We start from the raw sequence: 144,179 nt of genomic DNA on the forward strand, positions 1-144,179 counted from the left end.
AACAGATGGACGGTGCGGCTATGTTAGATACATCACAGTGGGGGCCACTAATTTAAGCCAATCATTTTGGACCAGTTTCGAAGCAGAAATACCTGCCTATTTTCAAATAGGGTGAAATTGTAATAATTGGTTATTTACTAGGCATTTACAGTGAATTTGGAAAATCAAACAGGCCCTTGGGGGAATGTGAACTAGACTCACAAAGGTGAGATGTAGAGGGGGCATGTAGCATGCATGCCTACATAGAACACATGATAGATGCGAGCCATTCATCTGGTGGGGGCCTACTATCAACATGTGTCCACTCATCATGTAAGGCACGGTTGGATGTGGACATTTGGTTTTCTAACCATCGGTGTTTCTCATACAAGTGTGTAGGCTTTGATGAGTGGATTGGCCTTACTTTTAGACCACGGCATGTTCATGGTGGTCGTGTCTTGATGAATGGATGGGATCTCTCTCGCGTGCGCCACAATGTCATGTGTGCGGCAAGGCTCATTCTTTCACATGTGCTGTGCTGCCATCTGTTTGGTGTAGCATGTTCTCCATTTCCTTGTGGAGTTCTGCTTCCATTGCTCATAGCTTTTGAAATTCTTAATCAGCACCTAATGTAAAGTTTTTAAGCACGATTTGGAGCCATCCACGCATCTGGCTTATGGTATACAAACAACAAGGAGTTGAGGCAACTATTCAATTAAATGATATTGAGCATGTTCCCATCTCTTTTCGAGAAGCAAGTGGGGTATTTCTTTGCAAAATTGTGCTCATTTCATATGTTTTCAAATTGCGTATTGCGAGCCAGCCTTGAAGATGCTCATTGGGAGTACATCAAGATGAATTTGGATGCACTGTCAAATTATGTTGAAATTTAGTCTAATAGTCTAATAAAATTATTGATAACAAGATTCTAATAAATGGAAATAACCATTTGTCTTTCTTCCTCAGCATTCATATCGACTTCAAATTGCAATTACATTGGTTTCATGTTGAGCATAGCAGTAACATTATTGCATTCTGAGTGCTACTAGTGTGTACTTGGTTATGAAATATCGATGTCCCTATCAGTAAATTTCTGTTGATTAAATTTAATCTTTACAATTCAATTCACTAGCATCCAAACACTGCTCATATATTTTAGTTGAGTTTTCCTTTTCTCAAGACTGGGAGTTAATCAAATCTTTGTTGCTTTGTAGGTATATAACATGGATGGGAGGAGGTTCATTGATTCTATATTTTCAAGTGAAGGGACCGAGCCTATCACCCAAGTAGTTATGAATTTGCCAAATGAAGCTGCAGAATATCTTGGTTAGTTCAATCTTGATTACTGTGCTTTGAAAATTGCATTTCAGCTTTACTCCTGATGAAAAATGAAAAGAAAAAAGAAAGAGAGAAATCCATGGCAGTTTTGATGGTTTTACTGAGGACAATTACTTTGTAGTCTCGACCAAATTAAAACTTGTTCCTATTATATCTGTTTTTATCCTCTTCCTTCTAATTGGAACTAAAGCTTTTAGCATAGGAGAGTAAATAAAGAACTAACAAAGTTACTTACAATTTACAAATAGATAAGCCGCATGCATCTCTCCACGCACAGATCTACTTGTGGCAACCTGGCATCTATCCAGGACTGAGCCATGCATCAGGTGGGCCCCACTCTAGATGACCTGGCCCAGACATTAGGCCAATCAACATGTCAGTTGGGCCACACTTACAAAAATGGATGGTTTAACAAAAAGTTCCCAACTGTCTGTATTCATATGAACTATGTGGCCTGCTTGATGAGTGCATTAGCCTGATTGTTGGACCAGGTCATTTACACGGGGCCCCACCCAATGCATGGCTTGGAGGTTGATTAATGATGCAATGCAGATACTGCTCATGAGGTGAGCTAGTAGAGATAGTTTAGCATGTGTTACAGTGTGAGTGATCCAAGGTAGAATCCCTGGTAGTGTTACCTTTCAACATAAAAAAATAAAAAATAAAATTGTGCAGATAATGATACTATGCACAAAATAAAAGAAAAAAATTGTTTGCATAAATACTTTATTCTGTTATTATATATATATATATATATATATATATATATATAGACACACACACACACACACACACACTTATAAATTTTCTTTTGTGACTACAAGAACTCAAGATGGTTCTTAAGTAGTTTGGCACAATTTTGAAATAATTCGTATTAGCACTTTTAAGTTTTAAGTGGTGCCCAGCTCTAAATTTCTGGGAGAAAGGCTATGATGTTGATATTAATTTTGAGTAGCAATAATTTTTCTTACTTATGTTTATACAACATTTATTATGATAATATGAATGAGTTTAATTGTATTTTGAATTTATGCATATGGTTTAGAGTAGACCCTGAATGAATAACATTCGGGAATCCACATGCAGAATTCTTAATACCTTTTGGGGTAAACTACTCTGTTTTATACACCTTTATTTTTGTTAGTTCCATTGGAAGATCAAAACCACTATGCTTTGATTGAATTCTGTCTAGCTCATACTCTCTTTGCCCCTCTCCTGACGTCTATTTTACATAACAGATACATTCAGGGGCATATATAGAAGGAAACCCAAGGTCAAGCAGATTGATACTACCCTGCCGAAGATTCATGTCTATGGATTCTCCAAAGCTCAAGATCCTGAGTTTGATTTTCATGAGGCATGTTTCCAATCTTTGATTAGTGTTCTCATAACATCCACCATGTGAATCAGATGCATTAGTTTCAACGATAGCTAGCAGACTTGGTGGTTGATGGGTTGAGCCAGTCATGTCACCCTGACTCCTTCAGTAACCAATCTGAATCAGTCAACATACGACTTACCCCTACCCAAGCCTGGGAAAGTCATTTGAGTGATTCGGCTGATTTAGATTGACTTTGCCTTTTTACTCGGAGGAAGTCAATTAACTTGGCCAAATCTTATGATATCATTTTGCAGTGGGAATTTTTAAAAATAGCTTGTTTTTTAATGTATTCTACCCTTTTAAAGCACTTTTCAAGTTTCCACACAGTTTGGTATCCTCTTTCCTTGCTATTTAGGAAATGTTGCAAAAAAGAGAAAAGGAAAAGAAATGGTGGGCCATAGCAAAGAGATGCAAATCAAGAGAGGAAACTGTTTTCTTTTGCCATGGCCCACCAAAGTTTTGGATCAAGGTAAAAGTTGGGCCCTGAGGGTTTCATGGGGTGCTGCATCATGCGGACCGTTCAGATTTTGGGCTCACATCACATGTGATGAGTTCTCACGAGAACGCGTGAGAACCTTTGCACAGCTGAGCATTGGGCTATATATATATGTGTGTGTGTGTGTGTGTTTCATGTTACCTATTTTTCTTAGAAGTGAGCATGTTGTTTCTCACCAAAGCAAAAAAAATACATTGTTTAAACACATTGAAGGAAGATTTTTTTTTTTTTTTCCTTATTTTTTTTGCCAACTGAATCTTGAACAGAATACACGAATATTTCTTGATTTTGTCATTTTCCCTACATAAATTTGCTTTTCATCTCCACTGCCACTTCCAGCAGTGCCAGTATTTCTTTGTTTTTTCTCCCCCTTCTATCCTTTCAGAAATTAAAAGAACAACAAACTTCATTCCCTGAGTTCTCATCAGTTAAATCAACTCAGCTTGCTGAGTTGAGTCCGAGTCATGAGTGAGGGAGTTATGGTTTTAACTTGTTCTGTGCCCTTGAGAGTGTGTTTGGATGCAATATTGGATCAAGTTCCCAACAAGTCAGAATGAAGTCGAAATAACAAAAGAGTACTTTTGTAAGGGCCAGTTTGGTAGACGCCTAAAAAAGAGTTCATCTCATTTTAGTTAATCATAATTATATACTAAAGGTGATGATTGTTGGTTATCAAGGTTATTTTTAATCTTTACCAATAAGTAATATGATCTTTAATACATAATTACGATTAACGAAAATGAGATGAACTCATTTTAAGCGTCTACAAAACGGCCCTAGCATTCGTGCCAAGTGTTTGTACTCCAAATCACAATTACATTGCTTTCAGGCCTGTGGCTTGAAAGGAATGCAACTGCAATTTTAAATTCTTACTTCTAGGAGAGCATTAATTTTGGTCATTTTAATGAATGTTCTCATGTACAGTTTAAAAATGTGAAGTGATTTTGGTTCACTTGTAACTGTTCTTCCTAGATTTGCTTCCTTCTATATGTTCCTTTTATATTCTTAAAAGCCTTCAATCTTCTTCTCATGTTTGACCTGATTGAGTAAAAATTGCAGCGGATAAGAACGTCGCTCACCGAGGTGGCAGTTGATGTCGAGATGCATAGAGTTCGGCTTGTCGCGCCTGGAAAGTGGATGCTCTGCGCATCTTTTGTCCTTCCTGAGATTATTGCCTTTGCAAGATATTAACCCACGAAGAACATCTCAACAATATTCATGAAAGGCAACCATCTCATCTCTGATATTTTCTTTTATGTACAAGGAAGAAGACTCTGCACAGTGTGCACTTGTGAGTTGGTGATTGCTCATTTCCCACTGTCCAAAGACATGGGTGAATAATTTATGATATCCCATTTCAAAATTCCCTTTTGAGGTATGTGGTGGAACCCCATCCTATCTTTGGGATTGTGGGAGATGTGTATGCTCTGACCCCTCGTGGGTCGGGTTCTTGTACAAATTCCAGTGTATCGTGTTCCATGAATGGAAGTGGTGTTTTTGGTGTATTAGTAACTGGCAGATGTACGAAGGTTTTCCATTGAAATTGTTCAATTAAACAGATAAAATCTTGCTGGTGAGGGTTGGAGCCGGTAGCTCAATGACCGCTCGAGAAAAAAGAAAGGTCTCTGGCGTAACACATTGGCAATGTGCAATGGATTTTGGACTGCCTGTTATGATACATGCCAGTAAACCAGCCATGGATGGTTGATGTATGCTGGATTCCGAACTGCATGTTATGAAAACAGCCGTTGAATGCAATGATGATGGCTTTTCTGCACTTATTCGGCAACAGATGTTTCGCCATTATTAATCTTCCTTCATTGTTAGTATCTTACTTTGTTTCTATCCTTTTCCCTTGTTTGGGAATGGAGTTTGGCATTTATTTCTGCAGGCTGCAATAAAGTGGGAGCTTGTTGCCGGCAATATGCCTGGCATACATGTCTGTATGTCAATAGAGGCTGTCCAATTATGGGCCCTACAGTCGATGGATATTCACAACCATTTTGTTTACTCAATAATCCATTTGATTATCGCTGCTGGGATGGTGGGGATCATCTGATCAGGGTACGTTTGGGCCATGTCCATCCACAATGTATGTTGTCCATGTGTTGCTAATGCAATCCAACATGTGTGAAACAGCTCCTCTTGACCGTTAGAGGTTTAGATGGTATGCAATTGTTGTTTCCCATTTCCTGATGATGATTGAAACTGTTATGGGTACTGTGCGATAAATGGGCCACTTGGAGGATCCTTGTCGCTTAATCATGGCCTGCAGCCAGTGTTAAAACTAAGTGCAGTCGCAATCAAGTGGTATGATATTGGTGGGGGCTGGAACCCTTGAAAGATGCAATGGAGAGAATGGTGCTGAATGTAGGAAAAACAAGATGAAGGCCTGGTCCATCAAGTTTTCAATGGTCCCGGGACTTGGTATTGGTCTGGTTATTATGGAAAACCCACCAAACTGGAATTTAGCCAAGCCTCTTTTATCTGGTGGGCCCGCCCATTGCATCATGCTGCGTCCTTATTGCAACCATTAGCCATTGTTCTTGGCAGACAATATCAAGGCATTGAACCCTGTCCATCCAATTTTAACATATACCTATTATCTAATTGAGACAGGCTCACCATATATCATTATCAACATTCAACACCAGTCAATGCATTGCCTGACCAGGTTCGTTAGCCCCCCCACCAACATCCCTATATCCGCACCTCTACACATACCTACATGTGCCAGCCTGGCACGTGGGTGTAATATCAGAGCCGTGCATCATGTGGGTTCCACTGTGTACATCATATTGCCCTGAAAGCAGAGGCCAGTCAACCATCATATTGGACAGACATAATGAGAACAGCAGATCTAAACCGTTCAGTTGTTTTCTTTTGTGTGGCTAATCCACCCGAGGCTTTTGTTGGAAGGAGGCAGATTGCCTACCGATGCTGTCAGTAGTGGGCCCCAACATGATGTATGTATTTTATCCATGCTGTTTTATCCATCCATCCATTTTTCCAGATCGTTTCACGGCGTATCCGAATCTCATGTGTACCAAACCACTTAAAAGCTTCTTTGGGGCCACAAAAGTTTTGGATGAAGCTGATATTTGTGTTTTCCCTTCATCCAGATCTATGTGACCTAATCAACAAGTTGGCTGGCAAATAAACATTACAATGGGCCCTGGGAAGTTTTTAATGGTGTGCATTCAATCACCACTGTCTTCTTGTGGTGTGGTCCACTTGGGATTTGGATCTGCCCCATTTTTGGACTCATGCCCTAAAAATAATCTAGAAAATTGGATGAGCGGCATGGATAAAACACATACAACATGGTGGGCCCCACAGCACCATCCAGTAGCCACCTCGCTGCTAGAAGCATCAGTAGGCAATCCACGACCTTGTTGGAGGATCTAAATGGTGGGTCCCAGATGATACATGGTTGGATGTCATACACATTCCAGACAGACATGTATGGCGGTGAGCGTGGGGCTAGCAACTCTCATGAGTATAGAGGTAGGTGCAAGCTACATGTGAATTGACCCATATGTTTTTGAAAGATTATTAAAGGGAAGTGAAGGTGACCCTTAACCGTTGCATGAGAGAAGGTGAGGGTATAGGACATATAGGCTGTAGTTGAAAAGGGCAATCTAGGAGTAGGTGGGCCCAAGGTGTGTGGTGGAGTGGGACCCACAAACCCTTTTCATGATAGGGCTAAAAGTCAGGAGTGGAGGGAGATTCTGCCAATAGCGTATCTCAGTTGAGATTGAAATGATCTTTTCCCTTACCCTTGTTTTTTGTTGGTCTCTTTGAAAGTGCTGGCCCACCCCCCCCTTTTTTAGTAATCCTCGGTGGAGGCCGTTTCTTCCTCTTTCCATGCTTTTTCCCTCTCTCTCTCTCTCTCTCTCTCTCTCTCTCTCTCTCTCTCTCTCTCTCTCTCTCTCTCTCTCTCTCTCTCTCTCTCTCTCTCTCTCTATTTCTCTCTCTCCACATCTCGACTGTTGATCTGGAGGGCCGTCATCTAGATGTGATAGATGCCAAAAACCTGAGAGAATGGAGCACTCTGACAATCTTTTGTTATGGTTTTTAATGGTTTAATATGGACCATTGATGTAACCGTTCCTTTTGAAGGACACTGATCTGATGGCTTCCACTGCCGGTTCCCCTTTTATTTTGGGATTTGAGCTATGCACGTGGAGGCCCACCACAGCAACAGTTCTGATCACCCGATATGTTTGTCACGTGTGTACCTTGTGTCCACACGCAACTTTTGCGCAGCGAACTGCAAACCATCACGAGAGCTATAGAAACCGCTATTAAAGCTACTCGCGCTTGCACTCTCTATGCTCGTGCCATTAAAGGGAGGCATGTACAAGATCCTCGCCATTAATCAAGCAGGTCCAAACGCTTAAGATGAAAAGATCAGGTGGGCCCTCTTCACCTCGTCATTTCCATGACCTGAGAGTTAAGCTGCTTCACCTTCATTTGACCAATGTGGAATGCAACAAATGGGCCCAATCAACACACATCCAGTGGGGCCCACATGATGGATGGTCCACACACGTGCCACATGTGTGGAAGGTGGTTTTTGAGTGTCCTAGTGTCTGGAGTAGGCACTGCATTTTTCTCATGTGATATGACTCTAGGTGGTCCCCACCAACTTAAATGTAGCTTTCCTTGGAGAAGAAGAAAAATAGGCAATAGAGATTGAAACTTAAGGTGGGGTCCCTTTCTATTCTGCCTTTAGAAGTAAATATGCTTTACAATATTTTCATAAAGGCATAAATAGCAGTTGCCAAAAAAACTCCACCTGCTGCCTACAAAAAGCCAGTGGCAGCCACCGACTCCCAGTAAACTGTAAAATGACGATTTTGTCGTTGGGCTCCACCGGATCCTTTTGATGGCATTTCAGTCCTTTTGTTAATATAGTTAGTGGTAGACTGAGTTAGATAACACTGAGGACTTGGTATGAACTGCCAAGTGGGGTGTGGCTAACAGTGGTGGTGGAGTGGGCTACCGTGTAAACACTGCATTTTCAGGTTAGCAAAAGGATTGTGTGATAACTAATGGCCCACCAATGATGTGGCCCAGATTCATATGCTGTCTAGAATATTCGAATTTCCTCATAACGAGTGGACAATCTCATCACATCAAATGAGAAATCAGATTGATATGATAAAATGAGTGGACAATCGCATCCCATCAGATGAGAAATCAGATTGCTATGATTTTATGTCTATTGTGCCCAACATAAATGTGTATATGTGGTTTATCAATGTTGTCCATTCTTTTATTCAGCTAATTTTAGGGGTTAATCCTAAAATTAATGCATATCCAAAGCTAAAGTGGACCATCCTTGAAAATTTTCTAGAGCTTGCATTGGTGTTTATTTGTCATCCAACTTCTTTATAAGCTCATGTAGACAAGACGAGGGAAAACACAAATATCAGCTTGATATAAAACCTGTGGCCCTTAATATTTTTTAAGCAGTAGATGTTTAATCCATATTATTTCCTGTGGTGTAGTACACTTGAACTTTAGATATGCTTTGATATCGGTATCAAGCTATAAAATTACCTGAAAAAAATGGATGGACGGAGGATAAAATACATAAATCACGGTTGGCTCTCTGCATGGCGTCTGTTTCGGATCCCTCTCAGTATCGGAAACCGCCAATCGGAGATATCTGAGGGGTAGTTGAGTAATTCATGGAAGGATCTTGAGGTCAGAGGTGGAAGGCAGGGCCTGCCAGGTGTCAGTGGTCCCCAGCACAGGAGCTTTTCCCTCCCTCCGTCCCCAGTACCCAATCATTCCAAGCAGGGCACGATCCACGCTCCAGAAATCGAGAATCCACCGTGTCTGCTCCGAACGGGCAAGGAAGCATCCCTTCCTTCCGCCCGACACGTGTCACCCGATAAAGCTATCTCGCACGTGTCAGCACGGGCCACGATACCGGCACGTCGCTTTTGCCCCTACCCGCCAGCATTCCGTACCGCCCGAAACATCGCTCGCCCCCCATCTCCCCCCCCCTCATAACTTCCTCGTACCAGACAGATTCCCGCGCTTTAGGTGGTCCCGCGACACATGAGACCATTCCAAAACCACGCGTCACTCTCCGCATGTGCCACGTGGGGGACCACCTCCAATGGGTCCCACGGAATAGAGATCTCGATTCGATTCTCGACTCTGATTTTCACCCGCCTCAGAAATCTAGAATAATGTTAGAATAATGTTAGAAGGGGAAGAAAAGGTTGTGTGCCCTTCGTGTGGATGGGATATGGTGGTCCCACGCATTTGAAGTTGGGACTTTTGATATTACCATTTCACAATGCCTCGTGGATTCCCGCCCTACAGGTGTTTGGATGGTCCCATGCAACGTGAACTCCGGCTCTCACTAGGCTTAGCTTGCCTACTTATGAGGTGAGCCCAGTTAAATGGGTTCAGCCAGATTAATTACGGTTCAAGTTAAATTGAAACTCCTGCAAGTCCACCACTTAGCCATGAATGGGGACCCATACACAAATCTGACTTGACTTGTGTATAAAGGTTCTTAATGGGCTTAACCGGTTCAAGTTAGGTTGTGATTTGCCCAACTTATAAGGAATTGGATTGGGTATTGAGTAACCCACAGTACTGAGTAAATTCAATAGGATCTACCATAGATGTATTTGTTTTATACATGTTTGTTCATCAATTTTTTCAGCACATTTTAAAGTGTAAGTCCGAAATTAAAGCATATCTAAAGCCCAAGCAGACCACACCATAGGAAACAATAGAGATAATTACATCCACAGTTGAAACTTACTTTAGCCTACAATGATGTTTATTTATTATATAACTTATATAATTTATAAGGTCACACAAACCTAAAGGAAAGAAAAACATAAATATTAGTTTAATCCGAAACTTTTGTGACTTACAAGAAGATTTTAGCGGTGAGGATTCGAGTCACATATTTTCCTATGGTGTGGTGTATCATAGCTTTGGATATGCTTCAATTTTATATTCATGTCTTGAAAGAAGTTGAAAAAAATGAATCAACGAAGTATATAAAATATACACCTCAAAATGGGTCCACAAAAATTCCTTGCAATCCGCTTCAACTAGCAAGTATGAGTTAAGGAGCTACCTTATACTGGCCTCAGCCTGAGTTCGAGTCAACTAAGATGAGTTGGGTATCACTTGGATAAGTTAGCAATCCATGAGTTCTACTGATTAGGTTAGATTTGGACTTGATTAGACATTAGTGGCTTAGATGGAGCCAAAGCAGAAGGGCTGCGGGTATTGGGCTAGAAGTTTTGGCTTGTTTAACAAACGGTCCGGCCTCAAGGTAACACCAGACCAGCTTCAAACCCAACCCATTGACATGCCATTATCTTGGTTGACCGTTAAAATAGGATTAGCCAAAAGAAAAACGTACATGGCACGTCTGTCTTTCTTGCTCTCAACTTGTACACGTTCAGCATAGCGTACGTGTGTGAGCTCCAAGCCATTCATTTGACGGGACCCTACATATACATTAGATATGGACCATTGGCCAATTTCTTTGAAACATCCGTTCGCTCTATTTAATGACCGAACATCATCAATCAAAGCAGTCTAGACGGTGGACCGGATGATTAATGAACCAGATCTCCCACGAATCTACATAAAGTTGGTACGTGTGTGGAAAAAGTAACAGAAAATGAAATCGCGTGGCTTCTTATCACCAGGTTCCACAACGTGGATTCTAATCATTGGCTTCCGGGTCGGAATCGAGGCGCCGATTACTCCGATAGACCGTACCGAACTGGATCGACCGGCGTTAGCGGGTTTCAACGACGATATTTCGCTCTCGGATCGTATGCGGACCGGCTTACACGTACGGAATGACCGTATTCGTGTTTGACCACTGTCCGGAAAGGAATCTCATCCGTTTTATTTTATCGAGATATTGTTCTCTTGTACTCTCTTCCTTGCACCGTACGCCTTGCTGGTTGGCGGTTCATCGGACCGTTCAACCACCGGACGTGACCGTAGATGGCCCATTGATTAATGGCCGTAGTTTCGTGCAGAGCTATTGCTATTATTGCCTAATTGGTGCGGTATTTAAATCTGTGCCGTCCATGCAAGGGCCTACTAGGATGATCCGGACCCCATCACCTACTACACACGTGGATAAAGGTCGGATGTATCGAAGGTTAGGTAGATATGATTCTATTGAAACATTTCCGTATCTGTACCTGTAGTTCGCGTGGAGCTACGGCTGGCAGGCTGCTCTTGCTGGTATAAGGTCAGATACAACATATCTGGCCCCACAGATTTCAAGGTGGGGCCCAGTCATCGAATGGCTTCTGTTTTTGGTAATTCTGCATCCATGGGCCAAAACTGCTAGTTATGGAAAATTCTATAATAACCAAATCACCCCATGTTAGGGTAGGAATAGTAATTATCTCTTTTATTTTCTTGGGTCCTCAGTTTTCATTTCTGACCAGTAGGGACCACATTGAGTAATCCAGACCGTTGATTTTACCATGCTCCCAAAGCCCACTTGAGACATTAGCTCTAACCTTTTAATTGCAGGAGCTTTTTTATGTCCTGTCCATCCACCGTGGGGCCTAAAAGACCAACGTTCTAGATTACTGAACAGTGGGCCCCATTTTCTAGAACTGGAAATTCGAGTATGCAAGGGCATTGGGTCGAGTATTCCACAATTACTGTTTTGTTAATACCATCATCACCTTACTCCATGATGATCTACCGTCTAAGCTAGCCATATGACTAGCCTTCCCATATTTACAAATGAAAACAGCCCAAGTTGATATTTACACCCACCCTATTATTTGTATACACCCATTTCCTGACTGAGACAGTACAGTTTTGTTTCATTTTAATTCCGTAAAACAGAAAATGGCTGTGTAAATCAAACAGTGGGGTTGCAAAATAGGGCCTTCATATGCAAAATTTTTAATGTATGGGGGACAAAATGTCATTTTTGGAAGATATTGTGGGTCTGACAGTTCTATTATAAGGGATTTTGGGCCTGATAGTCAAAATACAAGGGCGCTTTTGGTCATCATGTCCCATGATCTATTACGAATTCTTCGTACCTTTAATACGGTGTGGATTTCTGTGGGGCCCATGTGTCTCTATCTTAATCAAGGTCGAGCATTGGATATGGGGTCTACAGCGGATTGCCGATGGGCCCAAATATCAATCTAGTTGGATGATGTTACCCTTACCGTGTGGGGCCCACATTGATTATTGTGTTGTATATCCACGCCGTCCATCCGAGTTTTCTGCTCATTTTAGATCATTATCCCAAAATTTAAGCGGATCCAAATCTCCAGTGGACCATACCACTGGAAAAACTGGTGAATGAACATTAAAAGCTTCTTGTATACCACATAAGTTTTGGATCAAGCTGATCTTTGTATTCCCCCTTCATCCAGATCTACTTGACCGTAGCAACCGGTAGGATGGCAAATAGACATTACAGATCAGCTTACGGTGGGCCCTGAGAAGTTTTAATGGTAGACATTCAATCACCATACTTTCCAAAGGTGTGGTCCACTTTAGATCTGCTTCATTTTCGGACAGTGTCCTAAAATGGTCTGGACAAACGGATGGACGGCATGGATATACAAATCATCATCAAGGTGGGCCCCAAGGTAATTAAGGGTAACACTCATCTAATCCGCTCCCACTCAAATGAGGGCATGCCGAATTGACAGCTGGACCCGTTTTGCTATTGCCATCCATTGCGCGTGTCCTTGGTTTTATGGCTCTGAGTATCCAATCATAAGCAACTTTTATTTATAATTTTCGACCTACAGTGGTCTGTGGACCCCATTTAGAGTCCAGACTCTCCAATTAGTGGGCCACACGCCCACTTACCAGGTATCGTGTCTGGCATCTCGGTCCAAACAAGTGGGGCCCATGGTAAGCTGATCCAGACCATTAATCTAATGGGTCTAACATGGCTGAGTAGTACATAAATCTCCACCTTCCCTTTTTCTTTCAATTAATATATTGTCTTTGCTGAATTTATATCAAGCGTACATTTGTGGACCGCAGATCAAATGGTTATGATCTTCAAATCAGAGTACCCAACTCTATTGAGTATACGACAATTTAAGGTTGGATCTGTACCCCCGCTTACCTGCAACTAAAGGAAGTAAAGGAAGATATGCAATAAAAAGATAGACAAAGGCCAAAAAAGGACGGCTAGGATTCTTGGACATTATATCTTTTTGTAGCTGGTCACATCAGCAGTTTGGTCCACTGAAATGTGGGCCCATTCATATAGACACAAGCGCACTGCTGAGGGTGGCAATGGGTCAGGTGGTCCACCTAGCCCAATGAGTTAGGTAACAACATGCATCTTGAATGTAGACCGTTGGTTTTACTCTACAACGCCTGTTTTTGTTCATGCGTGGCCCACTAAATCAATAGGTATTAAGTGAAAAATAAGGATTTTATCAATTTTGGGTGAAGTCCGGGCTTCCACCTGATGTGCCAAGCTGGCTCGGGCCACGTGGCGCCATGCACTTTTAAGAACAAATCCCGTCAATCGCAGCGTAACCCATTGCCACCCTTAAACCGCATACACATGATCACACGTGCCAAACTAAAAAATGACACGTACTTGAGCTGTGCATCAACATGGCCTATCAATCAGAGCAGATATCAAGTTGGTTAACTCATAAGGTGGGCCACACTTGAACTTTGAATGTCAACCATTGGTAAGTTTTTGAAATGTAGCTGCGTCCCGCCAATCCGTTCATCACCATGGATTCTGCGCCAGGTTATCTACACTGTTCGGCCCACCGGATTCACGGTTGGGATGGCATATCCTAATTTCGCAGGTGGGACCGCTTGTAGAGGCGCGTGTTAGATTACTGAAGCTCGTTTTTAATTTTCAAAAATACTGCGCATCCAATGCAATGCAATAGTAAGGAAGGCGTTACGAGAGACAATACGGTACATCTGGGGGATCACGAATATGGTAGATCATCTCTTCACACAGCACACGTGGAAGGGTAAAATTATCATCTGAGCCGTTCATATAGTTCCTTGTATAGTTGAATAAAAAAATAGGAAAAATTTCGGATGATCTTATCCATTTAATCAGTGTCCTTAAATTAAAAGGCAGAAAAAAAATTGTTAGAATTGAGATCCATTGTGGAAAAGTAGCGAGTAATAATAATTAATAAAATTAAATTAAGGTGCGATTTTCAAACTACAGGCTATCCATTACATTCACCATAAGATGGACGGTCCCGATTGACTCGTTACCCCGCCATGTGTACTGAAGGAGATGGATCCACCATATTCCGGTTTTCCAAGCTCCACCTTTACATGATACGTACTACATGGCGAGGTGAACCGGAAGATGGTAGAGCAATCACTCCACAGGACAGAATGACGTATTGATCGGGTCCACCCGCTCCAAGATGGATGGCTTTCGTTTTAAGAAAGAAAACCCATGAGAATCCTATACGTAAATTCTACAATTTATCCCACTGCTTTTTTTCCACAGTTAATTTAATGGCTGTAATCAGATGGATAGGATTGTCCAATAGGTGTAACTTTTTTTACATACAAATCATCCGTTCTACGGTCCTGAAAATGGGTGGGACCCGATTGTCAGATAACCTGGCACGTGTGCTGTAGACAGATGGCTCTACCATCTTCCAGTTCTTGCCGCTACACGGCTACTCCACCCGTACGTAGGAGATCCGATTTCGACGTGGCCCAGGCTCTCCTGACCCAGGGTCCGTCCAACTAGCAGTCCGTACGGTCAATGGCCGAACATGCCGGCACGTGTGAGAATTATAGTGGTCCCCACCCAAGCGAGATAGTGAGAGAAAATACGGTTATATTATATATCTGGCGAATATACAGTTCAGATATATATATATATATATATATATATATATATATATATATATAGCTTCCCTCCCTCCGCCCAAGTATAAATTCCAAAGCTGCATTTCATTTTCTCCATTTCACACACACAGAGATCCAACCCCAAAAGCATGCTTTCAAAGCCCATCACCCAACTTCCCATTCCAAAACCCTAATCTCTCTCTAATGGCGACAGCTCTTCTCCTCTGGTCTTCCTCGAAAGAGAAAGAGCACGAAGATCCCGAAAATACGCCCTCCGATACTCAAGAACTGAAGCAGGAGAGCTCAAAACCGCGATCCAAACGTGCATCAAAGTCCAGCGCTCCTTCCGCCATGCCGAAGAGGCCGCCGCAGCGAGGCCTCGGTGTGGCCCAGCTCGAGCGGCTCCGACTGCAGGAGCGATGGAAGAAGCTCGTCGAATCCGATCCCTCGCAAGCTCAAAACCTCCATTTCCAGTTCCCGTTCCCCGTCTCTGATCCGTCCACTAGCTTCTCCTTCACAAGATTCGCTCCGGCTAACTACGCGGCACTCGTTGCCGATGCTCAGATGAGGGGTCGGGTCGGAAACGCGGGGTTTACGGCCGCCGGAGGAGACTTCTCCGGCGTGCACGGAGTGTTTCCTGACCAGTCAGCGGTGGATCGGATCCGGATCGCTGCAGCTGCGGCCCATGAGGCGAGGCTTCAGATGGCGAGAGAGCTCTCTTCAAGCCAAAACCTGCAGTGCTTGTCTGATCAGTGCGAGGTCTGTGTCAAGGTGAGCAGATCTCGGAGCTTCCACATGCTTCTATTCGCGTTTTGAGATTTTTTCCCGATTTTTTTGTTTCGTTTTAAAAAAAAAAAAAAAAATATTTCGGCTCTTAATTTTTGTTCCTTCTCTCAGAAGAAGCGTATTGAAGGCGAGAATTCAGGGTTTCATGGATGGAACAACAGTAGATTTGCGGAGATGGATACGAACGGCTGCGATTTTCTTGGGCTGAATCTTGGGGGAGGTAGGGCGATTGATGAAGGTTGTAATGGTTTTGGTGGGAGAGGAGAAAGGTGTGGCGCTTCTTCCGGAACGCATGTCTACGAGGTAAAACTGTAATAAATCAACACCAAATGACATTCCGTAAGGAAAATAAAAGGCTGGAAAAAAAAATAAAATAATTTCCTGCTGAAATCCTGGAAATTTCATTTCCTGCAATTTATTCTCGTAGCTAATATTGTTACATCCGTATTTTTGATAGATTCATCCCTCTATTATTTTCTTCCTTTGGCTCCTGTGGGTTTCGTGAACAAATAAAATAATATTAGAGGGTTTGTCTATCACAAACTAGCTAGACTGTAATCATTACTTCTCTCTTTTCCTTATTTTTTTAATATATATATATATTTTTTTATGTTATTTTTCTAAGCTTCGGATTACTAGACGTTTTACTCAATCAAATAGATGATTTGTGTTACCTTAAAAAATATTAATATTAATATTAATAATTAATAGACTATTTCAGTTTTCTGTTTCCTTTATAATTTATCCAGTGCAAGGTGCCCAATGCGTTCACCTAGAAAATAGCAAATTGGTGGACCTGGGTGGGCCCATTATGGTCGGCAGTCCACAACTACCGTCCGATATGGAAAAGTACCAACCATAAGATGTGTACCAAGGCTGCTATTCGTTTCTACCATCCATTTTTCGGATCTCTGATTGGATGGTTGAAGTTAGCCCATCCACACTGCATCTTAACTATGAGTAGTCTGGATCAGCGGAAAGTTCTCCCAATATATGTGTATTTATTTATTTTTTGGGTGACAAGTACCATTGGCAATGTCACAAATTAAATTTATGTTATTCAAATCTTCATTTATTTATCTTTTAACTATCAGCTAAGTTATCAGGAATCCAATATAGGTTATGTGGTATGGATGCATGTACAAAATCCAGACCATTCATCTCTTGGGCCTTCTGAGGCACCTTGAAGATCACTTGATTTGGGTCATCCTAGCTATTGATCGGAGGACTTTTCACAAATACAAATGAGCAGCTGGCAACAAGTCCAACCAACCAATTCTGCCAGGTTCAATAGGCAATGGTCTTACAATCAATGGCTAGGATCATCTGGATAGTGGGATTTTGCATGGCCGATACAATGTAGTAGTTTGTAGAGTAAATGATGGATAACTTGCATTTTTTGATTTGTTTTTAGCATTGAATACTTTCTCAGAAACTAATTTTAAAGTGTCTATAAAAGCACTTGTACAATATCTTCTATTTTAAATGGATATCTAAGTGGAGGTTTGCTAATAACGCTCGCCATCTTAATTAAGCACTTTCTCTCTCTCTCTCTCTCTCCTTCCCTTCCATCTCCACCACAGGGAGTGGAGGTTGTTGCAGCAGCTCAAAGAAAGGGGAAATGTGTGGGAGGATGCAATGTAAAGGAGTACGAATTCTTCCCAGGGAAAGGCAGCTCCAGCAGAGGGGGAGGAGCATCTGTTGCAGTCTCTGCAGCAGATGCAATGGTCGGTGAAGTTTCTTCTTCTAGTAATCCATCTTCTAGCTTTCTTGATTTATCTCTCAAGCTCTCCTTTTAGTCCATTTCTAAAAACAAAAAGAAGGTTTCAGAACTTGTTTTTTTTTTCCTCGGTTTTCTTTTGTTCTCTCATGCAACTGAACCTAACCAAAGACTGGTCTTGGGTTTACTGTTTCTGTTTTGAAACTAACCCTAGTGAGGCTATCTAGTTCTCATTCTCGGCTATTACAAGTATGCAATCTCTTTCTATGCTTGCATTTCCTTCATTTTTTGGGCATTGATGTTTTGTGAAGCAAATATGTGTTGAAATCTAAGAAATGATCATGCTCATCTATAACTCAGTTTAGCTGCTGGGCGAAGATCTAAGCCCCTCACAGGCAGGTCGCATCGATCATGTGGCCTGGCTTGCAGAAATCTGGGGCTGGCATGTTAAAAAATGTTGCCAACACTCCATTTTCAATTCCAATGTACAAGTGTGGCCCAATTGACGAGGTAACTGGCACAACTTCTGGGCGAGCGTATGTACATGGTGTCCGTTGCGTCTGATGAACGGCTTGGAACTCCTAAACATGTGCCATATAGCGTATGCAGAATTTATGAAATTCATCTAACCAGCCCTTTTGATATTTTGAATAAACGTTCCCTGGGCAGCCATTAATTGGACGGCATCCAGCCCTTTTGATATTTTGGAATACGGCATACCCACTCGATGGCCCATCAGAAGAACAGTCCCGATCAGTTAACCCGCCCCTACTGTGAGGAGGGAGCGCTGTATGGTAACTTTGATGCAATTACCTGCATGTTAGCATTCCGCAGTTTCATACAATGCATAACAGATGATGTTATCGAGGGTTTTGATTTATCACACGAGAGAACGCTGTGAGATAGGATACATGTGAGGCTCCCCCTTTACACTTGTCATGTCACTTAAATCCTAACCGCACATATACTGGGAACCACTACAGATTGGTCAAGCATTCAAAATCAGATTGATTAGACAATACTGTCCTCTGATTAATGGAGTTGAATTTGGACCATTTGTTGCTTTCAAATGTTGGTTGTGTTTTTAAAAATACTTTCTTGCTTTAAGCATAAATTCTGGGTTTATTTTCTCTCTACGGTGGGTCCTGCCATTTGGACGGTTTGGATTTTATGTGAGTTTCATTTGTATCCTATGCTCCTAGCTACGATGCACTGCATCAAAGCTTGAAACTCAACAGCATATGCATGGCACTGGCAGCGATTTCAGACGAATGGGAACCCTCCATCCATACAGCCATACTATGGATGGGCCATGGCACACAAAAAAGATATAAAAAACGCTTCGTTTGGGGATCCAAGCCATTGAAGAACGCTCTCTCTTGGAATCTTTTGTTTTTTGTTTTTCATAACACACGCACACACACACCCAAACACTCACGAGTCACGCCTTAGTAGGATTTCACCACACGTGGATACTCGAATCCTTGACCGGGTGTTGAAACTCCCGAGAGTCTACCACCGGAGCTAAGGATCCATAAAGTAATTTTACAAGCCTTTTTTCAGCTCTCCCTTGGAATCTTGTTTGTGTTTGAATTTCACCTTTTGATTTGACATCCTAGCCGCCGTCGGATCAACTAACTTCTCTGATCTGAACCTTGATTTTTTTTTTTTTTGTTCTCCATCGCATGTACACCGCACATGTGGTACATGTTCAATGCACTCTGAACCACAGGGACAGCTCGTAGTCCAAAACTTACCATGCTATTAGAATGCTAGCAATCCAACGGGTGCAATTCTACCAATGGAATGTGGACCTTTGTTTCTCTTTGAAAATACATTTATATGTTTCCATGGGAGTGACCAATATAGTCCGACCACTGATTTTTTTTGAGCTACAACAACTTCATGCCGTGCCCCACCAGATCAACGGTCCATTGTTGCTTGAAGCGTGCCACGGTACAGATGAAACGTCAGAGAAGCCCTACCCTCCCTAGCAAGCATCCTCAAACACGCGTTAGCATTCAAATGCCAATATTTATAATCGAGAAAGCATTGAATGCTAATGACACAGAGGCAATAAATCTGGACCATTCATATTGGCCCTACTATGGATGGGCCCATAAATCACACTAATTAAGGATACAATTCAGTGTTTATAATTTAGTCCAACCGTCGGTCGACATTTAATCGGCAATCCTCCAGTCAGTGACTACGAGCATTTGACAGGTAAGCTTTTCAGTATACGGCCCATCTAAAGAACGGCCGAACAGAGCTAGCTCTCGTACGCTCAACAGGTCTCCCACATGTACCAAAACATTGAGAGCACCAATAGCAATCTCAGGGAGTCAATGCGCATCTCCTACCGTTTAAAGACACCTTGTAGAAATCTAAATAGCAATTCCAAATTTGAATTCTCAAAAGTACATTTTGAAATGAATGCTAAGATTCGCGCCCACCATTAATGGACAGTGCTCACTTACGCTTGGTGCACCCGTGAGCAGATAATCTTTTTCATTATAGTGTGAAGTGTCACTATCTATTGAAGATTTTAAATTTTCTTGTATTAGTGTATTCATAAAAGTAGAAAGTAAGGGGCGTACTCATACGTAGGCTGGGTGTAAATAGTGCCTACCGAAGAAAGATAGATCACCATACACTACTAAATTATTGATTTTTGTATCTTGAGAGTTATTTGAGAACATGTAGAGGCTTCATGTACACTCCCAGCGTCTTATTATGCATGCGTATGCACGCAGACATTACGCAAGTAACGCACATGCACTTTAATTCACAGTACTTTCAAATCATGGGCCCCACTGTAAATAAATCATATCTCAAAAGAAGTGAATTAAATGTAGCCCTTATCATTGGGCCCGCCTTGATGTATGTATTCTATACTCACATGATCTGTTTTGCATAATTATTTTGACGCATAAGCCCATAAATGAAGCAGATCCAATTCTCAAGTGGACCATACCATATGAAACTGGCGCAGGGATGAGCATGATGAGGTCAAGCACTCTCCCTCAAGGATAATTATTCCAAATCTACGAAACTTCTCTGGACTCCATTTCTCTGGACTCCTTACAAAGGCTTCTCGAATACACGATAAAGAAAGCAAGTAAAATAGAAAATAAATTCTATAAAATTCAAAATTGATTAATGAATAAAATAAACAAGTGCACAACCTTTTAAATGGAGATACCAAGTAATGAGAGAGAAATCAGAAGCAAACTACAACTAAAACTCCTAAAATTTGCAACTTAGTATACATAGTAAACTTACTATTTATAGACGGTCATGATGTATACCATGCATAGTTTTCGGCCAAAAATAGTAAGTGTCCTATTTGGCTTCACTAAGCTATTCTCCTAATCTTTCTAAGCTCTTTTCGCGCACAACTCCTGAAGCCCAACGAATGAAGAGTTATAATCAAATTAAAACTTACTATTTATAGTAAAAATAGAATTAAAATAAGGAAACGACTGTGGATCCAGGGGTATTTCGCAAATACATCTTGTGCAACCTGCATAGCGGGGTTGGTTGGCTAAAGTAGCTCATTCTACCTCAAAATCATTATTTTATACCCGATAATTCATTTCGGATTGTGAGATATGCTCGATCTAAGGTTCAACTGTCCGGATCACTTCTGTCGTTGACTGGGCCTTTTCTGATCTATCTTGGCCATGAAACTGTCCACGACCTGCTCTATATTAGAAACATACATGATTGTCCATTAACAGACCACAAAAGTTTCGGATCAAATTGTTATTTATTTATTTTCTCTCCTTTTATTCAGTTTATGTGATCTTTTTAACAAGTTGGGTGGTAAATAAACATTATTGGAACATTACAATGGGCCCTAAGAAGCATTCAATGGCAGCACATTCAATCGCCACTGTTTTCTATAGTAGGGTCCACTTGAGATTTAGATCTTTTTTATTTTTGAGCCCATGCCCTAAAATGACCGGGAAAAATGGATGGATGTCGTGAATATGGAATAAATACATCCAGGTGAGCCGCACCCTTGGGTGAGGCTGGGCCACAGCTAATCCGCTCCCTAAAATGAAGTACATTGGCCTTTTTTTTTGGGGGGGGACTTCCATCTAATGAAAGGTTAAAATGGAAAAGAGAACCTACGTCCCAAATTCAACAAGCAAATGCTCATTAATCAGAGGTGGGGACTATCTACCAGACTCTAGTGGAAGTTCACCGTCCATTTTTCAAAACCATGTTAAGTCATTCAACTCACAAGTTGTACGCATTCACAGCTATCTGGACCCAACCAAAACATTGTGTATGAAGCACGGCTTGAAAATCACGCGTTAGACCAATCCTAACCATCCGATTGATAGCTATCAAATGGGTGGTTCAAGGGAAAATAGTGAATTGTCAAGATTCGGCAGGCGAAATCAGATGATCACCATATCATCCTCTCAGTGTGGATTGGATTATGTTCCAGCTGCATGATCTGGTCAGCGATTTGGATTTTGGACGGTCCATATTACAGTACAATCATCCCATGCGTACGGTAGATGAAACTACAACAAGAGCCGATTTGCTTAGCTAACCTCAGCTATATCCCATCTGCAGTGGGACCCACTTGCATGCATGTGGGATGTACTCTTACTGAGTGCCAGTTACTGAAATAACATCCACCGCGAGAATCTGAAAGCAAAATAGCTTTTGCGTGAGGAGAGTTATTTGGCCATCTAGCAGCTTCTGAGGCTACGTACACATGCACTCAATAATTGTACACGTGGCATTAGATCACTCAAATTAAACTAACTGAACTGTAGAACCCACTGCTGATAAGTCGCTGTCCCAAAATCAGTTTGACTGAGCAACTGCAACCTCTGATTCAAGGACACCTGTTCGTCAAAATAGGACCAGCGGATGTTATTCATTTTTGACCGTCCAATAAATGCCCTGACTCTTAGTTCATGATATATATATATATATATATATATATATATATAATGAGACCCATAATTTGGAGATTTTAATTTTAATTACTTGTGTGCCGATATCCAGTTTCCGAGTAATTTGCAGGTACATGCATAAGGCGGCATGGGTACTACCTAGACATGGACGGTCATGTCGGGAATATGTGGGGCCACCATTAATGCAGTGGCATTTTTACACTGGGCTCGAGTAGGATTGCCTGTGGGATGCAGAGCCACATTCGAGGTGGGCGGGGCTCACGGGAGAAGTCTCGTGTTCGAGACTCCTCACCAAGGGGTGATTAATGCGTATTTCACACCAAGATCGAGTGGGGTAGCCTGTGGGATGCGGGGACACACTCGGGGTGGGCGGCCCGTGTGAGGCGATAGTCGTGTAATTTGGGGCCCACGAGGAGGGTTCGACCGAGGTCCTAACCCATGAGATTTGGGGCCCGGGCTATGAGATAAGGGGATTAATTCACCATACTATAACAATTTGAGCTTTTAGACCAAGTGGTTAATTGTCCTGCATCAAATTGGTATCAGAGCGGGATGGCTCAAGTGGGGTTGCTTTTGAGATGTAGGAGCACACTCGAGGGGGTTGCAGAGCTCACGGGGAGATCTCGTGTTTGAGAGGCACACCCTGATCTATAACTCAAGTGATAAACTGATTGAAAATATTTCGTTTCAATGCTGAGGTCTTAGTATCGATTCCCTGGCGAGGGTGGCTAACACTGATTGTGGGTGTGTACTAACAAGCTAACCAAAAACAAAACCCTTGAGAGGTGACTCTTGCTAGGCCTTGGCAGGGTAGTACCCAATCAAGGCACATGCATGTGTGGTCTACTCTTTTCTCTTTTACATAAAGAAAATAGTTGAATTTATTAAAAGCATATGAATGGAGTGGCATTTATTGTGAAACTTATTCCCAAAAAATTATAGGAAATGAAACAATTTCACTATTTGTTTTCCAATAATAGTTTCTTAAAAAATAAAAATTCATTTTCAAATGTACTGATTAGCAAAACAAAAAACTTCAAATATACTAGCATAAGCTACATTAGCATTTGTTGTAGATGTGGCATATGTAAGATATGGGGGTGATTGAAACTAAATTGTGGCACACATGGTATGTGGGGTGCTTGAAGCTATATGATGACACATGTAATCCAACACATGCATGGGTACATTTGACATGTGGGCATTTGAAGATAGATGACAATATTTATGCGTTATGTCATTATTGCACATGTGGCATATTTGGAACAATTGAAGATAGACGGTGACACATGTCGTATATAGGCATATGTGAGGTGTTAGAGAAGATGAATAGTACATGCGGCCCATTAGTACATATGAGGCGCAAGCAAAGATGAATTGTGTCACATGTGGCACATTAATAACAATGTGACATTTTACACATAGGGGCGTAAGAGAAGATGGATGATGACACATGTGGCATAGTAACATGCGTGAGGCATCATCCAATATGGACAACAACTCATTAGCACACTGACATGCAGTAAATGTGAGGCGGCTAAAGATAAATAGTTGTACCTTTGATATTAACCATTGAGAAATTCATTTTACTTTGATAGGAAGAAAATGCATTTGTAGTTGCAAGTAGGAAGATAAATAAATTTTGGGTCCTTACTCTTGCTCCGGTGGTAGACTCTCAGGAGTTTCAAAACCGGGTCAAGGGTTCGAGTACCCATAGGTGGTGAATTCCACTACGGTGTGAGTGTGTGTGGGCGTGTGTGCGTGCATAAATAAATAAATAAAAGTATGAAGATAAATTTCCAACAAAGACATTGGAAAATGATATTCTTCATAAATTTTCATAAATAAAAGCTTAACATAAGAAAAAATGAATTTAATTGAAAACAACGTTTCTTTCCATGAATCCAAAATTTCAAGGTGGCGTTGGGAACTACTTATGTATTGGATGTCTTACTGTCTTTCAATGCTCTCGTGCATGCATTTTCCTCTAACATCAGAAAGAGAAACGCCTCAGCCGTTGATTTTTGGCCCCATAACAGCGAGACATGTGAGAGTAGCCATGTACGGACATATCTTTCAATCTTTTTATATGTGGTCCCCATCTCTGCATTCTATACAAGAGAGACGAGCGGTTCGGTAATCCATACCATTAAACTGCTTGTTTGGCAACGTGGATGGAAACCCAAGAAAAAAAAATAAAATAAATCATCATCAGGACAATCTCAACCCTTCAAATTTTGGGCAACGAATGCAGAGCGAGATGCAACACAATCAAGATTTGAATTGGAAAGGTGTTAATATGGATTATTGGGAGCTTCTAATCTGGCTTATTTTTAGGTACTTTTCCATGGAAGGCAGAACTTAACATACCAACGGTCTGGATCATTTAACCACTGGGCCACTTATCAGAACTGACAGCGGTTGTGTATTGTGACAAGATGCGTACCACAGGGGAATAAAAAGGGAACAGAAGGTTCTGATCCGTGAGACTTTTGTCATCGATCGACTCGAGTCTTCAATGGGTGTTGTTTGAAGGGTCAGTGGCTCGGTCGTCCTCAGTCGCACGGCTTTGCTTTTCTGGAATGACCAAAATGCCCCCCTCATGTACGGTTAGCTGGCTAGTTGGATTTTGTGTATGTGGGGCCCATCGTTTGATAATCGGAACCGTTGATTCGATGGGCGTCACCACAGATGGATGATGATGTGGAGAGCTCACAAATTAGAAAGTTCCTAACCGTTTGTTAATGTGGCCTACCAGACACGGTTGACAAAAAAAGAAATAAAATAGTATTCCACATTCGATCTGTTAGATTTCTAACTGATCCCTAATCCATGATGCGTCCATCATTTCAACGGTTTGGATGGTTGAACCATGGCTCTACTTTGAAGAACCACAACTCATCGGCAAACTCCACATTTCATTTGCTCTTCATGCACTCGTATGCACAATAGGATCCATAGTTCGATAATCCGGACCGTTCACCTGATAAGACCAGCCTTTGATGGGGAATTCTCACACCATCTTCCAGAACGGTGGGCCCAATATAATCAACAAGTGGGTCCCAGCCTCATTCAGCATTCCTTGTGCCATAGACGGTATGGGCCACTAGATCCATGGTCCGAATTAGTGGACTGTACCGCCCCATAAATATATATATATATATATATATATATATATATATATATATATATATATATATATATATATATATATATATATATATATATATATAACTTGTTAGTACACACGCATGTCAGGACACACACTCCATGTTAGCCACCTCCGCTAGGGATCGGTACCAAGACAAAGGGTTGAAACAAGGTATCTCCACTCAGTCTGCCAGTTGAGCTATGGATCTGGGTGTCGCCCTATAAATAGTCAGTTGTCATCAAAATCTGGATACATGAATGCGGTGAATTGGGTGTGGGTGGTGGTTTGGGTGCTAATTTAAGCCCTGAATATATTTCCGTTTGGTGGGCCCGTGCTCATGGCAAGAATTTCAACATCAAGGTCATGAGTTTGATTACTCAATCCGGTGTACCTAGGTGTGAGTGTGTGCATAAAATAATAATAATAATTTAGTTAGGAATGCATATAAACCTTTTTATACTTAGCATGGTAGAACATATACTCCCTTATTAGCTACACTCCACTTGGGATTAAAATGAAGTTATCTTCACTCAATCTACTATTTCAACTGAGGATCGGCATATATATAACCTTATGCATGCTGGGACCCTCAGTAAACCTAATTATCAGCAGGGGTGTATATGAACTGAGTTAGCTCGATTAGCTCGCTTGACTTGAGTAAAAAAAGCTCGATTCGACCCGGTTCGAAACTAAGTTCGAGCCTATTTGAGCTGATTTTTTGAGCTCGCAGTTGTGATCATGTTATATGGATCGTGGTTGTAATGTGGCAAGGTTGAGGTTGTCATGTTATATAGGTTGTGGTTATCATGTTACATGAGTCGTGGTTGTTATACAATATGAGTTGTGGTTATCACATGTTCACTCCTTTTATTATCAAATGAAAGGCTAGCCATTGGTACCATAGCCTAAGGCCTACAATGGGGTGATTTGTTCCATCCATTTTGTTGATCAGTGTTCCATGAGCTCAAAAAGTCCTGACTTGTGCAATGTCCACTTCTTATAAACATCACAGTGAGCCTAGAAAGTTTCAACATTGGGTGTCATTGTCACTATTATTTTCTATATTGTGGCTTACACGAATTCTAGATCAGGCTGATATTTAAGCCCTAACCCTAAAATGACAAGGCAAAAAGGATGGGTAGCGTGGATCATACACATACATCAATGTGGGCCCCACGAGTTAGGCATTGCCCACGCTTAAAAAGGCTTCCGTTCACATCACTTTCTCGGGATTGAAATAACAAGTAAATTCTTCTGCACTCCAAACAGTACAACTATTGATCTAAGGACAAAGGCATTTTGGTTCGAAATTTTTTTCAATGCTTGTTAAAAGGCCACCCTCGGAATATTTGAAAGGTTGAATGCCTTTAGGATATTTGACCATACAACCAGGCCACTACGGTCAAAATCTCTTTAAAAAACACAAGTACTTATGGGTGCAATATCCTATTATAACACTGCATGGTGTACCTTGCGATTCTCATTATATATTTTGGAAGATAAGAAGAGAGAGAGAGAGAGAGAGAGAATCATCCACATCTGTGAGCACACCTTGTTTTAAGTGTAAAAACCAATAAGCTAGCCTGGTTTTATACTTGATTTTAGGTAATGATATACTTGATTTTTGGTAATGAGGTAAAAAAATCAGCTAGATATACAACTCAAATGTGCCACACCACGAGGAATAGTGGGATCGTGATGCGACCATATATTTATACGTGGACCACCATGTGGTGTACCTTTCATGAAAACCGTTAACAAGGTCTAAATCACCAAGATGAAGAGAAGATACAAAAGTTAGCTTGATTTAAATAAATAAATAAATAACAGTTAGGTGAGCCACACCTTATGAACTTGGTTTTGAGAGCATTTTTACATTGTTTCCACCAGTGTGGTCCATGTGAGTTTTTAATCAATATGATCTTTTGCATGTACAGTTCAGATAATGGTCCTCACTCGATGGATGGAGTGGATTTTCCATGCACAGAATGATAGATTTCACAAAGCATTGCACAATCACTGTCCACATGCAGAGGAGGAGAGGTGAGTGTAGGCTACATCATTAGAAGAAGTGAAGGAAGCAGGTTAAATCCAAGCCATCCCTCATGCAATAACATCCCAACCAGCTGCATTTCTACGTCGAATATCCCCTCGTTTAACTAATGGTATCAAGACTAATTGTAAAGGGACAAACGTCCAATTCATGCCTTAAAATCAGTAATTACTAATTAGCAATAGCAATTGCTATTTTTTAAATTAGATAAGTATTTTTTAAAAGAGAGAGAGAGAGAGAGAGAGAGAGAGAGAGAGGAGAAGAAGAGGTCAGTTCTTCTACATCGTTTGTAGGGTAAGGTTATTGTACAACACTTTGCATGTGGGACCCACATGGTGTGTGTATAATTGATGAATTTAAGATCTGGGTTATGTAGAAAATGCGACTCGGTATGGTTGTTTAGCTCTTTAGATCATAAATCTAAAATCTTGGTGAGTTGACTCGAAACTCAGCTGAGACAACTCAACTCAATGAGATTTTTAGCCACGTCTGTAAGAAACTCGCATGCAAGCTTGACTGGGTACAGACTTGGCACGACTCATTGAGTTGCTTGATAACTTAGCTGGTTCTATACGACTTGGCACAACTTGACCCGAGTCACTCACCCAGTTAACTAGTGAGATTTGAATTCGAAGGATGTTGGCCAGTAAGCTGTTAGTTGAAGATAGTTTTCTTTTGGCAATTTTGGATATGTAGTTCTCTAAATGATTTGAATTGAAATATTTCATTCTCACTGACAACTTCGCATTTATACATTTGAATCGGGTCAACTTAAGACTTATTCGAGCCTTTGAGTCACGTTTTTGGGATTTTCAACCATTCTTAAGAACACATTCCATATGTGATTTATTAGGAAATCTTCAATCAAAAGGATCTTCCTGCTATATTCCTTTGTATATTAAGCAAATTTCAATTACAAGAAAATATTCATGCTATACATTCTTTTTCACTCTCCTAGATTAAGAATCTGATTAAGGATGATTTCCTCTTCCCTATATATTCATTACATTGTAAAGGATTTAATATAGAAAGATCAAGGAAATATTCTCTAAATTTGTTTCTCACCTTGGTTTTTGTCATGGTATTTTTATTTAAATTGAAATAAAGGACACATTTCAGGAATTAGTGGATGACAGGTGACTGGTTGACTGGTGAGTCACATTGGGCATATGGTGCTCATATACATGGAATGGAATCTGGACCATTTGCGCCTTGGACGCTATTGAAATTGGACCATTGTTCCAGAAATTGCCTGACCGGACAATTCCTAGCTGTAAGATCAGTTGGGTACCAAATGGACAATAGAAAAGAGAAACCGTCCCCATTCATACTGAAAAAATCCTCCAACCCAACAGTTAAAGATCCTCCTATCAGGGCGATTTTTTTTTTTTGGTACTGCCCGCCACAGCTGGGACTACAAGCTGGATAGTTACACTTTTCATTACAGTAGTGATTTCGAAGTGCCCTAGGGACTGAAACCAGTTGGACTTGCCCCAACTCAGTCCTGTATGTAGTGACTTGTTTCATTTCAGACCAGCACCAATATTCACATCGAAGGATTTTATTTTATTATTTATTTTATTTATTATTTATTTTTTTTCAGGCCATGGTTTAGATGGGTTCCGCAGCCTAAAATTTTGATGATGCTGCAACAGCTTAATGTGAAAAATCTCATGCCACAGAGTAGCTCCATACCAGGATCCTATAGATAAAGAGAAGGTGTGGAAGCAGTGCAGGTTTTATGGTGTGTGATGGAGATGGGATTTGGAAAATGCCCTATGGCGACATTCGCTATTTTTCAATACATAGCTTGCTCGATCTTGTGGGAAGGTAGAAATTTCTCAAAAGTAATAATCACACCTTCAAAATGAATCACGAATGACAAAACACAGTGAAAATTAAAATTCAATTGCCAGTGAAAAGTAAAAGTGTGTTTGTGATTTTCTTTTATTCTCCTTGCACTTATACAAAATGACTGTAAATGGTCAATCTATGCTGAATTGTTCTGCTTAAAGCATCACAATGCTGCAAGTTTACAGTAGCTAATACAACATGACTTTTTCAGTCATATAAAGAATTCTTTTTCTTGTGATCAGCCACTTCAGCGTCGACCTGAAAACCACTTCTTTTGGATGGACTGGAATCTTCCATGAATCTATAACCTGAATATTTTCTAGTGATTAAATTTGGGTCAGGTTAGCTGAAAAATAAATAGATCAAGCAAATCCAAATTCTCAATTTCCGTGACTATTTGAAACAGTTTCAGGATATTACTAACCATCATTCAGCTTCCTTTGACAGATCATTGTGCCACCTTGTGCACAGAGGCTTTTGTTCATCCAACCAAGTCTCACAACTGAAGCCGGGCCGCAATGTTTTCCACCCGTATCAAGATATGCATCAAATCAAACTCGAATTCTATGCCTCTGGATTTGGATCACCAATAGTCCTTGCAAGAGCAATACCCTTCTTGAAAATGATGAAAACGATTCCGATCCCTCACGATGATTTTCCGGCCATAAATCTTTGAGATGAGCTTTGTGACTGAATGGCAATCCACACATACTCTTAGGTTCTTCACAATCCGAATAGGTGTGTTTGGCCCTAGATTAATCAACCCAAAAGCAATAGCCAACTTCTCACTGTGATAGCCAAGAGCATTCTCCTTATCCTCTTCATCCAAGTTAAACAACACCTTCGAGGTGTCAGGAGTGTAACCCGCAAGTGTCAGCTGTTTGGCCATCTCATCCAGCATATGATATATTTCTTTTGTTTGTGGATGGGATCTATCCCCCATGACAAACTCATGAACTGCGCCCATCGCCTCAATCGTACTCTGCCCAGGTATCTTCTGGACGCCCTTCTCTTTCATCATCTCCCTTATATTCCGCGCATCATCCCATCGATTAGCATTGGCGTAGAGGTTTGACAGAAGAACGTAACGGCCACTATGGTGAGGCTCCAACTCAATAAGGAGTCTCCCGACACACTCACCGAGCTCGACATTCCCGTGAATGATACATCCGCCAAGTAGAGCTCCCCAGATGGCTGCATTAGGTTCGACAGGCATTCTGCTTATAAAGTCTTGCGCATCCTCAAGAAGCCCTGCACGACCGAGTAGATCAACCATGCACCCATAGTGCTCGATTCTAGGGTTGATCCTATAATCTCTAGTCATGCACTCAAAGTACCTAAACCCTTCATCCAACAACCCTGCGTGGCTACATGCACATAACACACCTATGAATGTTACATCGTCAGGCCTCTTACCCTCACTCTGCATCTCCAAAAAGACCCCAAGTGATTTTTCACCACATCCATTCATGGCAAGTCCAGTGATGATTGCATTCCATGCCAATGTATCTTTCTTGGGCATCAACCGAAAGACTCGTAGTGCAATATCAACCCCCCCACACTTAGAATACATATCTATAAGTGATGTGCTAAGCACTACATCTAATTTCACATTAGACCTGTATATGTAAGCATGGAACCACTTGCCTCGATACAAAGCTCCCATTTGTGCAGAAGCCGAAAGCAAGCTTGCAAGAATGACTTCGTCTGCTCTGATCCTCAGATCTTGCATCTCAGTAAAAAGCTCTAGCGCCTTCTTTATATCACCAAGCTGCACGCACCCTGCAATCACAGTGCTCCATGAGACCAAATCTCTCTCAGGCATTTTATCAAAGAGGCTCCGGGCAGAACCCAAATCCCCAACCTTCAAATAACCACTCATCATTGCATTACACGAGACAACATTAAAGTCAAACATTTTATCAAACAACCGGCATGCGAAATCAACTGACCCACAGTTCGTGTACATATTGATAAGTGAGCTGCGGATGAAGGAATCCGATTCGAGAGCAAGCTTCACCAAGATACCATGAATGGTTTTACCCAATTCTAGATCACGAATCCTCCCGCAAGCCTTGAGGACAAAAGGAAATGTGTAGTGATCAGGAGAAATGCCTCTAACTACCATTTGGGCATATAAAAAGATGGAATTTTTCGGAGAAAGGCTTTGAGCGGAACCTCTAATCATGGTGTTATAGATGAATAAATTGGGGTTTGGGATATGGCAGAAAAGGGAGTGCGCATAACGGATGTCTCCAGAATCCGATAGAGCGCAGAACAGAATGAGATTGCTGGCATTGAAGGTGTTGAGAGCAAGGCCGGTGGTGATCATTTGGGCATGGATTTGGAGTAGTTGAGCCATAGAGGTGCATTTTTCTAGGTATGAGAGGGTGGGGTGGTTGGATATGAGCTTTCTAGCAGTTATCATCTCGAATTTCTTTTCTTTTCTTTCTTCGAAATTTAAAAATCAGTCGGATTTGGAGGGAAAAATAATAAGCAGAAGTAAATAAATATTTTGTGATGGATGATGCTAAAATGCGCTGGTGGTTAACCGGGTTGGAATAAGGGAAAATAAAAAAAATAAAAACTCGTGGACGGCAGGATTCGAACCTGCGCGGGCAAAGCCCACATGATTTCTAGTCATGCCCGATAACCACTCCGGCACGTCCACCACCTGTTATAAGAGAACTTAATTTTCTAATATCAATTAGAAAGTTACATGTTGTGTCTGTATTATGATCCTTGGGTAATCACACGTTAGCAATCGGTCAGGTCAGCCCATACATCCACTGGCCTGATCTTGTTTTGTAGTGGGTTGGGTCCAAGATAATGGTTGGTGGGTCAAGGTCAAGCTAGAGATGTAACCCATTTTAAGTAAATGGCCCGGGCTTGGTTTGAGCTCTACCATATCTTACTGAGCCATATAGGCTATGGTTGGGCCAGATTTTGTACGTCCTTCTTAAACCTGAGATGGGTTAGCTTAGGCTTCATGAATTGTTGAGTGGGTTAGATTGGGCTGCATGGTAATGGGTGGTCGATTAGGTTTGGGTTCCGATCCTTGGGTCTGTTTAGTAAGTGGGTCTCACCCAAGTTAGGGATGGCAATGGGCTAGAATGGTACGAGCTTTTAAAGCGGGCCTATATAGGTAAATCATCCCAATCTCGGCTCGGCCCGGCGTTCTGCACTTGAAATGTCAGTCCAACCCAGCCTGGAGAGAAGGGAATGGCTATGTATGTGAATGAGTGCTTGACGCGGGCCGAGCCGGGCTACGAATGAATCCCAATCCCTGCCTTAAATTTAAAAGGACATTCCGGGCCGGGCCGGGCCTTATGGGCTTCCTGGGCTTGAAATGTCTTAGAGCCCGGTCCGTCTCCTGGCCTACCGGGTTGGACAGCCCATTGCCATCCCCTACCAGGTGGACCTTATATTACCACCCCTGCAAGTAGGCAAATCCAGACTGTTCACATGATAGGCCGCTTGTGGATGGACAGCAGTATTAACTCAACGTGGGACGATCTTAACCATCTCTGGTTGAAATCCAACGGGTAGTGAAATGAGATACTTAGGGCCCATGATCCTGAAAGCCTAGATTGACTTGCGTGTATGCCAGGTGTACAGAAGATGAGCGGCCACAATCTAGTGAAAATGGAAAACACAATGTAATCTAGCCCGTTGAAATTTGGGACGCTTGTGGGTCCAAGATAGAAGGTTTTGATCAGACCAAAAGTTTCAATCAATCACTTCATAGATTTATCAGAGAAGTGAGTGGACACTCTGAAAGAACACTCAGCTATTTCACACATGTATCTCACCTAAACCGTCCGATTCACAGGACCCACTGTAGATATGTAATAACTCCAGCAAGACTGATTGAATGATCTATGCCTCTCGATATGGACACTCGTTTGTTAAATTCACGCCATTGACCACTTCAATTTTCACCATCCATTAAATGTCTAACAATCAACCAGGTAGAACATCAGTGCGGCTGGGACCTTAAACCAGCTATGTGAGTGGACCCACCTTGATGTATGCATAGTATATCCACCCCGTCCATCAATTTTGCCAGCTTATTTTAGTGCATGGTCCCAAAAATGAAGCAAATACAAATTCCAGGTGGACCACACCATGGTAAACAGTGGTCGTTGAATGCACAACATTAACAATTTCCTAGGGTCCACCTTGATGTTCGTTGACCATCCAAACTGTTGATAATGTCACAGAAAAAACAAATATCAGCTTGACCCAAAACTTTCGTGGCCCACAAAAGGCTTATAATGGTCAATAACCAATCTTTCCGATGTTGTGGTCCACATCAAATTTGTATCTGCTTCATTTTTTGGGACCATTCCCTAAAATAATCATTTGGATGGTTTAAGTTGAGTTATGAGCATGCTATGCTATATGTGCAATTTATGAAGGCAGGCATCTTTATTTTTTTCAGTGTGGAAATGGAAGAAGGAAAGAAAAAGGTGAGGCAATATACAATTGCATCTGAAGCTTTAGGGCCCCATTTGGATGCACTTGTGCAGATGGGATTCCGGCAAAACGGGTTTTCACGCATGCTTTTTTGAGGCAGCAGGCTTTTTAGTGCCTATTTTGACCGAGTGGGGGTTCAAACAGGGTTTTGCAGAAGTGCATCCAAACGCACAACATGAGGGTGTGTTCAAACCAGTGCATTTGATATCCTGGAATAGTGGTTATCCGGATCAATATCCAGGAAGATACCACATAAAACCACATAAAAAGCCAAGAAATGAACCTTTTCTTCTTCTTTTTTTCTTTCATTTTTTTTTTAATTTTATATTGACTTAAATGCTGTCACTTGAAAGGATTACAGAGAGGATGGGGCAATCAAAACCATATAAAATTGCAGTTCCAATCTTGCCGCTTCCATTAGAGTTCCGTGATCATGACCGTTGGGCCGGACCACGTACTAGCACATTCAAGATCCAGATTTCTTGTTGGCCACTGTGGGATTGAGCACCACAGCCTCCTGGAGCTGCCCCGTTTCGGTTTCAACCTCCAGCTTGAAAATCCAAATGAAATGGACTCCTGCAGACCTGCATCATGAGTTTTGAGCTCTCATAAATGCACATGGCTTGGTTTCCCTAATCCAGTAATGCCTGTGAAAGAAATAGTAGGGCCTGCTCTGTAAGCACAGCCCCCTATTGGGACAGTGGGACCAAAGGCTCTGAATGACTGATATCAACATCCCACGCGTGATTATCACTGCCCACTCCTCGTTCCATGCTATTGAATTCAGGGGATTTCGTGGGCATCAGAGGAGGCTGGCGGAGCTCGAAGAAAGCCTTGCTTCCTTCACCATACCTTCCTATGCATATGGCGTCGCCCCGGCCGTGCCAAACACCATCTTGGACATTGTTAATCTCCAATGTCCTGGATTCCTGTGCTCAACCCAAATGTAAATCCCAAGTCAAGAATGGATGGAATACATTTCATTTCAAAATTCCAGTTTAAATAATAACTAATTTGGATGGTGAGGATTCAACAACTAACCTGGCATAATGTACAGCAGGGGCAGACAATATGGTTCACACAGTCATCCAAAGAACTGTCACTCCCCTGACATGAAGAGAAACACCCAAGTTATTAAGCAAGTGATGTATGCAAATCCTTAACTATTACACAGTTATTTGTCTTAATCTCCGCTTCCAAAGAACGAGATTAATATCAGGAATTAACATTTAACGGTCCACAAGGAATCAAGATAGCCATGGAAAAAGATGCATACCCCTATGTTGAACTGTTTCCTTATCTGTGTACGGAAAAGGCCCAAATACGTGCCAACTGAAATCGTGAAAGCCACAGCCAGATACAGAAAGCTATGCCGCCTGGTGACACCAAAAGCAACGTAGTTGAGAAGAGCAGTTGCTGCTAGAATAAGATAAATAGTCCCCTGCACGAGAAAAACACATGCTTTAAAAGCCAAGAGGAGAGCCTAAGGCCACAGATGTATTGAAAGATGATTTTCAATTCCCAAATAAGTGTCTTATTTGAATATGAACGATTATAATAAGATAATATTAGCTGCATTGCTCAAAATAGCAACTGGGAGAAAAAAAAAAAGATGATTTGGGATCCATCACTTATAAGGTGCCAGCCCTATAACATAACGAAAATGTTCTCAGAAAAATCAAACATAATCCGAATATCAGTAGTGTCACAGATATGGGGCGAACGTCCATCTATCTATATTGGAGATGTAGCTAAGGGTGTGTTCAGATTGGGGGAAAACAAAAGAAGGAAAAGGAAAACTAAAATGGTGACATATGTGGAAGGAAAAGTGATGTCACTGCTGGGGTAAGGAAATCCTTTACACCGATTTGTTTTGTTACAGCAATCATCCTGGAAAATGTTTCTCCTTCTATTTTTCAGTGTTTGAGTAGCAATTGTAGAACATCACATCAGAGGGAAACCTCTTTTTCCACCAATTAACTTTTTGAAGAAAGGTTTTATTCACTTTTGAGGAAAGTAAATCTATTTTCTTCCTTTTTTTAAATATATTTCTCAAATGGAGGAAACGTCAAATAAAAAGGAATTCACTTTGCTTTCCTTAGTTTTCAAGGTTTCCATCCCAATCTGATCGCAAATCAATCCCATCCCAATATTTCAGTTCAAGGACAACCACCTCGTGGAAAGAGGTGCCAATCTTACTCCTTTTGTGGCCCCTATAATTTCCATCATCATCATCATAGCCTTGTACCAACTAGCTGGGATTGCCCCTGTAAATCATGTTTCACCAATCGATCCTAAGGCCCTATCCTTTGTATGTGAACAAGCCTTCGTATACCCTCTTGCCGCCTTGATTCAAATCCTTTAGGTCTTGCTCTTCAACCCTAATCAACGTTCCCCTCCTTACCAGACCCATCTATGGTCGTCATTGCACATGGCAAACTATCTCAATCTACCCTCCATCATTTTATCTCTGATTGTGGTTGCTCCTAGGCTGCTTCAGACGACTGCATTCTTGTCGGTCCTACTCTTTTAATCACAGTTTTAAAACTGGACTAGACCAATCACCTCAACTGGAACAAGAACATCTCCTGATAGGAATTGATGTTCACCTATTCAACCCTGATTCTAACATGGCAAAGGTCTAAGTGTTACAGCAAGATGTCGAGTCCATCTCATCTCCTCCCGAGCCCCTCAGTTATGGAGGGGAATTCCTTAGTGTCATTAGGTGGAGGGATAGAGGGATGAAATACTCTTTGAAAGGAGCAGATGTCATGAAGAGAGACACAAGCAACCCATTCATGGCAGTTTATTCTTATCACATCCATCACAATGAGAAAATTAACTGAAGATAGAGTTAGTAGCCACAGTTATTGGGTGGACTAAACATCCTATTGAGCAATCAGTGTTTGTATTCCTTTTTCTTTTCTTTCTTTCTTTCTTTCCTTTTTTTATTTTTATATTTCACTCTACTACTTATGGTATTGCCAAAAACAAAGGATACAATTGACCTATGCATTTGTCATTTGGCAGCAATTTTATATAGGGTATATCTAAGCTAGGAGCAGATCACAGATTTAATTATCTGCTGCAGTGCACAGGAATTTGGACAGGTGGCAGAAGCCTCAGGTACCCAAGACATTCATCTTGCGGAGCTACATTTATGGACTACGGTGAAAAAAGTTCACTGATCATGCGGCCATAACTGTCTGATTAGGGACCTAAAAATGGATGGGAGAAAAGAACATTGGTGACAACCAGCAATGCCCTCACTAACAGTCCATATCACAAGGATCACTGCAACAAGTCTCCCACTTTTACGCAGAGCACAGTATACAAACCAGCTCCGGTCATGGGTCCCCTAATCATGGCACAGTGGTAGACTCCGTGAGTTTCAACACCAAGATCATGGGTTCGAGTAACCACGTGGTGTGTGTGGGTGTGTGTAAAATAAATAAATAAATAAAACCGGCACTAGTCATAAATTAGTACATTACATGTCAATTAGAAGTACTAAGACCGTGATGCACCAGAGTGGGACGTTGGACACACAGTCCACATTAGCTCACGGGACATAAATTCATGTGCTGTGCGAAGGTTTTTTTTTTAAAAAATCCCTTATAATATGCTACATGCCAATCGATTAAAAAGTTGTTTACTGAAATAAAATCATGAATTTTGCATTTAGGCCATGTTTGGATAAAATGTAGTAGTAGGGGAAATCACAATCAAGTTATATTTAGGTGGGAGGTCCATTTCAGTCAATTCTGTAAACATTCGCTTTGATGGGAAAAGGATGGCATGCGCACACTACCTGTCACAAAAGCGACGGTTTCCAAACAGCACCTTTTCATGCAGAACTATTAAGGGACTTTTAATAGCCTGAATTGGTATTTTGGGTTACATCTATAATGGGCCTTCGCTACCAAATAACAGCCATCCATTCCAATGATAAACGAAATATTTACCTGAAGAAAACAAGACCCAAAACCAGCTCTCCCCATATTCTTCCCAAATCTATAGCATGGACAACTGCAACATCAAAATTCCACCTCAAGTAAAAATCCATTCTATCTAGGAATCAAAATACTACTACTAATAATAATAAACATCATCATCATTTTTAATATGCATTTGTGGTTTTGTAATATCTTGCAAATCAATTCCCAGAAAAAACAAGATCATATCATCAAAAGAGGCAGAAGAAAATTTAAAAACAAATTCCCAAAAACATTCATCTTTCCTTATGATAAAACCTTAAAATCAATCATAAAACCACGTCTCCTTACCAAACAATAATAACTCAAAATCCCCCAAATCTTCAACTTTGAAAACCCCAAATTTCCTTTTTTATATAAATTAAACCCAATAAATCTGTGAAAAATCGCAGCTTTCCCTTCCAAACAGATTCTAATCCCAGAAATTCAAATTCGGAACCCTACCAGTTTTTCATTCTTTTTTCCAAATAAAACCCCACAAAATAATAATAATAATAATAATAATCTATAACTTTCAAAAAGAAAAAGCCGCTACCATCGCCTCCCAAAAATGCAAAATTCAAACAACCCAATTTTTTTAAAATAATAATAATAATAATAACAATAAAAAATAAAAAACCACAGAGACGGAACTTACAACACGGTTTCGAGAACGATCCGACGGTCATCAAAGCAATCAAGAACCTCTCCTTCCCACATCCTCTGCACTCCCCCGAATTCCCCTCCCTCTTCTTCTCCTTCCATTTTCCCTCCCTTTCCCGCCAAAATCCCCTGAGTCTGCATGGCGACGGTTGCGCAGAGCATGTCGAAATCCAAGACCGCCATCCCTTCCAGAATCGTCTCCTCTCCTTCCTCTTCAACGGCATTAACGGTCCTTTCCTCCACCCCAGAATCCGCCATTGGAGGAAGCTTCTGGAAGGAGGAAGAAGCAAAATCTAGGGTTAGGTTTTCTCCTCTACGAAAGGATGGTTTTCTTTATCTCTATCTTTGGAACTGCCTTTTAAGCTCTTGAGGTTGGTTTAAAACCTGAAAAGGGGCTTTTTTTAGGTCTTGTCTTTTTCTTTTTTTAAGAGAATGAGAGTTCTTTGGAACTGCCTTTAAGTTCTTGAGGTTGGTTTAAAACCTGAAAATGGCCTTTTTTTTTTCTTTTTTTTCAGAAGAGGATGAGAGTGGCGATTCTGCTCTGCTAGTGGCATTTGGTATTGGCGAGGCTTAATGACAGACAGGTGGTTATGGTGGGGCCCACCTGCACATGGCCACTTTGGACGGTGGTGGTTTGCTCAGATGGGTGGATTCTCTACGGCTTCTTTTATTTTTTCAACAAAAGGTGAAAGGTAGGTAGTCCTCACTACTGAAATAAATTGTAGTTCGACAGCTGGACCATGTGGATTAGTGTCAAGACCAGATCAGAAGGTTGACACCACCATGGATAGGCGATGGACGGTCTCTTTCTCTGTAGAGATGTTCCTAACCGTTCAAAAAATGGACCTGAATGTCATCTTATACCAGTTTATGATTTTATATTTGTGTATATCTTATGGATAAAAATTTTGGTAAATCATATGCTTTGAAAAGTATATTGATGGTGAGAAAATGTTGAACGGTCCTGATTATTGATATGCATTGTCTAACTAGCGGTCTACAGATTTATTTCAGTAGTCCGCGGACTACAAGACTAATTCTCTTATTTAAATTAACGGATATATAGCAGTTAGCTTTGAAAGTGCTAGCGGGGCTCGCGCGAGTGAGATGGAGAAGGAGCCTCGCGGAACTTGGACCCGCCTACGTGGCACACGTATGAAGGATACGCCGTTCATCAATTGTGGACGCGGATTGTCTAGAAGTTCCTGCGTTTAGAAGATATGTGGGGCCCACTGTAGTGTTTGCGAGGAATCCACCCCATCCATCCATTTTGCTAGATCATATTAGTACAAAAAAAAGGCAAATCCAAAATTCGAGTGGCCCACTTACAGAAAAAGTGGGCCAGAAATATCTACCGTTCAAACCTCCCTGGCGTCTACATATGTTTATATGCCATCCAAATTGTTCATAATGTCATTTATACAGGGATGGACTGAAAACATAAAAATATTAGCCTGAGCTAAAATTCTGTAGCCCTGTGAATATTTCAGCTCATGGTGTGGCTCAAATCAGTTTCTGATCGATCTGATTTTTGGTACCTAAATGTACTACGAGGTAATAAGCATTATGGACGGATTGGATTCCATTAAAACAATACAGTGGACGCTGCAGGTGAATTTGAATGTTAAGCATTAACCTAGAAAGGTTTGTATTTGATCTGGCATACGTTGGGAAACCGTTAGCTTGGGTGCGTTTTTGGCGCGGAAATAGTTGCGGGCGTTGGTGGAAGAGAAAAGAAATAGCGTGCCGTGATTGGCCAGCCGACATTGAGCTGGGCCATCGGTGGATGATGCGATTGTGCTTGTTAGCTACCAAGACGCCAAGCTGGGGCGGCTCCACGCTCATCATTCCATTCCAACACGTAACCAAGATAGAGAGAGAATTATATAAGGGCAGGCACTTTCCATCCGTTGTCCACGTGGAAGGTTCGACAGTGGATCTGGACCGTTCACTTACTGGGCTCTGCCTTAGATGGTATACTAATGAACAATGATAGCCGTTCCTTTCTTTGGCTTTTCACTCTCTGAATTGCAACCACTTGTAAATTGTTTTCATTTTTGCCGGCGATTTTAAGGCCATCGATGATACAGTCCTCTATTCTTCCCGTCCAATATGGCTGCGTTTCCTAAACTGAAATGATCAGCCATCCGTTCAAAAGATTTAAAAAAAATAAAATAAAATTCAGATGATCCTAAAAAGTAGTATGTGTTGCACACGTGTGATACTTGAAGGTGTGTGGTCGCACATAGCTTATGTATGCATTTGGATATTGGCATATATGCATGTGGTGTAAGAATCACAAGCTACACATGGCACCATGAGGGAAGTTGAATGAACGTTTTGGATCACTTGAACAGGTATCATGGTAGGGTCCACATGTGCGTGAGTATACATGTTTTATTAAGGCCGGATATACCATATATAACTCTTATAAAAAGGAAATTGTTTTTAGAGGGGGTTCATCGCCCTTTTAATTCACGCCTTATTAAAGCTATGAAATTTACAAGGAGAAATTATTAAGTTTTGCAAAAATGCCACAAAAAGTGCCAATATCAATCTTTATTTATGTGTAAATAGAGGTAGTCATGGTTTAGGTTGAGGTTGATAGATGGTCCAACCAACCTAACATACTTAAAAAGTTAGGTTTAGGTTAGGTTTAATTAGTTTTTCCTCACACCAAGGCTGCAAAAATTCATTGCTCTTCATATAGACCATATAAGGCTTAGCTGACCCTTGCCTCATCCAGCTCCCAAAGTATGAGGATCACCTTGTATAAAAATTGGCTCCATCCACTCATAAGATTGGCTACACCATATAAAAATATTTCTAGCCATTGGTAAATAACATAATACAATTGTGGTCTAGTTAATGAGTAGATTTTGCTTATTCTTACACAAGATGAGGCAAATTGGCTCTGTTCATTTGTGTCCCTAATTCATTCTAGAATATGATTGTAAACAAGAGGCTGATTTAAAGTTTATTCCAGCCACAACACAAGAAACAATGTGAAATAAAGGCCCTCCGCTTATAACTTTTTATCTAATTTTATTTTTCCCTCATTTAAGTTCACCTTATGATGGGTTGAATGATGAACAAACACCACGGTGGGCTCTACCAAACATAGGCATCATTTCCCCTTTCACGGGAAGCTGATTGGGTGTTCCCTTTCACGGGAAGCTGATTGGGTGTTAGCCAGGTAATAACTTAGTGGGTGTTACTCTTACCGGCTCGGGCCATCTTGAAGAATTTTTTTGTATATCCACGCTGTTCATGCGTTTTCCCATGTCAATTTAGAATGTTATTCTAAAAATTAAGCAAATCCAAATCTCCAGTGGACCACACCACTCGAAACAGGGGTGAATGACCATTAAAAGCCTTTTGTGGGCCACAAAAGTTTTGGATCAATCTGATCTGTATTTTTTACCTTCATCCAGGTTTGGTTGGCCTTATCAACGGGTTGGATGGAAAAGAAACATCATGGTAGGCATTGTTGTGGGACATGGGAAGTTTTTAATGGTGAGCGTTCAATCACCAATGTTTCCTATGTTCTTCTTAATTTATGGGAACACGTTCTAAATTGGGCTGGAAAAATAGATGGCCCGCGTGGACATACAACACATCATTAATGTGGGCCCCACCGTAAGGGCAACACCTAATCCTCTCCCTATTTCATCAGCTAAAATGAGCTGGCGAAATATATGAACGGTGTAGATGTAACACATACATCACGGTGAGCCCACACGGCTTAGAGCTGCAAGAATATCCGCGGCCCCGTTATCGAAAATCTCGCAACAATATCATTTGATGAATTTTTCTGCAAACAATATCGTGAGATTTTCAAAATCTCGCCGATATTTGTCATAATTATTATTCCAAACTTTGTAGATGAGCTTTATCCGGTAGAAGCATCCATTTGGGTGGCGCTGACGTGTCCGCGTTGAAACATAATCTTCTCCTGATAATGTCTAGTTGTTTTTAATGAAAAGCTGGAAAAGGTGGTACACATGCATTAATTGTTTTATCATGTGTCACTATCGTAGGGAAGCAGTAGGTCTCTCTGCACGTGTGTGAGCTCTTGGCCATTCATCAGGTAGCAACCATCTTGGATACACAGCAGGCTCCAAAACAGGCCGCTCCACTCATCAAGTGGGCCATGTACGTGTGAAGCAAATGGACGGCTAAAAAAAAAGGATCAACAATCTATATTTAATAAGGATGTGTAACCACTCGATGGGTGTACTTTGATTTTTAGGTCAGGACATATTAAAGGTGGGCCCCACCTGATGGCTAGATGTACTTCTATTTTATGAGGTATGGCAGCCCCACGTGCACAACACGTGCCATCTTGCAAGCGTGTTTACATCTGAGTGGTGCATAAGTAGGCTGACCATGGACAAAACCCAGACAAGTGGGCCACCTGTGTACAACAGACCAACCTAATTCTTTCATTGGGAGATCTTTAAAGGAGAGGCCACCATATGAACCCTTCAGATGTCCCACACGCTTGCTGTATTGGCACAAGAGTGAGTGTGGGGTTGGGAATGCTAGGCCGGGACACACTACAAAGTTACATTGGTTAAGCTTAACCTACCATGCGATGCATGGGCCCACATGATGTGTTCGTGACATCCAATCCATCTATCACACGTGCACCTTCATGTTCCCTTTGGTGCCCAAAAATCAGGCACATCCAAAACTTGGGTGACCAACACCATGAAAAATCATGCCTAAGACCTCTAAGCTCACATGATGAGGCCCACTTGAGTTTTGGAATGGCCTGACTTTTGGGGTTGTCCGTTCATTTTGGTAGGGTGCATCTTCTAAATGGATCAGATGGCATATACGAGACAATGTGGTCCCCACACAATCAAGAAGGTTTTTAATGTCTTGCTTCCCATCCCACTGAAAACGTAACTGGATCCGTCTTGTGGTGGTTAGGCCTGGTCCAGCTATTGACATCCCTAGATCATCTGCAAGAAAATTTTTGTTACTCTGGCGTAGCTTGGCCATTCATACTCAGGCGAACAGACACTCAACAAGACACTACATGAGAATGTTCAAACAGATTGTGTTTGGAGGAAATGGCTTAGTTAGTCCACTCAACATATCCAAAACCAATGAATTCACCGGTAGACACTTTCAGCAGGGATTTGGTTCTCACAGCTCCAATTGAATTCACCTAAAACTGTTTTGAGGTAATTTACTGAATGATCAAGACCCATCTCAGGTGGGGCCCGCTCGTAGAATGAAAAATCGTGATATTTCATGATATTTGGTGCAGCCAATAAATTGTTGGTTGTCAAAATTATTTTTAATCCTTAATATATATATATATATATATATATATATATATATATATATATATATATATATATATATATATATACACTGTTAACTAAATGAGGCCGGATTTCATCTGCATCACCTACTTTTCTCCTTGGGAGGGAAAAAAGGCCAACACCATGAAGAACAGTTTGGATGGGGAGACCTACTATTACAAACCTCCTGCATTCTATGTGGGGCCCACTGTGTTTTTTATAGGCTATCTTATCGATTCAGAAGATGCATCAGATCAGCATTAATGGATACCCAAAAACTCTTAAGGCCATTCCAAAACTCAGGTAGGCCACATTAGAGATTTTAGGCATGATTTTACATGGCGTGGCTTACCTGAGTTTTGGGATCAAAGAAGAATAGCAGGGAGCGCACATGATGGACAGATTGGATGTCATTAAAACATGATAGTGGGCCCCACATGTTGATTTGTACATTAAGCTACTCTTAGGCTTCTTAACTCCAACCAGGCATATTCAGCATTCAAACATGAGAGTGAATGCACCAAACAACCATTGACCTTGAGCTGACCATAATAAAGACGCCAACCTTCTTTAAATGACAAAAACCCAGGGATGCAACCTTTCAAGAAATATTATGCTTCAAGAAATTGAGAGTAGAAATGTTTGAATTTGAAGTAGAAATGTTTGTGATTTCAGCATTTGAGAGTAGATGGCTCCAAATATGTAGAGCCACTCATGGATCTATCTATCATTTTCTTGAGGTTGTGAGGATTGAATGTGTCATGCAAATGATAGGCAGATGGGTTGTTACCAGTCAGGAAGATGCGGAAAAATGCTGCAATAGCCACCCCGGTGGCACTATTTATTGGTATGTAACACTAATGCAGACAGTCCAAATAGCAGGCTCTAATCAAAGCTCATAAATCACAGCTCCTAACAATTGATTTCATCCATTCTGACTGTCCATTTGATGGCCATCCAATATACCAGATGGTTGCCTGCGACCCTATGGCTTAGTGGTAGACTCAGAAGAGTTTCAACATGAGGTCATGGGTTCGAGCGCCCATTGTGGTGTGAGTGCGTGTGAAAAAAAAAATACCAGATGGTAGGTTCTGTCCATACCTATAGAAGATAATTGTAGGAACAATGGTTCAAAACCACTTTTATTTTGACACCTCATCCACTGTACAGTGGTATACTTGCACTTTGATCAATGCCATCATCGCAGACGGAGCATAACATGAAATTGCATTGATCAATGATCATGACCATCTAACAGGTAACTAACAAACAGATAAGTAAAACAAAAATCAATGATCAAAATTGAACGAGAGAGAAATAAGATCTAGACCTGGACCATCTTCTGGGCTATGCTCCATGCAAAATGATCTTGATGACTCAAGTACTCCGGAATAGCCATATGTACGGCAGATGCAATGCCATGCCTTAAAAAATGAGGGCCAACTATCCTCATCCAGTCAATTTGCAGCACATGAGCCAACTTGTCACTCATGTGCAAGAGCTGGGCCACCCATCAGCTGGATCCCACATGAGAGTTTCCTACCCTAAGAATGACAGTCTGCAATCAAATGGGTCATGTTGGTTTACTGTAAGGAAAAATATGACCAGTTCTACATTTTGATTGGCACGCATTGCTTTACCTGAAGAAAGGAGCAGCCTGATTTTTGGGCCAGAGAATCTTCACTGTGGTCCCACCTAACTGGCCACAAAGTACACAGCTTCCGAATAGCCAGTATCTTCTAGTGGGAATCTAGAAGGTGAAATTGCCTCTTCAATCTCTCTCTGGCTTACCAACTCTCAGAGACGGAGAGGATACACGCAATCCATGGAGCTGATTTTCAGTTCTTAAAGGCTGCATTTCAAGGGCATTGAAATTCTGCAAGACAGTGCAGATGCCCACTCCAGTAGTCCTCTACAAGGCTGGAAAGCTTCATCCTCCAAAACATCAGCAGACAAACAAGCAACAAAAGAAATACAACCACAAAGAAAGATTGTAATGTCTACAGATGAAGATTCACAACAGAAAAGCATGTAAGAGTCTGGACTTTTGTGAGCCCCACATGCGCCTCTACATGAGGCAGTGGTACTAGCGTGGTGTGCATGTGACATCTTACCTACGCATAGATGTGGGCCTTACGGTAAAAATGACTTTGGGCCTTACACAGCTGTGACATCCTTCACTGCACGTGTCAGACACCCCTCAAATGTGCAATGTTGGCATATGTAATAATTTAAAGGTGTATGTAAATCTGTAGAAGAAAACCTATCGATAGAAAACCAATGAAACTACAAGTAGGGAGGAATTTGATTGAAAAGAAGAATGTAAGAGTCGAAAGATAAAACTGCCTAAAATTACATGAATCATGGATGGTAGAATGCGCTTATCCTCTTTTTTTCTTTTTTCTTTTTCTCCTTTCATGGCCAATGATATGTTCAAGAAGAATACAACAAAAGGAATGCCCAGAATATTGCCTGGAAAAAAATAAAAAAAGAACACTCATTTTTACCTCTCCTGAATCAACCAACAGGCTTTTCAGTAGTGTTTGCTTCTGATGCAGATTCCATTTCTAGAAGGTGCTGTTGTTCCTCATCACCAACTCTTGCAACTGCTTCTGTTTCAGCAGCAGCCTTTGGCTTGGTCATAGACTGCTGATAAAGAACCCCACCAAACATGCATATCAAAAGCCCAACATTCCCCCAGTGGTAGAATGCTTGTTCCAGATACTAGATTTATCACAACAGTCAGGAATTTGTCGACTATACCGAGCACCGTAAGCCTGTTGCAGAAATTGATCTGCAAGAGAACCCAAAAAAGGGGAGAGCCAAACCAAACAAGCATGACAAACCCACTGGCAAAACCACGCCTGAATTCCAAGCCGAGTTGTCCTCAATATCGCGCTTTATCTTCTCCAGCTCGCCCATTATAAGCAGCTCCGGTGGGAATAAAAGAAGAGCATCGAGGTTATTGTAAAGCACCAAACCCCAAGTGTTCAGGCCTATAGTCATCACCACTGGCTTTATATAAATGAAATCTATCGTCATGCTCACAAGATAAGCCAAAGCCCAACCGTATGCCGTCAATGTGAACTGATCGTCTGTCAACAGATAGATGACACTACAAGAGGTGGGCACTGGATGACTCGATCCGGCTAACTCGACTCGAACCGAATGAGTGAGTCGGTCCGAACAGAGTAGGCTTCGCCCAATCAGAACTGAAACCGAGTCGAGTTCGAGTTACCCAGTAACTTGACCTGAAACTCGATCCGGTTAGACACGACTCGATCCGAAACCTGACCCGACCCGACTCTGTAACCCTACCCACCGCACCCTACCTCGACCCGATCCCAAACTCTCTCTCTCCCTCCCTCATCCTCCTCCTCTTCCAAGCCCGACAACCCACCACCATCACCTTCCTCTTCATCCTCCTCTTCCAAGCCCGACAACCACCCACAACCATCACCCTCCTCCTCTCTCTACTCTCCACTCCCTCCCTCCCTCATCTCTCAATCCGACTCGGTACTTCTGACCGGATCGGACTCGGTCCGGATCAATCCAAGCCAAACCGAACTCGGATCGAGTCAGGCATGTTGGACTCGGTATCGAGTTGGATCAAGTTCAGGTCAGGCCTACTTCAAAACCGAATCGAGTCGAGTCAGCCCTAACTCAATCCGACTCGACTCGATGCCCAGCTCTAGACGTTACCCCCAAACATGGAGGTAAGCGAAAGCCATGTCTTGAGAGATGGCCAAGGCTGGTTTAGGTAGACAGTTTCTCCTACAGCTACAAATATAGGGACCGCCGAGCGGAAGACTATGAAGGTGTCAACATTCGCATTGAGCAGCAGCAGGCTGTTTGTGAAGAGGGAGAGCTAGAAAATGATTGTTGCGGGTAGGAACCTCCACATGGTCCATAGCTCGAGCAGATCATGCTCAGCGAGCTTCAACCATCCACACAATGGGACACTGAATGCACTCGTGAAGTATTGTAGAGCTGTCAAGGCCCCAGGACAAGGGAATTTCATGTTGGCCCATTTGTTGATTATGGACAGGAGTGATGCTGAAATGCAGTACCCAGCAGCTATTCCATATACTGATGCTTGCTGGAGGATGTTCGAGAGGGTGTCGTGCCAGGTTGTTTGGGCTTCTGCAGATGATACAGCAACATCCATGCCCTTGCACACTTCATCTTTGGGTTCCTCAACATTGTTAGACGACTGTATAGAGCAAAATGGCTGTTATAAATACAAGTGCATGGTATTTAATGAATCATGTGTCATTCATATTTCATGAATCCAAAGAAGCGTGTAATTAGCTTGAAGGTTCACCTAATGATATCAAACAGGGTGCAAGGGAGAAGATAAAAACTTGTATGAGTTCTTAGAGGCAAAGCAATGTGCCATCTGCGGGTGGCATTGGCAGCATGGAAGAATGTGGTAATACATTTTTAAAGAGGCAAAGCAATGTACTGTACGTAACTAGTGTTACAGGGCAGATAAAGTTTCTGTTTCTTAGAAGTCTTTTTATAAGCAACGAGATCTTATTAAAACAAGAGAGATACAAATCCTGTCCAAATTGCTCGATATGATAAAAATGCCAAGATTTATATATAAAAAAATGTTTGTGAAACTCAACATGATAAGGTCACCAAACTCAAGGGAGAAAAGTAGTGGGACTAATTTTATTTCATTAGCAACTTAAAACAGAAAGGAAAGGATTACAAGTCATAATGGATTGGAATTGCAAATTCAAATCATTATTTGAAAATTGCTTCTTTAGCTAAAGACTTAGCAATGTTGCTGTTGTTGCCTTCCCTTGAAACAATAGTTAGCTGCCACTTCCGTGTAAGAGGTCTGCAGTCTAACCTGGTTTAATAGACAAGGTGAATTGAGCTTATACTCGACTCACACAAATAGCATTATGAAAATCCCCTTACACAAGTAGTGGCCATACAAAATGTTTGAGAAGACTTCCATACCAATTTTCATGGCCAAAAAGCTCCATTGAATGACCGTTACCTGCTCAGTGGAGAAAGGCATTTTAAAAAAACGGCATTGCCCCTTAAAACTCCACCTATCCTGGATGCACTTGGATTATGCATTGGGCTACCATCAACTTTAAGTTTCAACTATTGGGCAGTGGCCTCCAAGCATCAACTTCTTTTAGGGAATTGTTATAATCATCAATGATCCTATGACAATTACGAAGCAGATGGCCAAAGTTCTCACCCCCTTGAAAGCTTGTAATGCAAGGCCGTAACTCCTAATGAAAATCTTAATTTCTGTTCACTTAGTCTAAATGAGAGGAGATGCCTTCAAAGAATATTTTGTTTCACTCCTTTCAAATATCACACATATCACAATCGAAAGCATGTGCCAAAGGATTTTACATCTTGGTTTAAATGGCCTCGTAGAACCTTTCAAAAAAATAAAATATAAAAATAAATGGGTCCATAGACAATTTGTCCAAAAGGTCCTCTATCAACTTCAAACAAACCCAAGCAATTTTCTTTTTCTTTTTTTTTTTTAAAGCCCAAAATATCCAAAGCCATCTCACAATGAAGGGAAATAATTGGTTGATAGACTCCTTCAAACACGTGAAGCAAATATATACAATGCCAATGTTCCTCTTTTGGAGGCTCCCATAGCCATTTCCATCCAAAGGCTTTTGAGTCATGGGGCTCTAACAATCCAAAATATTTGCGAAAGGGGTGCCCAAGGACCTCGCTGACCGGAGAACCTTAAGGAAGCCTTTACAAGAGAGTGCCATTTGTGAACAACATCCTTCTCACTAAAAGAGGGAGCAACTTCTTAAGGACATCAAGAAGCACCTCTGAATCCAACTCATGCTCCCAAAGACCTTTTAAAAATTCATAACCAACTAGAGGAAGGAGATGTCACTCTTGAGAAGATTCACACCAGCGAGAATCCAGCGGACATACTTATGAAAGTTGTTCCTACAAAGAAGTTCAAGTTTTGCTCGGCTTCTATGGGGTTGGCAAAGAATAAATGAAGACGGAGTGTGCACGAAACGATGATAATGTTATATTAAAAATGATTAGATATGATGATAGTAGCTTGGAGCAGTGGAGCTGGAGGATTAAAGCGACGATGGGGATTGTTGATCGAATGTCTTTAATCCTAGTGCAGAGAAGACCCTTGTCTCGATTCTACCAGTGTCCCTTTCGGTACGAAAAAATTAGTGGGTGAATTCTCAGATGCACGGTATCCACTTTTGCACGTTTTCAATTCGACTGGATGGGTGTGAGTCGGTTCCTGTCAATTCGACCGAAGGTCCCATTGGTTCGACCGACGAAATGCGTAAGTGCGGGTTTTATTTCCTAATCTTGTACGGAAGTGTATAAATAGCCTTCTAATTGCGATTAGTGTTAAAGTAGAATGATGGTTTTGGAGCCTAGCATGAATACTCAGGGGTTTTGAGAGAAACCTAGGGTTTCTAATGTAAGTTGTTCCATCTCTTGTCACCTTCTTTTGATTATAGTGCATTGATCATCGCTTTGTATCGTGATTTTTTACCGCAAGGGTTTTCCAAGTAAAATCTCGCGTGTTCTCTGTGTGTGCTTGGATTTTTCATTCTCTATTGCTTGTTTGCTTTGATTTAAGGTTGCTTCCATGCCCAACAGTCAATATTCTAAAATATCGATGAACGTTTGGACGGACATTTGGATGGATGGTTGGATGGATGAATGGGATGGTTGGATCGGTTTCTTACATCAACACATTCTTTTAGGCCCCTATTAAATGGAAACTTATTATGTAAGCATTCTTTTTGGGTTTTTTTATTCCTAAATATGCAAATATGTGGTATTTTAGCATCTCCTAAAGTTTCTCACTGGCATAAATAAGGCACAGATATTAGGAGTGATCACAGACCTCTTTTGGAAATTGTCTATCTTTAAAACTTTTTTCCTACCCACCAGGCAGGTGAAGACAACAAGTTTGTTATAAATAGCGCATAGCATATTGCGCAGCATTCAGCCCCCTGTAGCATGTAGTGTAAGCTGCACGATACTTCTATTTTTAATTAAAATTTTGGGAAAATATGATAAATAATAAGTTTTTTTTTTAAAAAAAAAAAAACAATGGACAGCCAAAACACAGAAAAATGGATTCGACCAGCCCTACTGGACTGGCCAATGGCCACACCATAAAAACAATAGCCACCTGTGAGCCACCTAAGAAAAATCAAGCCTATCCAACCATCACATGGGCCATGCGATAAAAGACATTGCACAGCCACCCAAACACCTCCATAAACACAAAAAATTTGAAAAAATAACAACATTGTATAGCATGCCATACACACACATTGCATAATAAACGGATTTTTAAAAAAATTTAAAAATAAAAAATAAATAAATCCCGACAGAAAACATAAATCTGCATCGGAAATGAAAAGGAACTCATTAACAGATATTCAGGGATAAGAACATACCTCTATCAAGCTCAGGAAGAGATTCAATCCAACAAAAAACTGGATTGAGCTTCGTAGACGTAAGGATTTGAAGAGGGGGAAATCTGATTTCTTTTTCCTTCGTTCTCCAATGCGCTTGAAAATACAGTAAATGGACCTTCTTGCAGGTCGATTGATCGGCCAAAATCTTCTCTTCAATGGCTTTGTAGATCGAGATAATCGAGATATTGGATTCCGAGGGCCGGAGGGTGCGTTGGGTATCGTGTTATTTTCGAAAGAGGGCTGTGTTTTAGAAAAGCGGATTGCGTATTGAGTAGTGGGGCCGCTGTGATGTATGTGTCTTATCCACGCCGTCCATCTGTTTTACCAGATCATTGTAGGGCATGTTCTCAAAATTGAAGCATGTCCAAAGCTGATATGGACCACACCACAAGAAACAGTGTGAATTAAGCTCCTACCGTTGAAAACTTCTTGAGGGCGACTGTAGTTTTGGATCAAGCTGATACTTGTGTCATCCCTTTCATCCATGTCAGTTTGACCTTATGAACAGGTTGGATGGACTTCGTTTTGGCTAGTGACCCTGGCATCACCCAGGTAGTTGGTGTCAAAGATGCGTGGCCCCCACCATGATGTATCTGTTTTATCCAAGACGTGGAAACAGTTTCAGCTGATTTTAGCGCCCGAGCCCAAAATTAACGAAAATAAAAATCTCACCGCTGAAAAACTTTGAAGGCCTATTAAAATGTTTATTTGTCATCCACCTGGGTGTGGAATGGAGCTAGCTCGGTCAACTCGCTCGACTTGGCTCGGAAAAGCTTGAATTAGCTCGGCTGGTGGTTGAGTTCAATCGAAGTCAAGCTGGTTTTTAGAGCTTGAAAATGAGTTCGAGCTGGCCCAGATCGACTCGACTCAGACAGTTCGATAACTCGATTACTTTAATATTGATGTTGCTCACCAAGTGTTTGATGAAATGACTCAACGAAGTGTCGACTTGTGGCAAGGAAGGTTTGTTTCATTAAACAAATTTCCTTTTGTTTTTCTTTTTTCTTGATTTTGATGTTGCTTACAAGGTGTTTAATGAAATACCTGTAACACCACTGATGATGTTTTACATTTAATGAGAATTTGAAGGTGCACTCCATGTGTTTGTGAAAAATATTGCATGGGCGAACTTAGCTCGAAGTGGCCCAAGCTACTGACTAAATTGAGCCGAGCTGGCCAATTAGGCTCGAGGACCGAGCCAAGCCAGGTTCGAGCTGAGGTCAGCTAGTGACCAACTCAACTTGGTTCGACTCAATGTACACCCCTAGTCATCCAATCTGATGGTAAGGTCATGTAAACCTAAATGAAGGGAACACACAAGTATCAGCTTGATTGGAACTTTGGAGGCCACCAAAATATTTTCAATAGTAAGCATTCAATCCCTAGTGAGTTACTTAATGTCTTTTTATCATACAAAGTAAACTCTATTGGACTCATTGTGAATGTACGTGATTTATCCATGCCATCCATCCATTTTTCCAACCCATTTTAGGAGTTGAGCCCAACATTGAAGCATATCCAAAGCTCAAGCGAACCACACCACGCAATAAACCGTTGGAATACTGATTTCCATTATTAAAACCTTCCATTATTTGTCATCTAACTTGTTTATGAGATCACACAAACATGGATGAAGGGAAAACATAAATATTATATTAAACCTCATTGGCCCTCAAGAAATTTTCAATGATAGATGTTTAATTCACACACTTTTTTCCATGGTATGATCCACTTTGAGCTTTGGATGTGTTTCGTTTTGGGCTCAAGCACTGAAAACATCCGGTAAAATGTATGAATTGAATGGATAAAATACATAAATCACAGTGGGCCCATGACGTTCCCTTTTATGCAATCTGCTTCCTGAGATTTGAATCTGCCTCATTTTTGGGGTCATGTCCTTTCTTGTGCATGTATGCGCGTGCGTGTGTGTGAATTGAGAAAGTGGAGTACTACAATGTAGTTGGCTGCTATCCACCTATTTAGTTGTTGGAGGTGTTCTCTTAATTTTAACCTAGTATGATAACTTTTTTTTTAATCACTTTCTATGATGTCAGAGGTTACTTCATGAACTAAATCTTGCACCACTTAAGATAAATGATACTTTACAAATAATTTCCTTTTGAAAAGTCTGAGAGTATTTTCTCTTTGATATGATTGTGCGCATGCCAGGTTGCTTCTATGATTCAGAAAACAAACCAATGATTAATTTATATAAGCTTTTTCTTCCCACGTTCTTTTTAGTATGGGATTAAAACAGCATTAGAAACTAAAAAGAAATAACTAATGCTAGAAGATGAAATAAATAAAAGGATAAATTGAAAATACCAAAAATTTCCTCATTTATGATTTTTAATTTTTTATATTTTAAAACCTAACCTCAGGTGCTTGAGTTCTTTTGTGGAATTTGGTGCAAAATACAAGTGAGGTGATACTTTTATTCCAGTGCCATTTTGTGTTATGGAATTTGGTACCTACGTCCACTTTGATTAGCAGGGTGCATTTTCTCATATCTTTTAGAGGGTGTTTGGATTGTAAAATACTTATGCCTTGAGTAGTTTATATGAAAATTTTCTTATTGAATAAAAAGCTTATTTGGTAAACTTATACTTACTGGCTAGAAAGTAAAGAACCATGTTTTATTTCGAACATCATATATTTATTTATTCCCTAGGTTTATTTGGTTCACCCTTGTATTCATTGTCCATCATGCGGAGCCAATCTTTGTTGTAGACTGTTCAATGTGTGGGCCCCACCTTTGATGTGGTCATCCATCATGCAAGGCCCACTTTGGATGTGAGCCATTCACCACTAGGGGCGAACTTTTAATGTGCATCATCCATTATGTAGGGCCTAAGTTTGATATTGGTTATCCATCATGCGGGGCCCACCCTCAACATTCATTGCCCATCCCATGGGAACCCACCTTTGATGTGGATCATCCTTCATGTGGTCCCAACTTAGATGTAGGTCGTCCATCATGTGGGCCCAGCTGATGTAGGCCACTATAGCTAGGACCGGCCTTTGATGTGGACTGTCTATCACATGAGGCCCACCTTAATGTGGGTCATCCATCTTGTGAAGCCTACTTTTGATTTGGACCATCCATCGTGTGGGCCCTACCTTCAACATGGGTTGTCGATCATGCGGGGCTTTCCTTGGATGTTGGCCATTCATCATTAAGGGTCAACTTTCAATGTGGACCGTTCATCATTTGGGGCTCACCTCGATGTGGCCATCCATCATATGTGGCCCTGCTTTAATGTCGACTGCCCCATCATGCGGAGCCTACCTTTGATGTGGACCGTCCACCATGTAGGCCCCACTTTTAAAGTGAATTGTCCATTATACTAGTCCGCTTTGGCCATGGGCTATTTATCATCAAGTGCTGACCTTTAATGCAGATTACCCATCGCATGGGCCCACATTAATATAAGGTCATCCATCACATGGCCCCACCTTTGATATGTGGGCCCCACCTTTGATATAAATTATCCATCATTGTGCCCTACCTTTGATGGGACAACCCATCATGTGGGCCTCTTTTGACAACGATAGTGGGACTGAGAGAGAGAGTCTCCTTGTCAAAGAACCGTGACTGATGGAAGAAAATTGAAAAGTTACAGGTTAAAAACTATAATTTTTAAAAAATTGAAATACGTAATTTTTAGTGTAAAAATTAAGTTAAAAAGTAACTTATTTGGTGGTATCCAAACAGGCCCTGTATAAATTTCTAATATAATACATGATCCACGACTAGGATAAGCTGGACAAGAGTCAACCTTATTGAATCGAGATGAGTCACCAAGTACGGAAACCATGCTAGTATTAGTAGGTTTTCTATCATAAATCTAGCCTGGTGCCTCGCTCAGGTTGGAGCAACAGACAGTTAACATGGATAAGTAATTGACGGTGGAAATTCAACTACAGCTGAAGTCAGGATCCACTTATCATTTTGATTTTGGGGCTGTGCCTATGCACCATCAGCTGTGGATCCCGTCATTTCAATGTTCTGGATTCGAGTGCATGCATGGAATTAGAGACTTTTTAACCATCCATTCATCTTGTAGATGCGGCCCACTTTATCAATTGACTGAACATTTATCTAGATGATAGGCATCAATGGTAGACGGTTTGGATGCCCTTCACCATGCCAAGTTGTCACACCTGAAGCTTAAAAGCACCAAAATAAAATGAGACGTCGCAAAATGATCCATGATGGCAGGATCCGTGCGAATTTCATTCGGACTATTGGCACCTCCTCCCATACGGAGCTCCCTAATGGTCCTTGCTGCAAAAGCTCCACGGGCCCACCGTGATTTATTTGTTTTATCCACCCCGTTCATTTATGTTGCGATGGGGCTAAAAGTCAGGCAGGTTTGCTTGGGTTGGTGCTCAACCCTAATCTAACCCAAGGCTCTTATACCTCAACCCTAATCCAACCCAACCCAACCCAACCTCGGGTTGGGAATTCTCAACCCAAGCCCACCTCAAGCGGGCTTGGTCGGGTTGATCAGGTTAGTCGGGTGTATACGTGCTAATATTTTCATTATTATATTAGTTTATTATATTTCAATATAGAACTTATTTTTTATATTTATGATTTTATTAATTATATATGTGCTTATTCATCGTAAAGAATTTTATTTTTCTTTAAAAAACAAGCTAAAATATAAGATAATTACTTCTTTAAAAGTCATGTAGCATAGCACGCAATCTATTTGGGAGAGAGCTAGCATATCTTGTTAACTTGAGTCATTGGAAATGATGTGGACAAATGAGACCCGACATTACTAATGTGCCTTCGACACAAACAATCCACACTCAATTATAATTTATAAGTAACTAATATATTGATCGGGTTCAAGTTGAGTTGGGCAACTCGAGACCTTAACTCGAGCCCAACCCAAGTTTTATCGGGTTAGTGTTTGTATAACCCAAGCTTGAGATCGGACCCGATATATCCGACCCAATCGGACTCGATATATCCGACCCGAGCCCAACCCAATGTCGGGTCGATCACGGGATGGTCGGGTTGAACCCGCCCAACTTTCAACCCTATGCTGCAAGCTTAACACCCCATTCATTCATGTTGCGAGATTATTTTAGGGTACGAGCCCGAAAATGAGGCATATCCAAAACTCAAGTGGACCACACCATAGAAAGTAGTGAAGATAATGATGCCTACCATTAAAACCTTCCGACGGCTCACTCCTATGTTTATTTGCTATCTAACTTATTCATGAAGTCACATAAACATAGATGAATGGAAAACATAAAATTAGCTTGATTCAAAACTTTTGTAAACCACAAGAAGTTTTCAACGGTGGCTATTCAATCCCCACTACTTCCTGTGGTGTAGTTCACTTAAAATTTTGATCCACATCATTTTTTCGATGATCCATTAAAAATGAGAAAGATAAGAATCTCTAGTGGACCATTTAATAGAAGCGGTGGTGATTGAACGCTATACCATTTAAAACTTCCTATCATCTATAGGAAGGTCTTCTTAATGTTCTACTGCCATCCCACCTACTCATAAGGTCACAAAAACTCGAACGAAATGAAATGACAAATATCACTTTTATGTATCATTAATCACCAACCATCGCTATTTATTATGCCACGTAAGAATTGAATCTACCTCATTTTTAGACTCATGCTTTAAAATTATCCATGGATGACCAGTTTGGATATGCAATACACGAAGATGACCCCATGGTAAGGGACGCACTGTCTTAAGTGACGCCCGCTGCATCTAATCCGCTCCCATCGAGAAGACAAATGACATGAGTGGTTAGATATCATTTGGAAGGGCAGGGGTCATATCTACACCGTCAATCAGGATGACTGGTGAAATCAAGTAATAGATTTGATTTGACAAGCCAGGGATCAATGTCCATCTATTTTGCCTCAGATTATATTAAGACATACGTCTAAAATTGAGGCAAATCCAAAACTAAAGACAATAGAAAAGAGTAGGTAAGAAAATATTATCATTGAAACCGACTAGTGTCTACCGTGATGTTTTATGCCATCCATTCAAATCATAAGGTCATTATTATGGGCATAAATAGAAAATGTAGAAATATTATCCTGATTCAAAACTTTTATAGCCGTGGATATTTCAACGGTGGACATTCAATTCTTATTATTTCATGTCGTGCGGTCCACCTGAGCTTTTTATCCGCCTTATTTTTTAGCACATGTCCTAACATGATTAGGAAAAAATGAATGGATGAGGTGGATTTGTTGCGCCCAATATTATGGGCCCCACCTAGCTTCATGTGCCCAGCAATCCTATACCTCCATGGTGTATCATAGTGGCACCCATTATATCAATGGTTTAGATCATCACGTCATCCAGTTACTCCCTTAGAGAGCCCAGAAGCACTCACACGAGCACAGACGCACGAGCGGGCCAACACGTGTAAACGGCTACACATGTGCGAATGGCGCGCGCCCCCGAATCTTTTCTAAATCTTCAACGGGCGGGCAAGAAAACCGTTAACAATAAAATAAAAATAAAAAATCGTCAAATCGTTATTTTAAAACTTCAAAACCATTCGCTCCCATTTCATCTCTTTCTACGAAGACGACTCTCTCTCTCTCTCTCTCTCTCTCTCTCTCTCTCTCAGGTTTTATTTCTTTTTATCCTTCATTTTCTGTTTTATCTGTTTGATCTTCTTGGGTATTCTGTCTGTTTTCTGCTTTTGATATGAATCTTTAAAGGAAAATTCGTTTTCTCTTTAAGTATAATTTGTTTATTATTCATGAATCTTGTATGATTCTCGTCATTTTGGTGTTTGATTAGGCCAGATTGCGCTAGGAGACTCTCATTTCAGATAGATTTCTAGTACGGATATTTGATTTTGCTTAAATTAGGGTTTGCTTTTGTATTTCTTGATAGAATCAGCATGTATGTATTACTTTGGTTAATTTATGATTTCTAGGGTTTTAGATGAAATTTGGTCAGAAAATGCATTTGTGATGGTGCGTTCTTTCAACTCTTGGTATGGATTCGGAAATATCTGTTTGTATGAAACTAGGGTTTAATATACTGTTCTTTGTTATTATATTTTAATCTAAGCGACCCATGTTAATTGAAATATTTGTTTATAATCTGGTTGTTGGAATTTTTATACTTCCCAATTCGATGATTGGATGGGTCAGATTCTGGTATTTAGGGTTTTAACGGTTTATAAGATGATGAGAGATTGAGGAGGACAGTGTTCTTCCTTTCTGTCCTTTCGATCTATATTTGGTCTCTAAGTAAAAGACAAAATGGCTGATTTGTAATATAGAAAACGGAAAAAAAAAAAAAAAAAAAACTTCATTGATGCATTTGGGCATGTGTAGTAGTTAGTGGGGAAAGATGGCAATATTTACATTCCTCAAGTAAAGGAGGAGGAGGAGGAGGAGGAGAAAGTTCAAGTGTTTATGTTTGGACCCGAAATATCAACCATCATGATCTGAGGTGGAAAAAAGGTGAAGACTAGCAGACCACACGATGCGCTTCCTGTTTTTTGCCCCACTCCAATGCGCAGTGGGACAAACCATGGTGCCTAAAGATTGGTTCATATCACGCCCCAAAATTCGGATACTGAGTGTGCACCCTCAGACCCAAGTTTCGACAATCCACGTTTGGGTTACATTCCTATAATTTCCATCACGTATATTCAAAACCACATCATTTGAATAGGAATCATCTGAGTCCACCCATTTGAGACCTCATTAAACTAAAATAATCAATCATAATTCAACTATATCGTGCTATGAACAATTCTCAATTTAATCCATATAACATTGTAAATAACGAATGGGAACTAAAACTCCTAGAATAAACCGCATAATAAATTCAGCTGTCTAATGCAACGAGTTTGCCTTCCGCCAAATACGACCATTGGTCTTGAGTTTTATCAACCAATTTGTCCTCAATTTCTGGCACATGATTAGATCGTCCTGCATCGCCCATCTCTATACGATTATTAATCCACAACGTTAGCTGGCCATGCTAGTGAGTGAACCCAGCATGGTTCATACAAAACATAATATAAGATAGCACAACCAAACTATATTATATATATGCAACATGAGCATGGATGTGGAGATCGTCCACTTGCTTAGGTTGGTTATCCGTCAACCCAAAATTTGTATGTGTCGGACATCCACCTAGGTAGGCATGAGTAACTTGTACCTGACAGACATCCACCTAGGTGGGCATGGGCAATCTGTACATCCACTCCATGAATAGGCTTTCACTATCGTGGGCATCTGGTAATGAATCTACCAGGCATATCCATCCAGGGAGATCCCCTAAGAACTTAAGCACGAGTTGTGCATGCATTCACATGGATGCATGTAATGTATGCTCAATGTGTATGCATCGATATGTATAGTCAATTAGATACATCTCTCTCTGAGAGGAAACATGGATTCATGATATCATTGATTGTCATACGGGCATGTTTAGCATTCATCAGGATCTTCTAAAGCATATGCCATAAAGCAAGGATCACAATTCCACAATATTTCAACAATCATACAACAACCATATCAATTGGAACAATCTCAACCATCAAATCTTCTATCTTAATCCTGTAGATATGAGACACGTTGGAATTCATTCTCCTATTTATGGTATGGTTGAATCCTTCAATTAATCTGACCTTTTGGAATCTTTACTTCGAATCCCTATTAAGATGGTTTAGCACACCAAAATTTAATTATATTATTCCAACAAGTGGAGTATCCAAGCAAGATGCCTAAACATAAATTCTAAACTTTAAATTTGGAAACCAATAGTGACCGTTGATCAATGCAGTCGATCGATTAGACAACTGGGCTTAGATTGATAAAATTCGAATTACATTCATTAAGTCTTTGGACACTTGTGGCCATATTCGATCGGTCGAACCCTGCTCGTCGATCGATTAAGCGTGATCGGATTAAATTAGTTTGCTCGCCAGACAAATTTGGTCGTCCTCAATCGAATGAGTTCGATTGATCGGGATCATTCGAGGATTCCCTCGATCGATCGAACCTCAAGTTTGATTAGTTGAACCAGGTTATGAATCTTGGAATTTGGTCGTCGGACAGAAATTGACTCTCTTCAATCGATTGAACACTGACTTCGATCAAACAACCGAAGTCAAATAGGTTCAGTTACACAGTTTTCGAGAATTTTAGAGTTTTTCTTCTTCCTTAGTTTTGGTGAATTCTTATTGATTCCAGAATTGGGTGCAACCCATCTAATGGTTTTATTTTTTGTTGGATATGGAAAACCAAAGGATTGCTCATATCCGAAATATTCGGAATCTATAACTATTGATTGAAAACTGTTTTCAATATAAACTATTGTTACCTACGAAATTCGCAGATGGCTATGGGAATTCCTCAATCGGATTACTCTAGAATTCGAGGTCCTAACGTGATTCGCCTTTATGATCCTTTGATTGGAATCTCTTAGACTGACACAGTTGGATTTCTCAAAGTTGATCTTCCCAATATGTAGAAATAGCTTGAAAACCGTTTCCTCTTTTCAAAAGCTTCTCCATAGATCAAGACAATGGACTTAGGGTTAAGCCGCCACGTCCATTGGTTAGATCTAGGTTTTTCAGATAGGAATTATGAAGAAATAATGTAGAATGGATGAAAAGCTTACCGGCGGAGGCTCCTCTTTTGCAGGGTTTCTCTCTCTCTCGGTTTCTCTTAAGTTTAGTGTTTTCTGCAAAAATTTCATGCAAATCTTCCCTTTAAATAGAAGAAGAGCCCCGATTCTAGAAGATTTCACAAGAATTTGTGGGTTTTGTCAAAAACAAAAATTCTTGTGGTGTTGGGAGTTGATCCCCTAACCTATCCCTCTACCGAGAGTGCTCCTAATAACCGGGCTAAGTGCTTGGTTTTATTAATAAAGGAAAATTAAATTATAAATTTATTTTAGTTAGGGTCTTAAGTGGGTCACGAAAATCAGGGTCGTTACAGTTCCTGTTGTCTTCCCTGTTATCACCTTTCATAAATATGTTATGTGCTGGTATTCACTTCTAACATTTGGCTCTTTGAATTCGAAACAATGGTCAACCTCCATGTGCTTTATTTAGTCATCTACATTTGGGTGGGAGGGAGGGAGGGAGAGAGTTAACACCATTTTTCCCTAAATGTCTTCTCCCTTTCTATATGTTATTAGAGATAGGGTTTTGATGAGGACATCCAAGCACCATATTGGAGGAGGGTTGAGCCAGTTTCCTTATGGCTAGGCGATCATTACATGGGGCTTGCTTGACCCAATTCACATTCCCAGACACGTTGAAGACCCCGTGTGCATGTTCGTGCATCTTTGAATACCCCACACTGGAGGAGGGTTGAGCCAGTTTCCTTATGGCTAGGCAATCATTACATGGGGCTTGCTTGACCCAATTCACATTCCCAGACACGTTGAAGACCCCGTGTGCATGTTCGTGCATCTTTGAATACCCCACACTGGGAAGATGCACGTGGGCTGCATATATGAGCTTGGACATATCGGACTGTTGGATAGGGTGGACACGATAATCGGACCATTGGATCATTATCATCGGACATCTTGATTGTGGACCTCATGAGCCATGAAATAGTTTAGTTATTTACATGCTTCATTATTTTTGGTATAACTTATATTTGTGTTGAGATTAGGGAGTTAATAACAACTTTTAATTTATTAAGTGTCTTTATGTTGAGAATCTTATCTGTGAGCACTTTTTTGTAAAAAGTCTTTTCTGAGACTATAAAAGAGGAAGGGGGTGTGTGTGGAACCTTAATGTCATTATTTTGAAAAAAAAAAGCTTTGTGTTTTCTTTTCTTCATGTGATTTGAAGCATAGTCCATGTGATTTGGAGCTTGGGTGTGGTGTGATTTGAAGAATAGTCTAAGTGATTTGGAGCTTGGGTGTGGTGTGATTTCATTCCCTATTCAACGGAGGTGTGATGCTTCCATTTATTATCTTCATTCTCTCTTCTTTTCTATCTAAAAGATGTATTTTTTCCAAAAACTTCATCTTTCTTCTTCCATTCCTATCCAAAACCATCCAAATCATATCTTCTTCAGTTTTTCATCATCCAACTTCAACCCCAACCGAAATCAAGTATTGAGGACCCCAAAATCCTAACCAACAATCCACACGTGTGACTGTACAACCACACGTGCAAGCCCCTAGGCTGACCGTACAAACAATCCCTCAATCCCTTGATTTCTCCTAGCTTCCCCCATTAAAACCCTTTGATTCCCCATCCCTAACTCTACATATAAACCATAACCCTAGAGTCTCTAATTCTCTAATTTTCCCAAATTCCCAAACCCTTAATCTCTAATTTCCTTAATTGCCTCAAAATCCCTAACTTGCCTTCATCCAAAACCTTAATTCCCCTTTACCGATACCTGACTCCATCAATCCCCTTAACCAATTCACCAAATCTAGCCCTAATTTCATCTTTTTCCCAAATTCTAAAAAACCCTAATTCCAAAGTCCCCAATTCCCGTGAACCCTAATTTTTCAAATTTCATATTTTTCCATTCCTAACCCTAATCATAGAACTACAAGTCAGTCCATTGAGTGTGGAACGTGCCTATACTAAATTGGGAGTTCTATCCTTCATCGGGCCTAGTTTTAATTAATTTATGTGATTTCTTAGCATGCGAGTATGTGATTATGTTAAATCAGATTTTATTTCCTAATGTTTACTCTTAATTACGTGGTGAGTTAGCATTGTTTGTTAATTGAATTATTTTATGAACTCTTTCATAATCTCCATATTGCATGCTAGCATTAAATCATGTATCCTGCATCAAATCATGTGTCCTGCATCAGATTTGGTATTAGAGATAGGTTTAGCATGCGATTTTTGTGTTGCACTTAGGATAGAGTCATATTTATGGTAGAATTTACATCTAGGCTGTTAGAACCTATAGAATTTATATTCATATTGCTGAATTGTTTCTTAGTTTGGAATGCCCCATTGCTGAATTTTCAGTTTGTAGTTCTCAGATTACTTGCTTGCTGAATTTTCAGCTTGGCAGATTGCCATCTTGCTGAATTTTCAGCGTAGTATTTTATCGGTCAGATTGCCATCTTGCCGAATTTTCAGCGTAGTATTTTATCGGTCAATGGCTTGCTGAATTTTAGGATTAGTGTCCCTAGCATGTCTAACTAAATTTCTATATTGGTTTTGTCTTTGTCATAACATTACCCTTAGATTTAGGTTTTCCCCTAAAAGTTACCTTGTGTATGCTCACTTGTTTTGGACGTGGTTTTGGTCTACATCTCACTATGAATCTAGAATAGATTGCTGATGCCCTTAACGCTATTAACCACCGTCTGACGGCCATTGAAGCAAATAATAGGACCATCGCGACTCAATTGACCGCGACCAATGCACATATCAATCAGCTTGAAGTCTCCCTTTAGACGAACCCTGACACTGAGGAAGATGTCTAATCACAAGCCGGGGATCAATTTGAAGGAGTTGAGATTGTGCCACTTGCAATTGTTAGCTGCACCTTAAGCCAAATTGTAGAAATTGATGATTGGCACAAAAATTCAATTTTCCACACTTATGCCAAGGGTGGTGGCAAAAATGTAAGGTGATAGTGTCTTTAAACTGCAATATATATATATATATATATATATATATATATATATATATATATATATATATATCTGAAAGGTAAAACTGCTAGGGATTGAACCCTTGATCGCTTGGTTATGACCTTGGTGGGGACCTCCCCCTGTGTGTTTATGTGCTCCAACTTCGATCTCAGGATTCTCTCCGCACTGGAGCTCTCCCACTTGATTAGTGAGATTGCCCACCGTGTGCGTGAATTGATCTACTTGTTTTGTGAGCGCGCAGATCAATTGGGTTACTTGCACAAAATCTTCCTGTGTCACCTCCTTTGAAGCGATTGGGAGATATGATGAGTAAAAAAAATTCCAAAGATGACCTGCTCTGATACCAAAATGTTGCAACTTGATCCCTCAAAAAAGAAATGGAGATGTGCATTTAGAGTTTTATGTGATCGTCCTGTACTGCTCAAAGTGAAAGGGAAATTATACAAGATAACTATACGATCAACTATGATTTATGGGACACAATGTTGGGCAGTTAAAGAATAACATGTTCATACAATGAGTGTAACTAAAATGAGGATGTTGAGATGGATGAGTGACAAGATGAGATAGAATTAGAAATGAATGTATTTGGGGGAACTTAGGAGTAGCACCAATAGTAATAAGATGAGGAAAGTAGACTTAGATGGTTTGGTCATGTGCAAGGGAGACCAAGAACCACACTGGTTAGGAGTGAGTTGGTACAACATAAGGCTCTAAAATGGCAAGGGAAAGGCCCAAAAGGATGTGCATGGAGGTAGTAAGAAAAGACTTGATGAACTATGGTCTAGTTGAAGGTCTGGCCGCTTCATAGAGTGGAATAGCAGAGCATGATTCATGTAGCCAACCCCAATTAATTAGAATAAGGCTTAGATGGTGATGATGATGATTTATCTTGGACCAGTGTCACTGATATAATGGCCTCCCCTTGTCATTAGTTAAAATCCATGAATTAATTCAAGTGATTAGAGTTTCATTTCATTGAAGTTAACATATCACCCTCATCATCATCAAGGTTGTCAAAATCGTTATCGTATTGTAAATCATAATAAGGGTTGAATCATATCGAATCGCAAGTTGTATCGTAAATTGTAAGATTTTTTTAGTAATTTTCTTAAAACACGAAAAAAAAAGAAAGTAAAACTCTATCAATCATCCTTTTGCCATCAATATGCACCAAGTAATACCATGTCATGATAATGTTAAAGGATTCGTATCTTTCCTTTTTTTCCTTTCAATAAATATCCCTTAAAAACATACAAGGATCCTTTAATAATTTATGTTCTTGTTACCTTCTTGAATGTAGAATCACGTTGGAAAAGCAACATTTGATACTATAGACCGAAGAAAAAGAAGTTTTTATTTCTAAAAATCATTCCATAATATATATAAGTCAACATTATCGTAAGCATCCACAAAAACATTCCAGATAAGTCATACATCAATTTGGTGTTTTGACCATTTAAGAAGTAAGAAATCATAAAAACAAGCTCCATGATTTAAAGTTGAAGAGTATATATATCATTTAATGTCTTATAAAGAACAAATAAAATAATTTACCTTTTTTAAACAATTCTTAAAGCCCCTACCAATTTAAAAACATAAAATGAAAGCCAAGTGAAGCTTAAAATAGAAGAAAGCAAGTATAATTTGAAATGTAAATTGGGATTTGAATCATAAATTGTAGCATTCAAATTATAGAATTGTAGGATTCATATAAAAAAGGGATTCGAGGTGAGATTCAAATCGTTTTGCTTAAGATTTGACTCAAATCGTATATTGTAAATTGAAAATTGTAGGATTTTGACAACATTAATCACCATCACCATCATCATGATCATCATCTTAGGGCTAGTTGGATTCATGGCAATGCATTTTCACAAGGAAACTTGATTACTTGTTGTGTATCAATGATTTTCCTTTTCATTTCAAACTAGCTTTGGCTTTCATTCAAGTCTGCCATTCTTGTTTGTTTCAGGCACATCATTTTCAGATGATTGAGCAAGTACCCATCCAATGTACAGTGGAAATCATTGACCTACCTCTTCTTTTTAAGTAGGATTTAAAGTATTTTGACTATAGTTGCATTTTGTTCCCAGATCTCATCAATAGATGGATATTCTATCAGCATTCCCATCTACAATGCTACGAGGGATCGACCAGCGATGCAATGGTTTTGGTTCTAAATGTGCGTCACGATATTCTGCAGTTGGTGATATATCAAGGTCCAAAGCTTTGACACAGTCACAAAATAAAGCTTCACCACATGTCAAATCCAAAGAGAATTTACAATGTACTGGGCCCTCCCAGCAGGCTTATGATGGCATGAATGAGTCTTCGAGGTCTTTGGGCTTAGATGCTTCTGGCGTGAACAGTTTGGCTGCCCCAGTCACAGATTCCCCCATTGCAGAGAAACCTGTAAAGAATATCGCAAAGAAGAAATACAGAAAGAGGAAGGCTAAGTCAACCAAAAAGAGTATAGATGATGCTGTCATTCAAGGAGTTGCCGAAGTGGCTAGTCAAACCTGTCCTGTTGCTGAGACTGGTTCCACTGTGATCGCACCGAATGTTTATGTTGAAGATATTGCACCAGTATCTTACCAGTCACCTAAGGAGATTGGGAATTTCAATGATTCTAACATTAATACAAACTGTAACAGAACACTCACAACCTCTAGTTCAGAATTTTGTTTGGAAACTGCTGATACGTCATGCTTCGCTATTAGTAATGAAGCAAACTGCACAGGGGTTGAAAGGGGTTTTTCATCTCTTGAGGAATCAGCCTCCAAAGATCCTAATGTTGATGAGTCCAGCGATACAAGGTATACAAGTAAGGCTGATGAAAAGATAGAGTTAGTTCCAGCTTCTGCAGTTGTTGAATCTGTCTCTTGCTGTGAACCCACAGTCAAGTGTTTGAATGAAGCGAATAACCGTGATGGCCAATTGTTTTCTAAATTCTCTTCTGGTAAAAACTCAAATCTCGATAGGGGTCAGACCCAGTGTGATATTTTGGATAGTGGCCAAGGCAACACTAGCATCTCTGGTAGAGGTTCAAGTGAAGTCATCCATGGATTGAAAGGATTGAATACTGATATGAAGGAAATCATTTCAGACCAAGGAGAGGTACTTTCTCTTGGGTATATATCAGAAGATAATCCACGTGAGTTGGGAATGTTAGGGGGTGCTCGAGAATCTGTCAACGGTGGCAGTGCTGACAGAATCAAATCCAGCAGCCATTGTTCCAGCATCAGTGATGTTCATGCAGTTACAACAGGTACAAAGGTTGAACATCGTAGGAAGCTATCTCAAAGTTCAAATGACACAGTACACATGTCTAGTCGAGGGAACAACCCTAGCCAAACTGGGAAGGACAACAGTCAGTTTATCTGGAAGAAGAATCAGAAAAGTATCAGAGATTTACGAAGTCATGGGGCAAAACGATCAAATCCTGTCCATGTGCAGATGGATGTTGGCACACATGAAGTGAAGCATAATCCTTGTTCAACTGATCCACTGCTACCCTCTCCTGTAATTTCCTCTACCAGGCCGAATTCCTTAACCAGAAAAGTCAAGGAGTTCGTGAACAATGAGAAAGGAATGTATGGAACTCATCCTCATGTACTGGTTGAATCTCTCCAATGGGTTGCTCAGCAAAGGTTCCATGGCGGTAATAGTCAATATGTTTCACAATCACATCAAGACGACATCATGGGAAATAAGGACTGGGGAAAGTGTAAAGAGAAGCCAAATCAGTTACCCAAACCTGAAAACATCTACCATTTCAAAAAGGGATCCTGGGCTAATAAAGGGAACTTATATAAGCTGCGAAATAAAGCATATCTTTCACAGAAGGAACCCTCGGAAGTTTCGACAAAACCATGTCTTTATAAAAGTACTGACAACAATGACGTTGAATGCTTACCTTCAGATCCAGCTCGTTCTTCTCTCGTGCAGGTAAATGTGCCACACAGAAGAATATCATCTGGTCCATCAGATCAAGCCCCATTTCATGAAGTCCAAACACATACCTGGATGAAGATTCCAAGGACTGAACATGTTCTGGTTGGGTCTTTGCATGCTTCCTTAGGAAACAGGGAAAGGAGACCTGCATGCCTAGAGATTGAACTTGCGTATGAGGATAGTGTCAGGCAAGATTTTGCTTCTAGAGCTAGCATACAGAAGTGGATACCTGTTGGGAGGAAACATTCTTGGATTGTGAAAGGCAATGGAGTTGTTGATGCAAAAGATCTCAAGGATAAACCAATTTCATATTATGGGAAAGCAGAAATGCGTCAAGAAGGGTACAGAAATTCTGCTTGTGGGCCGGCTTCTTCATTTGATTGTGGCCTTGCATCCTTAACCTCAAATCTGGAAGACCCAACAACTAATAAAACACTTACTGTGCTTCAAATTGAGAGTGAAATAACACAGTTTGACAAACCTAGCACCGCAGAAGGAAATTACAAAGAACAGAGTAGAAGGGAGTATGTTGCATCTGATTCTGAACTGAAGAACATACCTCTATTGTACATTGGGTCACAGATGGCAGTGGAAGCTCTGAATGAAGCTTACAGATTGCAAATGGCATCTGAATGCGTTCAGCTGGCAACAGGCTGTCCTCTTGCTGAGTTTGAGAGACTGCTCCATTCTGCTTCTCCAGTTATTTGTCCTGCATATGTTCTGCAACATTGTGAAGAATGCTCAGGGAATCAGCTTTCTTTTAATAATTCCCTTTGCAAACACCAAATTCCTAATATTCCTTTAGGCACTGTTTGGAATTGGTATGAGAAACCAGGGAGCTATGGTTTGGAAGTGAAGGCAGAGGATTCTGAAAATTTAAAGGGACTGGATGCTGATGGGATTTCATTCCATGCTCATTTTGTTCCGTTCCTCTCAGCGGTGCAGTTATTTAGCCATCTGCGTGATTCAAAATGCCATAGGACAGAAAAACTTGGCTCTGAAGTGCCAGAAAAGGGAGAAGATGAACAGCGTTTGTCTCTGACTAAGACTTGTACAAATATACCATGCTCACAAGCGACCAACATCAATCCTTGCAATGCAGAGAAAACAAAATTTTCAGTACCTGCTGACTTGGTGGAGAACTCGTTGAAGTCATCCAACTCATTGGGATCTGATGCTAATGACTCTTCTGATTTGTCTTCTGTATTTTCGTCCCGGGATGATATTGAGCTGGTATTTGAATTTTTTGAGTACGAGCAGCCTCAACAGCGGAAGCCACTGTATGAAAAGTAAGTAACTGGGTAATCATAATTTCTTTTATTTTCTTTTCTCACCATAATTATTGCAGTTTTTTTTTTTTTTTTTTTCTTTTTTCTTTTTTAATGATGAGATTTTTTATTATGAAAGCAAAACAAAACATGGCAGTAATGGACAATATGATAAGTGACCCTCTTGTCACACCACTACTAGCCATCGAATCACAAGCAGAATAAGCAAAAACAAAATAAGGCCCAGAAATCCCACACTAGGCGACTGGCGACCCATCTGACAACTGCTTTCTAAATTGTCAACCAACAGCACTGCCAAAGAGCACGCTTAGAACTCCTACGTCACCATTGTGTATTTGACGAGCATACCAAGATCCTCCAATGGAACTAAAAATATTCTTTTATTTATTTCCTTCTGCAGTAACCGAAATATTCTGAGGAAAACCATCTTCCACCAAATCTCCTTAAAAATAAAAAATAAAAAAAATAAATCCAAATTTGATTATTCAAAACAATCTCCTCCTCCTGCACATAACTGATAACACACATGTTGGGGAAAGCCATGTTGCATTTTAAAAAATAAATTATCCAGCATTAAAAATTTATTAGCTGCAGCCAACCAAGCAAATGCTTGAACTCTGGGAGGCATGGAGACTCTCACACACAAGTGCACGGAAACCAACCATCCACCCTCAGATTCACCATATTGACCAACAATCATGTTCCTCCACTGAGCATCTGGCTATGAGAATGCATATAGTTGTAAGCAGCCCCATTTGTACCTTTCCAGATGGTCGCTGCGCATCAGCAACCTCGTTCTCTTAGTTCAATTGAAGGTTGCAAAAGGGTTTAGGTCAATACGAATTATGGTTAAGAGTATGAAGTGGCATTGCACTAGCATGCTAAAACAGTGTGCTTTTCATCCTAAGGGTGCATTTCGATACTCACTTGAACCGAATTGCTATGTAATCAAAATCATTATAGAGGAAGTGACCAAAGTGCGAGTGCCACCACTTCTATTTACAATGACAGCCAAATGCCTAATTGCAAAGCAATGCATTTCAAATTGGACTTGAAATGGTAATCATCGCAATTTTTGGAGTAGTCCTTTACTGTGAATGGAGTGGGTCTAGCCCAGTCATGGACTCCTTATTGAATTGACATTGCTATTTGGTTTGACTGAACATCAGCCTACATATGAAGTTGGTTAGTTGCAGATTATATTCTGACCTGCTCATCAATTTGGAGTGACTTGATGAGAGAGTTACAATATGAACTTTAGTTACAATTTAAGTCTGTAAAACATTGAAAACAAATCCAGTTGTTTTCTGACAAGTCTAATAACTCTAGTTAATGTTTTATCATGCATTCCTTTCTTCATTTTGATGGTCTGTTCTGCTACTGAATTGGAAGATGTTTGCCAATCTCCTTTAGAGGCACTAGCACCATGAATGGTCAAGTATTTCTCTTAATTGAGCAGAACTAATTTTCTAGTTCCGAGTCTGTTCCTTGGGCTTTCTTATTTGTTTCTTTGTTTCTATGTTTCTTCTTCTTCTTCTTCCTCTTCTTATTATTATTATTATTATATAGCTTTGGGTTGAGTGATGAGACATTCACCAGCATATTTTGTAAGGGTTTGATACCTGTAAATATAGCTTGCCTAACAGAAAGAAAAACAACAGGAAAATCATATTCCCATGACTATGATGCAGAAGATATCTTTATTTTATGACATACTATCGAGTACTTTCTATATTGCTGACCTGATTTTTTTTTTTTTTAAATCCGATGAACTGCAGAATAATGGATCTCATTAAGACTGGCAATTCCAATCATCAAGTATTTGGTGATCCCTCCAAACTAAAATGCATGAATCTGCATGATCTACACCCTGCATCTTGGTGAGTAACAATCAATCTGTTCATGGGCTAATTGCTCTTTCATAAGACACCTCTGTTAAGGCATGTCAATTCAGAGTTTGATTTATATATTCTTGTAAAACCTTCGTTGCTGGAATTTCAGGTATTCAGTAGCTTGGTATCCCATATATCGAATACCTGAAGGCAATTTCCGAGCTTCTTTCTTGACTTACCATTCACTGGGCCATTTGGTTCAAAGATGCATCTCAAGTGATTCTGTTGAGGCAAATTCCTTTTGTATTGTCTCTCCTGTGCTGGGATTGCAGAGCTATAATGCACAGGTAATGTTCTTCTCAAAATCCATGCTGGAATTATTAAATTCTCAAAATCTGTGTTCAGTTTTGATATTTGAAGACTTAAATGACATGATTAGTAGGAAAACAGAATAATTGGAATGGGAACCCTTCATCATATTGTGCTATTAACCACAAGAAAACTGACTTTCTTCCTATAAAATTCAATACAAATGGTTCATCTTTTTTTGCAGTGGCCTGTGGGTGTTCTCTGAGGGCCTGTTTGGATTCACTAAATGTAAATTGAGGAAGTGCCTTTTCTGTGGAAACAATGTTTCCGTTTGTTTGTTTTTTTTTTTTTTTGTAAACTTACTGGAAATGAAATTTCCATTTCTTAGAAAATGCTTCTTTTTCATTTTCCTGCCCCTACTTAAAAAATGTAATTTCCAAGAGTTTGAGGAAAAGCGAGGAACCGATCCATCTCTATACAAGGTGCCCCACATGTTAGTTACATGTGCTACTGTCCATCTTCAAGTGCCCCACGTGCCCCCATCTATCTTCAAGCTCCCTAGACATGCAATTTCTCACATTGCCAAGGTGCCACGTGTCACTGTCCATCTTAAAGCGCCACGCATCTGCCACCACCCATTTCACATTACCAATGTGCATATGCCATTGTGACAGCGTGCAACATATGGCACACATGCCATTGTTCATCACTAAAGGCTCCAAATATGCCACATATCAACGTCCCATATGTGGAACATGTTAGCAAGTCGGATTGGGTAGACAGATTGCTATAAACTGAATCATGGATCATGCTGTCTGTAAGACATTAAATGCCCCTAGCACTGTTTAAATTAATACTCCCAAGGGGTTCCCATAAGCTTGCTTTGAGGATAATTAAGCCTAGTCTGGTGACTGTTGCTGAACAACAGTTGCAAAACCGATGAGCAACTCAAACACCTTAATGAACCAGCTAAACATAGAGAGGATGATAATAGAAAGGAAAAGGAGAAAAAGAGGCTTAGAGAGGTTGTTGTTGGATGCAAAATGCCTGTCCCAGGCCCTGTATATATATAGAGCTCAGATGGGTGTTGCAAGGGGCCTGAGAGGTTACCTGTCTGTTGGAAGGAGTCATTTTAATGTCTCTTCAGAACTAGAGGGGCATTTTGGCAATCTATCCTTATTGTTCAACACCCCACCACATCACCGTATTAAACGAACTTTGTAACTGCCACCTGAGAACTGCCATATAAAATGCAAAATGCGGCAGTCTCCCTACAATGTGCTGACCGCTGCATGTGTTGGTGTGCAAATGGTGATTTGAACCCATGGTTTTAAGACTTGGAAAAGTCCGATATGACTTGCCTGAGTTGACTCAGATTTGGTACTACCTGATCCAGTTCGATACCATGAGTCACCCCCCCAAGTCAGCTCTGACTTGGGTGAGACGGGCCAATTCAGCCCCGACTTGGGCGAGTTGAGATCCGACTTAGGGCTGGACGTGTCGGTCCGAGTCTCTGGGTCTTTTAATCACGAACGCAAGGCAAAATCCAAAATCTGCTCTTCCAGCACTATTTCCTTTTTGTGATCAATATTTTTATTATCTTCTCAGAAAAAAAAAAAAAAAAATTCATTTTCTAAGGTTTTGAAATTAGGTCCGTTATTTTGAAATTCAACCCCCAAAATCTTTACTATTTTGAAAATTTCCAACACACCGTGCCACTGACCATTTTCAAGTGCCTAAACGTGCCACACGTGCCAATCTGCCATTGTCCATCTTCAAGCGCCCCATATATGCCAATGTCCCACATGTGCCCTATTTGCCACATGTGACAATGCAACACGCGCCACAATCCCATCTTCAATGCTACACATGCGCCACCTTCCATTTTCAAGTAAAATTTCCTTCTAAAGTTCCTTTTTGCTAAACAACATATTTGAAAATTGAGAGTTCCGAGGAAAATCTCTCAAGAAAATTTCGTTGAAAAACAATCAGGGCCTATTTGGATTAAGGGAAAGTATGGGAAATGAAAGTGTTTCCCATGAAACTCACTTTTTGTTGTTTGGTAAGCTTTTCTTTGTAAAAAATTGTGGGAAATACCATTTCCCACTTTCTATCTTTGTAGAAAAATAAATGAACTTATTTTCCCACTTTCACCCTTAAGAAATGCATTTTCCCATGGTGGAAGGAAAATGGGTTTCTTAAGAGTTAAAGCCCAAATGCACTTGTTATCCATGTTCAAATCACCTCACATGTGCCATATGTGCCAAATGAGATAATGTCCATCTTCAATCATGCCCCACACATGCCACTATGCCACATGTGCTGCCATCCATCTTATCTTATGCCCCACGTGTAAAGAGTCCCCAATGTGCTAATGTGCCATATATGTCACCATCCATCTTCTCTTGCCCCCCACGTGTTATTGTGTCACATGTACCACCGTTAATCTTACTTGTGCCTCACATGTGCAAAGCACCCCACATGCACCAATGTGCCCCACGTGCAATTGTCCATCTTTAGTTATCCAAATATGCCACGTGCCAATGGTGCTAATGTGTAGAAGTGTCATCATCTAGCCTTAGTGGCAACATGTCAAATGTGCCAATGTATGTCTTGTGCCACATGTGCCACTGTACAACTTCAAACACCTCACATGTACCACACGTGCCACAATTCAGCTTCAAGTGCCCACATATGCCGTGTATGCCACATGTGTCACTATTCATCTCTAAGCATCCCACATGCGCCGCATGTGCCACATGTGCTAATCTGGCACGTACTAGTGACTACTTAAAATCTTTTCAAGAAAAGATTTTGTTTTGCCGAACATCAAACTTGAAAATAGATTCTAAATTTCTACAAAAATCTTGTTAAAAAACAAACTAAGGAAAACAATATTTCCTTTTCCACAATTTCTATTTCCAAGAAACACTATTTCCTTTCTCATGCTTTTCATGAATCCAAACAGGCCCTCGGAGGAAACAACTTTTCCTTTCCCACAATTTCTTGAAAATGGCATTTCCCAGAAACGTGATTTCTTCTATTTTTGTTGTTTCCACCCCCCCCCTCCCTATGTTTAAACAGGCCCCGAGAGTTCTAAAATACAAAATGCTAGAAGTTGTTGATGTTATTTCCCCCCTAGAATTGGCGGTTCCACCTTAGTAAGGACGGTTCGATAATGTTAAGTTTTTCATATAGTGCTTTTGACCATCCTGGTAGTGACAAAATTATCCTTTGTGGGAGTTATGCTATTTTTGGCGGTGGAAATATCATTTGTCTTAAAAAATGAGCACTAAGAGAGGACAACAGTCCACATTCAATCTACACGTTGCCCATGGGATGAGCAGCTTGGATCTCACATGTCTGCAATGTTGCATGTGAATGCAGACTGTGAGAGTCCCAAGTATAATTTGAATCGTAAATTGTAGGATTCAAATCATAGAATCAGATTAAAGGGATTCAAGATGGGATTCAAATTGTTTTGCTTAAGATTCGACTCAAATAGTAAATTGTAATTGTAGGAAACACGTATGATTGAACTCACGTTGCATGTATGATTCAGATTTTTTATTTTTATTTTTCGTTTTTTAAGAAAATCATAAAAAATCTTACAATTTAAGATACAATTTGCATTACGATAATGATTTTGACAATATTGATGCTTAGGTTAGATTCTTAGTTTGACTATATATGCAAGTTGTTTAGATTATGTCGGTTGTGTTTGGCCTGAGAAATTGTAATGTGTTGTCAGGGAATTAGGAATAGGAAAAGGAAAACTGGTGTGGGTTTGAAGATTAGGCATTCTTTTTTCTACTTTTTTGGTGAACTTCTTTGTGAGAGAGAGAGCATAACCGTAATTCGACCCCATAAAGAATATTTATGAAATGCCTGAAACACAACAAAGAAAACCAAACACACGGATGAGACCCTGTCCAAAAAAAACTAATTCTCAAAAGGATCACAGCCCTAGCAAACTTCTAGCGCGCGCGCGCCTGCACACACACACACAGACACACAAAATAGAGTTTCTTGCATAACCCTAATTTGACCCCATTAAGAATATTTATACTCCAAACATGGAAATACCCGAAATACCATATATATATATATATATATATATATATATATATATATATATATATATATATATATCATGAATAGATCTCTTGCAAAGACATTGAAATGAGTTGGTGCATCTGATGTTTCTCGGCATTTGTAGGGTGAGTGCTGGTTTTATCCAAAAAAGCCTGCCGATTCTTCATCTAAAGGATTCATGCCCTTCGACACCACTGAAATTCTCAAGGAACGGTTGAGAACTCTTGAGGAAACTGCATCACTATTCGCCAGAGGCTGCGTTTACAAAGACAATGTCAAAGTTGCTAACCACCAACCGGATTACGAGTTTTTTGTATCACGGAAACAGTGATGTTTTGTTGCTGCTTGTGCATCCGTCTTTCTTGATGTAAAGGCCATTTGGTATCCCCTTGTTGGACCTGCAGATGAATTTGCGAACGCGGGTTCTTTTTACTACTGTAAAATATGTACAAGGCAAGTCAACAGGCGTTGATGCATCGACAGACATTTCATCACCTATTTGTACATTTGGAGAAACGAACAGGTTTTGTGAATAGCAGGAGATGAAGACATCATCATATTCAGTATTCTTAGGATGAAGAGCACAGATGGATTTAGTTTTCTTTTGATAATCATGTAAAAAGAGTAGTTGGATAGCTGCAAAAGCATACCAGAAATCAGTTAGATACTTGTTGTAGTAGCAAGAATAGCAGTATCCTCGCATCTTTAGCTTTTACCTCTTTGTATTGTACTTACCTCTGTTATACTAACTCTGTATATTCTGTTTTCATATTCTTGTCAATATTGCCAATGTATGATGATGTGTTTTCTCAATCTTATCCCTTCATTTATTATCATTTGAAATGTTACCAATGTATTCTCTCCCTCTTGTCAATACTACTTTGTATGATGTGGATGTTGAAATGCTAAGGAGCTCTAGTCATGCGTATGCTGTTTTCTCACTCTTGTGAATACTGATATGTATATTGAAATGTGAAGGCGCTTGAACTGAAACAATCCTATTTTGTCTACTACCTTTGCCATTACAATGTTCTTGTAGGAGTGGAGACAGGAGAACGGAATATCTTGGGAAGGAGAAAAGGAGATTGAAAAGTTCTATGAATGAGAAGTTCTTGAGTGCTAGTGCTCCTAGTTGCATCGGTCCATTTCGACAGTTCAATTGATCAATCCAGTCAGTCTATTAAGTTGTGGACACATTTCATGGACTACCATGCAAAAATCACACTGATCAAATGACCTAATTCATTCTTGATATAATGCCCCCATAGATCTTAAAGTGCTCCCATGAAGCAAAAATGATGTAATGCCCCCAAAGAGCACCAATGCTACATTAATACTGACCATATCACACACAGACACAATCTCTATCGCTCTCCATCAAGCTAGAGCATAGGCATCAAACATGCATAACTTAACAATCATGTGAAGATGAGTAGAGTCATTGAAAACCAACAACTCTTTCCTTATTCATGGATAAAATCCAATTCAATGCACTTCATCCTCTCATCCTCTCAACTTGAATCATGTGAAGATAAGTAGAGTTATGGAAACCAACTCTCCTTATCCATGGATAAAATCCACTTCAATACGCTTCATCCTCTCATCCTCTCATGGAAGGTAAAACATATTAAAAAACAAGTTGAACCATGTGAAGATGAGTAATGGAAACGAACAGCTCTCCTTATGCATGGATAAAATCCACTTCAATATGCTTCGGCCTTTCATCATCTCATGGAAGTTAAGGCATGGAAACAAACAACTTGAATCATGTGAAGATGAGCAGAGCCATGGAAACCAACAACTCTCTCCTAATGCATGAATAAAATCCACTTCAATACGCTTCATCCTCTCATGGAATGTAAAGCATATTAAAAAAAAAAAACTTGAATCATGTGAAGACGAGTAGAGTAATGGAAACGAACAAGTCTCCTTATGCATGGATAAAATCCACTTAAATATGCTTCGTCCTCTCATCATCTCATGGAAGGTGGATCATGTGAAGATGAGCAAAGTCATGGAAACCAACAACTCTCTCCTTATGCATGAATAAAATCCACTTCAATACGTGGTGGGCTGAAAGTTTTTGTGGCTCAGATTCCTAGCAGATGTAATATATTAAAAATTACACGTGGCCATTATGGTATCCAGTATGAATGTACTGGATTGGTGGACGTTCGTTGCTATTAAAAATGAAAAATATCCATTGGTTCTATTTGGACTAAATAGTGTTCATGTATCAGAGGTTAGCACGTCTTTGTAAGACAGTGCCCCCTTGAGGCCGACATGTCACTGATCCAAACCGTCCATCACGTTGGTATCCTCACCTCACCTATTTATCCTGCGCCAAACATAAGGCCGTTTCACTGAAGCGGACGTGGAGCTGGATTAGTTACGACCCGTACTGTGGGACCCATCTTGATAATGTATTCTATATCCATGCCGTTCGTTTGTTTTGCCGGATCATTTTAAGGGTTGGAGCACAAAATTTAAGCAGATCCAAGTCTTAGGTGAACCATACCATAGGAAACAATGGTGATAGAAGGCCTCACCATTAAAAACGTTCTTAGCCCCACTGTAATGTTTCTGTAATGTTTATTTGCCATCCAACCTGTAGATAAGGTTACACAAACTTGTATTAAGGTAAAAGAGCAAATGTCGGTTCCATCCAAAACTTTTGTGGCCCACAATAAGTTTCTAACGGTTAATCACCGTTGTTTCCTATAGTATAGTAGACCTGAGATTTGGATCTGTTTCATTTTTGGCTTCGTTCTAAAAAATGATCTGATAAACGGATGAACACCAGGTTTCAAGGATAAAAAAAAAGTTTTGTTGGGCACAATAACGAGATTGAATGTGATCCGCTGCTCTAAAAGAGATCGATGGATGGCTGCAACCGTCCAATCCCTTTGCCTTCATATGGCCTGCTGCGTACCTGGACCTGTTATGTCTAATATGGGAGATTTTTACTACCGTGAATCTCACATTTCTTTGGCCACGAACCGAGTAAAATTAACTACGAAGTGAGTGAAATTGACCAATAAGTTAGGAAAATTGAATGATATTTAAATAAAATTCATTGGTAATTAAGTGAAATTGAACGATAACTGAGTAAGATTGACCAATAATTGAGTGACATTAACCGATAATTGAGTGAAATTGACCGATACCTGAGTGAAATTGGGCATAAATTGAGTGAAATTGACCATGAAGTATGTGAAATTGATTGATAACTGACTGAAATTGACAGCGAACTAAGTGAAATTGGCTGCGAACTGAGTGAAATTGACCACGAAGTTAGGGAAATTGACCAATTTACAAACAAATCATCGTTCACAATGAAATCACTATTCACAATTAAATTAATTAATAATTCACAAATAAGTTTTCATTCACCATAAATTTTATACGAGACATTATTCACAACAAAATACAACATTTCACAAAATTTTCTCATTCCTCTCATGCCTAAGAAAAATATCATCTATCGTGGACACTCAAACAATCATAAGCTATTGAATTCCTAAAAATGGGAGTGAAATTTTGCAAGTATATTCCCAACAAAATTCGACTGCTACACAAAATGTCAATATATTTCATGACAAATCTGCCATAATCAAATCCATTCGTCTGCTTTGGTAGGAAAGTCTCTTCTCTGATGGTCCAATCATTCTCGTCCAGCGCAGATGTATCTCTCATGGAAAATATATTAAAAATAAAGTTCAATATTTAATGAAGTATAGTGTGAAAGTTAACTTGTTGTTCAATAGCAATGAGTAGATGATGAAAATTCATAAAGTATAGTGTCAGTTTTCCAAGTCTTTGGTCAATTTTGACGAATTCTAAATCAAAATGCCTAAGTTATAAGTGAATTTTAACAAATTTGCGGCCTGTTTTACTCAGTTCTCACTCAAATTTTCGAGTTATATGTTGTATATTTGCTCGAGAACATCATGAAATTGACCGCGAACTGACTGAAATTGTCTGCGAACTAAGTGAAATTAACTGATAACTGAGTGAAATTGACCATGAACTGAGTGAAATTGATCGATAACTGAGTAAAATTGACCAAGAACTCGCTTAAGTTAGTAAAATTGGCCGATAACTGAGTGAAATTAACCGATAGCTGACTGAAATTGACTGCGAAGTGAGTGAAATTGACCAATAACTCGCTTAAGTTGATTGAGAAGTTGTGGAAATTGACCGAGAAATGAGTGAAATTAACCGATAACTTGCAGAAATTGACCGAGAACTTGCAAAAATTGACCGGTCAATTTCACTCAATTCTCAGCCACTTTTACTCATTTCTCAGTCAATTTCATGAAGTTGTCGGTCAAATTCTGTAAGTTTTTGATCAACACAATGACAATTTCAAGTAGTTATCGATCAATTTGACTTAGTTCTCAGCCAATTTCATATAATTCTTATTAAAGATATCAATTTCAAGCAGTTATCGATCAATTTCACTTAGTCCTCGATCAATTTCATGATGTCCTCGATCAATTTAACTCGATTCGAGGTCAATTTAACTCAGTTCGCAATCAATTTTAGTTAGTCCTCGGTCAATTTCACTCGGTCTTCGTTCTTTGATAAAAAAACCTCAATGTGGGCCTTTTGAAGGAAACAATCTTTAACGATGAAAGAATTAAAGCCACTATTTTCTTTCATGTGGGTCATTTGAGCATTGAATTTGCCTCATCTTTCGACTGATGCCATAAAATGTTTAAATAAAATAACTGGACTGTAGACGGTGTGGATATATTATATATAATATGGTGGAGTTAACATAATGAAGTCAATACTTTAAAATATACATGTAATTTGTAGCTTTTTCGATGGAGGCACCATTTTCGTCCTCTCTTGAGTTGGGAAAACAAAAAAATGAAGTATGTGGCAAGTGTATTCTTGACCTAAAGAAGAAATAGAAAGAAATTAAAAGATTTCAAGAAATAAGTTTTTCGTGATAGAGTATTCTCATGCCAAGATGAGAAAAGAAATAAGGAATTTGGTGTTAGGGTGTTTTCTCACAAAGAAGAGAGAAGAAATCAGAAAATGAGATTTTTGCTGTTAGGGTTTTGTCTTGTGAAGGAGATAGATGGTTTCAGAAATACAGTTTATGTTGCAAGGGCTTTTTCATCCGGTAAAAAGGCATTCATACAACAAGGTATTAGTTCGGGTTGTATAGAAAAGACAATGGGTAAAAAGTGGGGTAAACATTGGGAAAAATCTCTTGTTTCACTTGAGTTGATGCATTTCACGTTTACAAGTTCCTAGTTCCTGGCGTCATGTCATATGCAGCATTAAATAATTCAATTTTTTGAGTTTTGTAAGAACCTGTTTGAATTCATGAAAAGAAAAGAAAAGGAATAAAAAATAACATGAAAAATTTTCATGAAACTATTTTTTTTTAATGGTTTGTGAGAACTTTTTTGTGAGAATTGATGGGAAATATTATTTTTCACTTAAAATTTAGTTGTACACATTTCCTAGCGAGAAACTCATTTTCCTACCATTGAAGGAAAATGAATTTATCTAGAGTTAAACGCATGTACCACTGCCCACCTTCAATTGCCTCAGCATTTGTTATGTATCTAAATGTTGTACAACCTATCATTTATTTTGTCAAACATGTGAGATTGTGCCACATGTGCAACCATTCATTTTCACTTGGTATTTTGTATCTTGAATTTATCCCAGCGACTTAGACCAATGGTTTTGATGAAAGATTCACACAAGGCGGCCCATACACAAAACTATGGTTGGCATCTCATCTTCATTAATTGTTCCCTATGGTTTGTCAACATGAATTATGGATCTCGCTGATGTTTTGCTCCAGTAACTATAATCAATGATATATATAATCTGATGGACAGAGTGGATGTTACATTCAGGCCTAACAAAGCATGAGTGTTAGAACATATGTTGTAGACAATTTCGGTTTGGTGTTAAGACTTTGTGGGGCTCACCATGATTAGAGCTGGGCATTGAGTCGAGTCGGACCGAGTTAGGGCTGACTTGACTTGATACGGTTTTGAAATAGGCCTGACCCGAGCTCGATCCAACTCGATACCGAGTCTAGCATGCCCGACTCGATTTGAGTCTGGTCTGGCTTGGATTGATCTATATCGAGTTCGATCTGGTCAGAAGTACTAAGTTGGGTCAAGTTGGTACCAAGTTGGATTGAGAGATGAGAGAGGGAGAGACCAAGAGAGTGGAGAGGAGAGAGAGGAGGAGGAGGAGGAGGAGGAGGGTAATGGTGGTGGGTGGTTGCCTGGCTTGGAAGATGAGGAGGATGAGGGAGGGAGAGAGAGAGGCCGGGCTTGGAAGATGAGGAGGATGAGGGAGGGAGAGAGAGATTTTGGGATTGGGTCGGGATAGGGTGCGGCCAGTAGGGTTAGAGAGTTGGGTTTCAGGTCGAGTCGGGTTTAACCGGATCAAGTTTTGGGTTGAGTTGGGTTGAGCTACTACGTAACTCGAACTCGACTTCGTTTGAGTTCAAATTGGGCGAAGCCTATTCAGTTCGGACTGACTCACCCCTTCGGTCCGGGTCAAGTCAGATTTGAACAAGTCGGATGAGTCGAGATAGCCGGATTAAGCCGTCCTGTGCCCACCTCTAACCATGACGTATGTGTTTTATCCATGCCATCCATCTGTTTCGCCAGATTATTTTAAAGCATAAGCCTAAAATTGAAGTGTATCCAAAGCTCAAGTAGACCATATGGTGCAGGGACAATGACGTCCACCGTTGAGACCTTCTCAAGTCCGACAATGATGTTTATTTGTCATTCAACATATTCATAAGGTCACGCAAACCTGGATGAAGGGAAAACACAAATATCACTTTGATCCAAATCTTCAATATACCTCGTGAAATTACCAACGGGTACAGGTTCAATCCTCACTGTTTCCTGTAATGTGGTCTTCTCGGGCTATAGAAATACTTTCATTTTAGATTCACGTGGAAAATGAGTTGGCAAAAATGGATGGACAGAATAGATAAAGCACATACACTACAGTGGGCCATGCACAAAGAGTCCTTGTTAGGGTCATCATGCAATCTTGTCCCATTGGTACAGGTAGGCACAGTACCAAATCTGCATCCATATAAATGATACGGTACCAACTCCTGTAATAGGTGGGCCAGGGTTAAGGTGGAGCCGTTTGAAGGGTATTAAGGTGTATTGCTTAGAAATGACCAAGTGGCATCCAGTGGCACCTTTAAATAAAAAATAAAAAAACAAATAAAATAACTTTTAAAGTCTAACAGATGTGAGTGGTGGAACATAAAACTCTTAAAAATTACATGTGGCCATTATGGTATCCAGCATGGATGTATTGGATTGGTGGACGTTTATTGCTTGGTTAAAAATGAAAAATATCTATTGATTCTATTGGAGGAACAAGTGTCATGTATGAGGGGTTAGGATTGCTCAATCAATCTTAGTTTCATCACTTTGTTACTTTATTTTATTTGAGTTGATGTATTTCATGTGTAAAAGAGTTTGGGTTTTCAAAGGGTTTATTTGAATTAAAGAAAATAAAAGGGAATGAAAAGAGAGGAGAAATTGACCAGTGTTAACGACATCTTTTAACTAGCATCTTTTCTGAGCCATCTCAAGCTTACATTCCCAATCTAAACCTCTCACGTACAGATAGATTAATTGAAGATGAAAATACCCCTGTTTTTGAAAAATAATAGCTTTGAAAAGCATGAGTATTTTCATCCTCATTTAGTCAATCGTCAAAGGTTTAAACTGGGAGCCTTTCAAAAAGAGGCTGGGTAAAAAGTGGAGTTACAGTGGTCAATTTCTCAAAAGAAAATATCATTTTTCATGAAACGAATTTTTTATCACTTAGTGAAAAGTCTTTTGTGAGATTTGGTGGGAAGCATTATTTCTCACTCTTTTTATTTATTTATTATTATTATTTTTAAATATAAATTCGAAAAATCAACAAATTTATTTTACCACCTCTTCCTGTAATAAATGCATTTTCTTGTCATCAAAGGAAAATAAATTTATCAAGAATTAAATACATGTGCTACAGCCCATCTCTAATTGCCTACATGTGTCATATATTGAAATGTTCCACAACTCATCGTTTATTTTGTCAAACATGTGCCAATGCACCACGTGTGCAACCATCCATTCGCTTGGTCCCACGTGTAAAAAGCACCTCACATGTGCCAGGTGTTCATTTTTCCATTGTGTCACATGTGTGCCACCATCCATCTTTACTTGAGCTTCACATGTGCAATGTACCTCACATGTGCCACATGTGCCAACTTTCAATTGTCCATCCATTGTCGTGTCTCTGTGTGCCACCATCTATTTTTCACTGGTGCCCCACACGTTCCATTGTCCATCTTCAATCACTCTATATGTGCTATATGTGACAACTTGATAAATCTGTTAATGAATGTGCACAAGTGCCACCATCTACCTTCAAGTGCCCACATGTATCAAATGTGCCAATGTGTTGCTTGTGTCGTATTTTCCATCGTGCAACTTCAAGCATCCCTCATGTGTCATGTGTGACACCGTTAAGCTTAATCACCCATAAGCGCATCTTTGAGCCATTGAACTTAACCACCCACAAGTGTCATCGTGCTTCTTTGAACATTCCATGTGTCATATGTTGGATTAGGTACTTGACAATGGAGTCATGGAATTGTCACTGGTTAATTCTTTTATGTTTGTCAAAAATGACCAGTTGATCTTACCTATATTCATTCTCAAAGGTTTAATGTTCTTCTGGTTCTACTTCTTGCGGGATTGTCAGAGGAAATATAAATTGTTCAATTGGCATTTGCTTGGCCCTGTGAATGTGGGATCCACCTTGGGTGGTCTCAATAGTTCACACTTTGGCCACATTGTGGATGGAACATCCCCAAGATTCAAAATGAGGGGACCCCAAATTGAACAAGCCAATCTGGAAACCACACCACTGGCTCAAACTTCCCTCCCACAACAACCAATTCAACCAGCAACTAATAAAGAAAAATGACAGCAGCCCCACCACAGGGATAGCTGCTTCAAATGGCTGAGGAACAGCGATACAGCAAGAGTAGGGGCCTACAGAAGCAAAACAGCAACTGAACTGGCCTAAAGCAAAATCTGCAATGCTCTGCCTCTTGGTTGACATAATCTACTCCAAGGCCTTCAATAAAATGGGGATAGACAGGTCGCCCCTCCGACCCGTGAAGACCCCATTACATGGATTTGTCGGAGATAAGGTGATCTCTGAGGGTGCTATCTCCCTCCCAGTTACAGCGGGAGAAGGGCAGAGTCAGGTGACTCTGTTAGTAGACTTTCTGGTGGTAAATGTGCCGTCAGCGCACAACGTCATCTTAGGACGACCGTCCCTTAACGCAATGAGGGTAGTCGTATCCACCTACTACCTAATGATGAAATTTCCTACCGAAGGAGGAGTCGTATATGTCTGAGGAGATCAGCGCGAGGCTCGCAGATGCTACTCGGTGGCAGTAAGGAAGGGCTCAACAAAGCAAGCCCTAGTGATTAACGTGCTCAACCCTAGGGATCCTGCGGAGGATTCACTTACAGAAGATTTGGTAACTGTCCCGCTCGAGGAAGCCGATTTAAGCAGAATAGTTCAGCTTGGATCGTTGCTGAATTCCGAGCAACAAACACAGATGCTGAATTTTCTCAGAGAACACAAGGACGTCTTCGTATGGTCGCACAAAGACATGGTGGGAATCCCCCCTGAGATTATGGTTCACAGGCTGAATGTAGATCCCGAATACAAACCGGTGAAGCAGAAGAGGAGGGCATTCGAGCCTGAAAGGTACGCAGTCATCTCTGAAGAGGTGTTGAAGCTCCTCAATGCGAGTTTCATTGAAGAGGTGCACTATCCGGACTGGATCGTAAATGTGGTCCTCGTGAAGAAGGCCAATGGGAAGTGGCAGGTCTGCGTGGACTACTCTGACCTGAACAAAACATGTCCTAAGGATAACTTTCCCTTGCCTCGGATTGACCAACTGGTTGATAGCACGGCCGGACACGAGCTTCTTACTTTCCTTGATGCATACTCTTGATAAACCAGATAGCCATGCCCCCTCAGACAAGCAGAAGATGACCTTTGTTATGGACAATGGACTTTACTGTTACCGGGTCATGCCCTTCGGCCTGAAGAATGCTGGGGCGACGTACCAGAGACTGGTGAATCAGATGTTCGTCCGATTGATCGGTCGGACCATGGAGGTCTACGTCGATGACATGCTTGTTAAAAGTGTCAGAGCGTCTGACCATATTGCAGATCTCAGAGAAACTTTCTCGATCCTTCGAAAGTACCACATGAAGTTGAACCCCTCTAAATGTGCCTTCGGTGTGGGTTCTGACAAGTTTCTTGGGTTTCAGGTCGGTCAAAGGGGCATCAAAGTGAACCCCGATAAGGTCAAAGCTCTGCTCAACATGAGCTCGCCTCGGACGATAAAGGAGATTCGATGTCTCACTGGACGAGTTATGTAACTCGGACTGTTCATATCCAGAGCTACTGACAAGTGCCTCCCCTTTTTTCAACAGTTGAAGGGTCACAAGAAAGCGGAAAGGACCCCAGATTATGAGCAAGCGTTTCAACAGCTGAAGCAGCACTTGGGGTTGCCTCCTCTGCTGTCCAAGCCCGAGGAGGGCGAGCCTCTGTTTCTCTACTTGGTGGTGTCCGCCTTGGCTGTCAGTTCAGCGCTCATCCGAAAAGTGAAAGGTAAACAACATCCAATCTACTACACGAGTAAAGCAATGGTCCTGGCCGAGACCGGATATCTGAGCATGGAGAAGTTAGCCTTCAGCCTAGTCGTCTCTGCTCGGAAGTTGCGTTCGTATTTTCAGGCGCATTTCATCATTGTCCTCACAGATTCTCCTCTGCGATAAGTCCTCCAGAAGCCCGAGGTGTCCGGGCGGCTTACCAAGTAGGTGATAGAACTCAGAGAATTTGACATTCAGTACCGGCCGAGGACTGCAATCAAAGGCCAAGCTGTGGCCGACTTCATAGTCGAGTTTACCGTTCCGAGTAGAAAGATCGAAGATACAAATTTGGAGACATCGGACAGTCCAGAAATGATGATGGCTGCCCCCCAGCACCACCTCCTAAATCAGAAGCGGAATGTGATAGATGGACCCTATTTGTGGATGGGTCGTTGTCCTAGTTGCACCTGACTCGACCACCATTCAATACACTATCAGGCTCGGCTTCAAGGCCTCCAACAATGAGGCGGAGTACGAAGCTTTACTAGTTGGACTCAGACTAGCCGCTAGTCTGGGGGTCCAACTTCTCGATGTGCGGTGCGACTCCCAGCTCGTCGTCAACCACATATCGGCAGAGTATGAGGCCAAGGAGGCGAGGATGATTGCATACTTGGCCGAAGCTCGGAGGCTGATAGGGAAATTTAGGGACTGCGCCATCAGCCAGATCCTGAGGGTCAAGAACTCTTAGGCCAATGCACTTACAAAGCTGGCTTCAGCTACTGAAGGGAAGATCTCAAGGATCGTCCCTGTGGAATTTCTAGATAACCCGAGCATCGACTGAGATGGCTGGGCCGACCAAGAGATGATCAATCCAGTACAGATGACCCCAAGTTGGATGGATCTGATAGCAAAGTACCTCACTACTGGTGAGGTCCCTCAGGATAGGTTGAAGGCTCGACATCTGAAAGTCAGAGCAGCACGATACGTCATGATGGGTGACACATTATATAAGAAAGGGTATTCTCAACCGTACCTCAGGTGTCTCCGATCCGACGAGACCAATTATATGATTCGAGAAGTCCATGAAGGGATCTGCGAAACCACTTCGGAAGTCAGGCCTTGGCTCAAAAGATACTACGTCAGGGGTACTTTTGGCCAACGATTCGAGAAGATTCAAAAAACTTCGTGCAAAAGTGCGATAAATGTTAGAGGTTTACTGCCATGCCGAGACAGCCTGCTGAAGAGCTGACCCCTATGAGCGGGCCTTGGCCATTTGCTCAGTGGGGGATCGACATCATTGGACTGCTACCTCCTACGAAGGAACATACCAAATTCATGATTGTGAGGCCAAGCCGATAGCAAAAATTACCGAGCAGAAGGTAATGGATTTCGTGTGGAAAAACATCATCTGCCAGTTCGGGATCTCCCGCACTATCGTGTCCAACAATAGGAGGCAGTTCGACAACAACAAGTTCCGAGACATGTGCCGAGGGCTCGACATCACAAATGCTTACTCTTCACCTCGTCATCCTCAGTCCAATGGACAGGCAGAAGCAGTGAATAAAGTTATCAAACATCATCTCAAGACGAAGCTCAAGAAGGCCAAAGGTAATTGGGCCGACGAACTCTCATTCGTCCTTTGGGCCTACAGAACCACGGCCCAGTCATTTACGGGAGAAACCCCCTTCTCTCTATCTTATGGCTTGGAGGCAGTCGTCCCTGTCGAGATAGGACTCCCCACTGCACGAGTAAAGAACTATCAAGAAGATCAGAATGTCGAGTGCAAGTCGCGGCAAGCCTCTACTTGATTAAAGAAGCACGGGATGTCACCAAACTTAGAGTCGCGGCTCGGCATCAGCAAGTTGCCCATTTTTACAACTCCATAGTCTGAACAAGGCGGTTCCGACAAGGGGATTTAGTCCTTCGTCACATCTTCCAGAACACTACGGAACCCGGAGTAAGGTCCCTGGGCCTGAACTGGGAGGGACCCTACTAAGTAGTCGGCTCGGCAAAGCCAGGATCTTACCGCCTGGAGGATTTAGAGGGACAATCATTACCCCACCCCTAGAATGCAGAGCACCTAAAAATCTACTACCCCTAAGGGCAAAGCAATGTATGGGTTAGAATAACTTGTTGTGTCGACCTCAGATTATCTACTTTCTACGTTAATAAAGGATTATTTACTTTCCACTTCAGACTATCTACTAAACAATCACTATAACATCCGAGTACATTACGAGAGACCATTTCTCATGTGCAAAAATGATATCCTTCGATGGGCTGACCCCTTTTTTCTACAAAATTCGTAAAAATATATCAACCATAAGTACTTAACAAAAATCATCATCCATGAATTAAAAGTTAAAGATTATCCGAACATCCATCAATTGCCTAAAAAAAGGGGAAGGAAAATATCATTCCCACTGACTAAAGGGGCCAGCCGCTAAGCTAGGAGGTTGAGAGTCGAGGGCCTTATTGGTAGTAACTGGGGCATCCCCGGCCTCCTGCACATTAGTCGGAGCTACACTAGCCTCCTCGGCTTCATCCGCACCCTGAGGATAGAGGTTAATGTTGGGGTAGAGCTCTCGGACCTCGGCAAGACAGTCGTTGTAAGCAGTATTGTAAGCATAGAGATACAACTTATCCAACTCTTCAGATCTCTCCAAAGATTCCTTATACTCTTTCACTGCCACAACAGACCGCGAGGCTGCCAAAGCCTCGAGCTCCATCCGCTGCTTGTCCAGCTCCGCAGCAGCCCAGGCCTCGAAGACAGCCCTTTGTTGAGTCAGCGCCTTAGTGGCTTCATGCTTCGCCCTCTCGAGCTCGGTCGAGAGCTGCTCATTTTCTACATCTACGCGCTCAACGAAAGCCTTTGTACGCTCAACAACACCTTATAGACGCACGAGCTCGGGCTCAGTTGCATCCAAGCGGGCTTGGAGCTGATTGACTTCACCTTAGAGCATTAACTCCCTCAATCGCTCTTCCTCCACGAGCCTCTTCAATTCCTCCTATTCATTAGTCGAGGCCTTTAAAAGTTTCTCGAGCTCAGCCTTGTCAGCTTCGATCCGACTTATCTCCCTCAGCCTGTCCTTGACTGCCACGAACATCGGCAATGCCTGATAGCAGACCGAGGCGTAATCATTCATAAACGAGTCGTAAGCAAGGGAGAGGGTGTTGGCAATGGACGACTCGGGCACGTGTCTGGCCGTCTACTCATTCAACAATGACATATGATAACTAGGAGGAAAATTCTCTAGAGGGGTTGGCTCGGCCATTCTCACCACCCCGCTGGCCTCGGAAGCTTGAGCCTCAACCTTAAGCGTGGTCATGTACCCAACCAGGGCATCAGTTCTGCCGGCCAGGAAATCGACTTCGGTGGTAGTAAGGCGGGCGACAAAGTGAGCAGGGACCTCGGAGGCTCCCCCACGATGGGAGAATTCAGTGTCGAGAGACTCATCGACAACCTCTCTCCCAATTCCCGGATGACAGATAGGAATTGTGAGTGGAGCCTCGGGGGTTGCCTCTTGGAGTCTGAGGTCGGAATGCTGATGGGCTCAACTCTGGTTGGGGCGTTGGGGGGTTGCACCTCAGGGGCTGGGGTCGGGGCTGGTGTAGGCTCGGCTCTGATTGGGATAGACTCTGCAACAGGAGTCTTCTTCTTCTTCTTGGTCATCACCTTAGTACTCAGCCCAATAACCAAGATCACGCTCATGGGAGGGTGCACTATGACCGGCCTCTTCCTCTTTGAATCAGCTGCATCAGCCATTCTTACCCAAAAGAGAGTCAGCTCAAGAATAACAACAAGGGAATCATTGAGTAAAGAACAATAACGCTTACCTACAGCGAAAGGATGAGGTAAAAATCTATAAAATTCAGATGATACGAGGTTATCCCCACTGATGAGGTTGTGCTAAATGCGTTGTTCTACACCGAGCCCAGCTTTAGCCACCTGGGCCTGGTGTAAAGGGGTAAGATCAGGGAGCCCTTTCGGTTGGACTACAAGCAGAGGCAGAAGACAAGTTAGAACATGGAAAGACGAGTCAGATAAAGGATGCAACACATAATAAAAAGTGCTCATCCTGGATTGGAGAATTTGGTGGGGACTTGGACCCTCAAGTTTCCAAGCTTAGAGGCAGGTACTTCCCATTCTCTAGAGGCCCAAAACCACTTACCCTTCCAATCTTTGTTAGAGGTGGGGAGTAGGGTTATCAGGCCCGGGGTGCATTGGGGTCTAGCTGAGAAGTAATACTAGGCTGGGTCGGACCTGTCATACTTGGCCATATACAAGTATAGGAACTCGTCCGGCGTCAGATGCTGATTCTTCACCCGATGCTAGAGGATGAAGGTAGAGACTAAGATCCGCCAAGCATTCGGGGCCAGCTAACCTGGTGCCACCTTCAGCTGTGCGGTTACTAGACGCATGAACGAATGGATGAGAAATTGAAGTTCGCACTTAAGGGCGCTGGTGAATATGACAATCTCCCCGTCGGCGGGAGCACTTGGTTAATCCATAGGAGAGGGAGGTTGGATATGCACCGAGTCTGGGATCTGGTAGTCGGCACGGATCTGAGCCATTTGAGACTCCATTAGGACCAAGCCCCTAGAAACTGTTGCTTGAGATCTGCCCTCTGAAGGGCCAGCCTTAAACCGTCCTGCCGGGTCTCGAGGCGCCCTCTTCAGTCTCGCGCTTCGGCTCTTGGCCCTTGGACCTGCATTCTTCTTGGTTGGTGGATATAGCGGTATGGCTTTCAAGGGGCCTTCGAAGTCCCCAAGCCCCGAGTTGGTAGTCTCTAACCCAGAGTCCGCTCTCGCTCCTCGGATCTCTTGGACTTCGTCCAAATTACTTGAAATAGTGAAAGAAAAAGTTAAAATGGTGGAGGACTCACTGCGGTCTAGGTAATTTGCTCCGGCAGAAATTCTCTTAACTTCGACGACTTCCTCCAAGCAAGACCACTTCTCCGGCTGATGGAATTCCCTTTCCCGACAGAAGGCGATTTGAGAAAAGCAGAGAGAATGGGGAGCAGGGGAGCGAGAGTTTAAAGGCAGGAGGATTCAAATGAAGACGCTAAAGGGTTTATTTAGCCTTCACCAGATGAACACCATCATTATAGATAACTGTCTCCGAAGCTAGAATGGCTCGGCTCAGAGCCTAAGGGACATGTGGAAGGAAATGATACGCTCAGGCCCATGTGCCTAAGTCCGAGTACCATCAGCATTAAATGACGATTAATGGCACAGGCGGACTCTCACCTCCCTATAAACATGTGACATTGCATCCCCTGCCCCGTTGATTACAACTCGTAACTATCGCCATGCGTCTGTCGTCAAGAGGTCAAGATTTGAAAGGTTGCAGCCACCATACTGCACACGTACCTCAAAGTGTAATCATCACAGCGGTTGCGCTTCGATTACCCCGACCCACCATCATGAGTAGAAGCACCATATCATTTTCCCAGGAATTTACTCTCTAAGTCTGAGCTCAGACCAAGAGAGTAGGGGGCTTCTGTTATGGGGAAATCCGAGCCGGACCAATAAAGGTAGACCTGGGCAAACTGAATTGATTCATAGGGCCTTGGAAGAGAAATATTACATGGGGTCCAATCAAGCTTCCGAACTACGGTCCTGGGTCGGCCGAGCCGAACTCTTCTCTGGGGAACTGCAACCTTGGTTTGCTCTCCTCCGAGGAGTCACGACTCTGGATCGGAACTTTCATTCGAGGAACTACGGCCCTGGATTAGCCGAGCATAACTTGTCCTCGACCTAGAAGCCAAGGACTAAGACTAGAGCAAGTACGCCCGGCAGACTCTGATTCCTATGCTCCGACTATAAGACCTGACCATACGCTCAGGAAACCGAGTTGTGGGACTAATCAAAGTATGGATGTGGCCGAAGATCACGCCCGTAGATATATCCCATTAAGGCATATGGGAGAATGATCCAGCGCATGATCCAAGATAGAGGTCGATATCTCCGTGTGTACGACATCCGCTTGATGGAATAAATTGTGTCGAGATTGACGGTCGTGATCTTTTCATCCAATAGGTATAAATACCAGAAAAATCCATTGCAACAGATACGCAATATCTCGCACCTCCTATCTACTCTACACGTACAACTTAGACCCAGTTTCCCTAGCCTGACTTTGGCATCGGAGGGTCCCCTGTTTGAGCCATGGTCTCCTTTGTTAACCGTTTTGTGCAGGACCAGGGCACGATGGAAGGTGTTCCAAATTCTTGCATCAACAAAATCCATTGTAGGCCTCACAATGATATTTATTTGCCATCCGACGTGTTCATAAGGTAACACAGCCAAAGGGAAAAACAAATATCAGATTGATCTAAAACTTCCATGACCCCATAAGTTTTCAATGATAGACATTTAATTCCCACGGCTTTCTATGGTATGGTAAACTTGAGCTTTGGACCTGCCTCATTTTTAAGCTTATACGTAAAAGGATCTTGAACAATGGATGGATGGTGTAGATATAACATAAGTATCTAGTGGGCCTATAGAACTTGGTGACATCAACACACCACCGACCATTGAGGTCAGTGGTGTGTGGCACACCACTCAATCCGTTGCTAATGTCCTGTACCTTCCACTGCACGGTGACCCAAAAACAAGGTAGACTCTGTGGGCCCAACGTGATGTATTCATTTGTTGGGTGTTTTGGGAGGTGAGAACCACGACTCATCACGGCCTTTACCGTGGGGCCAACCTTGATATGTGTATTTTGTATCCACACTGTATATATGATTTTAGGATATTATCCAAAAAAATGAAGCAGATCCAATTATTAGGTGATCACCATACCATGAGAAAAGTAGTGATTAACTATTAATGGGTCATGAAAGTTTAGATCAAGTTCATATTTATTTTTTCCCTTCGTACAACCTCATATGCAAACTTTTCAATTGGATGACAAATAAAGACTACGAAAACATTAAGGTGCACTAGGAAGTTTTTAATGGTAAGCAGGGCGTTCAATCACCACTATTTCCTATGGTATGGGCCCCCTGATAATTGACTCTGTTTATTTTATTTATTTTTGGATAATATCCTAAAATGACCTACCATGGCCCCACACGTACCCACCTTTTTTGTTTCACAGTGAGAACTCTCCAAATAAATGGAAAGGGATTGACAACTCCCCTGCCACTGGCCAATGGCTAGTGGTGGGTGCTCTGTAGGCTCACCATGATGTATGTGTTTCATCCATTTTGTCCTCCCATTCTTCCGGATCATTTTATGGTATGAGCCCAAAGATGAGATTGATCCGAATCTCAAGTGGACCGCGCACAATGTTGATTCAACGCCCACCTTAAAAACTTCTCAGGGGCCACAAAAGTTTTGGATCAAGATGATATATATTTTTTCCCTTCATCCAAGTCTATATGACCTAATCAACATCTTATATGTCAAATAACCATTACAGTGGACCCTAGGAGGTTTTTAATAGTGTACATTCAATCACTACTATTTTCCCATGGTGTGGTCCGCCTGAGATTTAAATCTACCTAATTTTTATTATCAAGCCCTAAAATTATCTTTCAAAATGGATGCACGGTGTAGATAAAACACATACATCATGGTGGTGTCCACATATCCCCGACCACTAGCCACCTCGCTGGTGTCAGCATCACTAGCCAAACCGCCCCCCAAATAAATCATGTACAGGGATATGTAGTCGAGTCGAGTCGAGTTCTTGACTTTTGTTACAGTGAGTTGTAATGTATTATATATATGGCTAACTCCTTTCCCAAATTCGTATTACTTACGATCTGAGAGCATCTCTCTCTCTCTCTCTCTCTCTCTCTCTCTCTCTCTCTCTCTCTCTCTCTCCATCGCCTAGTAATGGGCAGCCTGCGAAGCAACATCTCCAACCCCTTAGACCCGGACGACTTCGCCCGTCAATCGCATATAGCTGTCGACTTCATTGCAAATTACTACCGAACCATAGAGAGCTACCCGGTTCGAAGCCAAGTCGAACCTGGTTACTTAAAGAAGCAGTTACCAGAATCCACTCCATTCTCACCTGAACCCTTAGAAACTATCCTCCAAGACATTCACAACCATATAATTCCTGGCCTTACTCATTGGCAAAGCCCCAACTTCTTCGCTTATTTCCAAGCCAATGCTAGCACTGCAGGATTTCTAGGTGAGATGCTTTGTACTGGTTTCAATGTCGTCGGATTCAACTGGATCACTTCACCTGCAGCAACCGAGCTCGAAGGTGTAGTAATGGATTGGATGGCCAAGATACTCGACCTTCCCCAATCCTTTATGTTTTCAGGTCTCAAAGGAGGTGGAGGCGTACTACATGGTAGCACGTGCGAAGCAATCGTGTGCACGTTAGCAGCAGCCAGGGACAAGGTCTTAGACACGATTGGATGGGACCAGATTGGAAAATTGGTAGTCTACGGTTCAGATCAAACACATTTCACTCTTCAGAAAGCATCGAAACTCGTTGGAATCCGTCCGTCCAATTTCCGAATTCTCCCCACATCAGCTACCACGTCATTCGCATTATCCCCTGATATCGCCCGGAAGGCGATGGAGAATGACGTGGCATCCGGGTTAGTTCCCTTGTTTCTTTGTGCGACGGTGGGGACGACAGCATCTGGCGCGACGGACCCATTAGACGGTCTGGGCCGATTAGCTAGAGAATTCGGCGTGTGGTTCCACGTGGACGCTGCTTATGCAGGGGCCGCATGCATATGTCCGGAGTTCAGATCTTATCTGGATGGAGTGGATTTTGCTGATTCACTTAGTATGAATCCACATAAATGGTTCCTTACTAACATGGATTGTTGTTGCCTGTGGGTGAAAAATCCTAATTTCCTGACGAACTCATTAGCTACTGATCCAGAGATTTTGAAAAATAACGCTACTGATGGAAAACGAGTGGTCGATTATAAGGACTGGCAAATAGCATTGAGTCGACGGTTCCGAGCCATGAAGCTATGGGTCGTGCTTCGGATGCATGGCGTGGTTAACCTGAGGAACCATATTCGGAGTGATGTGGCGTTAGCTGAGCGGTTCGAAGGGCTAGTGGCGACTGACTCAAGGTTTGAGGTCCTTGTGCCGAGAAAGTTCGCGTTGGTCTGTTTTCGGCTTAAGCCTATAGCTGAAGAGGATGGCTCCCGCGTTAATCGTGAGCTTTTGGAGGGTGTTAACGTGAGCGGGCGTGCGTACATGACACACGCTGTGGTTGGTGGTACGTATGTGTTACGGTTTGCTGTTGGTGCGACTATGACGGAGGAGCGTCACGTGGATGACACGTGGAAGTTAATTCAAGAAAAAGCTGACTCATTGGTAAATGAGTATATTACAATTATTTGAGGATGAAAGCTGACATTTATTATGAATCTTGTAAATGGTGGTAAATGGGAAACGAAATTGGAGGTAAATAAATAGGGAATAAATGGCTTTTTTTTAATTATATTTGGATTGAAATAAATAAAACGTATTGGTTGGGAGTAAATGAGAGGAATTGGAATGTATTAACATTTTTCTTATATATATATATATATTCACAAGAACATATTTGATATTTCAAATTAATATCTTAAATTAGGGTACATGTGATATTTAATGGAATGATTGTAATAAGCCTATCGTAATATATACTTTAGTTAAAAATGAGGAAATTTCAACCTCGGGTGGGTTATAGACATAAGGATCTTAAATAAGCAACTTGCCAACGTTTTTTAATTGTACATTTAAATGACTAACCTTTGGATGATTTGGATTATTTTATTGGTGAGAATTTAGTGATGTAGTTGATAATTTGATTGTTTTTGGAGTAACAATAGCATGTCGTGTATGGTGGATATGTGTGTAGCGCCACCTTTGTTTACTTATGTGACTCCACAATGGAGCTCAAAAAAGTATTTTACCTTCATTTACTTTCAAATCATCTCTAAAATACGATTTTATTTATGGATCCTTTTTTTTTTTTTTGCAAAAGCAGCTATCCAACAGCCCCCGATCTATTCAATTCCAAAAGGAGGATTTACAATTCGGGGAAACCCAGAAAAAAGGTCTGTACCCACCTATATGAAGAACTGAACAGAAAGAAAACTAGCAAACTAACAGACTTGGCAGGCCCAACATGCAAGCTGCTAACAGCATTTATGAATCCATTTATTCACATTTCATTTCATTTTCATGTATTTACTTCCATCCAAACACACACTTCAAATACCATTTATTTCTATTTACTCCCAATTTTTCCCATTTACCTTTATTTACTCTCCTTCCAAACAACCCCTATGTAAGGAGGAATTATACCATTAGGCCCAACCCACTGCAAAGAAAATGTTCATGGCATGTAATTTGTCTCTCGGGTGTGTCCCTCATGTTCTCCCCACTTCACTTCTACATTTTATTAGAAATGGTAAACTTAGACGTTTGCGGTTCGTATCTATTTTAAAATAATTAAGTGGTATTAAGTTCTCCATTACTTTTTTATTGATGAATTTAACCAATAGTGTTAGTTTTTCTTCTTTAACTACATGTTGTGGTGTATTTACTGTATTTGTTGCATTAAAATGACTTGTCAAAAATATTTTGAGAAAAAGCAATTTGTTTTTTTTTTTTTTTTGCAAACCAGTGGCAGTGGGGAATACACTACCAATCAATTCCTTATCAAAAATGAAATTTCACATTGTTTTTCCTGCCCTCGTACACTTGAACAAAATGATGTAGCCAAATGCAAGCATTAACATATAGTGAAATACTGGGTGAAGTGGCTGGGTCTCATCTGCATCACAAATACTGTGTCATTTGGCTTCACAACAGCTGTATTCTGAATTAACCAGATACCTAGTCCAACCATTTCCATTTTTTCTCTGTAAAAAAATTATTTGGACTTTCCTTGGACTATAAAGTCTTAGGTTGTTTTGGATGTGCATGCTACCCACTACTACAATCCCATAATACTCACAACAAACTCCAATTTCGACCTCTCAAATTCATCTTCATGGGCTACAACCTCAATCACAAGGATTATATATTGTTGTTTAGACTCCTGTACTAGCCATGTGTACATATCTTTCCATGACATTTTCAAGGAAGATATCTTCCTCTTGCCAAAATGAATTCTCCACCAACTGCACCCTCCAACTATGAGTCTTCTTAGGTACTCCTTGAACCAACATTTCCCCTAACTATCTATGGACGTAGCTCACTGAGTCAAACTCAATAAGAGCCCATTGCTAAGGCCCAATTACACTCCACTTCTTCACTTACAAACACTACAACCATCACATCTTGAACCAATCAACCACCTCACAACACCAGTTACAAACCACCACTTTTCACTCATCCAATGCAAACGTGTGCAAAATCTGGGAGTTTTTAAATCAAAAGCATTTGCATCCACCAGACATCCATTGTCATTAGTCCTTTCTAATTCCAAGGTTTCATCCACACCATTTATGTTACACAATAGCCACAAAAATGATGGAATAGAGAGAGATAATGGTATCTGAAATTAATGTACTTGTCAAGACTGGTACTTAGTCTCTTGTTCCTACTTCTCCCAACCAAAATATTTTTTGTAATCGGTGGGTTTATCACATCAAACAAAGGGATGGTACCATCGAATGACATGCTTGGTCAATAAGGGATTTCATCAACAGCCTAATATCAATCAGGGAGCCACCTTTAGTCTCGTTGTTACCCCAATAATGATTTGCATTGTCTTTATCATAGTTGTAATAGGGTTAGCCAATTCGACAACTCTACGTTCAAAATGCCTTTTTACATGGGGTTCCTATTGAAGAGGTCTATATGGCTCAACCTCGAAGGTTTGTCAATCCACAATGGCATATGTATCTATGTCATCTCCATAATCATTTATGGCCTGAAACAATCTCCTTGAGCTTGCTTCTTGTACTTAACTATATATATATTCAGGCTTTGGTTTTGTTGGTTCTATTGCAAATAGCTCTCTTTATTCACATAATGGATAGATCCATTACTATATTCTCATTTATGTTGATGATATACTTGTGTGGCAATGATACAACCATTCCTACTTTTATTATCATTGATCCAAGTTGACCATTCGCAATGATCATTAAACGATCACAATTAAAAACTTCCCAATCCTGATTGTAATGCTTATTTCCCATCCAACCTATTGATAAGGTGACATAGACTTGGATGAAGGGAAAACGCAAAAGATAGAATTTGTCCATTTGAGGCCCATATTGATAAACTTTTTTTGTATACTCACCCTGTATGTGCGTGATCCCAAAACTCAAGAAATCCCAAATCTCAGGTTGACCACACTATTGGAAGTAGTGGTGAATGACCGATAAAGGCTTTTTATGGGCTAGAAAAGTTTGGGATCAAACTGATCCATATATGCATTACTGTGGACCGATGAAGTTTAATGGTGGGCGTTCAATTACCACTATTCCTTGTGATGTGGTCCACCTAAGATTTTGATCTGTTTAATTTTTTGGAACACGCCCTAAACTGGACTGTTAAATACACCCTGATCTATTGCTCAAGTGGTAGACTGAGTGAAAGATACCTCTTTTCAACAACGAGGTCTTGGTATCCATTACCTAGTGAGTGTGTGTGTGTTTGGGGGAACTGACAGTGTTGTGTGCTAACAAGCTAACAAAAAAATAAAAAGTGGACTGTTAAATAGATGGACGGCGTGGATATACAAAACATTATTAAGGTGGGCCCTGCGGTAAGGGTAACACCCCCAATAACACCTAATCCGTTCTCTTAATTAATGGGAGCAGATTAGGTATCACCCCGGTGACACCTGTGTGGGGCCCACCTTGATGAACTTTTTCTATATTCAAATCCTGCACCTGTTTTCCCATATCATTTTAGGATGTCATCCCAAAACTTAAGCATATCCAAATCTCAGGTGGACCACAACACTAATAACAGTGGTGAACGACCGTTAAAAGCTTTTTATGGGCCACAAAAGTTTTGGAATATCTGTTCTTTATATTTTCCCTACATCCATGACTGTTTGACTTTATCAACAGGTTGGATTGAAAATAAAATTTACGTTGGGCATTATTATGGGCCTTGTGAAGTTTTTAATGTTGGCCATTAATCAATCACCACTGTTTCCTGTTGCGTGGTCCACATAAGATTTGGATCTGTTTGATTTTTTGGAACGCATCAAAAACTAAGCTGGAAAAACAGATAGACGACATGGATATACAAAACATCATTAAGGTGGGCCCCACGGTGAGGGGAACACCCACTAATGTGTTAACCGGGTAACACCTAATCCACTCCAGTAACACCTTAATGAACTTTTTGTATATACATGCGGGACCCACCTTAATGAACTTTTTGTATATTCATGCCGTGCACCTGTTTTCCTATATTATTCTGGGATGTGTTCCAAAACATAACTAGATACAAATCTCAGGTGGAACACACCACTGGAAATAGCCGTGAATGACCATTAAAAGCTTTTAATGGGCCACAAAAGCTTTAGATCAATCTGATTTTTGTATTTTCCCTTCATCCATGTCTGTTTGACCTAATCAACCGGTTGGATGGAAAATAAACATTATGTTCGCCATTACTGCAGGTCCTATGAAGTTTTTAATGGTGGGCATTCAATCACCACTGTTTCCTATGGTGTGATCCACCTAAGATTCGGATCTGTTTAATCTTTCGGAACACATTCTAAATTGGGCTGGAAAAATAGATGGCTGGCGTGGATATACAAAACATCATTAATTAAGGTGGCCCCCAATAGGTGTTACCCGGTAACAGCTAATCAGCTCTCATGTTTAATGGATTGAGATGGTGTGATGATATATGAGGAGTCGATGGGACAAACAGATAGCCGGCCGTGTTTTGCACGTGTATATTCTCGTGTTCTTTTTTAATCTTTCAAATTCGACATATAGCCAAAAAAAGCAAAAAGAAAAGAAAAGAAAAGAAAAAAAGGTGTTGTATGTTAAGAACTCTATTCTACAGCAACAAGATGAAAAACTTCATTGAAGGATGATTATAATATAATGAAGAGGTGCATTGACAAGTAGACAACAATGGAAAGCTATGCAATGGAATGAGGTAAAGTCATGTATTACAAACTAACCCAAAAAAAAGAAGGTATAGTCATGTATTGAGGTGGATACATCACACCTCCAAAAAGATGCGTGGGAACTTTCTTAATTTCCAACTCATTTCTAGAGAATTAACTAAATCATGCCACCTTACATAGTTTATTTAACACGGATCTTATACACAATCACAAGCAAATATAAAACATTAGCGGTAACGATTCATTCAAAACTCCTCATGGAGTTGGCCATGCACGTCCAACCTACACATCAAGCGTTTTATTTATTATTTTTGATTTTTTGAAGTTCATTGATTTGATTTTATCTTTCCTCTCAACTCTTGTTATTGATTTTTTTAGAGACGATCCATTTCTTATTTCAGGTAATTCATTGAGAACTTAGAGGTTTGTTGGCTGGTTTTGAAGCTTCGAATTCAACTAATCATTTCAGGCAGTTTGGAGTTTATTTCTTGATCAAACTTTGATTTATACGTTACTTTGAATGTAATTATTATCTTTACTAAAAACGTGAGAATTAGCTTATAATTTGAAAGATTTAGCTTATATGATTTGTGAGAATTGGGATATATATTTCATGATAGCATATGTTTAATTATTGTATCAACGTTCTTTTCAAGAATACTTTTGGATGCAATTGTTATGATCCGTCATGGCCAGGTGGGGACCTGGGATTGGGTATCATATATACAATTAATTTTTTTATGAAAATACAAATTTTGTATATTTGAGATTTTGATGGTAGATTTGATTTTGATTTCTTCCTTTCTTTTGTATAGACTTGCCTTATCAAATAGGTTGGTTAGTTAGGCGCTTTAGAGAAATTGATAGTAAGTTAGTTTTGGATGTTTGCATTGATTAGGCAATCAATTTTCATCATATCAAATAGGTTGGTTAGTTAGGCGCTTTAGAGAAATATATAGTAAGCTAGTTTTGGATGTTTGCATTGATTAGGCAATCAATTTTCATCATTATCATTATTTTAAATTTAATGAGAAACGCCGACAGCTTTTAGCCAAAACGCCGACGGTTTAAATCCGTCAGCCAGCAACACTGATGCGCCCTTCCGAACAGCATGACTGCTTAAGCCATCGTGGAAGGTCAATGCCGACGGTGTTTAGCCGTCGGCGTTGAACAACTCAGCATGAAGATGACATAGGAATTGTTAAAGATGTCAGTATCTTATACTTAGGAATTAGTGATTTCTTGACACAGGGAAGGACGTGATCGGATTGATTACTATCTTCCTTGAGAATAACTACTCCGAATCCACAAAGCTTCTTTAGACATATTTCTCGAATTCACAAGGGATGAAAATAGAGATAATTTCTAATAATTCGAAATAAATTGATTGATGATAAAATGAAATGACCCTTTTAAGTAGTGAACTCAAACTTAGGAAAAAAGTTTTATACTCAAACTCACTAAAAACGTGACTTGCTATAAATAGTGAAGTTACTATTGATAGACAATCACGATTCATACTTCACGGTTTTCGGCCAAAAATAATGTGTCCAATTTGGCCTAACCACTTTATTATCTTAATTTTTGTAAGCTCTTGTTGGGCACGACTCCTACAATTCAAGGATCAAGACTTGTGATTGAATTAAAACTTACTATTTTTAGTAAAAATAGAAATAAAATGGGCTAGACAATGGAATCCGCAAATTCAGTGTATGCAACCTAGGAGTTCGTTGGCGAAAGTAGCTTCTCCTCCCCAAAATCATATATGATTCATCGAAAATTTGTTCCAATTTATTCAATACAAGTGTTTTAAGGTTCTGACGGTCCTGATTACTTCCGCTTTCCATTGGGTCTTCTCTGGTCCATCTTACCACGAAAGTGTCCGCAGCCCGCTCTACATCATTTCCAGACCACGTATTAAATCAGCCTTTTCTTGAATCAGCTTCCATGTGGCATCCACATGTCGCTGCTCAGTTAGGGTTGTACCGATAGCAAACCGCAGTACATATAACCCACCCACCGCAGCATGAGTCATGTAAGCACGCCCACTAGAGTTAATACTCTCCAGAAGCTGACTATTAATATCCGACCCATCTTCTCCTGCCCTAGGCTTGAGACGAAAACACACCATGGCGAATTTCCTCGGCACCACAACCTCAAACCTAGGGTCCATACCCACTTGTGATTCGAACCACTTCGCCATTGCCACATCACTTCGAATGTGCTCCTGCAGGTTAACCACCCCATGGCTCCGAATCACGAGCCATAGTTTCATGGCTCGAAACCGCCGGCTCAGTGCAATTTGCCAGTCCTTATAGTCCACAACTTTCTTCATATCACTTTCCTTATTTTTCAAATACTCAGGATCCATTGATAACGAGCTAGTTAATGCATCTGGGTTCTTGACCCACAAGCAACAACAGTCCATGTTAGTAAGAAACCATTTATGTGGATTCATACTAAGTGAATCAGCAAGGTGGACCCCATCTAGATAAGATCTGAACTCTTCACAGATGCATGCCGATCCGGCGTAGGCAGCATCTACATGGAACCACATACCATATTCACGAGCAACCTCACCCAAACCCTCCAATGGGTCTACAGCTCCACATGCTGTGGTCCCCACCGTTGCACAAAGGAACAAAGGAAACAACCCAGATTCTACATCGTCATCTATCGCCTTACGTGCGACTTCGGGAGATAATGCAAATGACGTGGCAGCTGATGTGGGGAGTGATCGGAAATTGGACGGTCGGATTCCGATTAGTCTTGATGCTTTTTGGACGGCGGCATGTGTTTGATCAGATGCATACACGACTAATTTACCAACGTGGTCCCATCCAAGCCTCTCCAAGGCTTTTTCCCTGGCTGCTGCTAACGTGCACACGACCGCTTCGCAAGTGCTACCGAGCAATACTCCTCCACCACCTTCGCCACCGGAGAATGTGAATGAATGTGGGATTTTGAGCATCTTGGCCATCCAATCCATTACAATGTTTTCGAGCTCAGTTGCAGCTGGTGAAGCGATCCAAGTGAAGCCAACAACATTGAATCCGGTACAAAGCATCTCGCCGAGAAATCCTGCAGTGCTAGCATTGGCTTGGAAGTAACCAAAGAAATTTGGGCTTTGCCAGTGAGTGAGACCAGGTATTATATGGTTATGAACATCTTCTAATATAGCTTCTAACGGGTCAGGTGAAAATGGAGCGGAATCTGGTAAACGGTTCTTCAAATAACCCGGTTCGACTTGGCTTCGAACAGGGTAGTTTTCAATGGCTCGGTAGTAATCAGCAACGAAATCAAGAACCTGATGGGATTGCTCGGTGAAATTGTCAGGGTCTAAGGGACTGAAGATGTTGCAAGGCAGGCTGCCCATTTTATTACGAGGCAGGAAGTGAAAGGAAATGCACTGGACTGATATAATGGTCTGGGAAGCAGCGAGAGGGTGTTGTTGAGATGAAGTTGGGGAGTTTGTCATTTATATAGAGGCTGACAGCCACACCAAGGATATGGACGTCCACCCTTGATTTTTACAGGGCTTACCATAGAGATTATACCAAATCTACTCCAATCATTAGATGTCATACTAAAACTTAGCACACGGCCAAAAATTCAAGTCCATCCATCTTTCAAGTAGGCCACACAAACGTAAATAATTTGGAGGGTGAGATTTTCTTTATATACTATTTCCAGCCGTGTGGTCCACATGAAGCACGGATGGGCCTGCTTTTTGAGTCTTACATGTAACGTGAGGTGACCCACCTGATGTTCAGGGTAGATTTAAAATTAACACCGTGGTAGGCTGACTCAAATGGGCTACTCTTTTCAAAAGTTAGTTAAAATCACTCCTTTGTGGGCATTACGAGGATTAATTACCAAAAGAAGCGCCACTTCTCTGCCAAGCATTATAAGCATTAATTATCATATTAAATTAGTGTTTTGGGAACAGGTACCACACCGACTCCAACCTCTGATTTTTTATGGGCCCACTCTAGCATGTACATGAGATCCACTCCGACCATAAGATGTGTAATCCAATGATAAACCCAGACCCAAGAATTCAGGAAAATCTGGAATTCATATGCGCCACACCAATGGGAACAGTTAGAAGGGAGGCCTATCATAATAAAACTGAGAAATCCATTCTATCCATTAGATTTCACACCAAAATTAAGCTTGGGTCCCAAAAATCAGGTCCATACATGATTCATGTGAGCCACACTAAGGGAAATAGTTTAGTGGATGAACCTTTCCATGTACACTGTTTCCAATCGTGTGGTCGACTTGAATTAATGATGGAGATGAAATTTGAGAATCTGATCTAACATGAGGTGACATACCTGATAGTCGGGGTTGATTTTATATTAACACAACGATAAGGCCCACCCAAGCTGTGCCCCTTTTCCATGCCAAAATGAAATTAGTATGCGCTGGAAGCATTTCTTATATTAATTAAAAGAGGATTGTTTTCGGGAGCGGATTGCATACTGAGCACTTCAGTAGCCTTTTGGCTGCTGAAGTGACGTGGCAAATTGTCGTTGGTGGAATACCAATAGGCTGTTCGTGTAATGAATGCTCCCGCACGTCACTTCCGTTAGCCTCCGTTTCCCCCGTGAACAGGTGATGTGTTTAATTCAACGGCCCGAGAGAATTTTGGTTGGCATTTTCAAACTTGTGGTCTGACTTTATTTGATTTGCTTTCTTAGATTTGGGGCCCACCTAAACTTGCCGCCTTTCACGGCTGGGATATGCTCCAATCTGCGGATGGATGAAGTATGTTAGTTTGATATGCTAACGTAGAATAATTGTGATAGATCCTGACCATTCAGGATATACAAAAATCATTTACAATTCATAATAATCAAAGTCGTTTTGGTAAACTCAAAATAAAGGCCATGTTTTTTTTATTTTTTTATTTTTATTGCATATGTACCGTTGGATCTTCTCGTTCAGATATTCTTAGCACAAAACCTCCATCCAATTGATGGAATGTTGACAGTGAAACCTACGTGGTTAGTGGCACATTGGAATATGTCTTGCGATGCTCTCACCCTTCTCAAACTGAGACAGGGCGAAGAAAAAAAAGATAAAAATTGAAAATGGAGTTTACCTGTTCATGGCGGAAACGGAAGCTAACGGAAGTAACGTGCTCCCACCAACGATAATTTGCCATGTCACTTCAGTAGCCATGAAGTGTTCAGTATCCAATCCACTCCCATTGTTTCCAACTAATTGGTTTGTGGGGTCACTATGGTGTGTGTGTGTATATATATATATATATATATATATATATATATATATATATATATCAAAGACATGTCTTCAAATGGTTTTAGATGGTATGGCCCACCTGAGTTCGGCTGATTTTTTAGGATATCTCATGACCTAGGACCTGCCAAATACGCTGACGGTCAACACATATTACAATGGGCCCACACAACTCAACCTCATGGAAAATTCAGTGAAGTCGACCTCATAGTACCACTTCCCACACACACACACACATATATGTATATAACATCGTAACGTCATGTACTCTACCACTCCGATACACGGTAGATATTGTATTGTCGACTCGTGATAAATTAGCAAAATCTTTCAAGCCTCTCATCAGCCAACCACGCATGTTATCCTCGTGTTTAGAATGTGAGTGGTCCAGTCAATGATGGGAGCCACGGTTGAGGCACGACACCCAAAGATCTCAGCAATTGCCTCATCCTACCCGTCGGATCTTTGGGCCGTCCCAATTGAGTTTGGAGTTTTATTTGGCGCGGATTTCCTGCAAAGCTTTCGAGAAGTTCCTGCGTAGGGAACCTATGTATGGCCTACCATGATGTTTTTGAAAAATTCACCACGTCGTCCTATTTTTGAGCTCATTTTAGGACAAAAGGAAAACAGTTATTGGGATCCAAGACTCAAGTGGGCCGCAGCAAAGGAAAAGGTGGGTGGGAAAATTCTTACCGTTGATACCTTCCTAAGGTCGACGGTGATGCTTACATTCCATCCATACCATTCATAACGTCATTCCTACTGGGATGAACTGAAAAAAAAATATTAGCCTGATTCAAAACTTCTGTGGCCCCACGAATATTTCAACTGTGGACGTTCAATTCTCCCCTTTTCGGCCCGCTTGAGTTTTGGATCGAGATCATTTTTGGCCTTTTGTCCTAAAATGAGCTCGCAAAACAGATGGACGTGTTGGATTTATCAAAAACATCATGGTGTTAGGAACTTCCTGCCAAAGGCTTTCGCAGGAAATCCACGTCCCTCTTTCTAGCCATTAATTTTCTGCATGACCGTGTTCCAGGGGTTAGAATATTTTGTGCATTGTCCATCGTGGTGGGCTCCTTGGCAAGCACCGTCAAGTTTCCATGGTCCAGGCGGGCTGCTTGGAAATGACCGTCAAGTTTCCATTGACACGACGATGAAATGCAGGACTCGGATTCGATAGCGACCCCTCCACTGCGGACGCGGATTTCCTGGGAAAGCCTTTCACAGTAACCTAGCTCCGGCCAAAGGATTCTGTGTGGGCCCACTGCGATGTTTTTGAGAAAGTCACTCCGTCCATCCATTTTCCGAGCTCATTTTAGGACGTCCAATTAAAAAAAAGGTATATCCAAAACTTAATTGGGCCACATGAGAGAAAACAATAGAGATTTAGTGACTACCATTGATACATTTATGTGGCCACAAATGTTTTGTATCGATTTAAATTCTTTGTTTTTTCACTTCATCTCAGTGAAAATAACCTTATAAACGGTTTGGATGGATTATAAACATCAAGGTGGAGCCTAAGAAGACTTTAAGGGTAGTCATTACTTTTCATACTGTTTCATCTCTTATGGCCACGTGAGTTTTGGGTCCTTCTAATTTTTTTTTAAATGTCCTGAAATGATCTCAAAAAACAGATGAATGGTTTGAATTTCTCACAAAAATCACAGTTGGGCCCCACCCAGAATCCTTGTGCAGGAACCTCCTCCGAAAGCCCTTAGCAGAAAATCTTAGAGGCTTTTTGATTTTTAGGCCCGTTGGTTTTTTCAAAGCAAACGTAAATAATGTCTTACAGTTTCACACCGTTTGAAAATTCATATAAATTTGTGTATTTGAAACCGGTTCAAATGAGATAGTTTTAATTTTTGAATCACATAGTAATGTAAATGATATATCTGTTCCGTCCATCCGTTTTACAACAAAATTTTGAGATATAACCCAAAAATTAAGGAAGATCCAGCACTCAAGTGGCCCACACCAAAAGAAATAGTGGCTCAAAATTTTTTAACGGTAAGTATTCGATTCCTTTTTTCCTATGGCGTGGTCCACCTAAGCTTTGGATATGTCTCATTTTTTGACTCATGCCATAAATTCAGCTGGCATAATGGATGAACGGTGTGGATAAGTGACACACATCACAGTAAGACTCACAAATATTTTGCAACCTTTTAAATTTTTGTGAAAAAAAAAAAAGTAAGAACGGCAAATCAGAAAATGCGTAGGGAAATAATCATTACTAATTTACGGGTCATTTATCAGTGAATTAGAAAATCAAAGATGCACTTAATTTCCCTGCTAAATACATGGAAATAAGTAATTATTACTTACTCCTTACTCCACCATTTGAAATTTGCACATGGAAATTAGTAATTATTACTTACTCAACTCCACCCGTTTGAAATTTACGGGGAATTACGTTTTCGAAAAGCCGTTTATACAATACCTGTTATTACTGATTTAAATATGTGAGCCCCACCATGATATATGTGAGTTATCCACACCTTCCATCCTTTAAAAAAAATACATTTTAAGTCATAAGCTCAAAAATGAGGAAAATTAAAAGCTCAAGTAGACCACACTTTAGGAAACAATGATCATTAAGATGTCAATGGTTGAAAGCTGTTTTCTCCCTAGGGCCAACATTGATGTTTATTTGTCGTCCAACCTGTTCATAAGTTCACACAGCCATGGATAAAGAGGAAACAAAAATATCATTTTGATCCAAAACTTCTGGGGTCCTCAAGAAGCTTTCAATGGTAGGAGTTCAATTCCCAATGGTAGGGCCAACATTGGTCTTTGAATCTGCCTCATTTTTCGACTAATGCCTTAAAATGAGTTGGTTAAAGGGATGGATGGTGTGAATAAGACATACACATCATAATGGGCCCGCAATTTATCATTTTTATCCTCGGTGGTGACGTGAGTGCTGTAAATGAAAGGTGACGGCCAACATCACCATAGAAGTCCAACCAGAAATACATAGGTAAGTCTTTATTACCTATTTACTTTGAAGTCCAACCGGAAGGAGGTCGGTTTCGTACCGCCTTTCGCAGGAAATCCCAGTGGAGGGACGCAGATTTTCTAGGAAAGCCTTTCGCACGAGGTTCCTGCGCAAGGATTCTGGGCCGGCTCAACTGTGATTTTTGTGAGAAATCCAACGTGTCCGTCCATTTTTTAAGATTTTTCAGGACATGTAACAAAAAATTAAGAGGATCTGTAATCCATCCAAAGTGAATTGGCTGGCGTACCGCACACCAGCTATGGTACAATGCTACTAGAGCTCCGAGTTGTACGACCGGTTCAAAGGAGATCAAAATTATGTGGGCCCCACAATGATGTATTTATTATATCCACACTGTTCATCCATTTGGTGAGATCATTTTAGATCATGAGCCAAAAAAAGGAATCATATCCAGAGTTCAAATGGACCACACCACGTATAGTAGCTAGGATAATGATTTTCACCGTTAAAACATTAGTAGGGCCCACCATAACGTTTAGTTTCCATCCAATCTGTTGGTAAGGTCACAAAGACCTGGATGAAGAGGAAAAACAAATATCATATTGATCCAAAACTTCTGTGACCGCAAAAGGGTTTCAACGGTAGACGTTCAATATCCCTCTGCTTTTTTCAGTGTAGTCAAGTTGATATTTAGATCTGTCTTATTTTTTGGCTCAAGCCTTACCACGATCTCGCCAAATGAATGGACGGCTTGGATATAAGACATACCTCATAATGGGACCCACAAACCTTTCTAACATCAATACAATAGTTATATAGCTGGTGTGTGGTACACCAGCCAATCTGCTTCCTCCACTACTAGGTCTCTCATGGACGCAGATTGCGTCGTAATCACGCCGGATGGCAATCTGTCCGGGTGGCGCTCCATGGGGCCCACCGTGATGTAAGTATTTTATCCATACCATTCATCGATTTTTTCAGATAATTTTAAGATTTTATTATAAAACTTAGGCAGGACTGTTGTGATAATAACACCCACCGTTGAAACCTTTCTAAGGGCCACTGTAATATTTTTTTACCATCCAACGTATTCATAAGGTCATGTAGACGTGAATGAAGTGAAAACACAAATATCAGCTTGATATGAAACTTCTCCAGCTCCCAAGAAGTTTTTAATGGTGTCCGTTCAATCCCCACTTTATGGTTCACTTAAGCATTATAATTGCCTCCTTTTTTGTATAATATCTTAAAATGATATGAGGAAAATGATAAACAGCATGGATAAAACAATTAAATCATGGTGGGCCCCACATAGCCCTGCCCGGATGGATTACCGTCCCAGCGGGGTAGGACGCAATCCGCGTCCGTCTCTCATCGAAGATGTGGGCCCTACCATCATATATATATATATATATATATTCATCCATGTCGTCCATTCATTTTCTCATCTCTTTTTATGATATAAGCCTAAGAATGAGGCATATCTAAATCTCAAGTAGACCACACCACAAAAGAAACTATGATGATTGAACGCTGGCCATTAGAAATTTCCTAGGGCCATTGTGATGTTTATTTTCAATCTGACATGTTGACTAGGTCACACTGACATAGATAAAGGGAAAGCACAAATATCAGCTTGATCGAAAATATTTTTAGCACCTAAGAAGTTTTTAATCGTGGCCGTTCAATCCTCACTATTTCCAATCGTGTGGTCCTTGTAGGATTTGGATCTGCCTCATTTATGGATCTAACGCCCTAATATAAGCTAGAAAATTGATGGATGACATAGATAAAACACATACATAATAGTGGGGCCCACACACAGCACTAACTAGTACCAACCTTCATACTGCAGGGGTAACCATAAGTGAATCCGAGAGTGCTACGTAGAGCTGGGCATATCTGACCCGATTCGGTGGATTCGACCCGATCAGACCCAATCCGATCTGATCCAAACTGAACCAATGGCCTGGATTGGTGCAGATCAGGTAGAGAATCGGGTCGTGGTCAATCCGGACCGATCCGATCCGAAAACCCGATTCGAATGGATCTGAGCCAATCCAATCCGACCCGATCTGGAGTGATTCTTATCAATAATTCTACTTTTTTCCTATGGTATGGTTTAATTGAGCTTTGCATATGCATCAATTTTGGGTTCAACCACTAAAATGATCTGGAAAAAAGAATGGACGGCGTGGATAAACCACATGCATTCACGGTGGGCCCCAACAGAGTTTACTCAGTATAATAAGAGAGGATTTGTTGGTGTACCATACACAGCTATATAGCTGGTGTAGGTTGCCTATAGCTGTAGGTATGTGTCGTGCGAAGACGATCACTTACGCTCCTCGAGCTCCGAGTTGTACGAACTGTTCAAAGGAGATCAAAGTTATATGGGCCCCACAGTGATGTATTTATTATATCTACACCATTCATATATTTTTAGAGATCATTATAGAGCATTATCCAAAAAATGAATCATACCCAAAGATCATCTGGACCACACCACAAATAGCAGTAGAGAATGATTTTCACCGTTAAACAATTCGTAGGGCCCACCATAACGTTTATTTTCCATCCAATCTATTCATAAGGTCACAAAGACCTGAATTAAGAGGCAAAACAAATTTCAAATTGATCCAAAACTTCTATGAGACTATGACCCCATAAAGGGTTTGAATGGTAGACATTCAATCCCCATTGCTTTTTACAGTGTGGTCCACTTGATAATTAGATCTATCTTATTTTTCATCTCTAACCTTTAAAATGAGCTGGCCAAATGGATGGACGGTTTGAATATAACACATACCCCATGATCATACCCACGGAACTTGCTAACGTCAAGATGTGAGCCCCTTGAATAATTTTGGCTGCTTGCCTTGGTGGAACAAATAAGTCTTTTTCTTGGACGGGCCCATTGGATGGAGAACATAAATTCATACCCTATGTTCATATCTGTCCACCCACCTACGTATGATTCCGTGTCATTCAAACAGTCAGCCCTACCATCAACATCCCATGGCACAAAAAGCAGACCACCTTGCTCATATGGACGGACTTCATCTTGTCCATCCCTATAGAGACAGGAATGGGCTAGGGCCAACCACAGACCAGCTGCAGCGAGGCCCATAGCCAACCCAACTAGGTGGTATGACGTGGATTGTCTCAATGACTGGACAACACTTGGATATTTCTCGATCATTTGAGCCGTCAATAGTAAGATCCTACTTAGTAGATGCTACGTATCAAAATAAGGAAAATCTGATTAGTGGGCCATACTTTGTCCTCAATGATAGAATTTGTAATTAGGGCTGTCAATGGGCTGGGCCTAGGGTTGGCTTCGGCTCGGATTTTGAATTTTTGGGCGGGGCCTTTTTATAATTTTGATTTTGACCGGCCTGAGCCCAGCCCATCGAGGGCCCTTATATATACAAGGTGAGGACAATAGGGGCTACATGGGAAGGTTCTTAACTAATAATGATGGTGTTTAGGTAATTTAAAACTCACATCCTTTCCAAGTCTCCCATGTTCCCATGTTGGGAATTGGGCTGTCGAGAGACTAGGCTTGGGGTTAGCTTTGGGCCTGACCTATTGAAAATTTTGCTTTTGCCAAGGCCAAGCCCAGCTCATTGACAGCCACTAGTGGTCAAGATGGATTTTACATATAAATCATGGTGGGGCCCACCCAAGCATCCGACCCATTTGCTTGTGCACACACCCAACTTGCCTAACAAAAGGTAGTGCGATGATAATAATACTAATTAATGAGGTTGCTGTAAAAGGCACCTTAATAAAATTTCAAATTAATTAAATAGTTCTTGGTAAAATTTTCTCATAACTACTTAGATTAATGTGATTATGTGAAGTAACTTATACAAAAACTTTTTTGAAAAAGTTAATAGAATGTAAATTCTCTATTTAATATAATAGGTAGTTTCTTGTAAAATTCTCAAACCTATATATTTGCCCCCTATGTTTAAAAGTTGCCCCACTTTTGGGTTATCCCTTCATTATTCATTATGGTGTAAGTTCTCTTGATAAATGGGTTGCAAGGTATATAAACAACAAGTAGACCCCACATTCCATTTGAAAGTTTTAACGGTGGGCATCGCATCCCGATTATATTTACCTTTGGTGTGACCCACCTGAGCTACAGCCTCGCAGTTATTAGGATATAGACCTAACATGAGCTGGTAATTGTAACTTGACAAGCTGGACTGCACCCACAAATCATAGTGGGACCCTAGAAAATGGTAATTCCTTTTGGCAATTCACTTCCTCCCTCCACCTGAATTGCATGTACCTTATCTACTGATATCAAAGATACCGAATCTGGTAAGTGTTTGGGGATGTCACGAATCACAACGGTTTTGTGTGCACGTACCAAAAGGAAGTGTTGTCGTGTCATGGTTTCATTGCATGGTATACCTAAAGACATGGCAATTTCCATATCTTTGAAATTTTATAGCGAGGAAAGAACCCAACCCATCAAATATAATATATATGGTTGCTTTACGTGAATTGGGAACTTGATATTTATGTTTCTCAAACTGAACGATCCACATTGGTCTACCAAAATGAGTGGCTGTCACTTTAAGTCAGAGGCGGCTCAAAGGGGTAAGCAGGTGAGGCAATCGCCTAAGGCCCCCTAATTATGAAGGCTCTATATTATAACAAAATTAAAATTTCTTAATTATCAAGGTCCTATATTATAGCAAAATTAAAATTAAGAAGAAAAAAAAATCCTAAATTTTTTTAAATAAAACTTATTGAAAGACCTACAAAATAGGAACATCTAAAAATTAATTTACAAATTTGAAATTGAAAATAAAAAACAAATCCTAGAAACTAATACTATCAATAATAACAGTTTAACTTTATCGTCTCTTTTCAAATAATAGCATCATTCCCAACAAATTCTTCTCTTAAAACCTACGACCACAACTACCTACTTTATTGCTAATTAAGTTCTCAAAAACTTAAATTCTAGCGTCATTTTTCTAAATTAAATTCTAACTTAATTTTTCTAACAGTTTAAATTTATTTTCGGAATTAAAAGTTTTAAAAGAAGTTGCAAAAACAAAAATTAATATTCCAATTGAAATACTTATTCTAATAAAAGAACTAGATTGTTTTTCAAATTGTTTTATTACATATAGAATACTACTTACCATACCTGTTACAGTTGCATCTGCAGAAAGAAGTTTTTCAAAACTAAAGATTAAAAAAAATTATTACGAAGTCTTAAGATAGATTAAACGGTTTAGCAATTTTATCTATTGAAATTGATTTATTAGGTAAATTCGAATACAAAAGTTTAATTAGTAATTTTGCATTTAAAAAGGCAAGAAGCAAATTTATGATTTAATTTTAAATTTATTAATTTTTTTTAATTTTTAAACTAAAAAGCCTCATTTTTATGACTTGCCTAAGGCCCTCAAAAATGTTGAGCCACCCCTGCTTTAAGTAAATAGTGGAAAATGAGACTAGAAATAGAAACAATAAATATTTTTTTTTTTTTTTAAAAAACAATGTGATTCCAACTTGGGAATTAATGAAGGGAAATGCTCCAATGCTCTCATGGCACCTATTAAGTCTAGAACACATTTCCTAGGGCACTATGCAAATATCACATTGATTTGATAAGCAAATAAGCCAATCCATCTTTGATTTAGCCGTTTTTCTAAGCCATGATGAGATGTTTATGATCACTTAACAAAAGCAATTAATTAATTGGAGAATCCCTAACAAAATTATTATAGTATCGTTAATTGGAACTATTTTTGCATAAATGGTGATCATCCGTATTAAAGGCTATTGATTTAGATGGCATGATATTTGCTTGGAAGCCTATGAAATGTGTGGACATCAAGGGATTGGACTGTATAAGTGTACCACAATCAGGAGCATTATAACTTATTTATGCTCTAAGAGCACTGGAGATTTCTCATTAATGATTTTTTTTTATAGGTGATTAAGGACTTGAACAAGAGAGCTCAATGATTTTATTTTTATTTTCTTATCAAAAAGTAACTCAAGAAATTTAAAATCTGAATATGTGTGAATGCCTTTTTTTTCCTTTTAAAATGTGGTGGACCAAAATGCATAGAAAAAAGCATTTTAATAGCTTTTTGTCCCCACCAAATTTCTAAAATTTAATTATATTACTTATTAAAATTAATGGTTATAAGTTATCAGCAATATAACACCGGCAACTACTGCCAGTTACAGACAATTCCAAAACCCCTCAACATGCATTGAAACATGTTAATAAGCATTTCTAAATGTTCATTGACTCAAATATTTATGGGCATACATATAATAGATGAATCCGGAGGTTTGTTGACTGACTAACTTGTTTCTATTAAAGTCCCTTAATATACATTGATACAACATTCTTTAATGGCTCGAGCTCTTAGAGAAATTAGTTATTTAATATAGTATCAGAGTAGAAAATCATATGTTGAAATTTCATAAACTTTATGTATATTCATGCCGTGCACCTATTTTCCTGTATCATTCTGGGATGTGTTCCAAAACTTAACTAGATACAAATCTCAGGTGGACCACATCATTGGAAATAGCGGTGAATGACCATTAAAAGCTTTTAATGGGCCACAAAAGCTTTAAATCAATCTGATTTTTGTATTTTCCCTTCATCCAGGTCTGTTTGACCTTATCAACAGGCTGGATGGAAAATAAACATTATGTTGGGCATTACTGCGGGTCCTGTGAAGTTTTTAATGGTGGGCTTTCAATCACCACTGTTTCCTGTGGTGTGATCCACCTAAGATTCGGATCTGTTTAATCTTTCGGAACACATTCTAAATTGGGCTGGAAAAATAGATGGCTGGCATGGATATACAAAACATCATTAATTAAGGTGGCCCCCAATATATAGGTGTTACCCACGTAACAGCTAATCAGCTCTCATGTTTAATGGATTGAGATGGTGTGATGATGTATGAGGAGTCGATGGGACAAACATGTAGCTGGCCGCGTTTTGCACATGTATATTCTCGTGTTCTTTTTTAATCTTTCAAATTCGACATATAGCCAAAAAAAGAAAAAAAGAAAAAAAAAAGTGTTCTATATTAAGAACTCTATTCTACATCAACAAGATGAAAAACTTCATTGAAGGATGATTATAATATAATGAAAAGGTGTATTGACAAGTAGACAACAATAGAAAGCTAGTCCAATGGAAGGTTAAGTCATGTACTGAGGTGGATACATCACACCTCCAAAAAGATGAATGGGAACTTTCTTAATTTCCAACTCATTTCTAGAAAAGAATCAACAAAATCATGCCACTTTCCATAGTTTATTTAATACGGATCTTATACACAATCACAAGTAAATATAGAACATTAGCGCATGGTAACGATTCATTCAAAACTCCTCATGGAATAGCCATGCACTTCCAACCTGCAATACCAAAGAAACAACTCCGCATGAGGATGACATAACCGAATTGTTGAAGATTTGAGTATTTTGTACTCAGAACTAGCGATTTCTTGGCAAAGGGAAGGATGTGATGAGGTTGATTACTATCTTCCTCAAGGATAACTACTCTGAATTATGGAACTTCTTTAGACTCCTCACAGATATTCCTCGAATTCATGAGTGATAAAAATAGAAATAATTTTTAATAATTCAAAATAAATTGGTTGATGATAAAATTAATGAAATTACAATCCTTTAAATAGTGAACTCAATGCGTCTTAACTTACTATTTATAGATAGTCATGATTCATACTTAGACTTTATGGTTTTTGGCCAAAAATAGTAAGTGTCCAATTTGGCTTAACCACTTTTTTCTCTTAATTTTTATAAGCCCTTGTTGGGCACGACTCCTATAATTCAAGGATCAAGACTTTATGTTTGAATTGAAACCGACTATTTATATTAAAAACAGAAGTAAAATGTCCGGACAATGAAATCTCCCAAATTCAGTGCACGCAACCCAGGGGCTGGTTGGCTAAAGTAGCTTCTCCTCCCCCAAATCATATATGATTCAACGAAAAACTTGTTCCGATTTATTCAATACAACTGTTTTAAGTTTTATTAAACACTTCCGCTTTTCCCATCGGGTCTTCTCTGGTCCATCTTACCACGAAAGTGTCCACGATCTGCTCTACATCATTTCCAGAACACGTATTAAATCAGCCTTTTCTTGAATCAGCTTCCACGTGGCATCCACATGTCGCTGCTCGGTTAGGGTTGTACCAATAGCAAACCGCAGTACATATAATCCACCCACCACAGCATGAGTCATGTAAGCACGCCCACTGGAATTAATACTCTCCAAAAGCCGACTATTAATATCCGACCCATCTTCTCCTGCCCTAGGCTTGAGACGAAAACACACCATGGCGAATTTCCTCGGCACCACAACCTCAAACCTAGGGTCCATACCCACTTGTGATTCGAACCACTTCGCCATTGCCACATCACTTCGAATGTGCTCCTGCAGGTTAACCACCCCATGGCTCCGAATCACGAGCCATAGTTTCATGGCTCGAAACCGCCGGCTCAATGCAATTTGCCAGTCCTTATAATCCACAACTTTCTTCGTATCACTATCCTTATTTTTCAAAAACTCAGGATCCATTGATAACGAGCTAGTTAGTGCACCTGGGTTCTTGACCCACAAGCAACAACAGTCCATGTTACTAAGAAACCATTTATGTGGATTCATACTAAGTGAATCAGCAAGTTGGACCCCATCTAGATAAGATCTGAACTCTTCACAAATGCATGCCGATCCGGCGTAGGCAGCATCTACGTGGAACCACATACCATATTCACGAGCAACCTGACCCAAACCCTCCAATGGGTCCACAGCTCCACATGCTGTGGTCCCCACCGTTGCGCAAAGGAACAAAGGAAACAACCCAGATTCTACATCGTCCTCTATCGCCTTACGTACGACTTCGGGACATAATGCAAATGACGTGGCAGCTGATGTAGGGAGTGGTCGGAAATTGGACGGTCGGATTCCGATTAGTCTTGATGCTTTTTCGACGGTGGCATGTGTTTGATCAGATGCATAGACGACCAATTTACCAATGTGGTCGCATCCAAGCCTCTCCAAGGCTTTTTCTCTGGCTGCTGCTAACGTGCACACGACCGCTTCGCAAGTGCTACCGAGCAATACACCTCCACCACCTTCGCCACCAGAGAATGTGAATGAATGTGGGATTTTGAGCATTTTGGCCATCCAATCCATGACAATGCTTTCGAGCTCAGTTGCAGCTGGTGAAGCGATCCAAGTGAATCCAACCACATTGAATCCGGTACAAAGCATCTCGCCGAGAAATCCTGCAGTGCTAGCATTGGCTTGGAAGTAACCAAAGAAATTTGGGCTTTGCCAGTGAGTGAGACCAGGTATTATATGGTTACGAACATCTTCTAATATAGCTTCTAACTGGTCAGGTGAAAATGGAGCGGAATCTGATAACTGGTTCTTCAAATAACCCGGTTCGACTTGGCTTCGAACAGGGTAGTTTTCGATGGCTCGGTAGTAATCAGCAACGAAATCAACAACCCGATGGGATTGCTCGGTGAAATGATCAGGGTCTAAAGGGGTGAAGATGTTACAAGGCAAGCTGCCCATTGTCATAGAAGGGAGGAAGTGAAACGAAATGGACTGGAATGCTATTATGGTATGGGAAATGGGCGAGAGTTTTATTGAAATGAAGTAGGGGAGTTTGTTCTTATATAGGGGCCAACAACCGGACGCTGGTGGTCAGTGCTATGTGGGTGATGCACGTGGATTGGCCGGTGTACCACACACCAGCTATATTGCTGGTTTACATACGTGTCGTGCGAAGATGAGCGCCGACGCTCCTCGAGCTCCGAGTTGTGCGAGCGGTTCAAAGGAGATCAATGTTACATGGCCCCATAATTATGTATTTATCATATCTACACCGATCATCCATTTTTAGAGAATATTTTAATAAATTATAGAAAAAATTAATCATATCCAAAGCTCAAATGGACCACACCAAAAATAGCAGCGAGGATAATGATTTTCACTGTAAAAAATTCGTAGGGCCCACCGTAACGTTTATTTTCCATCCAGTCTGTTAATAAGATAAAAAACATATATATATGGACGAAGAGGAAAAATAAATTTCATATTGAGCCTACACTTCGCGGGGCTACACCATGATGTATATGTTTCATCCATTCCGTTCATCCATTTTTAAAGATCATTTTTAGATCATTTTTGGGCTTTATGATAAAAATCAGATGATATAAATCTAAGGTAGACCACACCACATGAAAACAATAGTGATTGGATATCCATCATTTAAATCCTTCTAAGGCCCACTCTACTGTTTATCTGACATCCAATCTGTTGAATAGGTCATAAAGACCCAGATGAAGGTAAAAAACAAATATCAGCTTGATCCAATACTTTTATGGCGTCAAAAAGTTTTTAATGGTCAAAGTTCGGTCAACATTGTTTCCTATAATGTGGTCCACTTGGGAATGGAATATACCTTTTTTTTTAGAAATATCATAAAATGATCTATAAAAATAGATGGACGGATTGGATGAAACACATACATCATGGGAGCACTGAACGCCAACCTTTTGTGGGGGTTGGGGGGGAACGAATTCTCTCCCTTCCACTGGCCAATGGCCAGTGGTCAGTTCTTCATGGACCCTAACATATGATGTATGTGTCTCATTAATACCGTCGATCCATTTTTGTAGATAATTTTATGGTATGAAACCAAAACTAGGGTAGATAAAAATCTCAAGTAGACCACTGATTGAACTCTCACCATTAATGCTTATATTTCGTTTTTGACTTCATCCAGGTCTGGTGACATAATCTACGAATTGGATATCAGATAAACATTATGGTGGGCTTTAGGAGGTTTTTAATGATAAACTGTCAATCAATACTATTTTCAATGGTGTTGTCACAACATTGTCCACCTGAGAATGATAGCCGTTCAATCAATACCGTTTTCCCATGGTGTTGTCCACCTGAGATTTTGTTCTGCCTCATTTACGGGATAAATCATTAAAATGATGTTTCAAAATGGATAGACAGTGTAGATAAACCAAAGATTGTGGTGGAGCCCACATAGCACCAACCACTAGCCACGTGTTTAGTGGCAGCCTGACTGGCCAAACCGCCTCTTCTTTCTACGGCTAAAAGTAAGCTGTCGTCAACACTATAAAAATATAAAAGTGAAGAGTGCGGATCATCTGCCTCCCGGAGGCAGGAACTCCCTGCCTCGAGCGTTTTCAGATCATTTTAAGGGTTGAGCCCAAAACTACAGTACATCAAAAGCTCAAGTAGGCCGTGCCAAAGGAAACAGTGGAAATATTGATTTTCACCAGTGAAATGTTTCTAAGTCTCCAATGGTGTTTATTTTTCATCTAAATTGTTTATAAGATCATAAAGACATGGATGAATGGAAAAAACAAATATCATCTTGGTATAAAACATCCATGGCCCCCCAACAACTTTTCAACAGTAGAATTCAATTTACACTGTTTCAGGTAGTGTGGTCCACTTGATCTTTGGATATGATTAATTTTTGTTGTAAAACCCTAAAATTAGATGATAAAAGAGATGAATGGAGTTGATACAATGCGCGAATGATGGTGGGCTCCACAGACTTTACCAGTACGCTTACCACACTGATTTACTCAGCACGCAAACCGCTTCCGTTTAATGTCTCCGTTATAATTAAATGTACTTTTTTTAATATATTTAAAAAATCTGATGATGTGGCACTTATAGTTACGTTGACTAATGAAAACGCTGGAGGTAGGGAGTTCCTGCCTCCGGGAGGCAGAGGATCCGCACTCAAAAGTGAACGGAATGTTGCACCAGCCACCGCGTCGAGGAAAATATTTGGAACAGAGACGTCTACCCTTGATTTTTAACAGAACCCACCATAGAGATTTTACGAAATCCACTCCAGTTATTAGATAACACACTAAAACTTAGTCCCATGGCCCAAAATTCAAGTCCATCCATCTATCAAGTAGACCACATATACAAATAATTTAAAGGGCGAGATTTTCTTTATCTATTATTTTCGGCCACTCTTTTCCAAAGCTCGTTTAAATCACTCCTCTGCTGTCATTACAAGGATTAATTATCAAAATAACGTCACTTCTCTGCCAAGTATTATGAGCATTAATTATCATATTAAATTAGGCTAAGCATTAGTGTTTTGGGAATGGGTGCCACACCGACTCCCACCTTTGATTTTTATGGGCCACTCTGGTATGTATGAGATATCCACTCCGACCATTAGATGTGTAATCCACTAATAAACCCGGAACCAAGAATTCAGGCTAACCTGTGATTCATATGAGCCACACAATGAGAACAATTAGGAGGGAGACATTCACCATTGATTTTTATAGGGCCGATCATAATGAAACTATGAAATCCATTCTATCCGTTAGATGTCACTCCAAAAATAAGCTTAGGTCCCAAAAATCAGGTCCATACATGATTCATGTGAGCCACACCAAGGGAAATAGTTTAGTAGTTAAACCTTTCAATGTACATTGTTTCCAATCGTGTGGTCGACCTGAACTAATGATGGGGATGAAATTTGATACCTTGATCTAACATGGAGTAACATACCTGATTGTCGGGGTTGATTTTACATTAACACAACGATGGGGCCCACCCAACTGGTGACCCCTTTTCCATGCCAAAATGAAGTTAGTATGCGGTGGAAACATTTACTCACATTAATTAACAGGGAATGTTTTCACCGGCAACCAGTTGTACCTCTAACTAATTGGCCTGTGGGGTCACTATGGTGCATTTATCTACATTGTGTGTGTGTGTGTGTGTGTGTGTGTGTGTGTATATATAGGGAAAAGGTACTATGCTCTCAACCTCACGGTAAGCTCCCGTAATGTCAAGTTGTGTGGGCCCCACCATGATGCGTGTCGAACATCAACACCGTGCATTTGATGGGTCCCCTTTAAATTTTGTGATATCCCAAAAATCAGCCATACACGGAACTCAAGTGGGCCATACCATCTAAAATCATGTGAAGACACCGTTAAAATATATAAAAGCACTTGGTGGGGCCCACATGAAATTTGCATGCATCTGAAACTTGGTCTGAACCCTCATCCAAGTGGGACACACATAATGGATGGTCTGGATTTGCAAACCACATCTCGGTGGGCCCAAAAAATGATTATGAATATTTTAATGGTGCACGGCCCCTTTACACTTTTGTATGTGGTGTGGCCCACACAAGTCACGAATTGACTTGATTTTGAGACCTAGACCCACGATGGAATGGTGCATCTGACTGATGGCGTAGATGTTTGAAACGCATCACGGTGGGGCCCACACAACTCGACCTCATGGGACGGACTCGTGAGGTTGAGCGCATAATACCTTTTCCCATATATATATATATATATATAGGCTTATGCGAACCGGTCTGCACACATTATCTACCGTCTTAATGTGTGGCTAGCTGAAGTGGGCTTTAAGGTGATGTTTAAGTGAAATCCAACTTGATTACCGAATGACTTGCTCCATTTTGATCGTACCGGTCCAAAATTTGGCCCTACCTGCCATTTAGTTTGGCCATTCAAAGGAAATTAGGTTATCCTAAGCATGATTGCCATTCGTTCGAGGTTAAAGTTACCTTTTCAAAACAAGTGGCTAAAAGTACTCCGTCATCAATGCCCTTGTTTAGTAGTCTAGTTCAATTGAGTCGTTAACAGTGACCCATCTTGATGTGTTAAATGTCCACCCCAACCGTCCATTATACTGGTCCATTTTAAGGCATTGCCCAAAAATGAACCACATATAAATTTTAAGAGTACCACACCACAGGAAACAACGGTGATTGAACTCCGGCCATTAAAAACTTATTAGGGCCCATTGTAATGTTTATTTTTCATCCATCCAAACCAATAGATGCCACGGTAAAATTTAGGGAACGAGCTCAAAACTCAGCCACATCCATTATATAGGTGGGCCATACTAAAGGAAAATAGTTTAGAAGGTAATTACCATTTTATACACTATTTTAATATTGTGGACCACTAGGATCATATTTCAGGCTGATTTTTCTGCTCTAAAACTAAATTTAAGTCATTCACCTAATAGTGGGGGATTTTGGAAATGCATAACAATGGTCCCACACCACCTGACAAAAAATTTAACTAATATTTAGTAACCAAATAGGAAGCCTAATGCGGTAAGGCTGGACAAACCTTTCACCATGTGATGAGAAGATTCTATAGGGCCCATCTTGATATATGTGATTTCAATACTGTCCATTCATTTTTTTAGCATATTTTAGGACATGAACCCAAAATTGAAGGATATCCAAAGCTCAACGGACCATACCAAAGAAGGCAACAAGCATAATGAGCCCACCGTTGAAACTTATTTAGGGGCCATGCTATTGTTTATTTCTCATTGTTGAAAATTATACAGATTAATGTATTTTTGTATAATGTGGAAATCGAAAATTGCAAAATAATCAGAAATCAGGACAGGCTGAAGCACGTCTGAAACGCTATCCTTAAAGCGTTATTTGCCCCTACTCAAGTGAATTGAGTATGCTGATAGGTTACAGGCAAATAACTTTTAGGATACGACGAGCCTGGTGTGGGTCTGCGTTCAGCAAACACGAAGGCCCACCAAATGGAACTCAATTACACACTTTCTGGCAGTATTATAGTATAAAGGAAAAAATTCCAAGAGAAGAAGAAAAGAAGAGAAAAAGTAGTATCGACTTCAGCACAGGTCAGTTCAAATCTTCAGTCACTTGTTTAGTTGAATCGTCCTAGACCACACCGCTGGTCTGTTCTTCAAGCTAAGGTTTAAGCCTTGCTACGTTGCTGGAAACACTATAATATATGAGTGGAGAGAGGCTGGCTGTCTTAGTTCGTATGGGTTTGCTGGAGTGAGTTGAGATGGTTTGGAAACTCATCCAGGTCCTCCTTTTATAGGCTATGGTGGTTAGGGGGTTATGGTCCAGAGACTTAAATTCCATTAAGTCATTTCTGGCTATTGGAAAACTAGCCGTTTTATGGCCGTTTTCTGACTGTTGTGCATGGACCATTAAGCTGCTGTATGCTGACTGTTGTGAAACAATAGCTAGCCGTTTTCTAGCTGTTGGGCTAGCCATGCAGCAGTTACAGCTGGACCCTTCACTAATGGCTCAGCTGTTACAGTTTCTACTGCAATAGCTCTTTTCAGTCCCTCTATTTATACTGAGAGATTTCTCTCTCAGTCCTTTAGTCTCTCTGCTAACCAACCACCCGCCATAGTCACTTAGTTGCACCGCGACTCGCACACATCTCGCTCCGGTTCGTTCAAGGTCGCGAAGGAGCGACCCTCTACGACACAATGCGGACGTGCGAAGTGCAAAGTGCGCCACTAGCGCCTCTATAGCCACACTGCCTCACATGCACACGCCCTCGCACAGAGCCCGAGCCCGAGCTCGTGCCTGTGCCCGTGACCGAGACCGAGACCGAGACCGAGCCCGTGCCTGTGCCCGAGCGCGAGTGTTCCAGTGCTACGCACTGGAATACGCAAGGTCCATAGTCCACGGACTAGATAGGTAAATATTATAATACTCCACATCCTTCATATAAACCACAAGTTTTTCTCTTCTCTTTTCCATGTGGGACTATTCCCAAAAACCCGCAGAAAAGCATTTTTTCAAAACAACTTTTTATATTATATATTAAAATATTTTTTATTAAAATTAATATTTTTTACAACAATCCCTCACTTGATTTTATAAAATTATTTTTTCGGTTAAACAATACTGCCAGAATAATCATCTTATATGCATAAAGAAAGATATCTTTCGATTTTAATCTTTCCTTAGTGTAAGTATTTCAAAATTCTGTCGAAATGACTGGTAGCCGCAGCTTTGAACCAGTTATTCCTAGATAACAGAATTGGAAGTACCACACACATATCCGCTATGTGTTTGTTAGAGTTTCCACAATCTTGCTCAACACAATTAATGGTCATGTGCTTATCCTAATTCGTGAACGATCCCGAGAGAAAACTCCTAACTCTCATGAGAGACGGCACCATCTCTACGTTCATATAGGTAAAATCCTTCCAGTGTCTCCGTTACTATAGGATACTTGTCCTTATAGACTGGATTTCATTAAGAGTTCTAATACTCAACTCTCTATCGTAACGCTCAGCACTCATCTATTATGGATGAGGTTTTATAATTTAGTGCTGAAAACTTACAACATATCAATGACTTGTTCTTACCCATTAAACCCAAAATTAGAGATTTTCTGATTTTAGGTTAGGTTACTATCACTGGTGGAACTTTGGTTAAAGAGTTTTAACCCCATCGCTCTAGATGTAGCCTTTACTACCTCTCTCGGTAGATGTTTAGTGAAAGGATCTGCTAGATTATTGCTTGATTTCACATAAGAAATAGCAATGATTCCATCTCGAATCAATTGTCTGACATAATCATGTCGAAGACTAGTATGTCTAGACTTATCATTATAAGTGCCGCTATAGGCTCTAGCTATTGTGGCTTCACTATCACAATGTGGTGACACAGCCGATATAAGCTTTACACAGAAAGAAATTTCTAATATAAGATCCCTTAGCCACTCAGCCTCTTTGCCTGTTGCAGCCAGGGCTATAAATTCAGACTCCATAGTCGAATGCGTTATGCAAATCTATTTCTTGGATCCCCAAGATACAGCTGCACCTCCTAGGGTGAAACCCACCCTGTAGTAGACTTGTTGTCCCCTGCACTCGATATCCAGCTCGCATCGGTATATCCTTCCAATACGACAGGAAACTCTGAATAAAATAGTACTAAGTCTTTGGTTGCTTTTAAGTAACCAAGGACTCTACTTATTGCATTCCAGTGTTCAGTACTGGGGTTACTAGTAAACCTACTAAGTTTACTCACAGCATATGCGATATCAGGTCTAGTGCATTGCATAGCATACATAAGACTCCCTATAGCACTCACATATTTTAATTGTACAACTATTCTTCTAGTATTTTCTTTTAGCTTGATACTTGGATCAAATGGGGTCTTTGCTTATTTTATATTTAGATGGTTAAACTTGTTTAGTATCTTCTCAATATAATGAGATTGACACAAAGTATAACTCCCATAATATTTTTTAACTTTCATACCAAGAATGATATCAACTTGTCCAAGATCCTTCATTTTAAATACGAGAGATAGAAACTTTTTTGTTTCAGTTACACCTTCCATTTTATTACTTATTATTAACATGTCATCAACATACAGACAAATAATAACGATGTAACTACCATCTACTTTAGAATATATGCATTTGTCAGCTACATTATGCATGAAACCATGAGAAAGTATTTTAGAATTAAACTTCTCATGCCACTGTTTTGGTGCTTATTTTAATCCATTCAATGATTTGACTAATCTACATACTTTGTTTTCAGTTTCTGTTAGAACGAATTCTTCAGGTTGTTCCATATATAACTCCTCGTTGAGGTCACCATTCAGGAATGCAGTCTTTACATCCATTTGGTGGATGTGAAGATGATGTATGGAAGCTAGCGCAAATAATATCCTAATGGATGTTATCATACCTATAGGAGAGTATGTGTCAAAGTAATCTATCCCTTCTTTTTATCTAAAACCCTTAGCTACTAGTCAAGCTTTAAAGGTTTGGATAGTCTCATCAGTGTGATATTCTTCCTAAATACCCACTTACAACCTATGGGCCTAGAACCTGGAGGTAAGTTAACTAGTTCCCATGTTTGATTTGATATTATAGATTCCATTTCATCGTTTATAGCTTCTTTCCAGAAAGCTGAGTCTCTAGAAGATATGACATCTTTATATGTTTTAGGATCATCTTCTATAGTCATTACTATAGGTATTTTTCTTATAACATTTTCTTTATCTCCTTCTACAAGATGGAAAATGACACGTTGTGAGTTTATATAGTCATCTCCTAGACTCTTCTCTATTCTTATCCTTTGACTTCTACGAGGCTCAGTAGGAGCTTCCACCATCTGTGGAGCTGTGCTATCTGGTTCTCTATTAGGAGTTTGGATTTCATTATCCTTTGACTCCAAGGATAGTGAGTTTTCAAAGAACTCAACATCTCTTGATTCTATTATTGTATTAGATTCTATGTCTAGAAGTCTATAAGCTTTACTATTTTGTGCATACCCTACGAAGGCATACTTAATAGCTCTTGGTCCTAACTTAGTTCTTTTTGGATCAGGGGTTCTGCAATATGCAAGACACCCCCACACTTTTAGATATCCTAGGTTAGGTTTTCTACCTCTTCATGTTTCATATAGAGATATTTTATATTTTTTAGATGAAATTCTGTTTATTATATGGTATGCTGCAAGCAGTGCCTCTCCCCATAGACTTAGTGACAACTTTGCTCTTATCAGCATTGAGTTGACCATTTCTACTAATGTTCTATTCTTCCTTTCAACTATTCCGTTTTGTTGAGGTGTGTATGGCGCTGTACATTGATGTATCAGTCCATGTTCTTCACAGAAGTTATCGAATTCATTGGAGAAGTATTCTCCTCCTCTATCGCTACGGAGAATTTTTATTTTCTTATTCAGTTGATTTTCAACTTTTGCTTTATATATTTTAAACATGTTTAATGCTTCATCTTTGCTCTTTAATAGGTGCACATACACATACCTATATCAATCATCTATAAAGGTTATGAAGTACCGTTTACCTCCACGAGTAAGAATGCCGTTTAACTCACAGATATCACTGTGCACAAGATCCAATACTTGAGACGATCTTTCAACACTTGGAAAATGTTTCTTTGTCATTTTGGATCTTATGCACACTTCACATTTTTCAGTTTCATTATCTATGTATGAGATTAAACCATTCTTAGCCATGAACTTCAAGGTACTATACCTTATATGGGTTAGTCTATCATGCCATAGTCCAGCGGATTCAACCATGTACGCAGAAGTGCTACTTTCATTCAGAGAAAACTTAAGCATTTCGTTACAAGCATATCCCTTTCCGACAAAATTTTTTTTTTTAAACAGAATCAGTTTACCTAACTCGTATACCAGTCATATGCCTGGTTTTCCCAAAAGATCCTCAGAAACTAAGTTTCGCCTCATGTCTGGGATGTGCAGTACATTAGTCAGAATCACTTTCTTTCCAGATGTGAATATCAGTTCGACAGTTCTTTTGCCGACAACCTTCGATCGGACTTCATTACCCTTTTGGACTTCTTGACCATCGGTCAATTCCTCATAGATTTTGAAGGCTGATTTGTCGTAGCACACATGTACAGTAGCGGCAGTATCATACTACCAACCTGGAACTTTGCCTTGGATGGTATTCACCTCAGTGATCATAGCCATGATATCGTCTTCTTCTACTACACTTGCCTCTTTTTTAGATTTGCGATAGCGGTATACTCGAGCATAGTGCCCAGTTTTTCCACAGACATGGCATGGACCCTTGAATTTTTCGTTCTTCTTTTGGGTGTTCTTCTTGAATTTCTCTTTATTAGGTTTAAGAGAATCGTCTTTCTCGGGATGTTTGTTATTAGTGTTTTCTACAGCATGTACCTTGGATGAGGTATTCTCGTTATCATTTTTTCTCTCGCGGTTACGGGATTCTTCCTCAATCCTGAGGTGTTTCTTGATTTGTTCCAGTGTGTAGTTCTCGATTTTATGCAGCAACTTCTTTCTATAGTCTTTCCACATTAGTGGCAATTTGGCGATTATAGCCCCGACTTGGAATGATTCAGGAAAATCGCTTTTTATCGCTTTGATTTTGTTTACTATTAGCTGCAGTTCTTGGATTTGGGGCAGCAGCGGTTTATTATCTACCATGCTGAAGTCAAAATACCTGGCGATGAGAAACTTGTTCGTACCTTCGTCTTCAGCCTTGTATTTGAATTCCAAAGCGGCCCAAATCTCCTTTGTTGATGATGTCTGTTGGTACAGATCGTACAGGCGGTTGGAAAGAGCATTCAGAATGTGTCTTCGACACAAGAGTTCGTCTTCGGCTCTTTTGGTGCAGGCAGCTACTTGTTCAGGTGTGTCATTGTCAGATGCTTCAAGTAGTGCTTGCAAATTTAGATCTAATATGTAATAGATCTTCAGCATCGTCAGGAGAAATTTTAGCTTGTCTTGTCATCTTGTAAAATTGGTTCCATCGAACCGATCAAGACGTATCAAGTCCTGATTCATCAACTTGATGGATGAAATACTGTCGGCTTCCATCAGAAAAATAACGCTTTAAGATTGTTGAAAATTATACAGATTAATGTATTTCTGTATAATGTGGAAACCGAAAATTGCAAAATAATCAGAAATCAGGACAGGCTGAAGCACGTCTGAAACGCTGTCCTTAAAGCGTTATTTGCCCCTACTCAAGTGAATTGAGTATGCTGATAGGTTACAGGCAAACAGCTTCTAGGATACGACGAGCCTGGTGTGGGTCTGCGTTTAGCAAACACGAAGGCCCACCAAATGGAACTCAATTACACACTTTCTGGCAGTATTACAGTATAAAGGAAAAAAATCCCAAGAGAAGAAGAAAAGAAGAGAAAAAGTAGTATCGACTTCTACACAGGTCGGTTCAAATCTTCAGCCACTGGTTCAGTTGAACCGTCCTAGACCACACCGCTGGTCTGTTCTTCAAGCTAAGGTTTAAGCCTTGCTACGTTGCTGGAAACACTAGAATATATGAGTGGAGAGAGGCTGGCTGTCTTAGTTCGTATGAGTTTGCTGGAGTGAGTTGAGATGGTTTGGAAACCCATCCAGGTCATCCAACCTGTTAATAAGTTCACATGGAGCTGGATAAATGGAAAACACAGATATCAGCTTGAATCAATACTTTTGTAGACCCCGAGAAGTTTTCAACTGCATTCTTTCAATTTCCATTCCCCCGTGGGGTTGTTCACTTAACTTTGGATATACTTCGATTTTGGTCTGGATAAAACACATATATCATGGTGGACACCACAAAGTTTTCACACCATGTAAGGGGTCGTGAGTGCCTCACTACATAATCAGTGAACTAGCTAAATGTTATATATTTCTTTGGAAAATAGATCATGGTGGAGCTCACCTAAATTATGAATAGTGCAGATTTTTGGACCCTATGCCTAATGCAGGATGCTGCATCTGATGTCCGGAGTGGATTTTACATATACATCGCGGTCGGGCCCACCTGAATGGGTTAACAAACCTGACCATAAATAGCTTATTTACTGTCTGGTGCGTAGGTGCTCAGCTACGCACCAGTTCGCACAGAAGTCGTGCAAACTTTTTTGTGAAGTTATCATATTTGATATTTGATGTGACTCCAAAATCTAAACGGTCTACGTGAAGCAGCACCTCATCAAACCCCCGTGCATAGTTTTTACTTTGATCCAAAACTTTGGTGGGCCATGAAAAATGAAAACAGTTTTCTCCCTTGATTTGCATTTCTCTTTGCTATGGCCCACCAGAATTTTAGATCAGGGTGAAAATTTGTCCCTTGAGGTTTATGTGATTCCGCATCACATGGACTGTTTGGATTAGATACCCATGACACCTATGTAAAGGTGCACACATGCGCGGGTGCCCAAGTGAGTATGACTCATATATATATATATATATATATATATATATATATATATATATATATATATATATATATATATATATATATATATGAAACGCTCAGCTACACACCGGTTTGCACGACATTATGTGCGAACGTTGCTATCAATCGTTGGATAAAGTAGATGGTGGATGAAGGCGCTATTATACACAAGTTTGAAAGAGGGAGTTTCTTTCTCTGGCACGCTTCTTCATCCTATCCTTTAACTTTTCGAAGGATGCGGCGGAAGCCTTTCACGTGAAATTCTTCCGCTAGATATTTAAGAGGCACCCACCATGATGTTTTTGAGAAATCTACCATGTCCATCAGTTTTTTGAGCTCATTTAAGAACTCAAGCCAAAAAATTAGTTGGATGCAAGACTCAAGTGGGCCAAACTAAAGGAAAAGGTGGGTAGGGAATTTTCTGCCGTTAAAACTTTCCTAGGGTCAACAATGATGTTTACATGACATCCATACCATTCGTAATGTCATTACCATTAAGATGAACTGAAAACACAAATATTAGCCTGATTCAAAGCTTATGAGCCTTAGGAATGTTTCAACTGTATGTGTTCATTTCTTATATTTTCGGCCTATTTGAGTATTGTATCCTGCTCATTTTTAGCCTCATGTCCTAAAATAATCTCACAAAATAAATAGATGGATTGGATTTCTCAAAAACATCACGGTGGGTCTCACTTAATGTTTCCAGGGGAAGAACTTCATGTGAAAGGCTTCCGCTGCATCCTTCGAAAAGTTAGAAAATAGGGTGAAGAGGCCTGACAGAGAAGGAAACTCTCTCTTTCAAACTTGCCCATAAGAGCACCTTCATCCAGATCGTCTGCCTTATCTGACGATTGACAGTAAGGTTCACATGTAATGATGTGTAAACCGGTGCGTAGCTGAGCAGCACTCTCTCTCTCTCTCTCTCTCTCTCTCTCTCTCTCTCTCTCTCTCTCTATATATATATATATATATATATGAAAAGGTTCTATGCGGTCGAGCTCATGGGAACTGCGATCAAGTTGTGTGGGCCCCACCGTGATGCGTGTCAACCATCAACACTGTGAATTTGATGGGTCCATTTAAATTATGGGATATCCCAAAAAACAGCCGTATACGGAACTTAGGTGGGCAATACCATCTAAAATCATGTGAAGACATGCCTAAAAAATATAAAAGCACTTGGCGGGGCCCACTTGAACTTTGGATGCATTTGGAACTTGGTCTGACCCCTCATCCAAGTGGGACACACATAATGGATGGGCTGGATTTGTGAACCACATCTCGGTGGGCCCAACAAATGATTATGAATGTTTTAATGGAGGGTAACCCCTGTCAACTTTTGTATGTGGTGTGGTCCACACAAGTCACGGATTGAATTGATTTTTAAGCCCCAGGCCCACCATGGAATGGTGCATCTGAGTGATGGGGTAGATGTTCGACATGCATCACAATGGGGCCCACACAGCTCGACCTCAGGGGAAGTTCCCATGAGCTCCATCGCATGGAATGAAAACTTCTATGGACCACAAATATTTCAAACCAGGTGAAAGTTTCCATTGGTGCAGGCACCAATAACGTACGTGTACTTGATAAGGGACGGCTCAAAGTCTCACATGGGTATCATGTGTGTACTCTGCTTTGGGCTGAAATGGTCATGCATGTGACTCACAGGTTGGATTGCTGAAGTGACAGCCTTGAACCATCGATCTTGCCCATCCTTGCATGGAACAGACACAAGTACCTGACGGGTGCTGATGTCCTAGAGATCCAGGACGTCATTCATCTCTGCCTGGCACCTTTGCGCACGTTCTTAGCACCTTGACCGTGGGGCTCTGGCTCTCTTGATACACGTGTTGTATATCCACAGAATCGATTAGTTTTTGTTTTTTTTTCATTTCATGGCATGGTCCAAAAAATAAAGCAGATCCAAATCTCTAGCAGACCAGTGGCCATCGAATATCCACCCTTATAAACTTTCTAGTGCCCACCGTAATTTCATTTTCCATCCAAGCTGTTGATAAGGTCAGATAGACCTGAAAGAATGGAAACACAAATATCTAGAGGTGCACACAAGTCTGATTCAAGCACGACTCGGCTCGGCCACTAGCTGACTCCAGTTCGAACTCGGCTCGGCTCGGTTCTTGAGCTTGACTAGCCAGCTCGGCTCGATTCGGTCAGTAGCTCTGGACAGTTTGAGTCGAGTTCGCCTATGCAGCATTTTCACAAACACATGGACTACACCTTTAAATTCTCATTGTATGTAAAATAACAGCAGCGGTTTTATAGGTATTTCATCAAACACCTTATGGTTGTAGGCAACATCAAAATAAAGAAAAAAATGGTATTTGTTTCATAAACAGACCTTCCTTGCCACCAGCCGACACTTCATTGAGTCATTTCATCAAACACTCGGTAAGCAAGATCAATATCAAAGTAACCGAATCACCGAACCAGTTCGATCCGAGTTCAATTTGAGTTGAGGTAACTCGGTTCGATATTATTTTCAAGCTCAATAAATCAGCTCGACTCGGCTTGAACTTAGTTTTGAACCGAGTCAAATCGAGCTTTTTCGAGTCGAGTCGAGTGAGCTAACTGAGCTAACTTGATTTGTGAATAGCCCTACAAATATCAGCTTAAACCAAAACTTTAGTGGCCCACAACAAGTTTTTAATGGTCAATGATCACTGTTTTATGTGGTGTGGTCCATTTAGATTTAGATCTACTTCATTTTTTGTACCATGCCTGAAAATGAGTTGGGACCATTTGAAGATTTTTAGAGAGAGAGAGAGAGGCGGTCACTGATTTCAATCCTACGAACCCTGGCTTCTTTCATCACTTAATGAGATTAAGGGCCTGTTTGTTAATGCTGAATTTTTGTACTTAAGGCGGAATTTGGAAAATGTTCCATGTTTAGTGGTGTTTGTTAACGCAGAAGAAGGAAAGCGCTCCACCATTTTATGCTGAAATTTTTCTGTGATAGGAGTCTAGTTTAATGAGGAATCACTCCGTAAATATTTTTTAAAAAATTCAAAATTGTCCTTTGCAACAAAGATTTTCTCTCTTGCGTTATACACATCCCAACTTTTAACATAGAGCACTTCTCTGATCCCACCATGATTTATGTGTTAGATCCACATCATCTATCAACTTTCTATAATTCTAAAGCATGATCCGAAAAAATATGCACATCCAAAGCTCAAGTTAACCACACCACATAAAGTAGTGGGACAGGAACGACTACTGTTAAAACCTTCCTGATGTCCACCATGAAACTTATTTGCCATAAAATCTCTTTATAAGGTCACACGGACCTGGATGAAGGAAAAACACAAAAATCAACTGTAACAGAGCCTTATATGGCCCCAAGAAGTTTTCAATTATAGGCACCCAATTCCCACAGTTTCTTGTAGTGTTGCCCACTTAAGCCTTAGATTTGTCTTGTTTTTTGTCTTAATTTCTAAAATAAAATGAAAAAATGAATGGACGATATGGATAAAACATATATATCATGGGAGGCCCCATGAAGCCCTTAATTGTCCATATTTAGGTAGATATTAGTGGGGTAGTACGCAATCCCCTTCCAGATTTGGGCTGCGAATTATGTGCTAATGCAATTTCTTGTACCAGAATCTTAGGGGGAGCCTAGCATTATGTTTATGATAAATTTAATTTGCCCATCTGTGTTTTGAGATTATTTTAGGACTTGAGACAAAAAAATGAGGAGGATACAAGATTTAAGTGGGCTGCATTAAAGGAAAAGGTGGGTATGAAAAATACTATCGTTGAAACCTCCCTAAGTTTGACAGTCATGTTTACATGCCATCAAAAGTGGCTAAAAATACTCCGTCATCAATGCATTTGTTTAGTAGTCTAGTTCAATTCAGTCGTAAACATTAACCCACCTTGATATTTGTTAAATATCCACCCCAACTGTCCATTTTACCGGCTCATTTCAAGGCATTACCCAAAAAATGAACCAGATATAAATTTCAAGAGTACCACACCACAAGAAACAATGGTGATTGAACTCCGGCCATTAAAAACTTATTAGGGCCCATCATAATGTTTATTTTTCATCCATCCAAACCAATAGATGCCACACTAAAATTTAAGGCACGATCCCAAAACTCAGCCACATCCATTATATAGGTGGGGCCATACTAAAGGAAAATAGTTCAGAATGTAATAACCATTTTATACACTTTTTAATAGTGGACCACCGGAATCATATTTCAGGCTGATTTTTCTCCTATAAAACTAAATTTAAGTCATTCACCTAATAGTGGGGGATTTTGGAAATGCATGACAGTGGCCCCACACCACCTGGCAAAAAATTTCACTAATATTTAGTAACTAGATAGGAAGCCTAATGCGGTAAGGCTGGACAAACCTTTCACCATGTGATGAGAAGATTCTATGGGGCCATCTTGATATATGTAATTTATCAATACTGTCCATTCAATTTTCAGCATATTTTAGGACATGAACCCAAAATTGAAGGATATCCAAAGCTCAACCGACCATACCAAAGAAGGCAACGAGCATAATGAGTCCGCTGTTGAAACTTTTCTGGGGCCCACACTATTGTTTATTTCTCATCCAACCTGTTAATAAGTTCACATGGAACTGGATAAATGGAAAACACAAACAGCAGCTTGAATCAATACTTTTGTAAACCCCGAGAAGTTTTTAACTGTATTCATTCAATTTCCATTCTCCCAAGGGGTGGTTCACTTAACTCTGGATATACTTCGATTTTGGTCTCAAACCTATAATGATTTGGAAAATAGATGGACGGCCTGGATAAAACACATACTGCATCATGGTGGACACCACAAAGTTTTCACACCATGTAAAGGGTCGTGAGTGCCTCACTACACAATCAGTGAACTAGCTAAATGTTATATATTTGTTTGGAAAATAGATCAAGGTGGAGCCCACCTGAATCATGAATAGTGCAGATTTTTTGACTATGCCTAACGCAGGATGCTGCATCTGATGTCCGGAGTGAATTTTACATATACATCACGGCGGGGCCCACCTGAATGGGTTAACAAACCTGACCATAAATAGCTTATTTACGGTCTGGTACATAGATGCTCAGCTGCGCACCAGTTTGCACGGAACTCGTGCAAACTCTTTTGCGAAGTCATCATATTTGATGTGACTCCAAAATATGAACGGTGTACGTGAAGCAACACCTCATCAAACCCCCATGTCCAATTTTTACTTTGATCCAAAACTTTGGTGGGCCATGAAAAATGAAAACAATTTTCTCCCTTGATTTACATTTCTCTTTGCTATGGCCCACCAGAATTTTAAATCAGGGGGAAAATTTGTCCCTTGAGGTTTATGGGATTCTGCATCACATGGACCATTCGTATTAGACACCCATGACACTTATGCAAAGGTGCGTACGTGCGCAGGGGCCCGGGTGAGTATGACTCATATATACACACACACACACACACACACCGTTTATCTTATTTGACAGTTGATATGCGTAGTTGAGCGTTTCTCATATATATATATATATATATATATGAGAAACGCTCAACTACGCATATCAACTGTCAAATAAGATAAAGGGTCGGGATGAAGGCACTCTTATGCCCAAGTTTGAAAGAGTGAGTTTCCTTCTCTGACACATCTCTTCATCCTATTATGAAACTTTCCGAAGGATGCGGTGGAAGCCTTTCATATGAAATTCTTCCGCTAGAGACTTAAGAGGCACCCACCATGATGTTTTTGAGAAATCTACCTCGTCTTAAGCTCATTTTAGAACCTGAGACAAAAAATTAGTAGAATGCAAGACTCAAGTGGGCCAAACTAAAGGAAAAAGTGTTAGGGAATTTTCTATCGTTGAAACCTCCTTAGGGTCAATAGTAATGTTTACATGCCATCCATACCGTTCGTAATGCCATTACCATTAAAATGAACTGAAAACACAAATATTAGTCTGATTCAAAGCTTCTGAGCCCCAGGAAGATTTCAATTGTGTGTTCATTCCTTATATTTTCTGCCCACTTGAGTATTGTATCCTATTCATTTTTAGCCTCATGACCTAAAATGATCTTACAAAACGGATAGACGGACTGGATTTCTCAAAAACATCACGGTGGGTCCCACTTAAGTTTCCAGGGGAAGAACTTTATGTGAAAGGCTTCCGCCACGTCCTTCGGAAAGTTAGTAAATAGGGTGAAGATGCCTGCTAGAGAAGGAAACTCGCCCATAAGAGCACCTTCATCCAGACCGTCTGCCTTATCTAACGATTGACAGTAAGGTTCGCACGTAATGACGTGCCAACCGGTGCGTAGTTAAGCGTCTCTCTCTCTGTCTATATATATATATATATATATATATATATATGAAAAGGTTCTATGCGGTCGAGCTCATGGGAACTTCCCATGAGGTCAAGTTATGTGGGCCCCACCGTGATGCGTGTCAACCATCAACACCGTGAATTTGATGGGTCCCTTTAAATTATGGGATATCCCAAAAAACAGAAGTATACAGAACTCAAGTGGGCCATACCATCTAAAATCATGTGAAGACATGCCTAAAACATATAAAAGCACTTTGCGGGGCCCACTTGAAATTTGGATGCATCTGAAACTTTGTTTGACCCCTCATCGAAGTGGGACACACATAATGGATGGGCTGGATTTGGGAACCACATCTCGGTGGGCCCAACAAATGATTATGAATGTTTTAATGGGGGGTAACCCCTATCAACTTTTGTATATGGTGTGGTCCACACAAGTCATGGATTGAATTGATTTCTAAGCCCTAGGCCCACCATGGAATGGTGCATCTGAGTGATGGGGTAGATGTTCGACACGCATCACAGTAGGGCCCACACATCTTGACCTCATGGGAAGTTCCCACGAGCTCGACCGAATGGAATGAAAACTTGCGTGGCCCCGCAAATATTTCAAACCAGGTGAAAGTTTCCATTGGTTCAGGCACCAATAACGTACGTGTACTTGATAAGGGACAGCTCAAAGTCTCATGTGTGTATCATGTGCGTACTCTGCTTTGGGCTGAAATGGTCATACATGTGACTCACAGGTTGGATTGCTGTAGTGACAGCCTTGAACCATCGATCTTGCCCATCCTTGTATGGAACAGACACAAGTACCTGACGGGTGCTGATGTCCTAGAGATCCAGGACGTCATTCATCTCTGCCTGGCACCATTGCCCACGTTCTTTGCACCTTGACCGTGGGGCTCTCCTGATACATGGGTTGTATATCCACGGAGTCCATCAGTTTTTTTTTTTTTTCAAATCATTTTATTGCATGGTCCAAAAAATAAAGCATATCCAAATCCCGAGGAGACCAGTGGTTATTGAATATCCACCCTTATAAACTTTCTAGTGCCCACCGTAATTTCATTTTCCATCCAAGCTATTGATAAGGTCAGATAGACCTGAAAGAATGGAAACACAAATATCTAGAGGTGTACACAAGTCTGAACGAGTCGAGCTTGGCACGGCTCGGCTCGGCTTGGCTCGATTCGGACAGTAGCTCGGGTCAGTTTGAGTCGAGTTCACCTATGCAGCATTTTCACAAACACATGAAGTGCACCTTTAAATTCTCATTGTATGTAAAACAACAGCAGCGGTTTTATAGGTATTTCATCAAACACCTTATGGTTATAGGCAACATCAAAATAAAGAAAAAAAATGGCATTTGTTTCATATACATACCTTCCTTGCCACTAGCCGACACTTCATTGAGTCATTTCATCAAACACTTGGTAAGCAAGATCAATATCAAAGTAACCGAGTCACCGAACTAGTTCAATCCGAGTTCAATTCGAGTTGGGGTTCGATCTGGGTCGAGTCGAGCTCGGGCAAGCTTGAACTAGATTCGAAATTTTTTCGAGCTAAAAAAATCAGCTCGACTCGGCTTGAATTCAATTTCGAACCGAGTCAAATTTAGCTTTTTTGAGTCGAGTCAAGCGAGCTAATTGAGTTAACTCGGTTTGTGAACAGCCCTACAAATATCAGCTTGATCCAAAACTTTAGTGGCCCACAACAAGTTTTTAATGGTCAATGATCACTGTTTCATGTGGTGTGGTCCATTTAGATTTAGATCTACTTCATTTTTTGTACCATGCCTTAAAATGAGTTGGGACCATTTGAAGATTTTTAGAGAGAGAGAGAGAGAGAGAGAGAGAGAGAGAGAGGTGGTCATCGATTTCAATCCTATGAACCCTAGCTTCTTTCATCACTCAATGAGATTAAGGGCCTGCTTGTTAATGCTGAATTTTTGTACTTAAGGCGGAATTTGGAAAATGTTTCATGTTTAGTGGTGTTTGTTAACGCGGAAGAAGGAAAGCGCTCCACCATTTTATGTGGAATTTTTTATGTGATAGGAGTCTAGCTTAATGGGGAATCACTTCATGATTATTTTTTTAAAATCCAAAATTGTCCTTTGTGACAAATATTTTCTCGCTTGCATTATACACATCCCAACTTTTAATATGGAGCACTTATCTGATCCCACCACGATTTATGTGTTAGATCCACACCATCTATTAACTTTTCTATAATTCTAAAGCATGATCCAAAAAAAGATGCACATCCAAAGCTCAAGTCAACCACACCACATAAAGTAGTGGGACAGGAATGACAACCGTTAAAACCTTCCTAATGTCCACCATGAAACTATTTGCCATCAAATCTCTTTATAAGGTCACATAGACCTAGATGAAGGAAAAACACAAAAATCAGCTTGAACAGAGCCTTATGTGGCCCCAAGAAGTTTTCAATTATAGGCACCTAATTCCCACAGTTTCTTATAGTGTGGCCCACTTAAGCCTTACATTTGCCTTGTTTTTTGTCTTAATATATAAAATAATATGAAAAAATGAATGGACGGTATGGATAAAACATATATATCATGGTAGGCCCCATGAATCCGTTAATTGTCCATAATTAGATATTGGTGGGGTAGTACGCAATCCCCTCCTAGATTTGGGGTTCGAATTATGTGCAAAAGCAATTTCCTATGCCGGAATCTTAGGTGGAGCCTAGGGTTATGTTTGTGATAAATCTAATTTGCTCATCCGTGTTTTGAGATCATTTTAGGACTTAGAGACAAAAAATAAGGAGGATATAAGACTTACATAGGCCACGTTAAGGGAGAAGGTGGGTAGGAAAATTCCTATCGTTGAAACCTCCCTAGGGTCGATAGTAATGTTTACATGCTATCAATATCGTTTATACTGTCATTCCTATTAAGATGAACTCAAACCACAAATATTAGCATGATTAAAAACTTCTGTGACCCTACGAATATTTTACTTATGGGTGTCCAATCCTCACATTTTTGGCCCATTTGAGCATTGGATACGGTTCATTTTTAGCAATATATCCTAAAATGATCTCACAAAAAGGATAGATGGGGTGGGTTTCACACAAACATCACAGTAGCCCCACCTAGATTTCCAGTGGTGGACTTCCTGGGAAAGGATTTTTAGTGGTTTGGCCACGGTGCCACTAGCCGAGTGGCTAGTGGTCGTTGCTCCATGGGCCCACCATGATATATGTGTTTCATCTATGTCATTCATCCATTTTTTCAAATCATTTAATAGATCATTGATATAAACAATAAGGCATATATAAATCTTAGGGGGACCACGGCAAAGGAAAACAATAGTGATTAAACCCACGATAAAAAATTTCTTAGTAACCACTGTAATGTTTATTTGATATCAAACCTATTGATTAGGTCATACAGACCTGGATTGAAGGCAAAAACAAATATCAACTTGATTCAACAGTTTTGTGGGCCCAATAAGTTTTTAATGGTGGGCAATCAATCAACACTGTTTGTGCCACAAAAGCTTTGGATCATGTTGATATTTGTATCATCTCTTCATCTAGTTGTTTGTGACATTTTCAATAGGTTGGATGACAAATAAACATTTCAGTGAAATTTATGGAGTTTTTAAAGATAGGGATTCAATTACAATTGTTTCATATGGGTAAATGTGTTAAATTAATATATTTCAAACATTTCAGACGTTAATTAACAAATAAGCTATTCTACATTCACTATTAGTTTCCCAACTTCAAGTTCAGATTCAGATTTTAGATTTAACAAACAGGCCCTAGGAAGAATAAGTTTAAGAAGAAGAGGATTGGGAGTCGTTTACATGGCGAGAGGGGAGAAGGTGATACACAGGTGGCTCATGTTGCTCATCCTCACAAGCGTTATTCATTCACACATGTGGAGACTTGGAGTCGTCCATCATCACCATTCACATTCAACATGTAGATGTGATGTGAACATGAGGGAGGGTCGCTGAGATTTTGAGAACGGAAACATTTTTGTGGGCCCCACATGGGAGAAGCCTTCGTATTCAACATTGTTTTTTTTAAAGAAAATTTAAGGCTTCTTCATTTCACTACTACTATTTATAAATATAAAAAATATACGAAGGTTTAAAGGATGATTGTATCCATCGTGTCCCAAATGGGGTGGAGGTGGATTGTCTGCAAAAGCCTTTTGAAGGAACTTCCTATAATGAGAAGGTAAGTAGGATCCACTGTGATGTTTGTGAGAAATTCACCCCGTCCATCCATTTTGACATATATCATATTAAGACATGAGGCCAAAAATGAGGTAGATTTAAAAATCAAGTTTACCACATGATAGGAATCAGTGAGGATTGAACATTCACCTTTGAAACATTCGTGGGGCCACAAAAGTTTTTAATCAGGCTAATATTTTTATGTTTTCATGACATCCCAGTAGGAATGACCTTATGAATGGTATGGATGACATATAAACATCAAGGTGGATCCTGGGGAGGTTTCAACAATAGACATTTCCCTATCCACTTTTTCCTACTGTGTGGTTGACTTGAGTTTTTTTATCTGCCTTATTTTTGGGCCATGTCTTAACATAATCTAGAAAAATGTGTGGATCGCTTTGATTTCTCACAAACATCATGGTGGCCTCATTTAGCTTCCCATTGCAAGGAGTTCCTATGAAATGCTTTCACAGGCTTTCACAGGCGATCTGTATACATAGTATGTAATCATTACAAAGATTTTGTAGATCACACCCATCATGGCCTAACATGGGAGTGTGAATGTGCTTTAAATGAAAGATTTTGTTGGAGCTATTTGGCAATTGCATGAGTAGATTGATGTCAGTCACTAGTCTGGTAGTCCATTAATTTGCGTGAAGTATGTTAGACCTGAGTATTTACTAGAAACTCGATTAATTTTTAGATCGGAGTATTTACTAGAAACTAGATTAATTTTTAGACCTGGGTACGTGTAAGGCTCAAGGCTTTGATTATATGTGCCTTGTCTTGCTTCACGAGGATACCACCTAGCTGAAAAAATTAGGTGTTATTAGGTGCACCTATTAAAATCCGTTCATCCTTAATTACATGGGCCAAAAAGGGATCCACTAGTTTCCTTAGGACTTGTTTACGGAGGAGATCAGAGAGATTGGAGATTAATTCATCAAGAATTTTTTCACTAGGCAGAGAGATTAGGGATTCATCAAGAATTTTTTCACTGGGCCTAGCATTTAAGGGGGTGCTCGACTTTCTGAGCTCTCTATAAATACAAGGAAATAAGTTATTATTACTTCCGACGAGGGTTTGCAAAGGTACGAAGATGAGGAAGGAATTCTGCCTAAAAAAATCATCCCCAAAAAGATTTGCTTAAAGTTGTGGTCCCCACCATGATGTATGTAACCTATCCATGTCATCCATCCATTTTATAATAACATTTTAAGGCATAAGCCAAAAAATGAGGTAGATCCGAAGCTCAAGTGGACCAGACCATAGGAAAGAATGATCCAAAAGACATCCACCATAAAAAGTTGTTTCCTTCTTAGGGCCCACATTAATGTTTATTTATCATCTAACATGTTCATAAGGTACCAGTGACATGAATAAAGGAAAAACATAAATATCAGCTTGATCCAAAACTTCTTGGCCCCCCAAAAAGTTTCTAATGATTGGTGTTCCAATCCCATTGTTTCTGCCAATGTGGTCCACTTGAGCTTCGAATCTTCCTCATTTTCTGGTTTGAATCTTAAAATGAGTTTGTGGAAGGATGAATGGTGTGGATTAGTCACATACATCATAATGGACCTCACATTTGTTATTGTTCCACCCATAGAGATGTGAGCCTACGTGATGTCATTAGGAACGATGCCAGTAATTATAGACGTAAATAATGATTTCTCATTTTCAGGTATTTACATGGGTAATTGAAATTTTAAACACCCCTTAAAAGGTTTTAAAACACTTTATAAATGTTTTGAACTGTTGAGATTTTATTTTAAACATTAAAATTATTTTAATTACGCTTCATGGTGATGATCTGATAGTCCAGATTTGATGGTTCACCACTTGATTGACATCATCTATGGGATTTTGATAGATGACCATGGTAATGGAAGGATCATATCCGATGTACATGCATGAATAAGGCATGTTTACGAGATTATAATGATATGGGGTATAAGGAAAATTATATGGTTACAAAGTACCATAAGTTGTACATATCTAAAACCTTAATATTTCCTTATAAATGGATATATCTTAGAGAGAAGCCCAAGTAAGATTTATTGTTTAGAGTCCATTGTATACACGTTTCTTATGTGGAATTGAGTATAGAGTTTGTAACCTAAACATGAATTCATTGGAAACGAGTGTATATGTGTTAGTCTTCATGGAGCCTCTAGCGGGAGTATACGTAAGTCCTTGGATTAGGATTGTATAAGTTCTTGGTTAGCCTATAGAAAACCAAGACTCCGAGGGAGCCACCGATACGGGTGGATACGTGTTCCACCAACACAAGTGAGTACGTATAGGTCTTTGTGTAGGACCGTCACCGAAATAAATGTATATGTGGTCCACCGACATGGGTGCATACGTGTAGGTTTGTGGTGAACCTATTGAAAACCATTGTAAAAAATTTTGGTGTACCTATGCAAAACCAATTGAGATAGTGAAATCTGGTACACTCAAAGTTGAGTGCGTCCGTCGGGAGTGGAGTAAGTATTTAATTAAATCATTATAAATCATTGTATTTGCGATTGGTTTGTGGATGCATTTCTATTATACGTATGTTGTTATTTGTCTAATTTATATGAATGCATGACTAGATTGTATGATGGACTATTAATGCATTGCACATACTTGATATAGTTATCTTTCATCATAGACTTGTTGGACCTATAGTTGTATCTATTGTAGTCTATATTCTTGGACCCACATACCTTAATTATTTTAACCGAAAAATAATTTAGCTTAATTATTTTAAATTGACAAATATTTTAAGTGATCATATTCAACCCCCCCCCCCCCCCCCCTCTACAACTTAGCTATAATTCTAAACTCTGTAAGCTTCCGTATGCCATGATATCATGTTAAATAATTTACAAATTTTCAAGATCTTGGTAACATCTCTTTTATCATCGACATTGAGATACGCCATGATAGATCATTTGGACTGCTTAGCTTGTCATGGATGGCCTATATTGTTAAGGTAGTTGAAATATATGGCATACAAAACTGTGGTATTAGACAATTACTTATTATAAATGGTAATAAATTCGGCCAGTTTTAGTTCCTAAAAATGATTTGAAAAATAATCATATGATGAATTTTTCATACATGTCAGTAGTAGGGAGAATCATGTATGCTCAAGTTTATACACAACTAGATTTTACTTTTGTAGTTGGAATGTTGGGCAGGTATCTCTCTAATCCAGGGCCACATCATTAAATAGCTGAAACGAAAGTGTTGCGCTACTTGTAAAAGACAAAAGACTTTAGACTCACGTACAAAAGGTTTGACCATTTAGAGTTGATTGGATACTCAAACATACATTATGTCAGATGCGTCAATATAAAGAAGTTTAGCTTATGCTACATCTTAATGATGGTTGGTGGGATTGTGTTTTGAAAAAACATGAAACAATCGACAATAGGTTCATCTACTAT

At 40.3% G+C, this 144,179-nt stretch overlaps 8 protein-coding genes, 1 long non-coding RNA gene, 1 other non-coding gene and 1 pseudogene across 16 annotated transcripts in view; 5 read left to right on the top strand and 6 right to left on the bottom strand.

Moving 5' to 3' along the window:
* The window catches only part of LOC131237104 (tRNA (guanine(37)-N1)-methyltransferase 1), an 11,416-nt gene extending 6,645 nt beyond the window's left edge, over positions 1-4,771 (top strand). For both annotated transcript variants that reach the window (XM_058234762.1, XM_058234768.1), the window contains 3 exons: positions 1,194-1,305; positions 2,556-2,674; positions 4,254-4,771. In XM_058234762.1, coding sequence (XP_058090745.1) covers positions 1,194-1,305; positions 2,556-2,674; positions 4,254-4,385 — 363 coding nt within the window. In that variant the 3' untranslated portion in view covers positions 4,386-4,771. The remainder of the gene's footprint in view (positions 1-1,193; positions 1,306-2,555; positions 2,675-4,253) is intronic.
* A 10,381-nt stretch (positions 4,772-15,152) lies between these two features.
* On the top strand, positions 15,153-17,853 carry LOC131237116 (uncharacterized). Of its 2 annotated transcripts, none has more exons than XM_058234782.1 (3): positions 15,153-15,827; positions 15,957-16,145; positions 17,426-17,853. In XM_058234782.1, the coding sequence occupies exons 1-3, from the start codon at positions 15,261-15,263 to the stop codon at positions 17,639-17,641; spliced, it is 972 nt and encodes a 323-aa protein (XP_058090765.1). In that variant the 5' UTR covers positions 15,153-15,260; the 3' UTR covers positions 17,642-17,853. The 2 variants fall into 2 exon arrangements, with proteins under 2 accessions (XP_058090765.1, XP_058090757.1); XM_058234774.1 differs by having other exon boundaries at positions 15,154-15,827; positions 15,954-16,145; positions 17,426-17,849.
* Positions 17,854-29,625: 11,772 nt separating this feature from the next.
* Positions 29,626-32,178, bottom strand: LOC131237128 (pentatricopeptide repeat-containing protein At5g48910-like). 2 transcript variants are annotated; one of them, XM_058234792.1, is made up of 2 exons: positions 29,988-32,178; positions 29,626-29,909 (listed from the first exon to the last, which is right to left on the bottom strand). In XM_058234792.1, exon 1 carries the CDS (start codon positions 31,989-31,991, stop codon positions 30,147-30,149), a length of 1,845 nt encoding a protein of 614 aa, XP_058090775.1. In that variant the 5' UTR covers positions 31,992-32,178; the 3' UTR covers positions 29,626-29,909; positions 29,988-30,146. The 2 variants fall into 2 exon arrangements, with proteins under 2 accessions (XP_058090775.1, XP_058090782.1); XM_058234799.1 differs by having other exon boundaries at positions 29,626-31,637; positions 31,742-32,172.
* On the bottom strand, positions 32,153-32,234 carry TRNAS-AGA (transfer RNA serine (anticodon AGA)). The gene has a single exon. It is a non-coding gene; the product is annotated as a tRNA-Ser (tRNA).
* A 2,071-nt stretch (positions 32,235-34,305) lies between these two features.
* Positions 34,306-39,151, bottom strand: LOC131237141 (protein PLANT CADMIUM RESISTANCE 8). Of its 2 annotated transcripts, none has more exons than XM_058234817.1 (5): positions 38,675-39,151; positions 38,008-38,071; positions 35,319-35,418; positions 35,084-35,149; positions 34,306-34,971 (listed from the first exon to the last, which is right to left on the bottom strand). In XM_058234817.1, exons 1-5 carry the CDS (start codon positions 38,901-38,903, stop codon positions 34,732-34,734), a joined length of 699 nt encoding a protein of 232 aa, XP_058090800.1. In that variant the 5' UTR covers positions 38,904-39,151; the 3' UTR covers positions 34,306-34,731. The 2 variants fall into 2 exon arrangements, with proteins under 2 accessions (XP_058090800.1, XP_058090794.1); XM_058234811.1 differs by having other exon boundaries at positions 35,319-35,483; positions 38,675-39,149.
* LOC131237153 (uncharacterized) lies at positions 36,618-36,990 on the top strand. The gene is made up of 2 exons (XR_009167071.1): positions 36,618-36,759; positions 36,820-36,990. It is a non-coding gene; the product is annotated as an uncharacterized LOC131237153 (long non-coding RNA).
* Positions 39,152-46,365: 7,214 nt separating the features above from the next.
* Positions 46,366-61,929, bottom strand: LOC131223238 (GDP-mannose transporter GONST3-like; annotated as a pseudogene).
* LOC131237161 (uncharacterized) lies at positions 58,007-76,901 on the top strand. 3 transcript variants are annotated; one of them, XM_058234844.1, is made up of 5 exons: positions 58,007-58,104; positions 66,082-69,352; positions 71,131-71,232; positions 71,354-71,531; positions 76,628-76,901. In XM_058234844.1, exons 2-5 carry the CDS (start codon positions 66,216-66,218, stop codon positions 76,691-76,693), a joined length of 3,483 nt encoding a protein of 1,160 aa, XP_058090827.1. In that variant the 5' UTR covers positions 58,007-58,104; positions 66,082-66,215; the 3' UTR covers positions 76,694-76,901. The 3 variants fall into 3 exon arrangements, with proteins under 3 accessions (XP_058090827.1, XP_058090815.1, XP_058090821.1); XM_058234832.1 differs by lacking the exon at positions 76,628-76,901 and adding an exon at positions 75,713-76,529 and having other exon boundaries at positions 58,015-58,104; XM_058234838.1 differs by lacking the exons at positions 58,007-58,104; positions 76,628-76,901 and adding an exon at positions 75,713-76,529 and having other exon boundaries at positions 66,082-66,121; positions 66,203-69,352.
* A 17,186-nt stretch (positions 76,902-94,087) lies between these two features.
* On the top strand, positions 94,088-95,694 carry LOC131237178 (phenylacetaldehyde synthase-like). The gene has a single exon (XM_058234850.1). It carries the CDS (start codon positions 94,140-94,142, stop codon positions 95,625-95,627), a length of 1,488 nt encoding a protein of 495 aa, XP_058090833.1. The 5' UTR covers positions 94,088-94,139; the 3' UTR covers positions 95,628-95,694.
* A 6,303-nt stretch (positions 95,695-101,997) lies between these two features.
* LOC131243583 (tyrosine decarboxylase-like) lies at positions 101,998-103,731 on the bottom strand. Its single transcript, XM_058243425.1, has one exon. The coding sequence runs from the start codon at positions 103,703-103,705 to the stop codon at positions 102,224-102,226; it is 1,482 nt and encodes a 493-aa protein (XP_058099408.1). The 5' UTR covers positions 103,706-103,731; the 3' UTR covers positions 101,998-102,223.
* A 12,919-nt stretch (positions 103,732-116,650) lies between these two features.
* LOC131244384 (tyrosine decarboxylase 1-like) lies at positions 116,651-118,327 on the bottom strand. Its single transcript, XM_058244163.1, has one exon. It carries the CDS (start codon positions 118,185-118,187, stop codon positions 116,700-116,702), a length of 1,488 nt encoding a protein of 495 aa, XP_058100146.1. The 5' UTR covers positions 118,188-118,327; the 3' UTR covers positions 116,651-116,699.
* Positions 118,328-144,179: the final 25,852 nt, after the last annotated feature.

This window comes from Magnolia sinica, chromosome 1 (assembly GCF_029962835.1).
Source record: "Magnolia sinica isolate HGM2019 chromosome 1, MsV1, whole genome shotgun sequence".
NCBI lineage: Eukaryota > Viridiplantae > Streptophyta > Magnoliopsida > Magnoliales > Magnoliaceae > Magnolia > Magnolia sinica.

What these genes read in the sequence shown, in the direction of transcription:
- LOC131237116 (XM_058234774.1), top strand. Translation starts at nt 15,261, where the DNA reads ATGGCGACAGCTCTTCTCCTCTGGTCTTCCTCGAAAGAGAAAGAGCAC. An exon ending in AGTGCGAGGTCTGTGTCAAG is followed by an intron (nt 15,828 to 15,953) that starts GTGAGCAGATCT and finishes TCCTTCTCTCAG; the next exon opens with AAGAAGCGTATTGAAGGCGA. An exon ending in CCGGAACGCATGTCTACGAG is followed by an intron (nt 16,146 to 17,425) that starts GTAAAACTGTAA and finishes TCTCCACCACAG; the next exon opens with GGAGTGGAGGTTGTTGCAGC.
- LOC131244384 (XM_058244163.1), bottom strand. Translation starts at nt 118,187, where the DNA reads ATGACAATGGGCAGCTTGCCTTGTAACATCTTCACCCCTTTAGACCCT.
- LOC131243583 (XM_058243425.1), bottom strand. Translation starts at nt 103,705, where the DNA reads ATGGGCAGCCTGCCTTGCAACATCTTCAGTCCCTTAGACCCTGACAAT.
- LOC131237161 (XM_058234832.1), top strand. Translation starts at nt 66,216, where the DNA reads ATGGATATTCTATCAGCATTCCCATCTACAATGCTACGAGGGATCGAC. An exon ending in GATCTACACCCTGCATCTTG is followed by an intron (nt 71,233 to 71,353) that starts GTGAGTAACAAT and finishes CTGGAATTTCAG; the next exon opens with GTATTCAGTAGCTTGGTATC. An exon ending in TGCAGAGCTATAATGCACAG is followed by an intron (nt 71,532 to 75,712) that starts GTAATGTTCTTC and finishes CGGCATTTGTAG; the next exon opens with GGTGAGTGCTGGTTTTATCC.
- LOC131237178 (XM_058234850.1), top strand. Translation starts at nt 94,140, where the DNA reads ATGGGCAGCCTGCGAAGCAACATCTCCAACCCCTTAGACCCGGACGAC.
- LOC131237141 (XM_058234811.1), bottom strand. Translation starts at nt 38,937, where the DNA reads ATGGCGGATTCTGGGGTGGAGGAAAGGACCGTTAATGCCGTTGAAGAG. An exon ending in GGAAACAGTTCAACATAGGG is followed by an intron (nt 35,150 to 35,318) that starts GTATGCATCTTT and finishes TCTTCATGTCAG; the next exon opens with GGGAGTGACAGTTCTTTGGA. An exon ending in CCTGCTGTACATTATGCCAG is followed by an intron (nt 34,972 to 35,083) that starts GTTAGTTGTTGA and finishes GGTTGAGCACAG; the next exon opens with GAATCCAGGACATTGGAGAT.
- LOC131237128 (XM_058234792.1), bottom strand. Translation starts at nt 31,991, where the DNA reads ATGATAACTGCTAGAAAGCTCATATCCAACCACCCCACCCTCTCATAC.